The 144,179-nt window shown below is 38.2% G+C and overlaps 2 protein-coding genes across 4 annotated transcripts; one reads left to right on the top strand and one right to left on the bottom strand.

Moving 5' to 3' along the window:
* The first annotated feature begins 15,213 nt into the window (after positions 1-15,213).
* Positions 15,214-108,179, top strand: LOC111141389 (5'-3' exoribonuclease 2). Of its 3 annotated transcripts, XM_022493900.1 has the most exons (30): positions 15,214-15,386; positions 47,331-47,458; positions 47,541-47,652; positions 49,589-49,700; positions 51,644-51,702; positions 51,779-51,868; positions 52,852-52,924; positions 53,066-53,116; positions 53,559-53,716; positions 54,939-55,013; positions 55,101-55,234; positions 55,334-55,391; positions 55,475-55,582; positions 59,875-59,919; positions 61,325-61,456; positions 64,967-65,085; positions 67,356-67,491; positions 68,771-68,878; positions 68,972-69,061; positions 69,733-69,805; positions 76,011-76,094; positions 77,621-77,718; positions 78,727-78,806; positions 80,005-80,061; positions 88,854-88,922; positions 89,017-89,148; positions 90,357-90,484; positions 99,600-99,663; positions 105,274-105,412; positions 107,646-108,179. In XM_022493900.1, exons 1-30 carry the CDS (start codon positions 15,312-15,314, stop codon positions 107,709-107,711), a joined length of 2,853 nt encoding a protein of 950 aa, XP_022349608.1. In that variant the 5' UTR covers positions 15,214-15,311; the 3' UTR covers positions 107,712-108,179. The 3 variants fall into 3 exon arrangements, with proteins under 3 accessions (XP_022349608.1, XP_022349605.1, XP_022349606.1); XM_022493897.1 differs by lacking the exon at positions 107,646-108,179 and having other exon boundaries at positions 15,215-15,386; positions 105,274-106,324; XM_022493898.1 differs by lacking the exons at positions 15,214-15,386; positions 47,331-47,458; positions 47,541-47,652 and adding an exon at positions 49,059-49,062.
* Positions 108,180-114,509: 6,330 nt separating this feature from the next.
* Positions 114,510-116,011, bottom strand: LOC111141944 (NK2 homeobox 4). The gene is made up of 2 exons (XM_022494827.1): positions 115,549-116,011; positions 114,510-115,126 (listed from the first exon to the last, which is right to left on the bottom strand). Exons 1-2 carry the CDS (start codon positions 115,997-115,999, stop codon positions 114,510-114,512), a joined length of 1,068 nt encoding a protein of 355 aa, XP_022350535.1. The 5' UTR covers positions 116,000-116,011.
* Between the last annotated feature and the right edge of the window lie 28,168 nt (positions 116,012-144,179).

Consider the following 144,179-nt stretch of genomic DNA (forward strand, 5'->3'; position numbering starts at 1 on the left):
TCCACATTAATGGCTTAAAACAACACCAGTTTATTTATTATTTCTCATGATTCTGTGGGTTGACCAGGCAGCCCCACAGCTTCGTATGGTATCAGCTGGGGTATAGGATGGCTAGGATTAATATGACCTCACTCTTGCGGCTAGCAGCTTGTGATGACAGCCCAGTTGGGAGCTCAGCGGGCGCTATTAGCCCTTGGCCTCCACACTGGCCTCAGCTCCTCTACACGGACCTCAGCTCTCCGTGTAACTACTTAGGCTGCTGCACAACACGGGTTCTATGAGGGAGCTGCCCTGACAGGCAAATGGAGATTTCTTAAATCACAGCCTTGGAACTTAGACAGAATTACCGCTGTGCATTCCTTTAGTCAAGGCAGTCACAGGACCAGCCAGATTCAAGTAATGAGAAATAAACGCCACCTCTGGATGGGAAGAGCAGCAAAGAATCTGTGGTCATTTTTTAACCCCTATAGTTCTGCCTGCTTCCATTTTTCCCATCCCATAATTCTCCACATAACTTCATGACTTTGTTCTTTGAAAACATAAGTCAGACCATGTCACTCCTATTCTAAAAACTCCTTAGAAGCTTCTTCTCTTGTCCAGACTAAAACTGAAGTACTTCATCATGGTTGTCAACTCTGTTTCATCTGACCCTTGCTCCCCCTCCCAGCTCTCATCTGCTACCCACCTCATTCAAGCCACATTAGTCCCTGATGTTTCTCAAAATCCCCAGTTACGTTTCTGTCTGGGGGCATTTGCATTGGCTGTTCCCTCTGCCTACATCCCACGGGTCTTTGCCTGGTTCACTCACTCCTTTACTTTATGCAGATGTCTAATCAAAACTTTTCATCCTGAGGGCCTCCCTCTCTAGAATAAGAAAAACTAATCTATGACATTAAAAGTTAGGGGGAGGTACCTCTGGGTGGAGGTGGAATTGCCTGGAGGACCACAAGGGAACATTCAGAGGGCATGAAAATGTTCTGTACTTTATTTGGGATGATGATTCCCATGTGGATATTGTTTCTGTTATCTATTGCTGTGTAACAAAATTGACCCCACACTCAGTTATGCAAAGTAACTATTTATTAACTCTGAGAGTTTCTGTGGGACAGGAATTTGGACAGGGCACATTAGGAGCAATGTATTCTGTTATGTCTGGGATCTCAGCTAGAGAACTTGAAGCCTGGGGGCTGGAATTGTCCAAAGACTCATTTACTTTTTATTTGATGTTGATGTTGACCAGGACCTTAGCTGGGGCTGTTGGTCAGAACACCTACACTGGCCTCTCCATGTGGCTGTGTGGCTTCCTCACAGCGTGGTGGATGGGTTCAGAGAGAAAGAGAGGGAGAGAGACTGTCAGATGGAAGATGTTTTGTCTTGTCTAACCTAGCCTCAGAAGTCATACTGTGTCCTTTTTACCACATTCTATGCACTGGAATTAAGTCATAAAGGCCACAGAATTTTCAGACACATTTTAACGCAACCATGGGTCTGAACAATTGCCAAAACCCATTGACTGAACATTTAAGAATTGTTCATCTTATGGTATGTCAGTTATACCCCAATTTAAAAAATAGGAAAAAAACTTTCTTTGATCCTAGAATAGAGGCTCCACCCCACCATTACCGCCCATCCCCCTTGCCCTGTTTTAAAGTAAAATAAAAGCACTTATCAACACAGTATTGCATCACAGATTGTGATAAAAGCAGTATTGCAACACAGTATTGCATGTTGTTTTTTCATTTATCTACTATCTCTCTCCCACCTCAAACAAGACTGCAAAGTTTAAGAAAGCAGGCATTTTGTGCCCAATACTCAGCACCTACAACAGAGTCCAGCATGCATCAGCTGCTCAGTCAAGATTTGTCAAATGTGACTGAGTATGTTGAATGGCTCCAGGAAAGGAAGACCATCAGCAGAAAACAAGTGGCAATAGGCCATATATATCAACATACTAAATGCAGATCACAACTGTCACAGCCATTCAGACAATGGAAGGAGCATCTAATTCTGAACAGTTAGAGCCAGAATGATCCTTAGAGGTGACTTGGTGTAGCTCCTCATTTTACAGGTGAGGAGGGTAGGATCCAAAGGAGGGGAAAGGCTTATTTAAGGTCACACAGCAGTAGGTTTAGGTGCCAGGCGGCATGACTTGGGTCACTAGGTAAAGTTAAAGCTCCAGATGTTTTATTCTTCTGGAAAAGGATAGCTGCTCCCTCTAGGGCAACACCTTTTCAGAAAGGATCATTCCTACCCTGACAATGCTGGCGGGACAAAAATGAATGAAATTTTAGAAATGGGACTATGAATTGGACAATAAAATTCATGCTCACATATTGGCAGAATTTCTGTTCATGACACAGAAGGGCAATGCATTCTTTTCGGAGTTTTTAGGTCATTTGATTTGCCCTGGGTAGTGGAATCAGCTGCATCCTGGTCTTTAGAGTCAGAAAATCCTCTTTTTCCCCCACCATCAGCTAAAGAACTCTCTGTAAAAGCTCAAGATTTCTGAGCCAATTCTCAAGAAAGTGATTCCATGATAGAAACATAAAAACATGTTTATGGCTATTCACTCACGAAAAAGCTTTGGGATCCCTATCTTTGTTGCATTTCTGAGAGTGCTAATTAATTTAAGACATTCTCCTATTATGCTGTACTACATCTGGAGTATGAGCAGCACACATTGTGCAGCCTTAAGCCAAATAATGACTCATTTTTGCATAACACAAGAGTCCAGTTCTATGTTTTAGCTCTTATTCAAGGTTTTTGAATGATTCTATTTAAGTAACATCTGTTAGGACAAAGAAACACACTAATTCAGGTGGAAGATTCATTTCAGAAAAGAATATGAGGATCCACAGAACAGTGTGAACCAGGTTTAAAAAGAAGAGACAAGAAACGAGAAATGGTGCTTGCACACTTTATACACTAAATTACTAATGTATTTTCCACTTCAAATTGATATCATTGTGTCACAAGCAAAACCAGCCATTGGTGATTTTTAAAATACACAATTCTTCTCCTTTCTATCTTGGTCCCCATCTTCACGATTAGCATTACTTTGGAGAAACCAAAAGCTGAGCTCAGGAGACATTATGGGGCCAAATCTTGCCCATGATGACGTTTCTTTCTTTCTTCCTTCCTTTCTATTTTTTCTGGAAACCATCTGTGCTTTATTTTTTTTCTCTTTTTTCCTCTTTTCCCCCATTTTATTTCTTTTCAGTGTTCCAGAATTCATTGTTTATGCACCACACCCAGTGCTCCATGCAATACATGCCCTCCATAATACCCACCACCAGGCTCATCAAACCTCCCACCCCTCCAAACCCTCAGTTTGTTTCTCAGAGTCCACAGTCTCTCATGGTTTGTCTCCCCCTCCAATATCCCTCAATGAAAATGTTTCTAACAGCAATAGACTTCATTCAAATTCAGCATCACCAAATGGATGATCTTAAGTTTATCTGCTTAAGCAATGAATGAATAATGAGGCAGAATGGGCTGCATTGCTCTCTTTTTCTTTTTTCTTCCTCTTTGTAATTGTCATGGACCGTACATTCCAATTTTCCAGTTTGTGCTTCAGTTAAAATCGCATCAGCCTACTTAGATACTTCAGGCTCTCTAAGAGCCATCTGCTATTTCCCCCCTTTCATACTGCTGCGGTGACTCCCACCCATCCTGCAGAGACACTACAGATCTGTATCTCCCATAAAGCTTTGTACACTGTAGATGCCCAGTAAATGTTTGTCAACTGCATCTATGAAGACAGAATGGCCTTTGTACTCCCCTCCTCTTCAAAAAAAGGATTTCTCAAATCCTAGATGCATGTTTGGCATGTTTAGAGACAAATATAATTTCAAAATTAATAATATTTGTGAAATCTGTCTGAGGAATGTACTGAGTCACACATGTAAGTTGGTGCTTAATCCTGACTCTGTCGAGCCCTAACCCTGGCCATGTGGCTCATAAGTATGAGACACTGATCACGTGGACAACGAGGCAAACAGAGGAGCTGAACTTGTATGTATCCATTTGCACTGCGACTTAAATATGGCTCACCTGTGAGTGAGCAAGTAGTTCGATGGGGCATGAGTGAGTGAAGTTAGCACATACCAGAGCAGTGGAAGACAAAATCCAAAAAATGAAACAAGAGGACACTGTAGAGGGCCAAGGATGCTAGCCTAAGGAGTGTGAAATCCATTCTACAGAAATCAGAGAGCCTTCCAAGTTTTTGAACAGTGACAACAATGCTCATGGAGGTCATTCCTATAATCATCAAGCATATATTTAAGTAAAATGGTACAACTACTTTGAAAACAGTTTGGTAGTTTCTTACAAAGTTAAACATATACCTACCATCCAATCATTATTTCTAGGTATTTGCTCTAAGGAAATAAAAATGTACTTCCTCAAAAAAAACCTTGTACAGGAATGTCCATTGGAGTTTTATTCCACAAACTGGAAACAACCCAAATACCCATTAACTGATGAATGGGTAACCAAATTGTGGTACCTCCTCACAAGATACCACACAACAATAAAAACATGATGGAGTCATACGGCATGGATGAATTTCAAAAACATCATACTGAGTATAGGAATCCAGGCAAAAGACCATAAATGGTATGAGGTCATTTATAGGAAATTAGAAAAAAAACCAACCTATTGTATGGGGACAAAAAGCAGATCAAAGGTTGCCTGAAGCCAGGGGTGAGGAGGGAGTTGCCACAGCACAAAACCACAGGCAGACTTGGGGGGCAATGGAATTGTTCTATATCTTGGTTGTAGCGGTGGTTATCCAAGTGTATACGTTTGTCAAAACTCATTGAACTGTACATGTACATGTGAAATGGATGCATTTTAATTTATGTAAATTATACCCCAATAAAGGTGAGTGGTGAGGTAAAACTACATTTGGGTACAGCTCTACACAAGGCCAAGAGGAGACAGAAGAGACTTTCCTAAGGCGTTTGTCATCTAGAATGAAGATGAGGTAAAGTCTCATAACACAGACCCTATACTGAAGAACAACGGATGTCAGGGTGGATAGGAAGAAGAATTAAAAGAGCAGAGTGTGTGTATATGCATGTGTTGTGTGTGTGTGTGTGTGTGTGTGTGTGTGTGTCTGTATGAAGGGATCCATATGGACCGGAATTAATTAGTAACATGTCAGTTTTGCTGAAGATCTTGTTTATCTCGCTCTTCCCCCAAGACCTGCTTCCATTCCCACCTCCTCCATAAATACATGTTGGACTAGCTATCCACAGCAACCATTTCTTCTTTTCCTCCTCTGCAGTCTGCTAGTAAGTTCTGTGTATTTAATTTGTTTGGAGATAACCATGGTCTTCTTTTTCTTGAACTGCTATTCAAATTGCTTGTCACTACTTAATTTTAAATGTGGTCTTGCCTCATCTCATCATCTGTAACAAGCTCCTTAAGAGAGCACTGTATCCAGGATCTCTAACTGTTCCTTAACCATAGCAGATGGGCAGTTTTTGTAGGTGTTCTTGATTCATCAAGATTTTCAGTTCCTAAAACTGGACTGTGTTAACAACTGGGGGTAAGGAAGAGACAGCCATGCCTTATTATGCTTGTACTTTGGGACTGAGGAGGGAGATACCGGGGTTTGTGAACCCCTTGGTAATTCATCTCCACTCCTATTTCATGAACAGGCCATAATTTCTATCACAACGTCAAGACCCTTTTCAGACAGTGTCTTCTCTGAATCAAACTGAAATTGAGTTGATATATTTACCCAATAATTTCATATCCCACTGATGTGTTCTTCAATCGAGAATTTCAGCCAGGGTAGTCACATTTGTATGCGAAGCCTGCCAACTGTGGCCAGAAACCGGGTCTCTGTTCAAGACACACCTTGACAAGTGGATTAGATGTTCTAGTGAAAGGCAGATAAATGTCACTCATGTCACTATAAATAAAAGTCTGGGCCTGCTTATCAGCTTGTTGGGTTGAGGTCTTACCTCCAACACTTCTGAGTGCTTTACACTTTATTATCCTTTAAACAAGGTCTTTTCCATCTGGCTTCCCCATTTATACCCCCAGAGGGAATTATTACCGTTCAACTCCTTGAAATATGTGCCTTCTGTCAACTCCCTGTCTTTTGCTTTAGGAGACAGTACAACCTGTGGCCTTAAACAGAAATCCCCCAGAATTTTCTCAGATGTCATATTAGGAAATGAAATGTAGTAGGACCCTTTCATAGTGCTGGATCTAGGACATCTTTTATTGGCATTACAAGTGAATAATGTTCTAGCAGGCTTTGACTATTTGGGGTTACATTTTAGAGCATGGGATTTGTCATCTAAATCCATGTAATAACAGGCAAGGATTTAGACTCATGGTTTTGGTCAAACCCTGTTCTTGGCAACCTAAGTACATGCAGCCAAAGCTTGCTAAAACATCAGTAGCAGCCTGTACACACTTACACATTTGTAGCACCATTTCCCTGCATTTCTGAAGGATACAAAGCCTACAAGATGCCTTGCAAGATGGGGGGGAGGTTTCCATGGTTGGAGAAATTTAGAGGTGGGGCATACAAAAAGCCTCTAAAGGGGCCACAGAAATGTGGTCCCTTTAGCTCAATTCAACCCAATGCTCCCAAAGTTATTTGACCATAGATCTTCTTTCTCACACACTTCAGGGTGCACTACTCATTGTTATACCTCCTTAGTTAACTTAAGGTATGAGTATATAGTGAGAAGGTTTGCAGTTAAATAGTCTTTATGAATAAATTTTGCAATGTGTACATATTCAGACCTTAAAAATACATCTTTTGATTATCTACATTCCTGTATTGCCTCTTTGTACCTTTATTTCTGAGCTAAATTCTGAAGTTCAATGAAGACAGGACTGCATATAAACAAACATGCTTGTGTGTTTGTTCACCAAGGTCATGTTCATTTGTAACTGTGAATTATACTTGGTGATGATGAGTGCAGAATGTTTTAGGTAGCAAGGAGCATTTGAGACAACATCTGAATATATAAAAATCTTAGAAATATGAAAAAAAAAGCTTTGCCTTGATCTAAGAGCACTAACATATAGACTCCATTTCCATTTTATATTATAAGACACAGATTCTCAAAGTGTTTGGTCTCAGGACTCCTTTATACTCTTAAAAATTATTGAGCCCCCCAAGGAGCTTTTGTTTGTGTGCTTTGTATCTATCAATGTTTACCATGTTCCAAATTGACCTTGAGAAAATTCTAAAATGCTAATTTATCAGTTCACTTAAAAATAGCAAGAAACTTGTGCCTGTTATGAAAATAACTCTATTTCCCCAGCAAAAGAAATTTAGTGAGAAGAATGGCATTATTTTACCTTTTTTGAAATCCTTCAACATCTGGCTTCAGAGAGGACAACTGGCTTGCCACCACATCTGCTCCTGATATTCAATCTATTAAGATATCACATCCCATTGCCTCTGAAAAATTCCACTCTACACTTGGAGAATGAGAGTGAAGAGGGAAAATCACATCTGAATATTATTATGAAAATAGTTTGGACCTCATGGCCCCTCCCCCAAAGGGTCTCTGGGACTCTAGGGATCTCTGGACCACATTTTGAGAACTATTGTTCTCAGAATTCAATTCAATAAACATATTTATTTTGAATCTACTGGATGCCCACCTCAAGGTAAATGGAAAGACACAAACTTGCCTCCAGGGAACTTAGAGTGTCTCTTTCCACACCTCTTTATTTTCAATCAAATCTTACTGTTATTTCAAGACTCAGTGTGTTCCACTTCCTCCCTATCATCTGATGACCCCATAAATAACTAGATCTCTGTCTTTTCTAAATGTCTGCAGCAATTGTTGTCTGTGCAGTTCATTTGGAATTTCAATCATACACTGTGGCATGAGACTTTGTTTTTGGTAAAACTGTGACTTATCTTATTATTTCATATTTTTTAAATATTTTACATATTTATTTGAAAAAGAGCATGAGTGGGGGTAGTAGCAGAGGGAGAGGGACAAGCAGACTCAACCCACGTGGGGCTCGATCCCATGACCCTGAAATCATGACCTGAGCCAAAATCAAGAGTCGGATGCTTACTGGACTGAGCTACCCAGGTACCTCTTATTATTTCATATTTTGTGGCTGTATCTTGTCCTTGCTACTGACGGTAGGCTCTTTGAGAAATAATTTATTTTGCTTCTGGTGCCCAACATACATAGCAAAGACTGTGGACCCTAAATATCTATTTAACAATTTGATTTGCAACTTTATTAAGGATTGTGACAGAGATAATGCTACGTTTTCACCAATCCTGTTTCCTTCTCTTATCCTCAGGCATTCAGGAAGACTATACTTCCTTATCTCCTCTGCAACTGGGTTGGGACTAAATGACTGGGTTTTGATCCAAGGGACCAAAGTGGAAATAAAAAAGTCACAACCAAGCCTGGCCTTTAAAAATACCCAAGATTGCCCTCCTGCTAGGTCTTTCCTTTGTAGCAATGGTGCTGGTCACGTGTTAAGCTGGCGGACTTACAGGAAGAAAGCAGCTGGAGCCTTGAGTCACCATACGGAGGACACCTCTGGGGTGCTGCCCAACCCCACATATGGTAAGCTAATGAGATTTCAGGTATTATTTATTACTGCAGCAGAGCCTAGCTTATCCTGATAGATCAAGGAGAATGTTCACTAATGAAATAGGAAAGATGAAAAATGAAATAGAAGATGGAATACCATGTTGGAAGTCAGGGGAGTGCTACGGAAGATAAGAGTGGACAGGAACAAATTTGGGCTCACATTGTGGGAGATATTCATGCAGAAGAGGAAAGAGAATAAGTAGAATTTGAATTGGCAGAAAGGTGGTGGGAAGACTAGCAGCCTATACTCAATAAGGTGGGAATGAGTAGGAAATACAAGGGAGAGAGAATGAAGACAGCCTTGACATTAGGAAGTTAACAGTAGATGGGGGATGGAAAAATGAAGCTCTACTAGATTATTAAATTGTCCAAATCTTTTAGGTGGAACTCATGAATAAAATAGATAGGTTTCTTCAAAGCAAAAACCCAATGGATAACCATTCAATGACTAAGAGTTGCTGGGTGCTTAGCATGTTTAGGGCTGTGCTCTGAGTATTTTATCACTGAATCTTCACAGAAATCCTGTGAAGCATATAATCCTCATTTTACTGTTGGGAAAACGAAGGTGTAGAAAACAGGCCAATATATTAGTCATGGTTCTCCAGAGAAAAAGAATCAACAGGGTGTGTGTGTGTGTGTGTGTGTGTGTGTGTGTGTGTGTGTGTGTGAGAGAGAGAGAGAGAGAGAGAGAGAGACAGAGACAGAGAAAGAGAAAGTGTCAGAGACACAGAGACACAGAGAGAGACAGAGGGAGAAACAGTGAGAGAAAGAGAGAGATAAGCTTTCATGAATTTTTTTCTGGCATTGGCTCACACAGTTGTGGAGCTTGGCAAGTCCAAAATCTAATGGGGGAGGCTGGTAGACTGAAGACTCAGGAAAGAGCTGCAGTTCAAGTCCAAAGGCAGTTTGCCTGAAGAATTCTCTTACTCAAATTGAGTCTGTCTTTGTTCTCTTAAGACCTTAAACTGAAAAGATGAGGTCCAATCATTGTGGAGAGGAATCTGCTTTACTTGAAGTCTACCCCTTTAAATGTTAATCTTGTTTTAAAAAAAATTCAACTCTTGCATTCCTCCAGGAGTAAACTGCTGGACAGTAGAGTATGTGTGTCTTCAACTTTAGTGGATCACATGAAATTCTTTTTCCAAGAGATTCTACCAATTTACATTTTTACTATACTTGGTATAGTCAGACTTTCTAATTTTTCTTTAAAGATTTCATTTATTTATTTGAGAGAGAGAGAGAGAATGCAAAAGAGCATGAGATAGGAGAAGGTCAGAGGGAGAAGCAGACTCCCCGTGGAGCCAGGACCCTGATGCAGGACTCGATCCTGGGACTCCAGGATCATGACCTGAGCTGAAGGCAGTTGCCCAACCAACTGAGCCACCCAGGCGCCCCATACTTTCTAATTTTTGTCAATTCTATTAGATGTATACTGATATCTCATGGGGTTTTAATTTTGCAGTTCTCTGATTGAGACTGAGCACTTTTTCACGTATCTTGGCCATTTAGAGTTGCTCTTTGGGAAAGGCTGGTTCAAATCTTTATCTGATTTTTGTGTTGGATTTTATGCCTTGTTCTAATAGATTTGTAAGGGTTCCTTACATATTCTACATGTTAGTGCTTTGTCAGTTACAAGTGTTGCAATGATCTTTCCTAATTTTGTGGTGGGCTTGTCTTCTTATTGTCTTTATCATGTTTTGGGAGAACAGAGTTCTTAACCATAGTGTAGTCAGTTTTATGTCTTTCCCTTTATGGTTACTGTTTTTCATATCTCACCACCCAGAACCTATTGGGGTGCCTGGGTGGCTCTGTGGGTTGGGTCTCTGTCTTCAGCTCAGGTCATGATCTCAGGGTCCTGGGATCGAGCCCCACATCGGGCTCTCTGCTCAGCAGGGAGCCTGCTTCCTCCTCTCTCTCTGCCTGACTCTCTGCCTACTTGTGATCTCTGTCAAATAAATAAAATCTTTTTTTTAAAGGGTTTTCTAGATTTTCCTTTCATATTTAGGATTATAATCCAACTAGAGTTTTGTTTTGTTTTAGTTTTGGGTAGATTATCCAATTTCATGTTTTCCATATAAAGAATTACTCTAACATCATTATTTTTAAAGATTTACTTATTTACTTTAGAGAGCAAGAAGTGTGGGGGGAGGCGCAGAGGGAGAGAGAGAATCTCCACCAGAATTCCTGCTGAACACAAAGCCTAATGCAGGGCTCAGTCTCACAACCCTGAAATCATGACCTGAGCCAAAAATAAGAGTTGGAGGCTTAACTGACTGAGACACCCAGGTGCCCTTCTATCATCATTATTTTTAAAAGTATCCTTTCCCCACTTCTCTCCAATGCAAACTCCGTCATTTTTCAAGTGTTTATACATGTGCAGGTCCATGCATATGCATTTTCCAAAAAACACAATAATAAGTTCATACTTCTCCTAACATGACCCAACTATCAAACCTTACTAACCCTTTAAGCAGAAGGGGATGCAAATTCCTTGGATCACGTTTACTCTTCTAGATACTCCATAACTTAAATACTACTGTATAAAATTAACAATACTTAAATACTGTGTTATATAGTCAATGTGTATTATGTTACATAAAAAGAAGTGAGAATACAAAGATATTATACACACACAGACACTCATAACAAAATGAGGAAATACAACAATTACAGTTCTCATTTCTGGGTAGTTGGTAGTCATAACTACCCTCTTCCACTACCTGCTCTGTATTTCCTTTGCCTTCGTCAAATACCTCAGTTGGTCTTGGTTCTTTACTTGGTGGGGTAACTAAAACCTTCCCTTCTGAAGGGTCTCAGCCTTTAGCAGTCCTGACTGAATTGGGTTGTGGTTTTCCATTGACTTTAATTCATAAGGCATGGTGATACTAAAGAAATGCCCAAGAGGTCTCCTATATTCTGGGCACACTCTTTTTTACCTTCACCATGGAGTAGCAGCCCCATTTACCCTGGTAGTCATGGCCCATCACAGTAAGTCCCTTCTTTGCCTCAGTTTAAAATGACCTGGTAGCAGTCTTAACTTATGGTTGGTTCAATGGAATCATTACCGTGTATCCTGGTGGAAGCATTCCTTGCTTTGGAACTAAGACCTATAGGTCAGCAGGGTAAAAGGTCACAAAAACAGTAGGCAAAATTTTTGCTAGTGGGTCACTGTGGGTAATAGTGAGGATGCCACTCCTATTTCAACCCCTCCATTCCTGGACTACCAAGTCTTGGCTATGGGAGAACTAGCATCATATACTGAATGCTGTTTTAAGGTATATACAGGCTCCTGGAGAACCTTGTCTCAGTCCTGTAAGGTGCTGATTGCCACCTGATACTCTAACAGAGTTTCAAAAAGTCATTCCACTGTTCTATCAAGCCAGCTGCCTCAGGATGGTAGAGAACACAGAAAGCCCAGTGAATTTCATGAACATAGGCCACTGCTGCACTTCATTGATATGAAGTGAGCTTGCATATGAGGCAGAACCATCTATGAACCAGGCCTTAGTTTTCTCTTCTTTTACATTACACCAAGGCAGGTCTAGCATTTCTAACTCTCTCACAGTGGGCCATCTTTTTATCCATGTTTTAGCCAACCAACCAAACTGTCAGAGTCCTTTTTAACCCCCCGAGCTGCAACATTCAATACGGAATCCCTGCTCAGTGTGCCCATCTCACTAAACGTGGCCTGACCCAACTTTCTTCTACCTTATTTCACACAGTTAATATCCATTCCCACACATGCTCTCTGGATTTCTGTCTGGATAAATTGGAAAACTCAAGCAGTTCTTCTGGAAGGTAGTGTACCTCATGAGTCACACTTTGCACCTCACTTTTAGTGGCCTGCTGGGACTTCTGTTTAATTATTGGTTGTTATAGCTAGAATGAATGCTTGTGCTCCCCACAAATTCTATGTTGAAATCCTAACCCCTAAGATGATGGCATTAGGAGATGGGGCATTTGGGAGGTAGCTACTCATGAATGGGATTAGTGCCCTTATAAAAGAGACCTTAAGGAGATCCCTTGCCTCTTCTTCTCTAACATGACATTACAGTGAAAAGAGGACTGTCCGTGAGGAAGCGGGTCCTCACCAGACACTTGACCCTGCTAGCTCCTTGATCTTGGACTTCCCAACTTCCAGAGCTGTGAGAAATCAATTTCTGCTGTTTATAAACCACCCAGTCTATGGCATTTTGTTATGGCGGCCCAAACAGACTAAGACATTGCCTAGAAGCAAAGAGAAGTGGTGAGAGTGGGTCCTGAAGAGAATCAGTATTGTCTTTCAGGGCATCTGCCTGAGGGAAGGCCATTACAGTTTCTGCAGGTAACGCAGAGTAAATCCTCTCAGGTGGGAAGAGAGAGGCTGTTTCTACAGGCAAAGACAAATCAGAGTTAAAGGTCTTAAAGCTCCCAACTCCAGGACGCCTGGGTGGCTCTGTTGGTTAGGCTGCTGCTTTCAGCTCAGGTCATGATCCCAGAGTCCGGGGATCAAGTCTCACATCAAGCTCTTTCCTCACAGGGAGCCTGCTTCTCTCTCTTCCTCTGCCTGCTTGTGCATGCTCTCTCTCTCTCTGATAAATAAAGAAAATCTTAAAAAAAAAAAAAAAAAGCTCCAAACTCCATCGGTTTTCTCACATGTCCCCATTCCACTTTCCAGGATCTCATTCTTTCCCAGTCAGTGCCTTTACCTTAATAGGAGACACCCTGTAAGGCTGGGAATTCAATGTGTGTTGTAGATCAGTCACTCCCACAATGAGGTTCTGAGTTTGGCTCTCAGCAATTTCAGCCCTGCTGTAGGTGATAAAGGTCTCTTTCAGGGCATATATAGACACTATTAGGTCATTTATGTGATGCTTGAGTTGGGAAATTGAATCCCTGAGCTCGTCATCTTTTTCTTCCCCGACTTTGTTCAGTGATGTTAGGAGAAACCAACTCAAGCACACATTTCAGAACACAGCTCATATGCTCCTCCCACTTTTCAGGTTCCCTCTCCTCTCTACCTTTTACCCTCATCTTTTCTGCTGCAAATTTCAATTTTTGTGCCTCTTTCAGGCAAAGCAAATTTAGCACCCAGTGAATTAATTGTTTACTCCTCAAATGTTGTTACTGGTTGGTTTGTATTGTTTCCTTTGCAAGGGATAGGAACTTAGTCCAAACCAGCTTAGGGCAAAAGGAGAATTTATTGGTTCATGGAATTAAGGGACAGGTTTAGCAACCAAACTGCAGGAAGGGGAATTTAGCTATACTCAAAAACCACTGGAACCAGGAACTAAAATCTGCTTCTCTCCTCGCAGATGGGCAACAAATCCCACTCTTATCTTTCAGCTTTCAACCATCTGGGAGGGGTGCCTTTGCTTCTTTATGGTTCAAAGCTCAAAAATGCTGGGCAAGGACTCTCACTGTTCTAACTTACCCAGCTGTCCTTCCCCCCATATGATGTGTATGTGTTCATATAAGAACACAGCACCTCCCAAGGAAACCAAATAGGTGAGGAGGAGGAGCTGTTTCCAGGAGAAATGAGGGATTTCACCACAAATATTAATAATTTCATCAATCCTTAAGTAAAATATTGGATAACATTTTCGCTAATTTCTGCAACACTTTAAGCAAAACGGCATCAGATCACAGAGGAGGGGGCAATAAATATTGCATGCCAGGTAGCAAGGAGAAATACTTTCAGAGAGGCCTCTTGAGGTGAGCCTTTAGGATTGAGTGTGATTTGTCAAGCCAGGAGGGGATTCCAGGGAGAGAGAGAGTTCCGAGCTTGAACAAATGGACATAAATACCTCCTCTTCCAGAACTCTCTTTTTATATTCTGGAAAAATGTATTTGAAGCCACCATAAAACAAAGGACAAAAGTATCCTTTCAGCGCAAAGTTAGAGGATTAAATGATCTTTAGTTGGACTGAAACACAAGCTGTGTGAATAAACAAGTGACTAAATCCCCCTACAACTTGACTTTCTCATCTCCTGCATAAAGATGGTAATGGTACCTTAAGGCTCAAGTAACGATTAAATGAGATAATCCCTCAGTCAATGCTTTCACACATCGTAAACGCCCAAAAAACCCGCTAGATATCAGCAGTTATACTCATAAATGTAGCTGAAAAAAAATGAATTAAATGCTAAATCCCAGCTAGATACCATTTTTAAAGTATTCAGAGTGAACTCGTTATGCAAACCAAACATCGTGAGGTCAAAATATTTAAAATTACTCCTTTTAATAGTTCAGGTACGTACAGTGTTACAAAACCAGGAGAAACCAGGAAGCAGAGTTGACGAGTGGGTTTAGATGCTCTGATTTTGTCAACTGAGACAGGTGAAAAACAGGTGATCAAACCCAAAGAGCTCCCCGAGGACCTGCTGAGCGCCCGGATTGCGCGACCCAGGGGAAGCTGCAGCGAAGGCACAGCCCGGGGGCCCACACAACTCAGACGCGCAGGAGCGCGGAATCTGCGCCTGGCCCCAGCTACAACGAGCAACCCAGGATGGGGATTCCCCCCAGCCCTCACCACTCCGCCCGCAAAAGAACCCTGCCCCGCCCCCCGGCCGGTCGACGTCCCGGGCGGCGCGGTCGTGACGTCACTTCCTGTCGCCGGCGCGCACGTGGGAGGAAGTGCCGGTGCCCGCGGCCGCCGCTCCTGCTTGTCTCTGTGGTTACGTTTGTCTGCCGGCCGGGCAGCTTCCTCCAGCTGGGCAGTCGCAATGGGAGTCCCGGCTTTCTTTCGCTGGCTCAGCCGCAAGTACCCGTCCATCATTGTCAACTGCGTGGAAGAGAAGGTGAGGAGGCGTCTGACGGCCGCCAGGGGCTCAGGCGCGTTTAGGCCGCGGCCCTCGGCGCCCGCCACCTGCCCCCGAGGCGCGGTGCTGGGTCCCGCGCCACCCTGTCGGCCTCGCGGACAGGGCGGCCCGACATGCTGTTGGGCGCCGGCACCCGGAATCGGGGCCGGGGAAAGCGGGCGGGGCGGGGCAAGAGCCGAAAGGGGTACGAACTCGCTTGAGGGCTGTTCCTCCCTTGCCCGCTTTTTCCGGGACCGGGAGGCCCCGCCCACGGCTTTGTTTCTTCCCGGCCCCGTGCGTTTGGTTTTCCGAAGAGTCTTAGTCTATTGAGCCACTCCCGGCGGCTCCACAGAATTAGCTGGTTAGGGCTGCGCAGATGCTGATCCTGGCCTTTAACAACCTTGTAAAGTAATAACCGGCGGCGAGCTTTTTTGTTGTTTACTGTCCGTGCCTGAAAGGCTTCGTAGTGCCAGAGGCCATTTGTTGCTAGATTTGTTAGATTCCTCGGCGAAAGCAGCCATCCAGGAAAGATAGGACAAGATAGAAGTCTGATAAGTGCCCCTTGTCTAGGTGCTCTACTGTCGGACAGCTTACTTGTTAAAATTTTCGGAATTCCTAGATGCACTCGAACAGTACACTTTTTGTTGTTAGTTTGTTAGTACATTGACTTTTGTCCATTCTTCAGTTTTGTAGTTATCGTTTCCGTGTTACCAGTCCAAGTTCGATTTTATACTCTTAATTAGAATTTTTGGGTTGGGAAGGTTCAGGGGGTCACATCATGCCTTCCACCCTTTTGTTTTTGAAGGAAGTACCCAGCTGTCACTGTGAAAACTTACTTTTGTTTCCTCCTGGCACCGTGAGATCTTAATTTTTGCTTATTAGCTATCCAAAGGAGGGATCGAAAACCTTGTTTTGATGGTATTCCCAGTATTTTTTTTTTTCTGAAAGAGAAACTTAAACTTAATGCTTGTTTCCTTTGTTTTTTAAGACTTTTCTCAAACATAACGTACATCTCATTCCATTTTTACTTTCTAGTGATAACCAGTTCTAACTCTTTTGGTTCTGTTTCTGAGTATCATGCTTATGTCTGATTTACTGGTTTTGGATCTAGCTGTGGAATTGCAGCTATGATAGAAGACGGTTTAGTCGCTCTTGCAATCTCCTTCCCCCCTCCAAATAATAGTACATCACTATCTTCATTTCTTCTAACGGTAAGCTTGATAATTTTACTATGCCTTTTTAAAAATTGTATTTCCTATATAAAATATCCCTTGACTTTTCACTGTCAAAGCTTAGCTATTAGCTTTTCTACTCTGGCTGCCCTTACTCTTCACCTCAGCGTGTCAGTTATACTTTTCCCTTGTTGGCATCCAAAATTAAATTGTCAGGGCATTGGTAATACTGATTTATTTCAAAAGCTAAAAAAATTAGGGGTGCCTGGGTTGCTCAGTCAGTTAGGTATCTGATTTCAGCTCAGGTCATGATCTTGCCGCTCAGCCTGGAGTCTGCTTGTCCATCTGCCCCTCCTTCAGTATCTGTCATTCATTCATTCATTCATTCATAAATACATACATACATACTTTGAAAAACGATAAAAGCTGAAAAAAATCAAATAGTATTGTCAGTTATTGTCACTGTGCCGACTCAGGTTATGTGCTACTTTTGTCTTTTCCTTGGTATTGCTTTTCTCTTTTCCTCTTTACATCATTCCCTATCCAATCTCCCTCTTGTCTCAGATATTCTATCAAGTCCTCTTTCTTCTTGGAGACTGCTTTTTGAGATTTTTTATTTCTATTGCTGTCACACTTGATTATTTAGGCTTTCTGGAAACCTGTTTCTTGAAATTTTTAACAATTCCTCTCTTCAAATTGGAGATACTGTTTTCTGATCATCTTTCTTGGCTTAAATCCTTGGTTTTTATTTTCAGTCAAATTCTTAAAGAAGTGCTATGTGAGATGTTAGTTTTCTGAGTCCGTTGTATCCTTGTACATATGGATGGCCATTAGCTAAATGTAGTTTTAGCTTGAAAATAAGTTTCCCTCAAAAGTTTGAAAGTATTATTATTTTGACTTCTGTTATCCAGTGTTGTTGATGAGAATTGAACATTAATGTGATTTATTTATTTAATCAACACACTTATGTAGCGTTTAACATGTATCGAGTGTTGTTCTAGGCACTTTACAGATTAATTTATTAAATCTTCATACTCATATGATTATTACTCATTATTACTATTACATATGAGAAAACTAAAGGATGGAGTGGTTAAGTAATATACTTAAGGTCACTCAGTTAATGTCAGAGCCAGTGTCAACCAGGAAGACCATGCTCTTAATTTATGTGTTCTTCTGCTTTCACTCTTTTGTAATTGATTTATTTATTTTTATTTTTTTTAAATTTTTTATTTTTTCAGTGTAACAGTATTCATTATTTTTGCACCACACCCAGTGCTCCATGAAATCTGTGCCCTCTCCAATACCCACCACCTGGATCCCCCAACCTCCCACCCCCCGCCCCTTCAAAACCCTCAGATTGTTTTTCAGAGTCCATAGTCTCTCATGGTTCACCTCCCCTTCCAACTTCCCTCAACTCCCTTCTCCTCTCCATCTCCCCTTGTCCTCCATGCTATTTGTTATGCTCCACAAATAAGTGAAACCATATGATAATTGACTTTCTCTGCTTGAGTTATTTCACTCAGCATAATCTCTTCCAGTCCTGTCCATATTGCTATAAAAGTTGGGTATACATCCTTTCTGATGGAGGCATAATACTCCATAGTGTATATGGACCACATCTTCCTTATCCATTCGTCCGTTGAAGGGCATCTTGGTTCTTTCCACAGTTTGGCGACCGTGGCCATTGCTGCTATAAACATTGGGGTACAGATGGCCCTTCTTTTCACTACATCTGTATCTTTGGGGTAAATACCCAGTAGTGCAATTGCAGGGTCATAGGGAAGCTCTATTTTTAATTTCTTGAGGAATCTCCACAGTGTTCTCCGAAGTGGCTGCACCAACTTGCATTCCCACCAATAGTGTAAGAGGGTTCCCCTTTCTCCACATCCTCTCCAACACATGTTGTTTCCTGTCTTGCTAATTTTGGCCGTTCTAAGTGGTGTAAGGTGATATCTCAATGTGGTTTTAATTTGAATCTCCCTGATGGCTAATGATGATGAACATTTTTTCATGTGTCTGATAGCCATTTGTATGTCTTCATTGGAGAAGTGTCTGTTCATATCTTCTGCCCATTTTTTGATATGATTGTCTGTTTTGTGTGTGTTGAGTTTGAGGAGTTCTTTATAGATCCTGGATATCAACCTTTTGTCTGTACTGTCATTTGCAAATATCTTCTCCCATTCTGTGGGTTGCCTCTTTGTTTTTTTGACTGTTTATTTTGCTGTGCAGAAGCTTTTGATTTTGGTGAAGTCCCAAAAGTTCATCTTCGCTTTTGTTTCCTTTGCCTTTGGAGACATATCTTGAAAGAAGTTGCTGTGGCTGATATCGAAGAGGTTACTGCCCATGTTCTCCTCTAGGATTCTGTTGGATTCCTGTCTCACGTTGAGATCTTTTATCCATTTTGAGTTTATCTTTGTGTACGGTGTAAGAGAATGATCGAGTTATGGACCCTCAACTCTATGGTCAATTAATCTTCGACAAAACAGGAAAAAATATACAATGGAAAAAAGACAGTCTCTTCAATAAATGGTGCTGGGAAAACTGGACAGCTATATGCAGAAGAATTGATTTATTTTTATTTCTGAATTTTTTAAAGATCTTTGTATCCTTGGTAGTATAAGCTTTCATGATTATGTACTTAGGTATAGGGTTTTTTAAAATTTAAATTCATTTGGATCAGTACTTGGCTGACTCTCTCAGTCTGGAAACTTGTGTTCTCAGTTCTAGAGAATGTTCTTTGATTTTTTTTTTCCTGACTTTTTTCCTCTGCCCTCTGAATTCTGGATACTGGGTCTCTGATTTCCTTTTTTTTTTTTTTTTTTCCTTTAACCTATAATGTATTATTTGCTTCAGGGGTACAGGTCTGTGATTCATCAGTCTTATAAAATTCATAGCACTCACCATAGCACATACCCTCCCCACTGTCCATAATCCAGGGACCCCATCCCTCATACCTCCCTCCCCTCCAGCAACCCTCAGTTTGTTTCCTGAGATTAAGAGTCTCTTATGATTTGCCTCCTTCCCCGGTCCCATCTTGTTTCATTTTTTCCCTCGCTTCCCCCCATGACCCCCTGCCTTGCCTCTCAAGTTCCTCATATCAGAGAGATCATATGATAGTTTTCTTTCTCTGGTTGACCTACTTTACTTAGCATAATATCCTCTAGTTTCATCCACATCGTTGCAAATGGCAAGATTATGTGGGATTTTTTTGATGGTTGCATAGTATTCCACTGTGTGTGTGTGTGTGTGTGTATATATCTATCTATCTATCTATCTATATATATATATATATATATATATATATATAGAAAAGGAGATGTGGTGTGTGTGTGTGTGTATAGATATATCTATCTTCTTTATCTATTCATCTGTTGATGCACATCTAGGCTCTTTCCATAGTTTGGCTATTATGGACATTGCTGCTATAAACCTTGGGGTGCATGTGCCCCTTCGAATCACTACATTTGTATCTTTAGGGTAAACAACCTAGTAGTGTGATTGCTGATTCACAGGGTAGCTCTATTTTTGACTTTTTGAGGAACCTCCATACTGTTTTCCAGAGTGGCTGCACCAGCTTGCATTCCCTCCAACAATGGAGGAGGGTTCCCCTTTCTCTGAATCCTTGCCAACACTTGTCATTTCCTGACTGGTTAATTTTTGCCATTCTGACTGAAGTGAGGTATCTCACTGTGGTTTTGATTTGTATTTCCGTGATGCCGAGTGATGTGGAGCATTTTTTCATGTGTCTGTTGGCCATCTGGATGTCTTCTCTGCAGAAATGTCTGTTCATGTCTTTTGCCCATTTCTTGATTGGATTCTTTGTTCTTTGGGTGTTGAGTTTGATAAGTTCTTTATAGATTTTGGATACTAGGTACTGGACCTCTGATTGATTTATTTTTCTTTCTTTCTGTTCTCCCCTTCCCCCCTCCTCTTTTGTAGGTTTATTGAGATATAATTGACCTACAGCAAACTGTACATATTTCATGTGTACAATTTAATAGATATTGACATGCGTGCATCCATGCAACCATCACCACAATCGAGATAATAAACATCACTATAAAATATTCCATCTGCCTCTTTATTATTTCTCCTTAAAGCCCCTCCCTGTTGACCATCTTTAATCAACCACTGGTGTATTTCTGAATCTGTAGATAAGTTTTCATTTTCTACAATTGAATATAAATGAAATTATATTGTAGGCACTCTTTTTTTTTTTTTGACGTGGCTCAGTTACTTTCATTCAGAATAATTATTTTGAAGTTCATTCATGTTATGTGTATCAGAAGTTCGTTTCTTTTTATTTTTGTATAGTATTCTATGTTGTGCATATATCACATTTTGTTCATTCATGTGATTGAGGAGCATTTGGATTATTTTGGGCCATCATAAAAAAAAACTATGAATAGCTATGAACAGTGGTGTCCAAACCTTTGTGTGACTGTATACTTTCATTTCTTTAGAGAAATTACTTAGGAGTGAAATGATTGAATTATATGGTAGATGTGTGATTATTTCAAAAGGAAAAATTGCCAGACTGTTTTCCCAAGTGATTGTACAATTTTGTATTGCCACTAGTAGTTTATGAGAGTTCTAGTTGTTCTGTTTCTTCGCCAACACCTGGTATGGTTAGTTTGTTCAGTTTTAGTCCTTTTTTTTTTTTTTTTTAAAGTCTTAGTCCTTCTTATGTAGTTTTATCTCTTGGTTTTAATTTACATTTCCCTAATGACAAATGATGTGGAGCATCTTTTTGGGTGCTTATTTGCCTTCCATATACCTTCTTGAGTGAGATGTCTATTCAGATCTTTTGTTCCTCCCCCTTTTTTTAAGAGAGGGAGAAAGGAGGGCAGGGGCAGAAGGAGAGGGAGAGAAAAAATCCTAAGCAGGGGGGCGCCTGGGTGGCTCAGTGGGTTAAGTCTCTGTCTTCAGCTTGGGTCATGATCTTGGGGTCCTGGGATCGAGTCCCGCATCAGGCTCTCTGCTCACCAGGGAGCCTGCTCCCCCCCCCCGCCCCTTTCCTCTCTGCCTACTTGTGATCTTTCTGTGTCAAGTGGATGAATAAAATCTTTTTTTTTTTAAAGATTTTTATTTATTTATTTGACAAAGAGATCACAAGCAGGCAGAGAGGCAGGCAGAGAGAGAGGAGGAAGCAGGCTCCCTGCTGAGCAGAGAGCCCGATGTGGGGCTCGATCCCAGGACTCTGAGATCATGACCTGAGCCGAAGGCAGCGGCTTAACCCACTGAGCCACCCAGGCGGCCCCGGATGAATAAAATCTTAAAAAAAAAAAAAGAATCCTAAGCAGGCTTCAGGCCCAATGCAGCTCGATCTCACAACCCTGAGATATGAAACATGAGCCAAAATCAAGAGTCAGCTGCTTAACTGATTGAGCCACTCAGGTGCCCCATGTTGATTTTTTTTTAATTGTCAAACCCACTTTGCATTCCTTGGATAAATCCCACTTGATCATGGTGTATTATTTTTATGTATCGTTAGATTCAATTTACCAAAGTTTTCTTGAGAATTTTTACCTTTATGTTCAAAAAGAATATTTGTGTTCTGGTATTCTTAGGTTTTTGTCCATTTTTAGTATCAGAGTAATCTAGATGTCAGATTGAGTTGCAATGCATGCTCTCTTCAGTTTTCTGAGAAAAGTTTTTGCAGAGTTGGTATTATTTCTTCCTTAAGTATTTGGTAGAATTCACCAGTGAAGCCATCTAAACCTGAAGTTTTGGGAAGGATTCTTTTAGCTACAAATACAGTTTGTTTAAGTGAACATAAAGCTGTTCAGATTATCTCTTTTTTTTAATGAGTTTGTATGTTTCATCAGTTCTGTCCATTTCATCTAGGTAGTCAAATTTGTTGACATAAAGTTGTTCATAGGATTCCTTATTATCCTTTTGTTCTCAGTGGAAAATGTAGTGATGTTATCTTTCTCATTCCTGATACTAATTTTTTTTTGTTTCATTATCAGTATTGCTAGTGTGATCTCAAAGAACTAGCTTTTGATTTCATTCATCTTTTTTCCCTGTTGTTTCTTCTGCTTTTTATTGAGTTTTATCCTTATTTTCATTATTTATTTCTTATGCTCACTTTGGGTTAACTGCTTTTTTTGTCCTAATTTCTAAAGGTGGCAGCTGAGGTCATTGCTTTGATACATTGTTTCTTCTCATAGGTTTGGAGTGCCTGCTACTACTGTGTTAGTTACATCCCACAAATATTGACATGTTGTGTTTTCATTTTTATTCAGTAACAGATACTTTCTAATAGACTTTTTTACTTCTTTGGCCCATTGTTTATTTACAGCTGTTACTTAATTTTCAAATATTGGTGATTTTAGGCATTTTTTGGTTTTTGATTTCTAGTTTTGTTCACTGTCATTGAACATACTTTGCATTATTTGAATCTTTTTAAAGTTTACCTGATTTGTTTTATGACCTAGAATATGGTGTTGGTAAATGTCATTTTGCCTTAAAAGAGATACAAGTTCTGCTGTTGGGTGGAGTGTTTTATAAATGTTATCATGCTGGTTTATAGGATATGGAAGACTTGAACAATACTTAGTGATTTTGTTTCTTCTATCAATTACTGATAAGGGTGTGGAAATCTGTTACATATAATTATTTGGATACATCTGTTTCTTGTGCATAAATGCATAGGATTATTATGTCTTCTTGAAAAATATGCTCCTTTATTGTTACAAAATTAACTTTTTTGGCTCTCCTGGGTGACTCAGCCGAGGAGTCAGCTTGCTATTCCCTGCCTCTCCTTTTGCCCCTCCCCCACTCATGGTTTCTCTCAATTAAATAAATAAAATCTTTTAAGAAATTATCTTTTTTATCCCTGGCATCCCTGCCCCTTTGGTCTGAAATTTGTTTTGCTCAGTATTGAGATAGCCAGGTCTTCTGATAGGTCTATTTCTTTTTGTGTCTTTATATTTAAAGTGTGTGTTTTTTATAGGCAACATACAGTTGGTTTTTTCTTTTTTTTTTTTTTTTCAAAGATTTTATTTATTTGACAGAGATCGCAAGTAGGCAGAGGGGCAGGCAGAGAGAGAGGAAGGGAAGCAGGCTCCCTGCTGAGCAGAGAGCCCCAACTCAGGGCTCAATCCCAGGACCCTGGGATCATGACCTGAGCCAAAGGCATAGGCTTTAACCCACTGAGCCACCCAGGTGTCCCTGGGTTTGTTTTTTTATGCTGTTAGATGATTTCTTCCCTTTTTTATTGTGGCAAATACACATAACATAAAATTTGCCATTTTAACCTTTTTTAAGTGTAGAATGCAGTGGCATTAAGTACATCCACAATATTGTGAAACCATTACCATTATTTATTTCGTCATCATCCCAAACGAACTCTACCCATTAAACAGTAATTCTCTGTGCTTCCTCAGCCCCTACTTTCTGCCTTGTGAATGTGTCTGTTTTAGGTACCCAATGAAAGTAGAATCATATAATATTTGTCATTTTGGGTCTGGATTATCACTTAGCGTAATGTTTTCAAGACTTACTCATGTTTGAATGTACCAGAATTTCATTCCTTTTTAAGGCTAATAATATCCCATTATATGTACAGATCACATTTTGTTTGGACATTTGGGTGGTTTTTACCTTTTGACTACTGTGAATAATGGTGCTGTCAACATTGGTGTATAATTATCTGTATTCATGTCAATGCTTAGGGTATATAACTATGAGTGGAATTGCTGGATCTTGTGGTAATTCTGTTTACCTTTCTGAGGAACTGCCAAATTGTTTTCCTAGTCTCTGCATTGTAAGCAGGGTATTAAGGATTTTTACATTTCACATGAGTATTGGTATGGTTAGATTTAAATTTGTCAGCTGTTTTCTGTCATACCTATTTTTTGTTTTCATTTTCCAATTCTTTTGGATTGAGTATATTTTTTCATTTCATTTTATCTCTTCCTTTGGTTTAACTATTTATTCATTCAACCATCAGTTTTTCACTTTGTGTCCTTGGCTTATATAGGGCTCCATTAGCTTTACATTCTTAAGAAAAATGCCTTTGGGCACCTGGGTGGTTCAGTCAGTTAAGCATCTTTCTGCCTTTGACTCAGGTCATGATCCCAGGGTCCTGGGATTGAGCCCCATGTCTGGTTCTCTGTTCAATGGGGAGCCTGCTTCTCCCTTTCCTTCTGCCTGCCGCTCCGCCTGCTTGTCCTCTCTGTCACCCCCACCCCGGGTAAGTAAATAAAAATCTTTTTAAAAAAAAGAAAGAAAAATGCCTTAAACTCTCCTAAACTCTAAAGATCTAGTGATTCTACATTATACTCCACTGCTCCCTCCGGTCTCTATTCTCTGGTTATTTCTGTGTGAGAGCTGAAACAAGGCAGTGTTGCCTTGTTTGACTTAGCTGGGAGTGTGCATGTTGGTGAACTCAAATTTTTCACTGCTCTGCTCATGTTTATGAATGACTGAGAGTGCTGCAAATACTGATTTAGGGGTTACCAAAAGATTTTTAGTAAGTAGGTGAATTAGCAAATATGGAATTCATGAATAATGAAGATCAGTGGTATATATGCCACACAGGGTAGTTGTGTGAATTAGATCAATTAATACAAATTAAGTTGTTTCAAACATTGCTTTGTACAGACACTTGGTATTTCAGAATCTTACTGCTGAATTAAGTTTCAGGAGTTCGTATGTCCAAGTAAAATTGGGGATATATTTGTGTCTAACTTTTGGTAATATTGTGTAGTGTAAGATAGTACTCTACCCTCCTTTTTTTTTTTTTCTGCCTTCCATTTGATTGAGTACTTTTTTATGACTGGCACTAATTTAAGGGCAGGAGGGACAGTAATGAACAGGGTGGCTGTTGGACCCTGATTCTGCATTCAGTTTTGGTCAGTATAATACTTTTGGGGGAGATGGCTACTACATTTTTAGGTAGCTTAATTCACCCACTTAAAGTTTATAATTAAAGGGTTTCTTGTATATTCATGGATGTGGGTAACCATCGCCACAGTCAGTTTCAGAACATTTTTATCACCTCAGAAAGAAACCTATACCCTGTGGCTATCAACCCACTATCCCCTGCCCCTCCTATCCATAGGCAACCACTAGTTTACTTTCTGTCTCTCTGTAGAGTCTCTATTGTGACTTCCGTGTAAATGGAATCATGTAGTCTATGTTTTTTTCCTGGCTGGCTTCCTTCACTTAACATTATGTTTTTAAAGTACATCCATGTTATAGCATGTATCAGTACTTCATTCTTTTTTATGGCTAAATAATGCTTCATTGTGTGGTGTGGATATACCATATTTTGTTTTTCTGTTTGTGTGTTAATGGACTTTTGGGTTGTTTCCACCTTCTGACTGGTATGAGTAATGGTATTACATTCATATACAGGTTTCTGTGTGGACATGTTTTCATTTACTGGGTATATACCTAGAAGTGGAAACTCTGATATAGGGTAACTCTGTGTTTGATTATTTGAAGAACTGCCAGACTGTTTTCCAAAATGGCTGCAACATTTTAATTCCCACCAGCAGTGTTTCAGGGTTTTAATTTTTCTACATTTCACTAATACTTGTTATCTCACTTTATTTTTGCCATCCTAATGGGTATGAAGTTGATATCTCACTGTAGTTTTAATTTATATTTCCCTTAGGACTAAATTATACTGAGCATCTTTTTTCACGTGCTTATTGGCCCTTTGTGGATCTTTCTTGGAGAAATGTCTATTCATATTTTTTTGCCTGTTTTTCAAATTGTATTGTCCTTTGATTGAATTGGAAGAGTTTTTAAAATGTACATATTCTGAATACAAGCCCCTTAAAGGATATATGACTTGCAAATTTTTTTTTCCTGTTTTGTGTTGTCTTTCCACTTTCTTGACAGTGTCCTTTGAAGCATGAAGTTCTTACTTTTGATGATGAAATCTAACTTACTTTTTGTTTAGTTGCTTGGACTTTTGATGTCACATCAAAGAATCCATTGCCAAATCCAAAGTCATGAAAATTTATGCCTGTATTTTCCCCTGAGAGCTTTATACTTCCAACTCTTAAATGTGCATGTATGATCCATTCTGAGTAAACTTTTGCATATGGTATGAGGTTAAGGTCCAACTTCATTCTTTGGTGTGTGGCTATCCAGTTGTTACAACACCATTTGTTGAAAAGTGTTCTTTGCTAATTGAATGGTCTTGACACCTTGTTAAAAATCAGTTGACTTCAGAGGTATGAGTTTATTTCTTGTGTTTCATTTCTGTTCTTTTGATTTATATGTTTATCCTTGTACCAGTACCATAGTGTCTTGATTACCATTGCTTTGTAGTGAATTTTGAAATCTGGAAGTATAAGTCCTTTAGTTTATTCTTTTTTGAGGATTATTTTGTATATTCGGCTTCCTTGCAATTGCATATAAATTTTATAATCCACTTCATAGTATAGATTTTACATTTCTTTGATTAACTTTAGTTTTAGGATACTACTATGACTGGAATTGTTTTATTTTTCAATTGTTCATGGCAAATGTATAGAAATTAAATTTTTTTTATATTGATCTTGTATCCTGCAATCTTGCTGAGCTCATATATTCTAATAGTTTTTTAGTAGTTAATTTAGGATTTTCTATATGCAGGATCACATCATGCAAAGTTCTACTTCCTCCTTTACAATATAGATGCTTTTTATTTCTTTTTCTTACTTAATTGCCCTGGGTAGAACCTCCATGACAATTCTAACCTTAAAGGGAAACCATCTACTTTGTCACCATTGACTATGATGTTAACTATTTTTTTTTTGTAGATGCCCTTTATGTAAGGAACTTATCTTCCATTCCTAATTTATTGAGTGGTTGTTTGGTTTTTGTTTTTACCATGAAAGGATGTTGGATATCCTCAGATGCTTTTTCTACATCTATTGAGATGGTCATATAATTCTTGTCTTTCATTCTATTCATGTGATATATTTTATTAATTGATTTTTTGATGTTAAGCAAGCTTTGCATTGCTAGGATAAATCCTACTTGGTAATGCTATATAATTCTTTTCATGTATTGTCAGATTCAGTTTGCTAGTATTTTTTTGAGGGCTTTTAAATCCCTGTTCACTAGAGAGTCTAGTTTTGTTTTCCTGTGACATCTTTGTGTAGTTTTGGTTATCAGGATAATACTGGCCTTGTAAAATGTGTTGGAAAATGTTTCTTCCTTTTCTTGTTTTTGGAAGAATTTGTGAAGAATTGGTATTCTTCTTCTTCTTTTTTTTTTTTCTTTTAAGATTTTATTTATTTATTTGAGAGAGCGAGAACATGAGTGGAGAAAGGTCAGTGGGAGAAGCAGACTCCCTGTCGAGAGCCCAGAGCCCGATGTGAGGATCCGGGGACTCCAGGATCGCAACCTGAGCTGAAGGCAGTTGCTTAACCAACTGAGCCACCCAGGAGCCCAAGAATTGTTATTCTTCTTTGAGTGTTTGGTAGAATTGAGTGGAGAAACCGTTTAGGCTCAGGCTTTACTTTTTTTTTTTTTTTTTTTTTTTTTAAGATTTTATTTGTCAGAGTGAGCGAGTGGGTACACACAAGCAAGGGGAGTGGCAGGCAGAAGAAGCAGCAGACTCCCTGTTGAGCAGGGAGCCCAATGCAGGACTCGATCCCAGGACCCTGGGATCATGACCTGAGCTGAAGGTAGATGCTTAACTGACTGAATCACCCAGGCATCCCTAAGCTTGGGCTTTTCTTTGTGGGTAGTTTTGTTTTCTGATTTTTTTTTTTTTTAACTGGTTTTGCCTCATATAGGTTTATTCAGATTATTTCTTTTGTCATTTTTATAGTTTGTCTTTTTATTAATTGTATGCTTCATCTAAGTTATCTAATTTTTTCGTGTACTATTCATGACCTTTTTTGTTTGTTTCTATAAAGGTGGCAGTAACATCCTGTTTTCTCTTTAGTTACTGATTCTGATAATTTAAATCTTCTCTTTTTCTAGGTCAGACTGACTAAACATTTGTTGATCTTTTGAAGGAACAACTTCTGGTCTCAAAGGTTTTTTTTCTTTTAATCTTTTCATTTTCAGTTTTGTTACTTTTTCCTCTAATATCATTTCCTTTGTTGGCTTTGGGTTTAATTTGCTATCATTTTTCTAGTGTCTTAAGGTACACATATTTTCTAGTATTTCTTTTTAAAGATTTTATTTATTTATTTATAGAGACACAGAGAGGGAACACAAGCAGGGGGAGTGGGAGAGGGAGAGCAGGCTTCCTGCTGAGAAGAGCCTATGAGGGGCTTAATCCCAGAACCCTGGGATCATGACCTGAGCCAAAGGCAGATGCTTAATGACTAAGCCACCCAGGCACCCCTATTTTGTAGTGTCTTAAGGTGCATAACCTATAAGGTTAGGTTGTGGATTTGAAGTCTTTCTTAATATAGACATTTACAGTTCGACTCTATACCATAAGTTTTGGTATGCTTTATCTTCATTTTCATCAATCTCAAAGTATTTTCTGATTTCTCTCTTGATTTTTTCATTTCATTGGTTATTTATTCATGAGTGTGTTCTTTAATTTCCACATATTTATGAATTTCCCAGATTTCCTCTTGTTATTTCTAATTTCATTTCATTGTGGCTGGAGAACATATTTTAAATTATTTTTATGCTTTGAAATTTTTTGAGATTTGTTTTATGGCCCAGTGTTTGGTCCGCTGGAAAATGTTCCGTATGCAGTTGAGAATGTATGTTCTCTTGTTGGATGGAGTATTCTATAGAAGTCTGTCAGATCTGGTTTGTTAATAGTGTTGTTCATGAGAGGAGGAGTAAGATCGCAGAGGAATAGACCTAAATATCATCGGGTCCCAGGACTTCAGCTAGATAGTTATGAAACCATTTTGAACACCTACAAACTCAACAGAAGATTGAAGAGAAGAAGAGCAGCGATTCTAGGAACAGAAAAGCGACCACTTTCTGGAAGGTAGGACATGGGGAGAAGTGAGTCTCAGGCAGTATATGGGAAGACACATTGCGGGGGGAGGGGTTGGCTTCCAGCAAGCAGTAGAGCAGCAGAGCACAAAATTGGAACTTTTAAAGAAGTCTGCTCCACTGAGAGACGTCACTTTAGAGGCTAAGTGGGGGATGGAGCCCTCGCTGAGACAGTGTGGTCTCAGGACCTGTGAGGTCACAAAAAGACCAGGGGTGCCTGAGTGTGGTAAAGCTCCCAGGTATCGGAGCGGGGAAGCTGGCTGCAGAGACAGAGCCAAGGAGTGGACTCTTAGCTCAGGATTACCTTAAATCATGACCCAAGGCACAGTCTGGCCATTGCTCTTTGAGCAAGGACCACACATGTGGTAGATTGGGGGAGACCTCCTCCTTCCTTCTCTGGGAGAAGTGGCACAGGAGTGCGCTGCAGGAATCTGCTGGATTTGGAGACTCTAAACAGGGCCATGTGCCAGAGATAAAAACAATAGGTCACAGGCTAGGTGAGCACGGAGTGTGGCTGGAGACTGGGGACATGGGAATGATTGACTGCTTTTCTTTGAGGATGCACTGAGGAGTGGGGCCTCGAGCTCTCAGCTCCCACAGGGCTGGAGATTGGGAGGCTGCCATCTTCATTTCCGTCCTCCAAAGCAGTACAGAAAGCATTCAGGGAATAAAAGCCACAGAGAACAAAACCAAGCAGATTACTTAGCCTGGTCCTTAACAAGGGTGGTGCAGTTCCTCCTCTGGTAAAGACATTTGAGAATCAATGCAGCAGGCCCCTCCACCAGAATGTCAACAAGAACATCCAGCCAAGACCAAGTTCACCAATCAGTGAGAACTGCAAAACTTCAGAGCTACAGGAATACAGCACATAGAATTCATGGCTTGTTCTCCATGATTCTTTAGTCTTTCAAAGTTAAATTTTTTTAGTTTTATTTTTTTCTTATTCTGTTTTTTAAAATTTTATCTCTTTCCTGTTTTAACATTTTTTAACTATTCTATATTATCAATACCTTTTTAAAAATCTTTTTAAATGTTCATTGTTATAGTTCTATTCTATCCCTTCATTGTATTTAGCCTTATTTTTTTGTATACATAGAGGTTTTTCTTTCTTTAAAATTTTGGAATACAGTTTGTTCTAACAGATCAAAATATACCCTAAATCTAGCACATGGCTTTGTTCTAGACTCCAGCCTGATCACATTCTTTCCTCTTTTTTTCTTCTTTTTTCAACTTTTTTTCTTCATACTATTTTCTTGTTTAGAATCTTTTTAAGTTTTCATCTTTACAATCATATTCCATCCCTTAATTGTGCTTACTCTTATTTTTGTATATATGTAAGTTTTTCTTTCTTTAAAATTTTGGGAGCAGTTTCTTCTAAGAGACCAAAACACACCCCAGAATTCTTCCCCCACTCCCTGGTTTCGGGTCTCTTCCAATTTGGTTAGTGTATATTTTTCTGTTGTCATTGCTACCCTTTTAGTATTTTGTTCTCTCAGCCATCTGTTCTTACCTGGATAAAATGACAAGGCAGAAAAATTCACCTCAAAAAAAAAAAAAAAAAAAAAAAAAAGAGGCATTACCGACAGCTGGGAACCTAATCAATACAGACATTAGTAAGATGTCAGATCTAGAGTTCAGAATGATGATTATCAAGGTGCTAGCTGGGCTCAAAAAAAGCATGGAAGAGAATCCCTTTCTGGAGAAATAAAAGAACTGAAATCTAATCAAGATGAAATTTAAAAAGCTATTTATGAGGTGCAATCAAAATGGAGGCTTTTATTGCTAGGATAAATGTGGCAGAAGAGAGAATTAGTGATATAGAAGACCAAGTGATGGAGAATACAGAAGCTGAGAAAGATAAACTACTGGACCACGAGGGGAGAATTCAAGAGATAAGTGATACCCTAAGACAAACAATATTAGAATAATTGGGATCCCAGAAGAAGAAGAAAGAGAGGGGGCAGAAGGTATATTGGAGCAAATTATAGCAGAGAATTTCCCTAGTTTGGTGAAGAGAGCGAGTTTCAAGATCCAGGAGGCACAGAGAACCCCCCCCCTCAAAAGCAATAAAAATAGGTCCACACCCCATCATCTGATAGTAAAACTTACAAGTCTCAGCGATAAAGAGAAAATCCTGAAAGCAGTTTGGGATAAGAAATTTGTAACATGCAATGGTAGAAATACTAGATTAGCGGCAGACCTGTCCAGAGAGACCTGGCAGGCCGGAAAGGACTAACGTGATATATTTAGAGCACTAAACGAGAAAAATACGTAGCCAAGAATACTATATCCAGCTAGGCTGTCATTGAAAATAGAAGGAGAGATAAAAAAAAAAAAAAAAATTCCAGGACAAACAAAAATTAAAAGAATTTGCAAACACTGGACCAGCCCTACAGGAGATATTGAAAGGGGTCCTCTAAGCAAAGAGAGAGCCTAAAAGTAATAGACCAGAAAGGAACAGAGACAGTATACAGTAACAGTCACCTTACAGGCAATACAGTGGCACTAAATTCATATCTTTCAGTAGTTACCCTGAATGTAAATGGGCTAAATGCCCCAATCAAAAGACACAGGGTGTCAGAATGGATAAAAAAAAACAAGACCCATTGATATGCTGTCTACAAGAAACTCATTTTAGATCCAAAGACACCTCCAGATTTAAGGCAAAGGGGTGGAAAACAATTTACCATGCTAATGGACATCAAAAGAAAGCTGGGGTGGCAATTCTTATATCAGATAAATTAGACTTATATATATCCTTATATCAGATCAATTGGATTTTAAGCCAAAGACTATAATAAGAGATGAGGAAGGACACTATAGCATACTTAAAGGGTCTGTCCAACAAGAAGATCAAATAATTTTAAATATCTATGCCCCTAGCATGGGATCACGCAGTTATATAAAGCAATGAATAACAAACTCAAAGAAACACATTGACAGTAATACAATAATAGTAGGGGACCTTAACAACCTCCTCACTGAAATGGACAGATCATCCAATCAAAATATCAACAAGGAAATAAAGGCCTTAAATGACACACTGGACCAGATGGACATCAAGGACGTATTCAGAACATTCCATCCCAAAGCAAAAGAATACACATTCTTCTCTAGTGCACATGGAACATTTTCCAGAATAGATCACATCCTGGGTCACAAATCAGGTCTCAGCTGGTACCAAAAGATTGGGATCATTCCCTGCATATTTTCGGACCAAAGTGCTTTCAAACTAGAACTCAATCACGAGGAAAATTGGAAAGAACTCAAATACATGGAGGCTAAGGAGCATCCTACTAAAGAATGAATGGGTCAACCAGGAAATTAAAGAAGATTTTAAAAAATTCATGGAAACAAATGAAAATGAAAACACAGCTGTTCAAAATCTTTAGGACACTGCATAGGCAGTCCTGAGAGGAAAGTATATAGCGATACAACCCTTTCTCAAGAAACAAGTAAAGTCTCAAGTACATAACCTAACCCTACACCTAAAGGAGCTGGAGAAAGAACAGCAAAGAAAGCCTAACCTCAGCTGGAGAAGAGAAATAATGAAGATCAGAGCAGAAATCAATGAAATAGAAACCAAGCAAACAAACAGTAGAACAAATTAATGAAACTAGGAGCTAGTTCTTTGAAAGAATTAATAAGATTGATAAAGCCCTGGCCAGACTTATCAAAAGGAAAAGAGAAAGGACCCAAGTGAATAAAATCATGAAAGAGGAGAGATCACCAAAGAAATACAAACAATGATAAGAACATATTATGTGCAACTATACACCAGCAGATTTGACAATCTGGAAGAAATAGATGCATTCCTAGAGACATATAAACTACCAAAACAACCAGGAAGAAATAGATAACCTGAACAGACCCATAACCAGTAAGGAGACTGAAGCAGTCATCAGACATCTCCCAACAAACAAGAGCCCAGGACCAGACCTCTTCCCAAGGGAATTCTACCATACATTTAAAGAAGAATTAATACCTATTCTGAAACCGTTCCAAAAAATAGAAATGAAAGGAAAACTTCCAAATTCATTTTATGAGGCCAGCATTACCTTGATCCCCAAACCAGACAAAGACCCCCCAAAAAGGAGAATTACAGACCAATAGCCTTGATGAACACAGTTTTTAAAATTCTCACCAAAATACTAGCCAGTATGGTCCAACAATACATGAAAAGGATGATTCACCATGACCAAGTGGGATTTGTTCTGGGCTGCAAGGTTGGTTCAACATCTGCAGATTAATCAGTGTGATACAATATATTAATAAAAGAAAGAACAAGAACCATATGATACTCAAAAAAATGCTGAAATAGCACTTGACAAGGTACAGCACCCTTTCTTGATCAAAACTCTTCACAGTGTAGGGTTAGAGGGTGCATACCTCAGTATCTTAGGAGCCATCTGTGAAAACCCACAGCAAATATCATTCTCAATGGGGAAAAACTGAGAGGTTTTCCCCTAAGGTCAGGAACATGGCAGGGATGTCCACTGTCACCACTACTATTCAACATAGTACTAGGAGTCCTAGTCTCAGCAGTCAGATAACAAAACGAAATAAAAGGCATCCGAATTGGCAAAGAAGAAGTCAAATGCCCACTCTTTGAAGATGATATGATACTTTATGTGGAAAACCCAAAAGACTCCACTCCAAAACTGCTAGATCTCATTCAGGAATTCAGAGAAGTGTCAGGATATAAAAATCAATGCACAGAAATCAGTTGCATTTCTATACACCAACAGCAAGATAGAAGAAAGAGAAATTAAAGAGTTGATCCCATTTATAATTGTACTCAAAACCATAAGATACCTAGGAATAAACCTACTTAACCAAAGAGGCAAAGAATCTGTACTCAGAAAACTATGAAGTATTCATGAAAGAAATTGAGGAAGACACAAAAAAATGGAGAAACGTTCCATGCTTATGGATTGGAAGAACAAATATTGTGAAATATTTGCGAAAATGTCTATGTTATCTAGAGCAATCTACACACTTAACGGAATCCCTATCAAAATACCATCAGTGTTTTCAAAGAAATGGAACAAGTAATCCTAAAATTTATATGGAATCAGAAAAGACCCCGAATAGGCAGAGGAATGTTGGAAAAGAAAACCAAAGTTGGCAGCATCACAATTCCAGACTTCAAGCTGTCTTACAAAGCTGTCATCATCAAGACAGTATGGTACTAGCACAAAAACAGACACATAGATCAATGGACAGAATAGAGAGCCCAGAAATGGACCCTCAACTCTACGGTCAACTAATTTTCGACAAAGCAGGAAAGAATGTCCAATGGAAAAAAAGACAGTTCTCTTCAACAAATGGTGTTGAGAAAATTGGGCAGCCAAGTGCAGAAGAATGAAATTGGACCATTTCCTTAGATCACACACAAAAATAGACTCAAAATGGATGAAGAACCTCAATGTGAGATAGGAATCCATCAAAATCCTTGAGGAGAACACAGGCAGCAACCTCTTTGACAGCCACAGCAACTTCTTCCTAGAAGCATCACCAAAGGCAATGGAAGCAAGGGCAAAAATGACCTGTTGGGACTTCATCAAGATAAAAAGCTTTTGCAAATTAAAGGAAACAGTCAACAAAACCAAAAGACAACAGAGAGAATGGGAGAAGATATTTACAAATGACATATCAGATAAAGGGCTAGTATCCAAAATCTGTAAAGAACTTACCAAGCTCAACACCCAAAGAACAAAGAATCTAATTAAGAAATGGGCAGAAGATATGAACAGACATTTCTGCAAAGAAGACATCCAGATGGCCAACAGACACATGAAAAAGTGCTCCACATCACTCGGCATCAGGGAAATACAAATCAAAATCACAGTGAGATACAACCTCACGTCAGTTGGAATGGCAAAAATTAACCAGTCAGCAAATGACAGGTGTTGGCGAGGATTCAGAAAAAGGGGAACCCTCCTCCACTGTTGGTGGGAATGCAAGCTGGTGCAGCCACTCTGGAAAACAGTATGGGGGTTCCTCAAAAAGTCAAAGATAGAGCTACCCTATGACCCAGCAATCACACTACTAGGTATTTACCCTAAAGATACGTAGTGATTTGAAGGGGCATGTGCACCCCAATGTTTACAGGAGCAATGTCCACAATAGCCAAACTATGGAAAGAACCTAGATGTCCATCAACAGATAAATAGATAAAGAAGATGTGGGGTGTATGCATGTATGTATGTGTACACACACACACACACACACACACACACACACACACACACAGGAATACTATGCAGCCATCAAAAAACGTAATCTTGCCATTTGCAACGATGTGGTTGGAACTAGAGGGTATTATGCTAAGTGAAATAAGTCAAAGACAATTATTATATGATCTCTCTGATATGAAGAATTTGAGAGGCAGGGCGGGGGGGTCGTGGGTGGAAGGGAGGGAAAAAATGAAAAGATGGGACCAGGGAGGGAGACAAACTGTAAGAGACTCTTAATCTCAGGAAACAAACTGAGGGTTGCTGGGGGGTGGGGAGGGAGAGATATGGTAATTGGATTATAGACACTGGGGAGAGTACGTTATGTAAGTAGAGTTGTGTAAGAATGATCATTTACAGACCTGTACCCTTGAAGCAAATAAAACGTTCCATGTTAGTTAAATGAAAAGGAATAGTGTTGTTCACGTCATCTGTTTCCTTATTTTTTTTTTAAGATTTTAATTATTTATTTGACAGAGATCACAAGTAGGCAGAGGCAGGAGGGGCAGGGGAAGCAGGCTATTACTGTTGAATTGTCTATTTTTTCACTTTTGTCATTTATTAAAAGAATTGTGTTTTAAAAAGTTTTTTATAATAGCTCTTGTTTAATTCAAGTGTAATTAGCACACTGATATTTAGATGTACGCATTGTTAGTTTTGCATGTACAGTATGATTCAAGAATTGTATACATTACTCAGTGCACATCAGGAAAAATGCATTATAAATCCCATTTATGTTTTACCCATTCCCTTACCACATCTCCCCTCCGGCCACCATGAGTTTGTTTTCTTATATGAGTCTGTTTCTTGATGGTCTTTTTGTCTTTGTTTTTTGTTTTGTTTCTAGTACTCCACGTACAAGTGAAATATGGTACTTGTCTTTCACTATTTAACTGATTTCACTTTGCATTATATCCTGCAGGTCTATCATGTTGTTGCAAATAGCAAGATCTCATTTTTAATGGCTGAGTGATATCCCATTGTGTGTGTGTGTGTATGTGTGTATCACAATTTCTTTATCCATTCATTTGTGGATGGACACTTGGGTCATTTCCATGTGTTAGCTGTGGTAAATAATGCAGTAAACATAGGGGTGCATGTGTCTTTTAAAATTAGCATTTCTGTTTTCTTCTGGTAAATACTCAGTAGTGGAATTAACTGGATTATATGGTAATTCTGTTTGTAATTTTTCGAAGAACTTCCAGCTTGCTTTCCACAGTGGCTGCACCAATTTGCATTCTTACCAGCAGTACAGAAGAGTTTCTTTTATTCCACATCCTTGCCAACACTTGTTATTTCTTGTGTTGATTTTAGCCATTCTGACAGATATGAAATATCTTTTGGTTTTGATTTGCATTTTTCTGATAATTAGTGGTGTTGAGCATCTTTTCCTGTGTTGGCCATTTGTATGTCTTCTTTGGAAAAATGTCTTTGCAGGGCCTTTGCCTATTTTTTTTTTTAAGACTTTTATTTATTCATTTGACAGACATCACAAGTAGGCAGAGAGGCAGGCAGAGAAAGAGGGGGAAGCAGACCCCCCGCTGAGCAGAGAGCCTGATGCGGGGCTTGATCCCAGGACCCCGAGACCACGACCCGAGCCGAAGGCAGAGGCTCAACCCACTGAGCCACCCAGGCACCCCTGGCCTTTGCCTCTTTTAAAATTGGATTATTTTGGGGGGGGGGGGGTTTGGTGGTGGTGTATAAGTTCTTTATATGTTTTGGATAATAACCCCTTATAGGACATCTCATTAGCAGATGTCTTCTGTTTTGCTAGGTTGTCTTTTTGTTTTGTTAGGTTGTCTTTTTGTTTTGTTGATGGTTTCCTTCACTGTGCATTCATTTTTGTATAGTCCCAGCAATTTTGTTTTGTTTTTGTTTTCCTGGCCTGAGGGGACATATCTAGAAAACTATTTCTATGGCCAGTGTCAGAGAATTATTGGAAGTGTTTTCTCCTAGAAGTTCCATGGTTTCAGATCTCACATTTAGACCATTTGTTAATCCATTTTGAGTTTATTTTTGTGCATGGTGTAAGAAAGTGGTCTAGTTGCATTTTTTGCTTGCAGGTGTCCAGTTTTCCCAGCACCATTTGTTGAAGAGACTGTCTTTTCCCCATTGTATATTCTTGCCTTCTTTGTCATAGATTAATTGACCATCTATGCATTGGTTTATTTCAGGGCTCTCTATTCTGTTCCACTGATCTGTGCCTCTTCTTCTTTGTGCTAGTACCATACTGTTTTGATTACTACAGCTTGGTGTAGTACATCTTGTAATCTGGGATTATGATACCTGAAGTTTTGTACCTTTATTTCAAAATTGCTTTGACTATTTGGGGTCTTTTGTGATCCCTTACATACTTTAGCATTATTTGGTCTAGCTCTGTGACCAGTGTTATTGGTATTTGGATAGGGATTGCATTAAATCTGTAGATTGCTTTGGATAGTGTGGACATTTTAACAGTATTGGTTTTCTCAGTCCCTGAGTATGGAATATCTGTGTCATTTTCAGTTTCTTTCATCAGTACTTTATAGTTTTTAGAGCACAGGCCTTAAACCTTCTTGGTTATGTTTATTCTTAGGGATTTTATTATTTTGGGTGCAACTATAAATGAGTTTTTAAATTTCTCTTTCTGCTACTTCATTATTCATGCATAAGATACAGTGGATTTTTGTATATTAATTTTGTGTCCCGTGACTTTACTGAATTTATCAGTTCTAGTAGTTTTTTGGTGGAGACTTTAGGGTTTTCTGTGTATAATATATGATCTGCAAACAGTAATAGATTTACTTCTTCTTTACCAGTGTGGGTGCCTTTCATTTCTTTTTCTTGTGTGATTGTTGTGGCTAGGACTTCCAGTATCATGTTGAATAAAAGTGGTGAGAGTAGACATCCTCCTCTTTCCTGATCTTAGAAGAAAAGCTTTCAGGTTTTCATCAATGAGGATGATGTTGACTGTGGGTTTTTCATATATGGTCTTTATTTTTTATTTTTTTTTAAATTTATTTATTTGAGCAGGGCAGGGCCAGTGGGGGGAGAGAGAGAATCCCAAGCAGGCTCCATACTGTGCATAGAGCCCAATGCAAGACTTGATCTCAAGACCCTGAGATGACCTGAACTGAAATCAAGAGTCAGATGCTCAACCCACTGAGTGACCCAGGCACCCCCACATGGTCTTTATTACGTGGAGGTGTGCTCTAAATCTGCTTTATTGAGTGGTTTTGTTTTTTGTTTTTTGTTTTTTTTTTTTTTAAGTCACCAGTAAATGTTATACTTTATCAATTGCTTTTTCTGCATCTATTGAAATGATTGTATGGTTTATATCTTCTTTTTTCTTGTTAATGTGATATAATCATATTGATTCATTTATGAATATTGAATCACATTTGAATCCTTGAATCTCTGGAATAAATCCCATTTGATCATGGTGAATGATTTTTTTTTTTAATGTATTGTTCGTTTGGTGTGCTAATATTTTGTTGGGGGGTATTTGCTTCTATGTTCCCCAGAGATATTGGCCTATAGTTTTATTTTTTGGTAGAGTTTTTATTTGCTTTTGATATCAGGGTAATGCTGGCGTCCTGGAATAAATTTGGGAGCTTTCCTTCCTCTTTTTTTTGGAATAGTTTGAGAGGAATGGGTATTAACTCTTCTTTAAGTATGGGAATGGGAGGGGACTGCAGAGGGGGAGAGAGAGAATCTTAAGCAGACTCCAGACCCATCCTAGAGTCTCTCTGGCCTCAGTCTCACAACCCTGAGATCATGACCTGAGCCAGCAAGTAAGGATCAGACACTAATCCTGCTGAGCCACTCAGGCATCCCTAGTGATACAGTTTCATTGCTAGTAACCAGTCTGTTCAAATTTTCTATTTCTTTCTGATTCAGCTTGGGTAGTTTATATGTTTCTAGGAATTTACCAATTTCTAGGCTCTGCAGTTTGTCAGGATATAATTTTTCACTATTCTCTTATAATCCTTTGTGTGATGTTGGTTATTTTTCTTTTTTCATTTCAGATTTTGAGTTCTTTCTTTTTTTCTTGGTGAGTCTGGCTAACAGTTTATCTCTTTTGTTTATCTTTTCAAAGAACCAGCTCCTAGATTTATTGTTCTGTTCTGTTGTTTCCTTTCTTGCACTGGCTTTGGAAAGCTTCATGTATTTTGATGCTCTGTTACTCTGAGCATGTATACTCTGAGCATGTATTTTTTTAATTGTTATAATTATTGATGTATTGATCCTCTTATCATTATGAAATACCATTTCTGGTAACTTTTTTTTTTAAGTGTATTTTGTCTGATACTGCTATGACAATTGTAGCTTTCTTATGGTTGCTGTTGCATGGTGTTCCTATCCATTTACTTTCATTTTCTATCTGTGAGTCACAAGTGTGTCTCCTGTAAGCACTTGTACCTATAAATAACATATAATTGGATCTTTTTTTAAAATCCGGTCTGATAGTTTCTCACTTTTGATTGGATTCTTTAATCCATTTACATCTAATGTTACTGATGTAGTTGGATTTATATCTATTGTTTTACTTTCTGTTTTCCATATGTATTTTATAATGTAAAACTTAACTTTCATTACTTACCTTTTTTTCACTATATTTTTTTGAGTTTTTTTTAAGTGGTTGCTCTAGGGTTTGCCAAATACCATTAACTCTTGAGCAGCATGAGGGTTAGGGTTACTGGCCCCACATAGTTGAAAAATCTTCCTATAAACTTTTGAATCCCCAAAACTTAATTGCTAATAGCCTACTCTTGACTGGAAGCTTTACTGATAACATAAATAGTCAATGAATGCATAGTTTGTGTCTGTATTATATACTGTATTCTTCCAGTAAAGTAAGCCAGAGGAAAGAAATGTTAAGAGAGGGGTACTTGGGTGGCTCAGTGGGTTAAAGCCTCTGCCTTCAGCTCAGGTCATTATCCCAAGGTCCTGGGATTGAGCCCCACATAGGGCTCTCTGCTCAGCAGGGAGCCTGCTTGTGATCTCTCTCTCTCTCTGTCAAATAAATAAATAAAATCTTTAAAAAAAAAGAAATGTTAATAGAAAAATCATAAGGAAGGAAAAAATACATTTATAGTAGCATACCTATATTTCCTGAAAAAAAACCTGCATATAAGTGGGCCTGGCCCACAGAAGCTGATGTTCTGCAACCTGGTGGGCTAGGCTCAGGAGCAGCAACCACCAGGCAGGCCTACAAGCAGCAGCAATGCTCTGGAAGCCCAGAAAAGCTGCCCCATCTGCTTGGAGGTGTACCACCAGCCTGTGGCCATCCACAGCTGTGGCCATATGCAAGTGTACTGACTTCTGGGAGGCCACAGGGGTGGGGCACAGCTGTGGGGAGGAGTTTATGCCTGATGCAAGAGGGGCCTGAGGTACAAGACTGCTGCCTGTGCAATATCGTGCCTGCCCTTTGAGTGGATTCCTCAGCTTGGGTCTGACCTCTTGCCTGCCAGCCCTGGGCACTCAGTACAGCCACCCCATCAACACATGTGGTGACCTGCAGCCCTACCTGGTCCTGGGGCTCTCTGAGGGCTACTGACAGGCTTAGCTGGCCTCTTCCGCTACTCAGAGGGCAGCAGGTCACCTTCAGTTTGGTCCCATGAAGACTGGGGTGGGCATTTGTAAATAAATGTTTTACAGCTTTTGCTCTCCACTCTTAAAGGTCCTTGTATAAGTGGACCTGCGCAGTTCAAACCCATGTTGTTCAAGGGTCAGTTGTATATCTTATCACCTTTAGATTTATAGTAGTTTAATTCCAGTAATTTATAGCACCTTTACTGCTACATAGCTAGATTCCCACTTTCCCTTTTCTGTGGTATTGCCGTTATACATATTGGACTTATTAATGCTACAAACCCAGCAGTGCATTATTATAATTATGACTATACTATTTACAAGAACTTTCTTAGCCCATGGCATCTTTGCTCCCACTCCATCTCCATTTGTGCTATTACTGGGAAATACATTGCACTTACATTACATTGTGTTAGAAGCCACAGCACATTATATAGTATCATTTAATCCAATTGCTTTTTAAATCAGTTAAGAAAGGATTAAAGATATGCGTATTTACCTTTATTGTGTTTACTTCAGCCTAAAGAACTTTCTTTAGTATTTTCTTAAGTTGGTTTTGCTATCAACAAATTCTCTCAATTTTTGTTTATCTGGCAGTCTTTTTTTCACCTTAGTTTTTGTTGTTGTTGTTTTGTTTTAATTCTAAGTAGGCTCTGCACCCAGCATGGGGCTTGAACTCTTTTAAACTTTTTTTTTTTTTTTTTTTTTAAAGATTTTATTTATTTATTTGTCAGAGAGAGAGCGAGCACAGGCAGACAGAATGGCAGGCAGAGGCAGAGGGAGAAGCAGGCTCCCTGACGAGCAAGGAGCCTGATGTGGGACTCGATCCCAGGACACTGGGATCATGACCTGAGCCGAAGGCAGCTGCTTAACCAACTGAGCCACCCAGGCGTCCCTTGGGGCTTGAACTCTTAACCTGAGATTGAGAGTCGAATGCTCTAAGGACTGACCCAGCCAGCCCCTTCACTTTCATTTCTGAGCATAACTTTCCTTGGTTTAAGACTTTTGGCTAACAGGTTTTGCATTCTGCACTTTATGTTATCCCATTGCCCTCTCCTGATTCTGTTATTTCTGCTAGGAGCCAGCTGCTAATCTCAGTGCAGTTCCCTTGTAAGTGACTCATTCTGTGGGTTCTTTTAAAGGTTTCTCATTATCTTCCATCTTCAGCATTTTTACTCTTATGTGTCCATCTGTGGTTCGCTTTATGTTTATCTTACGTGGAGCTCTTGGAGCTTCTTGCATGTTCAGGCTATTGTTTTTCAATACATTTGGGAAGTTTTTTGGTTATCATTTTCTTGAATATTTTTTCTGTTCCTCCTGTCTCCTAGTAGGTACTCCGTTTACATGTGTGTTCATGATTTCATTGTGTCCCATATTCCTCTCAGGTTTTCTTTCCTTTTTCTTTTTCTTTTTTTTCCTCTTCTGCTCTTTGGTTTGTGTAATGTCTATTATCTATCTGAGTTTTCTAATTCTTTTGCTTGTTCAAATCTGTTGGGTGTCTCAGGTGAGTTTTTAAAGTTATTGTACTTTGCAACTCCAGAATTACAGTGTTTTTATTTTTAATTTATATTTTTGTTAACATTCTCTATTTGAAACAGATTGTAATCCTACCTTTTTTTCCTTAGGCATACTTTTATAATAACTACTTTAAAATCTTTTCTGTTCATTATGAAATCTGGATATACAGGTGGTTTTTGTTGCTTGTCTTTTTCTGGTCTGTGGTTTATTCTTTTCTGTTTTTCTGCATATCTAGTAGATTTTTGATGCAAACAGGACATTTTAGATAATATACTGTAGCACTTCCGGGTACTGGTGCCCCCTCCCTGCCCTATTCCAGGGCTTGTTATGTGTTCCTAGTTTACTTCCTGGTTAGATTGTTGTAGTGAACTACGTTTCTTTCTCACTGTGTTACATGGCTTTGAAAGATCAGATACCTCCACAGGGAGGTATAGTTTGGGGCCTGCCCATAGCCACCCTGGGATGACCTGTGTGGTACAGGTAGGGGGCTCTCTCCCACTTTCTCTGATCACACCCAGCCGTTCAACTCCACTAATTTTGGCCCTTTGCTCTGTTGTTTTCACTAGTGCCCTGGGGCATAAGTTCCTCTATAGACAATCCAGTCATACTGGTTCTTTCCAGGGATTACTTCCTGAGGTTAATATGGGGTATTTGTTCCAACCAAAGGAAGGTTCCTCCCAGCTGTCTTATTCCCTGGTTCTCTTCTCAAACTAGCTGGCTGGGGAAATCTAACTAAGGGAATCTAAAACTGAGTTCTGTAGTTTGGTATCTGACTTCAACAGTGGGAACTTTATTTATAGTGGAACCTCAGCTAGGATTCATGATTTTTCTAATGCTGCTGTTAAATATTAGGCAGGCTTAAGCAGAACTGCATCTACTTAGCTATTACTAAAAGTAGGGGTTTCTGCCTCATGTTTGAGGAGCCAGAAAGCCTTGTAAGGTTAAGTAGAACAGTAAGTTGGTGTGAAATTAATTTTGAGTGGTTTATGTTAAAACCTGTGGAGTATCTTTTTTTTTTTTTTTTAAAGGTTTTATTATTTTTTGGCAGAGACACAGTGAGAGAGGCAACACAAGCAGAAGTGGGAGAGGGAGAAGTGGGCCTTCCTCGTAGCAGGGAGCCTGATGCAGGGCTGGATTCCAGGGCCATGGGATCATGACCTGAGCGGAATCAAGGCAGACACTTAAGGACTGAGCCACCCAGGTGCCCCTGTGGAGTATCTTTTTATACATACTCACTATTCGTGTCTTTGTACTATCTTTACTTTTTAAAATATTTTCTTTACCTTGATTGCTTGGGATCTTTATCAAACAAATAGGATGATTTCTCAAACTGCCTATTTGGGATATATATACCCTTTTTTCCATGAAAAGGAGAAGGCTTCTTGCTAGGCAAGAACTGCCAGCCTTCTGGGTAGGAGTACTCGTTCCTCTGGGACAAGTCAGTCAGCCTGGGTACTGCACTGCCTTTCCTCCTCAAGCGCCCATCTTGCTTGGTCCCTGTGGGGCCTGAGTGGTAAGGAAGGGGGAGAATGCAGGGGACTGACTCTCCTGGCTGTTAGTGCTGCTGGTGCTGATGGATTATCCAGAAGCTGTCCCTTGAGTCCCTCTCTGGGTCTGGAGACCTCTTGTGTTTACCCACTTCTTGGCAGGAAAGCTCCTGTCTGCATGTTTTAGGCTGTCAGATGTTCTTGTTTTCCACATTTCAGATATCCCTCACAAGTTTTCAGCCACAGAGAACTCTGGTTTTCTGTCACAGATTCTGAGTTGTGGATGTTTGTTTGTTGTTAGTCTCATGGTCTTGGGTTAGAAGGGAAGGCTGCAGTGTATGCTCCGTCTATCATTTGGAAAACCCAAAAGATAATGAAAATGTATTTGAAATGAATTGATTTTGGGGTTCAGAGTGGCTCCTTTTATCTGCCCTTTGATTAAGATCTCTCTTTAACCAGCAAGAGACACATTGGCATTGTATTTGGCAAGGCTTTTAAGGAGTGAATTCCTTTGTTGAGCATCAAAGTCTTCTCTTGAAGAAACTCTGAATTCATGTAATTAGCATGTTGAATATATCTGCAGTAATTCTGAGAGGAAAATGTATTCACAGTCTTCTTACTGGAAATTCCTGGAATGCCCTCTTTTTTTTCCCAAAATTAATGCCTCCCTCCCACCTGCCCCTCCTCCCCTGCTTCCCCGAAACATGCTTCATTTTCTAGGTAGTATAAATAGAACTTCTCATGCAGCTATATACTCAGCATTCATTGAGGAGCTGCAGTATGCCTAGTGGTGTACTACGGACCAAGGGCAGAGGCTGTTAGCAAGCCAATGGCCTCCTGTTTTTGTACACACAGTTAAATTGGAGCACATTCATAGCCATATTGTTTATGGCTGCTTTCACTCTGTAAAAGCAGATATGAGTTGTTGCAACTGAGATCATATGGCCAAGTCTAAAGTATTTTTAACCTGATTTCCTGGGGAGCATAAAGACGGTGAGTCTTGATTCACCTGAGAGTGGTGTCTGGCTTGATGCAGAGAAAGGAATGTGTGGACTTTGGAGTGTAGAGGCTAGATGGAGAGGTTGATAGCTGACTGCCTTTGTAGAGTTTGTTTTTGTTTTTTGAGGGAGAGTTTATCAGGTTGTCCTCTATTGAAATAGACACCATCAAAATTGACCTCTTACTTTCCTTACCATTTTATCCTATTCATTCTGATCAGGCCCTTTTTCCTGATACACAGTATATGTGTACAGAGCAGTATCTGAAAGCTGCTGCTCTGTTCCTTCCTTAAATCCCTTTTGTGATTGTCTTTTCTCCCAATTATAAATGTACATTAAAATGCAGTCTCATTCCTTTCCCTCTCTCAGAGATAACAACCAGGGTCTCAAAATCATTCCCTTGCTTTTCTTCTTATGCTTTCACTGTGTATGTTGTACTCAGCCCTGAACAATACCTGTTATTATTTTTTTGTTTTAGAACTTTCTATAAATGGTACTGTTTGTATTCTTCTGAAGCTTGGTGGATTTTGGTTTTGTTTTTTGTTTGTCTGTTTTTTGGCTCAGTATAAATATATTTGTGACTGTCCTTTATTTCTTTGACTCTCCCTTGTGTCTGACATTCTGGTATATGGACATCCACAGTTTAACATTAATCCATTCTGTGGGCTCTTTTTCCCACTAATTAAGTTGGCCTTTCCATTTTTTTTAATAGTCTTACTGAAATGTAATTTATATGCTGTAAAATTCACCTGTTTAAAATGTACAATTCAGTGGCTTGTATACAGAATTGTTACCACTACCTAATTTTAGAACATTTTATCACTCCCAAAAGAAATGTTGCACCCATTTGCATTCATTTCCTATTACTTTTCTCCTCCCCCACCCCCAGATTGAAACTCATCTGTTTCTATCTCTATAGATTTATCTATCCTGGATTTTTCATATAAATGGAGTCTTCTGTGGTCTTTGGTGACTGGCTTTCACTTAAAATGTTTTTGAGGCTCATCCATGATGACGTGATGGCTTTTAAGTTCACAATGTTTTACTGTTACAAATGATGCTTTTATATGCTTTATGGGAACTTTTTATTTTAATGACTTACTAACAGTAAAAATTTGGTCTCATGTTCTTATCATTCACTGAAGCTCTGGAAGAAAAAACAAAGGTAATATTCATTACAAAAATATAATTGAGGGGTGTCTGGGTGGCTCAGTCGATGAAGTTCCTGCTTTCAGCTCAGGTCATGATCCCAGCGTCCTGGGATGGAGCCCATGTCAGGCTCCCTGCTAGTGGGCAGTCTGTTTCTCCCTCTCCTGCCCCTCCTCCTACTTGTACGCATGCGTTCTCTCTCTCTCTCTCTCAAGTAAGTAAATGCAGAAGGAGAAGCAGTTAGTTTTCTGAGGGATGTGTATGAAGAATTATAAAATGAATGACGTTTCATCTCAGTCTAGACTGTGGAAAATCAGCAAGGTTTCAGAAGGTGGGTGTGGGCAGGAAGACAGAAGGAGAAACTACGCAGAGGCAGGAGATGGAAGAGGGTTTTCTAGGAACTTAGAAGAGATGGGGTTGGCCTAAATGATACTGTGGCAGGCCAGAAGGCTAGTAAGGGTCAGTCTTTGAGGCAAGTGATGATGCAGTGATGGTCATAGCAGTGGGACTGAGAGGAAATGAAGTGGCGAGGCCTTTTTTTCAGGTTAGATTGATGGACTTACTGATAAATGGGTTGGGGGCAGAGAAGAATTCTAAGATGACTCCCATAGTTTCTCACTTGGACAACTGAACAGTTTGAGATTTTGATAAATATCCTTCACATAGTTGAGATTAACTTGTGTTGGAAACTATCCACTTTCCACAGATCAAATATCTGTATTAGTTTGCTTTAAGGAGTAAAATCATTTCTTACCTTATAATTTAAAGATGGCTTAAACTGTTTTACTTCCAGTTAGAAGGGAAACGGGTTTATACTGAGCCTAGGATATGTTAATTTTAGACTTGAACAATCAAACTATTATTGTCACTTTTCTCGTAGCCAAAAGAATGCAATGGTGTAAAGATCCCTGTTGATGCCAGTAAACCAAATCCAAATGATGTGGAGTTTGATAATCTGTATTTGGATATGAATGGAATCATCCATCCCTGTACTCATCCTGAAGACAAGTATGTAATCCATTTTTGTCACTGATAGCAGAAGTTACAGGGGAGTATTGTATTCTGTTATGTTGTTTGTTTGTCCTTATAGACCAGCACCAAAAAATGAAGACGAAATGATGGTTGCAATTTTTGAGTACATTGACAGACTTTTCAATATTGTAAGACCAAGACGACTTCTATACATGGCAATAGATGGAGTGGTAAGTGCTAAGAAAAAGTTAGCTTATAATCCTCTGTTTTTGTTTTTGCTGTGTTCCCGAGTGTCTAGAGTGAAAGTCAGCTAAATAACGAAAAATGTTGACTGTGGTGAACTTGAGAAAGGCAGCCTGATTCTTCAGTCATGCATTTAGATATTTCTTGTACCTATTTTGTGCCAAATATTGTGAGATACTGGGATAATGGTGACTGCCCTTTCTTTTGAAGGGCTTAAAACGAGCAGGGTAGTTACTCGTGGGCTTTAAAGGTATTAGATACTGTACTATACAGCACAGTACTGAAGGAAGAGGAAATCAGTGCTACTAAGGGAGCTAAGAGATAGGAGGTGACTTTTGTCCCATTTCTTGAAGCATAAAGAATGATGGGAGATTGGTGGGCAGTGGAGGGGGATCAGTGGGATAGATAGGAAGAGTGAAGAGCTTCTGGATTTCTCAAATGGGCCCCGTAAATATACTTCCCATGCCTTTGACCACACTAACACATTTGAGCAATTACAGGTGTTTTAGATTGGAAGGGGAAGTAGAGCAATGTCTTGAGAAGGCTTTATTGCCATGCTTAAGAGTTTGGATTTTCTCCTATGGGCAATGACTAGTCCTCAGAATACTTTAAGAGGGCAATAACTTACTGACCTAGGGTGATATGTCCCATATCAACTAGCTTAGCTTATAAATAACCAGCAAACTATATATCAGCATTCAAGGAAAATTAAATCATAACCCTAAAATTTATTTAGCTATACACAAACAAGATTATCTTTCTTTTAGATTTAGTAATCCTAGTGGCTAATGGAATGATTTTAAAAATCTAGAAGATTAATTTTTCTGTGAGGTTCTCTTTATACAATGAAAAATCTTAGTTACTTGATAACTTGGTAAGTTGCAGTTGAAGTGCAGTGAAGAATAGAGGGAACAGGAATATCTTTTTGGTGCTTATTTCCATTCATATTAGTGAAAGGTCTTGAAGAAAATCTGTCATTTTACATCCAGTGTTCCCTTACTGCTAGATCAAGTATAAACTGTATGCATACCTGTATGAGCGTCTGTATGTCTATCTGTCTGTTTGTATGCTCAGGTGCGTAGCATGTTTTTGTTGAAATATATGTGTGGATCAAAGAAAATGGTTCTTGAAAGAGTTAGGTTAGGTGGTCTTATTTTATAGGAAAAGGAACTATTTAAAAGAGAATTTAAAATAACTTATTTTATGTAGACAGGATGCTTGAATCCCTTCCAGTCCCAAAACTCAGTTCAGGAATTTCAAAATCTTAGAGTCCAGTTCATTTCATTCAAGCTTATCCAGTGATTTTAAATTATATTTGGTCAGAGTAATTCAAAAGTATTTTCAGTTAAAACCTTGTTCTCTTTCTAGTTGCTTTGCTTTCTTGTAGAGACAGAGTGGTTATTGTGGAACATACAATATAGAAGTACCTTGAGGTCCTACAGATTAAGAAGTTGTTTTCTTTAGTTTTTATGGGACAGGGTGAATCTCGTTTGGAGACCATTCTTCCTTTTAGGCATGGACATAAGGTCTTCTTGATCCTGGTTCTGTGCTAGTATCTGTTCATTTTATGCTAGCTAGGTGTTTGAGTAAAGTGAGCTGCCCTTGGGTGCCTTGAAGCACCATAGCCCAGTAGAAGTGGCTTTGGATTGTGGGCTCTTTAGTATTAAGTGGCTTGTTAGGATGTTTGTCCATTTTACATGTCACTCACGTACATGACTGAGGCCAGCTTTTAAGGTCTTCATCCAAATTTAAGTTCTCAGGATTTACTGTCATGAAAGGATTATTAGATATATTAGATATTAGGTATATTACTTTTCCATTTTAGTGTATTATTTTTATAAGAACACCTAATTGAAAATAATGGATAGATTTTGTTACATGTATTTTGAATAGTATAGTATGACTATCTAATAATGTTTTTAGGCACCGCGTGCTAAAATGAACCAGCAGCGTTCCAGAAGGTTTAGAGCATCAAAAGAAGGAATGGAAGCAGCAGTGGAGAAGCAGCGAGTCAGGGAAGAAATATTGGCAAAAGGTAAAGAATGTGCATCTTGAACTTGGACTTCTAAAAGAAATGTATATAGAATGGGGGAGAGGTGTCAGCTTTCTGTTATAGTAGGTATGGTTTTAATTTAATTGGGATCTAGAATATCCAAGGAAAATTTATGTTCACTGTCAAAAAGTAGTTAATAGAATCCTTCGTTCCCACTAACTAGCTTTTCTTTTCCCAGCTCTGTAGTAAAAGGGAAACCTAGGAATAAAAGGAGGGAATTCTGGTAGGGAGAGCTGTTTGGCAGCCCCTTTCAAGGCAAGTGCAGCTCTTCAGCTAACTTTGATGTATCTGTAAAGGAGGAATATATTAAGAGTGCCTCTTACTTTTCTTTTCAATGGGGGCTGTTAGAAAGCTACAATTCTGTAAACATTTTCCTTAAATCAGTCTGGGTAGCTTGCTTATTACTTTCCCTTAGAACTCAAAGGTCTGTAAAAGGAGGCCCAGGATGACGTGATCCATATTTACAGGCTTTCACTTAAGTCAGGCACACTTCAATAGAGGAGAATGCAACAGGCACTAAGGCAGTGAAGTACCCAGGGTTCCCTTGACTTGGGGGAAAGGTGGGGTGTGATCATCTTTGCAGTTCCCCAGAGCTTGAAATTCCTGTTGGATAAATAGGTGGACCTTGACGAAGTCTCAGAGGGACGGAAGGTCAGGGAGTCCAGATACTCCATGGGACCAGTTCTCTCCTAAGACACTTCTGTCTGTGAGATGGGGTGTTTTAGTGGCGGGGTGATTTGTTTGGTGTTTTGTTACAAGGTCAGTACGATAGACCAGAAAAGCAACAATTTATTGGCTCAAGATATTGTACTTTGCAGGTAAAAGTATACCATAGTGTAGTCAACTCAGGCCTACAATTAGGATACATTTTCTGTTTTAATTTGCTAGAAGCCTGCGACTGTATAGTTACTTTAGCTGCAGCTCGTAATATGCTTAAGGCCTGTTTGTACTTACAAAAGATAGTCTTTGATTTTAAAGAGGTCTTCTTTCTTGTAGATGTTTTGAAATATATTTGTCTTTAAAAAAGCTAATCAGGGATGCCTGGGTGGCTCAGTTGGTTAAGCAGCTGCCTTCGGCTCAGGTCATGATCCCAGTGTCGTGGGATCGAGTCCCACATCGGGCTCCTTGCTCAGCAGGGAGCCTGCTTCTCCCTCTGCCTCTGCCTGCCGTTCTGTCTGCCTGTGCTTGCTCTCTCTCCCTCTCTCTCTCTCTGACAAATAAATAAATAAAATCTTTAAAAAAAAAAAAAAAAGCTAATCAGTGATCTAGAGGACAAATAGGACTTTTATATCACAGCTGATGATTTTGTTTCTTATCATATAAGGCTGTAATAAACTGGTAGTTTACAGGTACCTGGGTGGCTCAGTCGGTGCATCTTTCTTTGGCTCCGGTCATGATCTTAGAGTTCTGGGATTGAGCCCCACGTCGGGCTCCCTGGTCAAGGGGGAGTCTGCTTGGCCTTCTTCCTTTCCTTCCACTCGTTTGTGAGCACGCACATGCATGCCCTCTCTCTGTCTCAAATAAATAAAAATCTTTAAAAAACAAAAAACTCAGCACTCTAATTTTGTTTTTCTAAGGTACCTTTATCTCAGGAATTACTATCCGAAAGAAAACTCCTAAATTGTGTGTGTGTGTTTGTGTGTTCTGCTGCAGAGGGCATTATGAAGAATATCATAATTTCCATATTTCTATGTAACTATAGTATCTTTTGTATACCATATATTGTTTGATGGTCATGTTAAAGCTTATATTAAATTTAAGAGCATGAATCTTATTTTCTTTCCCAGAGGGGGAACATTTGTTCCTTAGGTGACGGTATTTCCCTTTCTTTTGTATTTGGACTTGTTTTGTTGTTCTGGCTTAATACTGAGTAATTTACCTGACTTTTTATGGAGAGAACAAAACATTGCCTCTTTTTCCTCTAGGTGGCTTTCTTCCTCCAGAAGAAATAAAAGAAAGATTTGACAGCAACTGTATTACACCAGTAAGTAGTCTCATACTTTGCCAGCTATTGCTAACTCCTAAATGGTAGGTTAATTTATTTCTTTCTATCATTTTAGGGAACTGAGTTCATGGACAATCTTGCTAAATGCCTTCGCTATTACATAGCTGATCGTTTAAATAATGACCCTGGGTGGAAAAACTTGACAGTAAGTTTCACATTTTGGTACTTCAAAAAGATAAGGGTGATCATTTTAGGTTGTACTTTGATATGACTGATACCCCATAAAATGCTAGTTGACTGTCAGAAGAAAGAGAAACTTCCAGGGTTATTAGAGATGGGATGCCCTGCATGGTCCAGTTTTAGGCTGCTGAATTTTCTCTCAATGCCAATTTTATCCTCTTACCATCACTATGAAGCTATAAAACAGGACCCATGATTTTAAAAAAAATACATATATAATATTTTATATTACATATAAATATGTATATATAGGAAAGCAAGTTTTAAATGAAAATTTCTACTGTTAGAAATTGAAATAGAGCCAGATTAAAGTCATGGGGTTGCCTTTAAAGAATAGCTGTGTTCTCCTACGTGTTTAAGTAAAATTTTATTGTACTTTTATGTAATTTTAAATTCAAAGCTTGTTGGGGCACCTGGATGGCTCAGTCAGTTAAGCATCTGCCTTCTGCTCAGGTCATGATCTTGGGGTCCTGAGATCAAGCCCCTTATTGGGCTCCCTGCTAGGTGGGGAATTTGCTTCTCCCCTCCCCCTTCCCTTGCTCATGTGTGCCCACTCTCTCACTCAAATAAATAAGATCTTTTAAAAAATAAAAAATAAATTCAAGGCCTATTTTGCTATAAACTAGATATGGTAAATTATGTTTAATGCGTATTTTTTATTGATTACTCCCAGGGTTTATGTAGTTTGGGGCTATATCCTTGGGTAGCAGTGAGTATACTAGAAAGTGATCAGTTTTTCTAGCTAAATTTGACTGAAACGTTTCATTTTTTTTCTATTCCTGTAGTAAATTAACCAATGAAACTATTTTGGTGTTTAACACGTACCTTATGAAACATTTCTAATAACACTCTCTTAATGGAATTATCCTCATTTAAGCTATTCAGTTTTATTGATTTTTGTGCTAGAAAATTGGGGATGCACTGACAGTGTTAAAAACTTTTTTATAGGTTATTTTATCTGATGCTAGTGCTCCTGGTGAAGGAGAACATAAAATCATGGATTATATTAGAAGACAAAGAGGTAAAATTCCCTTACAAATATTTATTATATGTTCTATTAAAAAAGCCAAGCCATTATATAGAAAATATATGATAGAATGTGATATTCCTGTGCTGTAAAATACATTTATATAAATATAATGTATCTTTCTCCTGTCTTTAGCCCAACCTAACCATGACCCAAATACTCATCATTGCTTATGTGGAGCAGATGGTAAGTTTCTTCTTACCATTTGATTTGATGCTCTTGGATTAAACCATAACTAATTGATGGTTTGGTGTGTAGTAGTGGATTATTCCTGGTTTCTTGGAAATTCTAATATATCTTGCTCATTTTATGTTTGAGAAGGAATTTGTATTAAGTTTAATCTGTGATTTATGTTCATTTATCTTAAATTTTAAAAATATTTTTCAACCTTTTGATATTGCATACCTTTAAGATGGAAGATTTTCGTTGCCCATGTGTCTGGAGGACAGCTTGTTGCTTGAGAACTAAAAAATTTTAGGTTTTTTGGCTTTATCACCTCTGTTTATGTGCTTGTTTCGGCTTTTCTTTGTGTTGTGTCTTGTGTTACAGTGGTGTCCTTTATCATTGGTTGTGGTAGGGTCTTCTCAGAGTGTTCACTGTTCATTGTTTTATCCTTGTTGGTTGGTAGCTGATCTCATTATGCTCGGCCTTGCTACACACGAACCCAACTTTACCATCATTAGAGAAGAATTCAAACCAAATAAACCCAAACCATGTGGACTTTGTAATCAGTTTGGGCATGAGGTCAAAGACTGTGAAGGTTTGCCAAGAGAAAAGAAGGGAAAGGTAGGAAATTTGAAATGGTAATTGCCTCACATTCAAATTTTTTCTGTTTTATTTTTTGTTGTGATAAAATACAATTAACGTACAATATACTGTTTTAACCATTTATAAGTTTACAGTTTAGTGGCATTAAGTATATTCATTCAGATTGTTTCATTTTTAGAATGGATAAAGAGAAGACTGTATTGTATTACCTACTTGCTCTGTTAGCCCTCATAGGAATGTATCTTTCATAGCCCTTTAAAGTGAACACACATTCAAAAGCATGCATGCACTTGTCTTTCTCCTCTGACTTCTGATACAGCTTATGTCTACATGAAGCTTAGGTCTCTTGCACATGATTTGTTTGTAGAAGTATTTGTTTCAAATGATTATTTTTCTTTAAAACAATATAAATAAAATACATTAATTTGCTTGATACTTTTAAGTTACTCCTAGTTCCTATATATTTTGGGTTCACTTGATTATATCCAGCTCCCTTTGAGTATGTTTTCATCTGATTATGAATATGGTGCCTCTTGGGGCACCTGGGTGGCTCAGTGGGTTGAGCCGCTGCCTTCGGCTCAGGTCATGATCTCAGGGTCCTGGGATCGAGCCCCACATCGGGCTCTCTGCTTGACAGGGAGCCTGCTTCCCTCTCTCTCTCTGTCTCTGCCTGCCTCTCTGTCTACTTATGATCTCTCTCTGTCAAATAAATAAATAAAATCTTAAAAAAAAAAGAATATGGTGCCTCTTTAAAAGACATGCTGAGTGGGGGAAAAAGGTAAAAAGTATACTGTATATTCATAGAGAAGTGTCTAGAATTATATACCTTGAAATTTAATATTGGCTGGATGTAGGTCAGGGGTTAGCAAACTACAGCCCTCCAGATTTGACCAATGAGCTAAAAATTGTATTTATGTTTTGAAAGAGTTGTAAAAGCAAAACAAAACATGAAAGAATATGCAACAGAGACCATATGTGTCTCCAAAAGGCTAAAATGTTTACTATCTAGCCTTTTACAAAAAACATTTGCTGATCCCTGGTCAGGTATGATTGGGATTATGGATAATTTTCTATTTTTAAAATGGTTTGGGGAGTTCTCTTTTTTTTTTTTTTTTTTTTTTGTAGTTCTTGTAATATTAAAATGGATCTTGCTTTAGAGAAATCCACAATATTTACTTCTTTGGAAAAAGTTACAGGGTTTAAAGTAGACTTGTTTAATCTTGACTCCCCTTCCCTGCAGCATGATGAACTTGCAGATAGTCTTCCTTGTGCAGAAGGAGAATTTATCTTCCTTCGTCTTAATGTTCTTCGTGAGGTATGTGGTAATAAACATTGGGATCAGTTCTCTAATGCAGGGTGGCTTTTGATAACTTCTAATGGCAATGTTCCTTCTTGATTGTAGTATTTGGAAAGAGAGCTCACCATGGCCAGCCTGCCATTTACATTTGATGTTGAGAGGAGTATTGATGACTGGGTCTTCATGTGCTTCTTTGTGGGAAATGACTTCCTTCCTCACTTGCCATCATTAGAAATTAGGTACGTGTGTTTGTGTGGGTTTTCAAACTAGTGTTTTAGCCTTCTTGCCTTTACAGTACACACTGGTCCTAATGCGTAATATTTGTTTCCTGGTGGCAGGGAAGGTGCAATTGACCGTTTGGTTAACATATACAAAAATGTGGTACACAAAACTGGGGTAAGTTAACTCTTGAATAATTTCAAAACAGAAGTATTTGCTTTTGTAAGAAGATCATTTTACATGTATTTTATCACTTACAGGGTTACCTTACAGAAAGTGGTTATGTCAATCTGCAAAGAGTACAGATGATCATGTTAGCAGTTGGTGAAGTTGAGGATAGCATTTTTAAAAAGAGAAAGGATGATGAGGTAAAGTGTTTCTATTGCAGTAGCTAAATTGCTCCTGTCTCTAATAGGCTGTGATGATCCTGTGATTGTACTTTTAACCTCTTTGAGTGCATTGTTATGTCATTATAGTGTATCAAACACCAATGTAATCATAAGTGGTCAGTGCTTTGATTATTTTATAAAGGTGGTGATGCTTGCTGTGTAGAACTATGTATTGCACACTGTGTGGTTGTGTTGTAATTTTTTTTCTCTCTTCATAATCTTAATAAAGATAAAAATCCAAACACCTATCTAATCAATAGGTTGTGAGATGAGGGTGCCAAGGCTAGATGAATCCTGGGATTGAACTCGTGGCTGCCATGTTTTATAGGAAATATTTATGCCCTGGAAGATAGGTTCAGACTTAGCAATTCGGGGATCAGGGTTGGATTGCATCAGCCAAGGCAGCGGGTTGCAGCTCTGAGTAAGAAATTTAATACATGAAAGAAATAAAATAACAAAGCACTTGGAAATGATTACATATGATAGGATGAGTACTTGGTGAGAAGTTCAGGTTTCTGACTTGGGTAGTTGGGAGATTGCTGGTTCTATTCACTGAGATAGAAAGCGCTTAGGGTAGAGCAGGTTGAGCTGGGGAACAAGGTAGAAATTGAGTTTCATTTTGGAGATACTAAGTTTGAGGCGCCATATGGCGACATTGGAGAGAAGAAAGTCCATGAAGCAGTTAGATGGGTTTGTGTAATGCTCAGGCAGAAGTCTTTTGAAAGGAGATTTGAGAACCCTTAGTAGAGGGGAGGTACTTCAAGCTGTAAGTGTGAACTTGAAGTCCCTGGGACCCTGTGTGTAGTGAAAGTGCCTCCAATAGAAATGTTGAGAAACATGGACATTTAAGGAGAAAGAGGAGCTGGTTGTAGAGAGATGGGAGGAAATCCCTGAAGAGAGAAGCCATTGGTGCTCTCTTGACTTGTCAGGGCAAGATGGATAGGCCCCTAGTACATGGCCAGAGGTTCGGAGGCTCTGGGGAGTCAGTGGGTGGAGGGGCAGTAGTAGCCTGGAGCCAAAGCAGGGTGGAGGGTGATTGTGGGGGAGGGTCAAAGGAGGCAAGCAGTGGGTAGAATTAACAGATAGTGCTTCTTAGAGAGTGAAGGAAATCCTTTCAGAAACTGATTTTACAAAAAATTCATATGCCTATTTTGAGCAAATATTGCTACTTTACTTCATAATTTTCTTACAGATTAAAACTACCATTTTTTTATATTTTCTTCAACTTTGTGTACTGTTGCTAGTGGTCTCTTTCTTAGAACTTTCAGTACCATTTTATGTAACAGAGTGAGTGGACTGTAATTCTTTCCAAAACCTTTGGTTCTTGGTAATCCCCTATGGCAGCAAGTATTTTTCACATGTAAGGTTCCAGTAACAGAACTGACTTTGTCTGGGATATCAAATGTCTACCAGTGTAGCCATTTTGAACTGAGACTTCAACAAGTGGAATTGGCTCTTGCATTTATGCTTAAGAAAAAAACTATACGTATGTACTGTGTACTACTTGATATAAAAATCTTAGAACAGCCCTTTTATGTGGCCTTAGCAGACTCTGTACTAATAAATATTGGTGATATTTGGCATTAGAGAAGGATGTATGAGATTTGATAGGTACCAAAGTGCTTCAGGCTTAAGTAATATGGTTTCCAACTGGACTAGCAGAGAGGGCATTTTAAAGCTCTTTGGATCTTTTTTGGTGTTCCTGATATCATATGATGTCTATCAGCAAGGTTGGGCATTGACAGAAATATATGAACCTTCAGAAACTCAACATAAAAGTATCTAGGTTTATGTGTTTTCCCGGAAACTGTCTGTGGCATTTGACCAATTTCCAAAGGAGTTCATAGCACAAAATAGTAGAAAAGGAATACATCAGTATTTGTTATTAAAATTGAGTGATTGAAGGTGATGCTTTTTATTTTATAAGCTTTGATGTTTGCCCTTTATCTTGCAAATGTCCTTCATTTATCCAGTAAACATTTATTAAGTGTTTCTCCTGTGCCAGATAGTATTCTGAGTGTCATTGATATAAAAGAAAAACAAAAAGACAGACAAAAATTCCTGACCTCATGGAGCTTACATTCTTCCTGAAATGGACAATAAGCACAAAAACTAAGTGAACTGTGTACTGTGTTAGAGGGATGAGTGCTGTGAAGAAAATTAAAGCAGGCGAAGAAATATCTGGGAAGGTGAAGATGGGGTTGTTGCGGTTCTAGAAAAGGTGATTAGGGAAGGCCTCACCAACAGATGACTTTGAATAAAGACCTGGAGAATGTGAAGAAGTAAACCATGCAAGTGTTTTCAAGAAGAGCATTTCAGGCAGAGGGAATAGCCAGTGCAGAGGCTCTAGGGCATGTACCCAGGATGTTGACTATATGGAGGCAAAGATGGAAGCCAAGAGCCCAGTTAGGAAGCTCTTTAGCAGCCATCCAAGGGAGCCAGCATGGTGGCAGTGAAGATGATAAGAGGTAGTTGGATTTTAAATATGTTTTGATGGTTAAACCACTGGATTGGCTAATAGATTCAATGCTAGTTCAATGACTCCACGGCATTTTGTCTGAGCAGTTGAAAAATGGTCTGAGAAACTGATGAAGAAGACTGGGAGGTGCTGAGTTGGGTGTGGGGATTCCATTTTGGGCACATTAAGTTTGAGACAGCCAATTGGAGATGTTGAATGGGGAGAGGTCCCGGTTAGAGATTTATCACCATATAGATGGTGCTTAAAGCTATGAGACTAGATGATTACTCTTATAAGAGTAGAGAAGTCCAAGTATTAGGCACAGAGGAACACTAACATTGAGAGGTTGGGGAGTCATGGTGCAAAGGCATGCAGCAAGAGTGAAAAAAGAGAACCAGGTGAGTGTAGTGGTTTTGAAGCCAAGAGAAGAGCGTGATTCAAGACCAAAGAGTCATGGTCAGATAAGGACTGAAAACTGACTAATGGCTTTCACTGTCTGCAGCTTGTTGATACACTAGATAAGAAATATTTCGGGGTGCCTGGGTGGCTCAGTGGGTTAAAGCCTCTGCCTTCAGCTCAGGTCATGATCTCAGGGTCCTGGGATCAAGCCCCACATCGGGCTCTCTGCTCAACGGGGAGCCTGCTTCCTCCTCTCTCTCTGCCTGCTTGTGATCTCTGTCTGTCCAATAAATAATAAAAAATAAAATCTTTAAAAAAAAAAAAGAAATATTTCAATTAAAGATAGAGGGAAAAGCTTGATTAAAGAAATCGGTGGATTTCATATCTTAGGAGGTTTTAGGGTAGCCATTCATCATTTATCCAACATTCAGCCTTTCTTCTGGAGGAAAGTATACCTTTCAGACCTTAAGTAAGGGTGTTAGTTTGCATTTGGCATTACTGACCTGAAAGGGATAGAAGTGCAGCTAGTCAGGTGGCCGCCAGTATAGTACCTGCTGGCCCTTGTTTTGGGCTATTGTAGGACCTTAGTTGTTCCAGTGCCTTGATACTAAAGGAATCTTGGGCATGGAAAGAGTGCTTTCTGGGACCAAGGAGGCCTTTGAATGGCCGAACAGTTAGTGGGAAATAAGATCAGTCCCAAATCTGTTTAATTGAAACCATGACTACATTTTGAATATGAGTGGAAGGGAAGAATCAATACAAACTGGACCCTTTCCTGTGAATTAAGGTGGCTCAGAATGAGCAGTACAAACATCTGAATTTCTTTACTTTCTTTCATGAGATTGACTTTTTGGAACCTGCATTTGGGTGTGGGCGGGGGTCGTGTTTGCACAGAGCCCCACTTCTCTCTTTACCCACTTGGTGCTGTGGGTGCTGCAGAATTAGGAACTGTTGAGCCCTCTTTAGGTAACAAATTCATTGTTAAATTGTCTTGTTAATTTTTTTTTTAATGGCTATCTTGGTTATTAACTGTATTCAGCTAAAACTTAAGAATTGTTTTCTTTTATTTGTATCTTCTTCATGTTGGCAGCCTATTCGCTCCAGGGTAAAACCAAGAGTCTTTGTCATGACTCTTGCATTCTTTCATGAAATGATTTCAAAAATTATCTGAAAATATTAAGAGGAACAGTTAAATTATATCTAAACTCTGTTTAGAATGCTCTCTATCCATCTGAAGTTCTGATAAAACGCACTTTGAACATATAGTCCATTGCCTAGTTTAACTATGTACCTAGGTTTCTGGGGTCTTCCTTTAAAACCTGAATTGTTTCCCAAATCATTCCTGGTAATGTTTAACTCTGGCACTTTTTGTGTATGTAATATTTGACAGAATATGTGGATTTTATACTTTTAGGACAGTTTTAGAAGACGACAGAAAGAAAAAAGAAAGAGAATGAAGGTGAGTTTTAATTAATTTCATAAGATTGGCAATAGCATAAGTTTACGGTGTGGGAGAAAGATGTTTATTGCAGTAGCTTTATTCCTTATCCTATAGGAGTTGGATAGGGGTGTAATGTCTACCCAGCTGCCTTCTTGCCCAGAGGAAGAATACTGGTGTCAAGTCTTTTCTAAACTCTGGAGTCTGAAAAGATGCACTTGATGGGTGTGGGGTGCCTAGCTGTTTGACTTTTTTTGTGATAATGAGGTATTTTTGCAATAAAAATTGTCAACCCTTTATACTCTCTTTTAAGTTACTGCATTCTGTCTACATCTTCGTCAGATTAATCTTCCTGAAACTCTTGTTTCTTTGTATGGAAATGACGAGCGACTTTGTAGTCCCCTTAGAGCCACTTCTCTCTCAGGCGGGCTTGTGGAGTGTAGTCTGATCTGGACCGATATTAGCCACCGAGCTTTTCTGTGCTCTCTTCTAAATACCACATCCCTCCTGACTCAGAGTGTTACCTACATTTGCCAGCTCCGCGTGGATTTCTGAATTCACAACTCCCTCATATCTTAGCTTTTCCACTGGGGCCTCCCTTGAGGCCTTGGCCCTAGTCCAGGATGAGCAGTCCTTTTCTTTGAACTCCACTGCTTCTTGCTTGTGGTATTTGTTTTCTTACCTCATTGCATAATGTTCTATAGTTACTTCTTTAGTTCTTATTTTTCTTGTCTTAACTGGATTTAAAACTTACGGAATTTAGGGAGTGCCTTTTATTAGAAGTGAGCAAGTTGGGGAACTTAGAAGGGAAAAAAGTAGAGTTATTTATTGTTACTGGTAGTTTCAAAACCAGTTAGGTTGAGAGGGGAATATCTGCTTTCTACCTTATGTATTACTATTTTCTTTCAGTCACTATCTGCGTAAAAAGCATGTTTTACCAGTCAGCCACAATGGTCATCGATTCCAGCTATGATTATAGCTCTAATTAATTGGAAATAGTTTATTCTAGCAAGGTGAAGAGTAAATAAAAGTGGGTTTTCCTAACTATAAATCAAACTCTTGACTAGTTTTTTAACCTTCGTTGTTATATTATTTTTATGTGCCTGAAATCCTTTGTTGAATGTATTCTGAAATTGTCAGTAAACATAATGGAATAGCTTACTGAGGCTTGAATAAATTCTGTGTATCAGAACAGTGTATTATATGTACTTTTAGAACTGTTATTATTAAATACTACAGAGTATTGTTTGCAGGGTGAGTTACCATCAAATCAAATTTTGGACAGTCCTGTAAATGCTAACAGAAATCTGGTTGCTCCTTTACGTGCTTACAGTGAGGACTCTATTCCAGTGCCATCTTTTCTTCCTGTCATCTGACTGTATTGTGATTTAATTTTAATTTCTACATTTGTTTCCACTTATGTTAGAGAGATCAACCAGCTTTCTCTCCTGGTGGAATATTAACCCCTCATGCCTTGGGTTCAAGAAATTCACCAGGTTCTCAAGTAGCCAGTAATCCAAGACAAGCAGCCTATGAAATGAGGATGCAGAATAACTCTGTAAGTGACTGACTTTTACATGTCATTGAAAAGTGGAGACCATCAGAGGTCTCTTGTGGTTGTATGTGAATTTTGTTACTAAGTCTGGAGTTGTTTTGTGTTGTAGTTTTTCTCAATTTCTTTTTCCTTGAGATATTTTTAACTTTGTTGCATCCATGATTATCAATATGTAAATATCTAAATGATATGAAAGGAAAGAAAATGCACATAAATATATATAGCTAAGTGGCAGCAATGTTTCTGTAATGCGAATGGGCCGCAGTGCTTCCCCCTTCCCCTAAAGGTACTGGGTGCTAGAAGCATGATGGGGACATCTGAGTATCTCATAGCTGGGGTAAGAGAGAAAGGTGGCTTTTCCCCTTTCTTTCCAGGGATCAGCTGTGGGCATTTTATTATATATATTCCTCAGTCTGTCAAATACAGGTATTCCTCACTGCCTAAATTCTTGCTTTCCAACTCAGGCATGGAATAGATTTGAATACATATTTTCAAGTAGCTCTCACTCTGCAGATTCTGGTTGCTCTGTACTTAGAAACTCAGGAATTGAATGGATCTGCCACTTGGTATCCCTCCTTGTTTGACCTTAGTGATCCAGACTGAAGAAGCAGATCATCTCAGCCAGCAAGGCTGTAGTATGTCCAGTAGCTTCCTGTTGTAGTGGTAACACACCATGAGCTCAAGAGCACAAGGCAGGGCAGCAGCAGGGGTGAGGGAACAGACAATGAATTGATGTACAGCAAATAATCAAAGCTATTGCTTATTTCAGGCTAGTAGGCATAAGAGAGAGTATGTGTTATAAAGAGAGGAAATATATTTTGTAAAGTTTGATATCTAATGTAAATTTTTGTTTTGATATATTCAAGGAAATTGCGTAAGTTTTGAGATTTCATTATTCTAACAGTTACCCTATTGATGCCCCAAATCTTTTATTACAAGGCAATCCTGTATATGGAATTTTTGCCATATCAGGAGACTGATTTATATTCCTGCAAATTCCCATCTTGAAATTTTAGGACCTTAGCTATGGAATTTGAGAATTCATGAGAATTTGCATCTCCTGAGAGAAGCAGCCTGTGTTTCTGTTACGTTTTTTCTTCTGTTTGATTTTTGTGTTCTTGTCTTATTCCTTCCACCATTAGCAGTGGGATATGGAGGGTCAGTGAAGGGATTGCAATGAGACACTTAAATAGAACAGAAAAGGCTGATGCTTTTTCTTAATCTCGGGAAGGCAGGGAGGTTTACACTTTGCCAGCTCTGATTGCTTTGAGAAGGATTCCAATATTGAGGCTCCACAGGACTAGACCCATTGTTGATTAATAATGTCTGTCATGGAAGTAGGAATAGAGAGATTGATGATTAAGTTGCTTATTTGATCCTGTTTTAATTCCCCTTGACATAATTATTTCTGTTGGAGTCTTTGCATAGAGGGATTTTCATCTAGAATATTAGGAATTTAAGGAAATCACAAAGCCTAATTACCAGTTCATTTCAAGGGAGAATTTAAAGTTATAGATTTATTGTTGTTTTGTTTGTTTGTTTGAGCTGTTGGGCATATTAGTATCTAGTATTGAGTAGTGTCTACCTGATGGTCTATACTGTTAATGCTTTACTAGCTAGCTTCTGTTTCCTGATAAATGTGTTTTTAAATTTTACATTCTGAAATACAGTTTGACTATATCCGTGGCCATTTCATAAAATGTGATTGCAAAAAGAGCTTTTTAAAAAGGAATTTGAGGGGTGCCCGGGTGGCTCAGTGGGTTAAAGCCTCTGCCTTCAGCTCAGGTCATGATCTCAGGGTCCTGGGATCGAGCCCCACATCAGGCTCTCTGCTCAGCAGGGAGCCTGCTTCTCCCTTTCTCTCTGCCTGCCTCTCTGCCTATTTGTGATCTATAAAATAAATAAAATCTTTTAATAAATAAAAATAAATAAATAAATAAAAAGGAATTTGAATCATTTGGGGTGGTATGTTCAGGAAAGACTTGGTTGGTAGAGAGCAGAAAAGAGCAATAAAGATTTAATATTGAAAAACCACTTTTTTTGTTTTCCCTTGCCGGTATTTATTTTTGTTATCAGATAAAGATAGTTTGTATCTTTTTTGTCAGTTTGGGAAAGTTTGCTTTACCCAACTTCTCTGTACTTAGACAATTGATAGGAATATCGTTCTCATAATTTAATCCAAATGGATTTAGTGATAGTTTAAAAATTAGTGATAACTTACTGAAAGGTGAGCCACCATATGCCACACCTTCATCTTGCTGTTGATCCTTTATACATATCGTTTCATTTAATCCTTGCTGTAACCAACAAAGAGGACATTATCCCCATTTCAAGTTGAGGCTGATAGAGGTTAAGTAAATTGCCCAAGGCCAAACAACCAGTAAAGATTAGAGTTGGAATGTCAAACTCAGATTTGACTAAAAATACTCATCTCATTTTCAAGTACAATAGCACCTTCCTGAATTTATGTTTTGTAGTTTTGGTTTTTTTGAACAGTATTGACCATAGAGTGTCATGAATAAAATGGAAATTATACATTTTTTAAAAGTAAGTTATAAACTCTATGAGAAATACAATTTTGCTTTGTTGTAACTTTTTTTGGCCTATAGTGTGAACTACATTCATACTAAGTTTTTAGTTGTAGTATCATTAAAGTAGCCTCGTAAGCTCTCAGTTTAAAAATAATTCAGTTTAATCACAGTATCTAATATGCTGTGAATAATAGAAGAGAAACTTTATCATGAAAACCTTTTTTGCCACTTGTGGTTTTGGTCACTTAACATAAAACTAGACTTGCAGAGAATTTGAATTTTTTACTTAAATGTTAAAATACTTTCAGGTGTTCACTGTGTTCATTGAATTAGGTACAAATGGAAGATAATAGTGAATTTAAAGTGGTATCCAAGTCTTTGAAATAATGTTTGCATTTTTCTAAGTTACTGATACATTTTTACTTGGACCTTGAATTTTAAACATTATCTATAAAATAATTTAGCAGTTATCTGACAGAGTCTTGTTAAACTTTTGCTTTCCAGATGGTTGTGTGAGGCTGAGCATTTACCATTTAACTTCATTCTCACCAGCACTGACTATTTTGTGTATTACTAATTAATATATTTGTATTTTCCTCCTTATAGCTTTGCTGTTTGGTAAAAACTGATCACAAACTCATAACATGAGGGAACCACTGAAGAAAAAAATAATTCCCATCCTTTAATTTTTAAAAATCTATAAAATTAAATTCTTCTTTCTTCTGAAATAATTTTTATTCTAATAATGTTCAGATTCTTTTGAATTTAAGCATAGGAAGCTTAGAACTATATAATTCTTTTTCTGAGGGAGTAGAGTATGCCAGGAACAGTCTTTATATTTTCTAAATGTACTTACCATATCTATTTAATAGCTTTAACAGTTGTATTACCATGAAGCATGATTATAATAGCAGTTGGTTGTAACTTCTTATGTGAAATGAATAATTAAATCCTTCCTCTGTAATATCATAATTGTTTGCAGAGTCCTTCAGTATCTCCTAATACGAGTTTCACTTCTGATGGCTCCCCATCTCCAATAGGAGGAATTAAGCGAAAAGCAGAAGACAGTGACAGTGAACCTGAGCCTGAGGATAATGTCAGGTGAAACCATTTTTTGGTAACACTTTGTTACGAAATTGCTGAAATAGATGCTGTCTAATTAATGCTATTTAGCTTAGAGCAGCAGTGCCTTCAGATGCTTTCCTGTGATCTTTTTATCCACCAGTAATTAATGTGGAGGGTTAGAATAGTCAGTAAATTCCGGTGAGATGTGTAAGCTATAGCTGTTAAATCTAAGTATCTAGATTAGTATGCGTGCAGGTTTTTGTCCTCCAAGCCACTTTTCCCTCTGAGACCAGGCACTAGATCAGCTAGACATGCGGTGTTTAGCTCTATGTGATCTGAATGTTACTGTTTTGAGATTAAATTTTCAAGCTGCTTAACACAGGAAGTTCAGTTACACTTGGATACTTAACATAGTTTGCTTTAATCTTCTCAGTTGGAAAGGTTCTTCCTCAAATGAAATATGCAAAAGTCATTCAGTTAAGAGATAAATATGTATATTTTTTTAAAACTACAAACGTGCATGTATACAATTATATTTCATGACAAAGAAGTTTCCCTTTAGCTATATAGTTAAAATTTCTAATAGGAAACTTTGATTCTTTATCCAGAAATTTGAGATCATTATATAAGATTAATAATCTCTTTTATAATTAAATCCAGATTTGAACCCTGGGTTCCGCATGCAAAAGGTCAACAATCTTAACAATTGTAATTCATTAAGAAGTTAGCAAAATGATATATTTCAAAGTTAAACAATGGTGGTCCACAACTCATGCTTCTTTTATAGGACATGGATGGTATGTTTGCATTTATGATGAGAAACTTCTCAGGTGTCATGTATGGTTCTGTATTTTCCTAATGTCCTTTGATGTTAGATTCTGAGATCTGTGATGACTTGTGATTGAACATTTTCCTTATCCTCTGTTTCTGCAACTCTGGATTTTCTTCTTGGAGTATGTTATCTGTTTTATTGGGTAGCCATCTTGATCAATACCAGCTTAATAGTTGAATTGATTTGTTAGTACTTCATTGTGTAATCCCAGTGCTGAGAATAGTCAAGGTAGAAATGCTTCTGTCAAAAAGTGCTTGAGACACTTAACGTGTATTTCATTAATATTTTCTGTAAAACAGTTATAATCCACATCATAGAGGATATTTCTCCTAATTGATGTTCTGTGAATGCATTGGGGCAGGGGAGGGGATTAAAATTGGTGTGGTGTATTCTGGAACATGACTGTAATTAATTAGTAAGATGTGGCACATGGTGGAAAATAGTCCTTAATGAGAATCATCTTGATGTTCTTGATCTGTCCTGATTTGTTTCTTTAGTGTTCTTTAGCTTCTTTGTGTTATGTTTAAATCTTTTAGAGAATGAAAAATGAGTACTTAAAAAAGCATTTTGAAAAAGTGGTTCTTTATATGTATTTTCAGTGATTAATAATAATTTAGTGTATTGATTGACTGCTTCTGAGTTCTACCAGAACATACAAACGTGTGTATGTGTCCTTCCCTTAAGCCAACAACTCTTAGCTGAAAGAGGGATAAGGCCCAAGGATGGGAGAATTGGTATAAACATAATTTTCTGCCTGGTTCCTAGAATGTTATTTTACAAACCACTTTTTATCTTTTAAAAAATTACCCATGCAAATTTTTTTTTTTTTAAAGATTTTATTTCTTTATTTGACAGAGAGAGACACAGTGAGAGAGGGAACCCAAGCAGGGGCAGAGGGAGAAGGAGAAGCAGGCTTCCCGCTGATCAGGGAGCCAGACTCAGGGCTTCATCCCAGGACCCTGGGATCATGACCTGAGCCAAAGGCAGACGTGTAACAACTGAGCCACCCAGGCACCCCACAAAACTTTTTTTTTTCTTTTTAAAGTAATTTGGTTGACTGCTTTGTTTAGTTTAAATGTATTTTAACAAACTGAGGAACTTACATAAAATATCTTCAATATTTGAATCTTATGGTGTAGTTTCAGAATTGGTCTACAATCAAAAAACAAGTAAAACAGTATTAAAATTTGAGCAAACAAGTGTTCAGTATCTCCTTTAGTAGTATTTTTCTCTTTTTCCAAAATGTAGTTTTATAAGGTCTCACTAGAATTAGTGTTTGGATTTTTGATGTTTGACTGTCTTAATAAATTCTGTGAAAGTGGGCTTTTTTAATTAAATGAAGCTGTGTTAGCATTACTGTTTAACTCATTCACATTTCACCTGGATATTAAGTATAAAATGATTTGGGTGATAAACCAGTGGACAATTATGGAAAGTATTAATTCAACATGAACCGGCTTTGCCTGGGTTTTAGGCTATGGGAAGCTGGTTGGAAGCAGCGGTACTACAAGAACAAATTTGACGTTGATGCAGCTGATGAGAAATTCCGTCGTAAAGTTGTACAGTCTTATGTTGAGGGGCTCTGCTGGGTTCTTCGATATTATTACCAGGTACAGAGAGAATATTTTCCTCTAAACCTAGCTAATCATTTTAGGAAGATCATAATTTCTGTGTATTATTGAGCTTTAATGAAATTAAATCCAGACTCATTCTTTTAAAGCTTCCTGTTCAGAAATTCATTACCTTAAATATTTGTTTATAAAGGCTTTTATGCTTCTCAAGTGTTAATATATAAATAAAGATAATTTTTGTTGTGCTTAAGGATTTCAGCATCAAGTAGTGTGGGTTGAGTGTACTTTGTCTTTAATATAATTAAGTATGGTGGTTTTTTAATTGGAAGTAAAAAATAATAGTCACTAATGACTGAACAAAGGACAAAGACTTGAAAATACTAGTAAGAATTTGAAAGGCATTTGAATGATACAATTTCCTCTGTGTAATGTAGTGATGTTACATGAAATGCATTCTAATTGGAGTAATCCGTATCTGACTTAAAGCCTTTGATAATTGAGATGTCAGATTGGTGAGAGATTAGGTAGACATATAGGGGATTGTAACACTAGTTGTTAATATCTGGTTTCATTCTCCGAGAGCAAGGCAAGTTAAGTTTGGTGTGATCTAAGAAAAGATGAAGTTTGTCATAAGTGGAAAGTATAATTTAATGCATTGTCAACTGTATAATAATAAATTCATGTTTTACTTTTGTTCTCAGGATTTTAATTCATTTAGGCATAGAATCAAAATACATATTAGGAGTTGTTTTTTCTATCAGTTAAAACTTCTTTTTGATGGGTTTACTTAAATATTTTTATAATAAAGAGAAAATTGTCACAATAAAATATAAGGAATTATAAAATGAAACTTTTGGAAATTTTATTTAGTCACTGTTCAGTGTGATGTCCCTTCCCCATCTATATGCTAAGTAAGTGCCAGCTATCGCTCTTCATTTTATTTGATAATGGCAGCTGTAAAATTGGAAAGAAATGTACCAAGCACATTTTAAGGGTAAAAATCTTCACCAAATTGTACTATACAAATTGTATTTACAAAGTTTGGTATTAACTACTGATTATTAAAGACACTTTGCAGTAGTTTTTAAATCAAGGAGCCATTGATACAAAGTAAAAGTTCGGTTAATCAAAACAACTCTTAGGACTCATGGGGAAAAAATATGTGGAATGTACACTGGAAGTTATGTATTTTATAGGCTAATACTCTTAATTTTTATTTGCTTTTCTGTGTCCGTATTGAACGTAGATTTTTGTTTTTGGTTTTTTTTTGTTTTGTTTTTGGTTTTTTTTTTTTTTTTTTTTTTTGTTATGATTCTAGGGCTGTGCTTCCTGGAAGTGGTATTATCCATTCCATTATGCACCATTTGCTTCAGACTTTGAAGGTATTGCAGACATGCCATCTGATTTTGAGAAGGGCACTAAACCAGTAAGCTTAATTATTTAGAGTCATGAAATTCATAGAATTTTGGCTTAGATAAAAATTGTGTGTCTTATCTTAAACCTTTTTTCTTTCTTGCAGTTTAAACCATTGGAACAACTTATGGGAGTTTTTCCAGCTGCAAGTGGTAACTTTCTACCTCCATCATGGCGGAAGCTCATGAGTGATCCCGTTAGTGTCTTAGTATTTTGAGTATGTTAGTAACTGGGGTTTTGTCATGTTTCACGAACATTAGTCACAAGTGCTTTTGCATCTAATAATTAAAACAGTGAAGTCCAAAAACAAAGTGAAAGTATTGAGTTCTTCTGTATGTTTTTCACCTTTTTACCCCCCTACTTTCCTTGGCTGTGAGAATGCTACCTGGTATAAATAAAATTAATTTGTGTTTAGGAACAATTCTTAAAACTGTTACTTTGTTCTAAGCCTACCTGTAAGTCATTGTTTTTTTTTTTTTTTTTTTGTTCCAGCCATGTGTGGTGGCTACCAATGTTCAGACATCTCTGAGCTTATTTTGTGTGCCAGATAGAAAGGAGAGCCAGGCAAGAAGTAGGAATCATTAGAGTCCGTAAACTCTTCATTGACTGTGTTGGGTTCACAGTTTTCAGTTATAAAATTCCTCTCTAAAAATGCCCCCCCCCTTTTTTTTCATTTTTTAAAATAAAATTGTTAATTTTGTTTTACTATTGGGATTAATGACCTGAAATCTTATTAACATTTTTTAAAGGAATGAAACCTTATTTTCTCATCAGGCCTGATAACATGAATGAAAGAAATGTCAGATTCTTTAAAACTCAGACATGTGTGACTTTTGTTTTGAATCTTTATTTTTCTCCTTGACATAGGATTCTAGTATAATTGACTTCTACCCAGAAGATTTTGCTATTGATTTGAATGGGAAGAAATATGCATGGCAAGGTAAAATTTAGACATTATTCCTTTTTGTTAAAACAGTTTCCACTTTTTGGTAAACTGTAAACGAACATGATTTAGGTAATGAAAGAATTTCTGTAAAAGATAAATATTTTAAGAATTGCATGTCAAAATTTGGTATTTTTTTTTTCTATCCACCCTGGCATTGGCAATGATTAATAGTAACATTCTGATAAACAGTAAATAGAGTTAAAGTAGACCGATCGTTCTTTTGTCTTTTCTGTGATTAATTAATGGGACTTGGGAATTGCTTTCATTTAGTAGCTCATTGACACTTTGTAAGGTTGCTGAGAAATACAGGTTTACAGTTTTTATAAGAATGTCATTTTTAAATTACTACTAAATTTAATGTGCTGTTTACCACTCAGCAAATGTGTGATGATGACTGAATGTAAAACACAATAAAGAAGTCTCTTACATACTAAGTGAACTATTATTTCATGCCAGAGGCCCTTTCAACAAATCGCTTTAAACTTTGCTTCCACTGTATATTTTTCTAAGATAATTTCATTTGGGAAAACCATGTTTTTACTTCCTGCTTGGTTATTTTCTGTGGTACAGTTGACCAGTAACATGACTCAGAGAATTGTGAGATGGAAGGAGGGATAAGTAATAATTTACAAATTGAAAATCGTTTTATGAGATTTTAGGGTTGATTTTGGGTTTATGTAGTAAAGGAAATTTCATACTACTTTAGTGGATTGATAATGGGAAATGCAGCCCACTGATTGGGGTTAGCAGGTATTGTGCTCTATGGTCATATTTTGTTGTATGTAAATTGGTTGGAGTCTTAGGTTGTTTTTAAGGTGCTTTGTGGAGGGTACTTTGATTAATAGAAGGAAAGGGCTAAGAGGCAGTAAAGTAAAAATGTAAGTACATAAGTAAGTGTTGAATAAATAAGTAAATATATAAACATGCAGATGTCTTCCTTTCTATATATAATAATCCAGAGGAAAAGTGAGATAGTGCACAATGGTTATAATTTCTTCACATCCTTGCCAACATTTGTTACTTTCTTTTTTTATTCAGTAAATGGCTTTTAAGTGTTTTTGTGTTTGTATTTAACACTTAAATACACTTAAGTGTATTGAAGTGTTTTTGGTTAAAGTATAATTGACATACAATATCCTGTTTCAGATGTACATCATGGTGATTTGATATTTTTATAGGTTATGAAGTGATCCCCATGATAAGTCTAATAACCATTTATCACCATACAAAGTTACTACAGTATTACTGACTGTATTCCCTATACTGTATATTATATCTCCATGACTGACTTATTTTATAACTAAAAGTTTGTACCTCTCAATCCACTTCATCTAGTTTGCCTATCTCCTCACAGTCTTTCCCCTCTGGTAACCAACAGTTTGTTTCCTTATCTGTGAGTCTGTTCCTGTTCTGTTTGTTCATTTGTTTTGTTTTGTTTTTTAGATTACGTATATAAATGAAATTGTATGGTATTTGTCTTTCTCTGTCAGGACTTGTTTCACTTAGCATAATACCCTGTAGGTTCACTGATGTTGGAAATGGTAAGCTTTCTCTTTTTTATGACTGAGTAGTATTTCATTTTATATATATGTGTGTATACAGACACACACCACACCTTTATCCATTTGTCTGTTGATGGACACTTGCGTTAGTTCCATATTTTGGCTATTGTAAATAATGCTGCAGGGAACATAGGGGTGCATTTATCTCTTCAGATTGCTATTTTTCTTTTCTTTGGATAAATATCCAGAGGTGGAATTGCTGGATTGTATGGTGTTCCTATTTTTAACTTTTTGAGAAACATCCAAACTGTTTCCCATCGTGGCTGCACTACTGTGTGTAAGAGTTCCCTTTTCTCCACATCCTCACAAACACTTTTTTTTTTTTCTTTTTGGTAATAGCCAATCATAAAGATGTGAGGTGATATTTCATTGTGGTTTTGATTTGCATTTCCCTGATAATTAGTGATGTTGAGCACCTTTTCATGTGTCTGTTGCCCATCTGGATGTCTTCTTTGGAAAAAAATGTTCAAATCCTCTGCCCATTTTTTAATTGGATTTTTTTTTTTTTTTTTGTATTAAGTTGTGTAAGTTACTTTTATGTTTTAGGTATCAACCCCTTATTGGATGTATGGTTTGGAAACATCTCCCATTCAGTAGGTCACCTTTTTATTTTGTTGATTGTTTCCTTTGCTGAAACAAAAGCTTTTTAGTCTGATATAGTCCCATTTGTTTATTTTAGCTTTTGTGGCCCTTTCCTGAAGAAACTGGTCCAAAAAAAATATTGCTGAGGCTGATGTCAAAGAGCTTACTGCCTGTGGTTTATAGTTTCAGGTCTGACATCCAAGTCTTTAATTCATTTTGAATTTATTTGTGCATATGGTGCAAGAAAATGGTCTAGTTTTACTCTTCTGAATGTAGCTTTCTGGTTTTCCCCACACCATTTCTTGAAAAGACTGTCTTTTCCCATTGTGTATTCTTGCCTCCTTTGTCATAGATTAATTGACTGTATATATTTGAGAGTTTTTCTGGGCTCTCTGTTTTATTCCATTGATCTATGTGTTTGTTTTCATGTCATACCATACTGTTTTGATTGCTATAGCTTTGTAGTGTGGTTTGAAGTCAGCGAGTGTGAGACCTCCAGCTTTGTTCTTTCTCAAGGTTGCTTTGGCTCTTTGGTGTCTTTGTAGTTCCATACAAATTTTAGGATTCCTTGTTCTAGTTCTTTGATAAATGCCAGTGGTATTTTGATAGGGATTGCATTTAATATATAGTTCGCTTAGGATAGTATGGACATTTTAACAGTATTCTTCCAATCCTATCAGCATGTAATATCTTTTCCATTTATTTGTGTCTGTTTTTTTTAATAATAGCCATCCTAATGGGTATGAAGCAGTATCTCACTGTGCTTTTGATTTGTATTTCCCTAATTATTGGTGATGTTGAGCATTTTTTTCATGTGCTTATTAGCTATTTCTGTGTCTTTGGAGAAATGTCTTTTCAAGTTTTTTTGCTCATTTTTGAATTGGGTTTTTGTTTGTATGTATGTATTTATCTATTTATGTATTTATTTATATATTTATTTGACACAGAGAGATCACAAGTAGGCAGAGCAGCAGGCAGAGACAGAGGGGAAGCAGGCTCCCTGCTGAGCAGAGAGCCCGATGCGATGCGGGGCTCTGTCCCAGGACCCTGAGATCATGACCTGAGCCAAAGGCAGAGGCTTTAACCCACTGAGCCACCCAGGCGCCCCGGTTTTGGTTTTTGTTTTTGTTTTTTTTTAAGATATTTTATTTATTTATTGGACAGAGAGAGAGATCACAAGTAGGCAGAGAGGCAGGCAGAGAGAGAGGAGGAAGCAGACTCCCCGCTGACTAGAGAGCCTGATGCAGGGCTCGATCCCAGCACCCTGGGATCATGACCTGAGCCGAAGGCAGAGGCTTAACCCACTGAGCCACCCAGGCGCCCCCGGTTTTTGTTTTTATATTGTAGGAGTACTTTATATATTTTGAACACCAGTCTCTTATATATGATTTTGTATTTATTTTATTCCCTTTTGTGATTGTCTTTTTACTCTGTTTGATAGTGTCCTTTGATGCACAAAGTTTTTAATTATGAGGGAGATTCAATTTTTGTCGGACTATTTTGTTGTTCCTGTGTTTTTGGTGTTGTGTGCAAGAAGTCATTGCCAAATCCAGTGTCATAAAGCTTCCCCCCCTGTTTTAGGATAATTTTACAGTTTTAGCTCTTAACATTTAGGTCTTTGATCCATTTTGAGTTTACTTTTGTATAGGGTGTAAGATTAGAGTCCATCTTCATTCTTTTGCTATGGATGTCCATTTTCCCCAGCACGATTTGTTGAAACAACTGCTCTTTCCCCATTGAACAATCTTGCCACCCTTATTGGAAATCATTTGACTATGTATCTGAGGGCTTACTTGTGGGCTCTCTATTCCACTGCCTAATACGCCTATCCTTACGCCAGTACCAAACTGTTTTAATTAGTGTAGCTTTAGTAAGTTTTGCCGTCGAGTGATGGGAGTCCTCCAACTTTATTTTTCTTCTTCAAGGTTGTTTTGGCTCTTTGGGGGCCCTTGAGATTCCAAATGAATTTTAGGATGAGTTGAAACTCAGACCTTTAATATTTTTATATTTTATGTAAGTATTTTCAGTTATTAGACTGCAGCAAGAACATAACTTTTTTGAGGTCAAATTTAGTACTGTGAAGAGTTATAGTTATTCCCCCATGTCTTTAAAACTTGTTAAAAGTAATGGTAATACTTAAGTTCTTAATACCTAAGTTGCATGTATCTTAAAATGATAGAAGATAAAATATATCTGGGTAGTTTTTTGACATTTACTGAACTCTTGCAATGTTGTGTTTTTATAGTATTTCCTTAATATATGTAAGAGGAATATAGCATACCCATTTCGAATGCTACATATTTTATATATGAACAGAGTATTTTAAGTCCTTTGATCAGAGTCACACAGTGGCTGAACTAAGATTGGACCCAGGGAGTGTGACCACTATGTATTTACCTAAGTGCTACTACTTGGGTTACTTGTGTTGTTGAGGTAGTGCATTTTAACATAATAAATAAGTACTCAGGAGAAATTAGCTGTAAATGTCATTTTTACTATCAGCTCACTCAAGAACTAAATTTATCACATCTGGGTATAAGGCATTTCTTTCTATCCTGCCCAGTAGGGCTGATTTGTTGCTTAGTAACCTTATTGCTTTCATTAGCACTGCAAGTTGCTTACCAGTTGGAGCTGGCTTTTAGAGTTGATATTGTAGGACAGTCTTTCTGATAATTTGTTAGTCTTAAGTGTATGACTAAACAAAACTTGAACAACTCCCTGCATTTTTTCCATGTAAATGTTCACCAGTAGATCAAACAGTCTAACTTTGGTGATAGATGTTAATATTCTTGAAATCACTTTTTAGGCCCTTCACAATTCACTTAGTTTCTTTTTCTTTTTTTTTTTTTTAATATTTTATTTATATATTTGACAGACAGAGATCACAAGTAGCCAGAGAGGCAGGCAGAGAGAGAGGAGGAAGCAGGCTCCCTGCTGAGCAGAAAGCCCGATGTGGGGCTCGATCCCAGGACCCTGGGATCATGACCTGAGCCGAAGGCAGAGGCTTTAACCCACGGAGCCACCCAGGCGCCCCTCCCATAGCACTTTTACTCCATTGAGGAATGACAAAGGTTTCCTCTTAACGTTAAAAAATGCATATTTCCCTTCTAGATAATGAAATTGAACCTGTTTCTAAACTTTGAAAATATGGTAGCTAAATAATTAATGACAACTTTGGGAACCTTTCATTTCTCTCATTTTAAAGGGAACAATTACAATTGTGGCAGTTTTGACTGGCAGTAGTTTCAAAATTATTTAGCTCTAATTAGCATTTCTCTTTGCTGTTTATTTTACACTTTTTATTTTGTCAAAAGACTACTGTATACAGTATAGCATAAACGTGGTTCAATAACTTCGTGTATCTTTCTAGAAATAGATACTGTATTACTGGTGTGCTACTTTGAAAATTATGAATGTAGGTTGAAATAAAACAATTACTTTAATTCCAGCACATTCCATAGGACAGTTTTCAGCCTGAATATGAACAACTTGGATCCTACCCCACCCCCAAGATTACTTAAGCAAGTCCTTAAACACTTTTTATATCTAAATTAGTTATTATGTTTTAAAATGTAAAAAACAGAATGCTGTGCAGTTTTAGAGCTGGAAGACATTCCATGTATTTATTCACATTGAACAGACCTTCTGAATATTTTAGTTGAAAACCAAGTCCTAAAAAGATGAAAGGACAAGTTCAGACTCTTTGCAGATTAACTGGCTTGCTCAAGGGCATCCTCATAAGTTAGGCAAGAGAACATAGACTGGTGTCCAGGTGGCCACTTGTTCATTTAATTTAAAAGTTTTATCATCATGGAGTTAAGATTCTGCAAACATGGTTTTTCATATGAGCTATCTTAAGGATGGAAAATATATGAAACTTCTTTCTTCTCTGAACACATGGAAAGTATTTGCATCTGAGATTTGAATAGAGTTCAATTTCAAAATGTTTTTACGCCAACAGAGATATTCTACTAGAAATGTTTATTTGAACGAGTAATAGGTGGAATTTGGGTGATCCTAATAGCTCAGTGGTTGGTGTGCATTTCTTTCTCCAGGTGTTGCTCTGTTGCCTTTTGTGGATGAGCGAAGGCTGCGAGCTGCTCTAGAAGAGGTATACCCAGACCTCACTCCAGAAGAGAGTAAGAACTGTGCTTCCACTTTGTCTCAACATTGAGTCTGTATCTTATAGACTTTACGTTTCTGTATAATATTAGACTCTTTTTTCCATTTGTCAAATTTCACATATAGGGGGCATAAACCATTGGTTTTTACTTCTTCATAAGAAAAATCAACTTTGCTTCTTAAAATGTATTATCCAAATTGAATAGTAAATACAATTTTTTTTTAACTTACAAGTGTTAGATTTATTAAAAAGCAATACTTTAAGGGGTGCTGGGGTAGCTCAGTCAGTTAAGCATCTGACTGTTGATCTCAGCTCAGTTTTTGGTCTCAGTGTTGTGAGTCCAAAGTTCACAGTGGGCTCCCTGCTAGTTGTGGAGCCTGCTTTAAAAAAAAAAAAAAAAAAAAAAAAAACACAAAAACAGCATTTCAGGAATATCCTTTGACTTTCTGATCCCCCCCCTTTTTTTTTAACATTTATTTATTTTAGAGAGGGCAAGCATGCATGAGCGGGGGTAGGGGAGGAGGGAGAGGAAGAGAGAGAATCCTCAAGCAGGCTCCGCCTTGAGTGTGGAGCCCAACGTGGGGCTCAATCCCAGGACCTTGAGACCATGACCTGAGCCGAAATGCAGAGTCAGCCACTTCACCGACTGTACCACCTAAGTGCCTGCCCCTTGACTTTTTTTGATTCTTACATGACATGCACTCACAAAACTAATTTTCCATGCTGTGAGTGTATTAATTTCCTCTCTGTCCCTTCTTCCCTTCATCCCCTCCAATAAGTTAACTTTGTTTAAAAAGCTATGTTGAAATAAAGGCATTTACTTAGTTTGCTTACCTGAAATGTTATTGGTACAGAGTGGCATTTAAAATACTGACAGTTAAAAGTGTTGGGAAATTGCAAAGCTAGACTCTATTGGAAAATTTATTTAATACCAGTATAATAAACCTACAGAAATAATTTCTCTGTCAGCTATCCTTAGAGTAGTCTTTGTTATCAGATGGTGTAATTTGTTTGGGTTTGCTCAGGAAATGGTTATGTATTTCTTACAGTAAGAAATGGAGTTCTATATAAGTTTATCCCTTATCTTAGAATACTATATTGAAATATGTTTTAGTGATAATATTTTCTGATAGTCTTTGATCTTCGAAACCTTAATGTCAAACTTGTTTTTCTTCTACAGAGACCTCACACATTTAGGTCTGTCACTTTTAAATTATTTTTTGTAGGGGTACTCAGCCCTTAAGTGTCTGTCTGCCTTCAGCTCAGGTCATGATCTCAGGGTCCTGGGGTCAAGCCCTGCATCGGGTTCCCTGCTCAGTGGGAAGCCTGCTTCTCCCTCTCCCACTCCCCCTGCTTGTGTTCCCTCTCTCGGTGTGTCTCTGTCATATAAAAAAAATCTTTAAGAAATAAAAAGTATATTTTATTGTAGACCTTATACTAAAGTTTTAAAAATTTAGATATTTCTTTTTATTTTATTCTCATAAAAGTTGCTCTTGCAGATATAATTGTTTGATCTTATTTCTTTCCTTATTTTCCCCCCAGCTAAAAGAAACAGTCTTGGAGGTGACATCTTATTTGTGGGCAAACATCACCCACTCCATGACTTCATTTTAGAACTCTACCAGACAGGTTCCACAGAGGTATGGTCTCTTTTTCCATCATGAAGTGCTTTTAGACAGTATAATTATTCGGTTAACTCATCAGAAATACATTTGTTAAATTTTGATAAAATAGAAACAAGTGGGGTGCCTGAATGGCTCAGTCAGTTAAGCTTCTGCCTTCAGCTCAGTCATGATCCTGGGGTCCTGGGATCAAGTTCCACATTGGGCTCCCTGCTCAGCAGACAGTCTGCTTCTCCCTCTGCCGCTTCCTAAAGCTCATGGACACATGCTTGCTCTCTCTCAAAAATAAATAAATAATATCTTTTAAAAAAAGAAAAAGAGGGTGTCTGGGTGGCTCAGTGGTTTAAGGCCTCTACTTTCAGCTCAGGTCATGATCACAGGACCCACAGAGAGCCCCACATCGGGCTCTCTGCTCAGCAGGGAGCCTGCTTCCTCCTCTCTCTCTCTCTGCCTGCCTCTCTGGCTACTTGTGATCTCTGTCAAATAAATAAAATCTTTTAAAAGAAAAAGAAGAAAATGTACCATTTTAATCTTTAAAAACCATTTTAAAAGTGTATAATTTTGTGGCATTAAATCTATGTACAGTGTTGAGCAGCCATTCACCACTATCCACTTGCAGAATTTATCTTCCCAAACAGAAACTGTTATCCCTTAACAATACATCTCCATTCTCTCCCCTTATTTCTGATAACCTGTCTTCTACTTTCTGTCTCTGAATTTACCTGTTTTTAGAAGTGGAATAAATGGAATCCTATAATATTTGTCCTCTTGTGTCTGACTTATTTTACTTAGTGTAGTGTTGTCAAGGTTCTCCATGTTGTAGCATGTATCAGGGCTTCCTTTTATGACCATAGTGTGTATATACTGCATTTTCTTTATCCGTTCATCTGTTGATGGAAACGTGGGTTGTTTCCTCCTCCTGGCTTTTAAGAATAATGCTACTATGAACTTTGGTGTACACGTATTTGTGTGAGTCCCTGCTTTCCATTCTTTTGGGTTTATGATCAGGAATGCATTTTTCCACAGCCAGTGGATGTACCACCTGAACTATGTCATGGGATGCAAGGAAAGTTTTCTTTGGATGAAGAAGCTGTTCTTCCAGATCAGTAAGCATTCATTTGTGCACATTGGGGTGACTGGGAGGAAGTTTAGCTAGCATTTTTTCCTTGTTGCCCAAATGTTTTATTTTCTAGTAATAGTAAGAAAACAAAACAACAGAAAACCTGCTGGACTATTAAAATACTTGGGGTCAGAGCCCACCTCTTTAGCCTAGTAGCTGTATCACTGTGTGCAGGGAGCCCTGGGGGTCTCTAAAGCCCTTACAGGAGATCCATGAGTTCACAGCTATTTTTATAATAATAATAGGATGCTATGATATTATTTGCTTTTCTCATTCTCTTTCTCTCTTGAGTATACAGTGGAGTTGTCCAGAAGCTGAATGTAGTGTGATAGCTATCTCAAGAGATTGAATCAGAAGCAGATAAGAGAATCCAGCTATTAAGATAGATATTAAGTCAGATATTAAAGAAATTTTCAAAAATTAAGACAATGACACTTCTTTTTTTTGCTTTGTAAAATAATTTTTCATTAAAAATGTTATTTATGTAATAGGTTTATTACTGTTATCTTTAAATTAGTATTTTAGAAATTTCTTAGTTTTAATTTTTAATAGGTAAATATTGATACACATAACCAACATAACCAGAAGCTCTTTGAGGTCCTTGATTTTTAGAAATGTTTTAAAGGGGTTCTGAGATCAGTGTTTGGGAATTGCTGGTCAGTTGTATCTTCCTCTTTTGTAGATAATGGATGGTTTTCCAAAGTGATTATACTATTTTGTAATCTTAGTGGCAGTTTGTGAGAGATTTTGTTGCTCTACATTCTTGCAAACCCTTGGAATTGATTGTCATGACCTTAATTTCTGTCAGTTTAGTGGATGCTTATTGACACCTTGTGTCTTACAGTTGCATTTCTCTGATTACTAATGAAATTGAATGCCGTATGGTATATTTATTAGCCATTAGGTTTCCCTCATTTATCAAGTACCTGTTCTGTTCTTCTGTGGTCCTTTCCCTGTGCCCCTTTTTGGTTTGTTTGTATCCTTTACAAATTCTGGTATGAGCCGTTTGGCCATAATAGTTTTCTGTTGAGATTACAAGCAAGGAAGACAGGGTCCTTTATTTAAAGATGTAATTGGTTGTGTCATTTTTTTGTTGGTACATTTTAATGATTTTTCTTTCCTAAAGCAACATCTTAATTCCACTTGTCCAAAAGGTTACAACTTACTCCCTTCTTTCTCTTTAGGATAGTATGTTCTCCTGTCCCCATGTTACGGGATCTGACACAGAACACTGCAATCAGGTAAGTCTTTGAAAATTCATATCCTTTGACCAAAACACAGCTCTGAACTTGCAGATAAGTTTAAGAAGATCCCTGAGTCACAAGGAAATGGCAGCTGTTACTCCACCAGTGCTTTGAGATTGGAGAGTCCCTGTGTTGCAGACCTCAGAACAGAGCCTCTTGACTTTAAATTATGTATATTGTTAAGGTTACTGATTTAACAAGCTTGCTTCTCTGCTTACTGGTTTCCCCTGACAACCTCTTAATTCTTCCTGGATTAGAAAAGTGGGAGGTAGAAAGTAGGAGTTTCTAGGAGTAGTTTACTACATAGGAGCAAACAGACCTCTTTACCTCAGAGACCCACACAGCTTCTCTGTGTTATAACAGATTATTTTAATTATATTTACAGGTGTGGCCCTGCAGAGTTTAAAAACAAAACTATTACATACTTTATTTTGGTTGAGATAGAATAAATTTACGGAAATGTTTACCAATAATTATTATAAACTAAATTTAGATCATTTCTGCTACCTGGAAAAATGTATTTCATTTCTTTCTTTTTTTTTTTCAATTTTTTTTTTAATTAACATAATATATTTGTTTCAGGGTACAGGTCTATGATTCATCAGTCTTACACAACACACAGCACTCAACACAGCACACACCCTCTCCAATGTCCCAACACCCAGCCACCCCATCCTTCCCACCCCCCGTATTTAATTTCTTGCATTTCTTCATACAGCATTCTGTATGTGTAAAATATAATGTGACTGTTTAGAATAAAAACCAACACACTATTCATTTGCTTAATTCTTGTATGTAATTACAAATCTCGATTGCAGGATTTATGTTACCATTTTCTTCAGTCTTTAGGCAAGACTAAGGAAAACACATCCTAGTAATTCAAGGATTTTGTAAAAGCCTGCTTGGGAAGACTGTTACTGAATCCTTCTCTCCCAATCATTGTTACTATTTCTGTTACTCTTTGGAAGTATTTTGGATTTTATTTAAATTTATCATTGTAAAGTGTGAGCATATTCGTTTTCCTATTAATAGATTTAGATAGAAAGCAACTGCCACTTTAGAGGGGCTTTTATTTAAAGAAAACTGTCATGAATTTGGAAATCTTTCTAAATTAGTTGCTTTTATCTTTACACACATTTTTAATTTATCTTTACATGGAATTTGTTCTGGCTCTCTGTCTTTGGGCTCTTCTGTTAAGGGTGGAGTTTAGAATTGTGGGCCATGCTCTTGCACCCACCACAAATAGTCTGGTTCAGGTAGATCCAGTGTGGACACTGTATTAACCCATGGGATCTCTCTGCCTTGAAACAGTGCTTCAGGTCAGTTAATCCTACCAGTTCTGTCTTTGGATTGTCACATGCTTGCTTGTGCTCCCCAGTTCTGCATGTTTTCAGGGGCCTTTCTGCCCAGCCCTCTAGAAGTACTTAACTTTTTTTTTCTACTTAACTTTACAATTAGAACAGAAAGACTTGTCCAAGGGAAGAATTACAAAATTGGCAAATCCTCTAATTTCTGTTTGTATGGTGGTGTTATTGTTGGCTGGTTGGTTCTGAGCCTGAAGAAGGCCTTTGGTATTATTTGGTATCCATTGTGTTCTCCTAAGATTATTAAACTTAACAAGACAAATACCAGATCTAGGTGCGAATTCAGACATATGTTGAAAACTTCATATTAAAATTGATTTGAGTTAATGTCCTGGAGATTTGTGAAAGACCACATTAACTTTTACCTTACGAGCTAATTTTCAGTGTTTCCTATGAGGCGTAATGAGGTTGATCGAGTTTATTGCAGTTTTTGTGTGTGTGTTTGGGGGCTTGTTTTTCATCCCAGTCTTGTGTTTGTTTTATAAATGAAAATCTGAGAATGCAGGCTCTGGTGCCAATTGCTGGTTATTTCTATTTTGACTCCTGTCATTTTTTTCCCTTCTCTGTTTGTATGCATCCAATATTCCATCCCATATTTGAGAAGTTCTTCAAGTTGAGTTTAGGTGGGTTTTCCTACCACATAGCTCTTACCCGTAGTGTTAAAAAGGCATATGATAGAGGTTATTGAAGTGTTTAAGTTCCTAGAAGGACTCTTAGAAAAATACAGTCAGCTGTGACCTAGGAGATCTCCCTCCCCACCCAATTCTGATTCCATAAATCAGTCAACATTATTAGTAGCTTAACTTTGAATAGAACAGAGCTATCTCTCTTATTTTTCCTCATCCCATTCTTCACCATTGTAATTTGCTTAGATGTAATATTTTTAGACTAATTTTTTGTTAACTTCAAATATAGGGGCGCTTGGGGCGCTCAGTCAGTTAAGCGTCTGCTTTCAGCTCAGGTCATGATCCCATGTCGGGCTCCCTGCTCAGCAGGGAATGTGCTTCTCTTGCTCGCTCTGCCTCTTCCCCTGCTTGTGCTCTTCCCTGCCCTCAAATAAATAAAATCTTGGAGGGGAGGAACCTTTAAATATATAAAACTTCATATGATCTTAAAATTAAATTTTCTTCCCACGGCAGTGGCGCAATTTTCTATTCATCTGGAGTAGAGAGACAGACAGACAGACACACACACACACACACACACAGCCTTTGTTTTACCTCAGACTCAGCGTTCTGGCCTTCTTTGTCCAGTGCCCCCCATCATTTCTCCTTGCTGATCTCTCCTTTCTGTCCCTGACCGTCCTGTTGCTCTGCTCTCTTTCACTATGTGCTTTGGCTTCTCATACTATCTTAATTCCTATATCTATACCACTGTTCTGTATTTTCTTTTTCCCAGTTGTTTTTTGTTTCTGGCTCTTCCCAGTGAGCCTGTGTTGTAGGGGTTTTTGTTTTTTGGGGTTTTTTTTTGCTTTTTTCCTTTGAGTTTCTTCTGAATTACTGTAATGATTTCCCAGCTAATTTATTTGATTCCACCTTCCCACTGAATCTACTGGCATATGATATGAGGCTTATCTTTGTTAAACACTGCCGCTCCTCAGAAATCTTCACTCTGTATTGTCAGTGGAATTATACTTCTTTGCTTTTTGAAGGCCTGTCCTGGTTTGGCAGAGCTATGGCTCTGTGCCTGAATCCCCACAGTTCCTCAAGGACACCCGCCTCCTCCTTCAATGCAGGCTCTTCCCATGAGTATCCCATTGACTTTTGTGCCTTCCTTACATTGTTTGGAATGTTCGTTCCTTTATATCTTATCTTTCATAGCTTTTCTTCTCTTCTGAAATGTAATGTGAAATTTATATATTCTTATATGTTATTTTTATCAGTAGCACTGTTAAGATTTTGGTGGTTGTTTTTTTTTCTTTTTTCTTTTTTCTTTTTTGTTTTGTTTGTTTGTTTGTTTGTTTTCTCCTAGCACCTGGCATAGTTCTAAACCTGTGTAAAAGCCCAGGTGTTCATGGTGTTCATAGTGTCAAAGCCCAGTGTTTGCCATCGTCTTCCAGCAACCCTTATTCCTTCAGAGGAGTGTTCTCAGACTTTCTGTGAATCAGGCAAGGGGTAGGAGGTTTTCTAAAAATGTGAATTTTTTTTTTTAAGATTTTATTTATTTATTTGTCAGAGAGGGAGAGAGAGCGAGGGAGCACAGGCAGGCAGAGTAGCAGGCAGAGGCAGAGGGAGAAGCAGACTCCCGATGCGGGACTCGATCCCAGGACGCCAGGATCATGATCTGAGCCGAAGGCAGCCGTTTAACCAACTGAGCCACCGAGGCGTCCCTAAATATGTGAATTTTTAATGTAACCATTACTGCAGTATTTGTAAGACTCATGGTTGGCAAGCAGATAACTTGAAATCAGAAGCCTAGAGGAAGGGGAATACATAGAGTCAGTCACAGATTTGATGGTGAAAGCTCTTGGGAGGGCTTAATTTCCACTACCTGGTTAGCCTCCTCTGATAGAATGTCAGAAAAGATATCTTAAGTCCTATAAACTTAAGTGCTTTAAAATGTCAAGTATATGAATCATGAAGTTTTTCTTACAAGAACAGTTTGCATTGGTATGCTGATTTAGCATTAATTAAGGAATGTCAGGGGAAGGTAGAGTAAAAATATGTAACTTGATATTTGGAGTTTTCTGCTATCTTTGTGAAGTGTGCTAGCACTCAAGCAGTAATAGTACTTAAAATAGCATTTCTAAGGCTAATTCTTAAAGTGAATTGAGTTGGAAAGGGGTGTTGTACATTCCATTCCTTTTCTTTTGAGACTTTGCTATAGTATTTTCTTCTTACTAATAGTGTCTAAAGTGCTACTTATAATACAAATAAAAGCACTGCTCAGTTTTGTTATTTTCAACAATGCTTAGGTTTATAGTTTTTATATTTTGTCCTTAATGTGCTTGTGATGACAATTAGGTGATTAAAATAACAGGGAGGTTCCCTACCAACCGAAGGATCCATTATGTTACTCCTGGACATGATGGTCTGGTAGATAGAAGCCTAGGTTTTGTAAGTCAGCTCTGTGCCACCTGGAAGAAGTGGTGAAAAACGCTTGTGTTTACAGAGTTAGATGAAGCAGTACACATCTAAACACAGTTCTTTTACCTCAGAAGGGCCACCTGTTGAATCTATAAGCTGTTCTGTTAATTCATTTCCTCCCTGAAGGTGCTTTTGTGTTATCTCAGTGTTACTGCTTTCTCTCCCCTGACTCGCTCCACAGTTAAGCTCTTTTGTTTCTGGTGGTAGAAATTGTCAAGGATTAATCTTGTTTTTCTTCTTTATTATTTCTATTTTTATTTTTTTTATTTCTATTTTTATTTATGTATTTTATTATAATAACATCATTTTTGTTATTTTAGTTTTTCTGTTTATAAGAATTTTAATTACATAAACCTGAAAAAAATGAGGGAACTTTGAAAGGTTGGGTCTCAATAAAGTTCCCCTTTGGGACTTTGACTAATGGGCTCCTGCCTGGTTTATGTGTTTCAGGTTTTGTTTTTTGTCTTTTTTTTTTTTAAGATTTTATTTATTTATTTGACAGAGATCACAAGTTAGGCAGAAAGGCAGGCAGAGAGAAGGGGAAGCAGGCTCCCCACTGAGCAGAGAGCCTGATGCGGGGCTCAATCCCAGGACCCTGAGATCATGACCTAAGCCAAAGGCAGAGGCCCAACCCACTGAGCCACCCAGGCGTCCCTGTATTTTCAGTTTTTGGAGAGGTTTGTTTAAGTTGTGGCTGGTGTTTCACATTGGAAAAGTACAGTTGAGTTGTGCTTTTCTTTTGTTTTATTTTCTAAAAATATAATAGTTCTTAGTATATATTTTTGGGAACAAATTACTTAAAAAAAAACACTCTGAACCAGTGAAAGCTTAACTCATTTTAGGAGAAAATAAGTCTTCAAATTGTTCTCCAAGATCCAAGGGAAAAGAATGCTTTAATCTTTGAGATCAAAAATAGCATCACTTGTCTTCAGTGGGGACCTCCAATCTTATTTTTAGATGCTCCTTTTCTGTCTCCTAATAGTTTGTTTCCTATGAAGTATATAGATCACTCTGTTGAGTTTGGTTCTGAGGGTAAGTAGGGGAGATGTTGGAGATTTTTTTCCCATTATCTTAGAAATTTTTTCCCTTTTAGAACATGACCATGAATGATGGAATTTTTAAAGCAGTTTTATTGAGGGACAGTTGACAGTAAACTGCACATATTTCATAAATAAATGGGTTTGTTTTCTCAAACACTGGTTTCGGCTGTCTTATTATGTCTCTTGTAACCATTATCCTTCAGGAGAGATTATCCCTGTGAACCTGGGGTTCTCTCTTCTGCCTGGGAACTCGTTACGTTGACTGTTTCTTTCATTTAGTTTCCATTTTTCTGTACATCACTTGCAGATCTTCATCTCAAGCCCTCACCTGAATGTGATCTTCATTCTAGTTCCAGCCCTGCCATTTCTTTTGCCTGTCCAGCATTCCCACCTCCAGCGCCTATTGAAGGCCCTTACCTAGACTGTGTCGATGATCTTTTGGTTCTCTCTTTCTTCTCTCTTACACACTGTTGCCAGGAGTTTCTTTTTGAGTTGCATTCCTGATCATGTTTACTCCCTGACTACCTGAAGTGATTTCACATTGTGGTCAGAACAGGCTCTCAATGACATTAACCCAGTTTGGCCAGCCTATGTTCCTGCTCACCTCTGTTCACAAACTTGCTTGCTCCAATCTAGCTCTTCTCAGCTGAGGTTTCACTTGGGAGTTAAGGCTTGAGACATTGGGATGCCTGGGTGGCTCAGTTGAGTGACCAACTCTTGATCTCAGCTTGGATCATGATCTCAGGGTCATGAGTTCGTCTCCTTTGTTTTGCTCCACGCCCGGTTCCATGCCCAACTCTACTTAAATTTAAAGAAAAAAAGGCCTGGATGCCTGGGCAGCTCAGTCAGTTGAGCCTGCCTTCTGCTCAGCTCACAATCCTGGAAGTCCTGGGATCGGGTCCTGTATCCGGCTCCCGGCTCAGCGGGGAGTCTGCTCCCTCTAACCCTGCCTCCTCTGTGCCCTCTCTCTCTCTCTCTCTCTCAAATAAATAAAATCTTTACATAAATAAATATATAAATGATTTTTAAAAGGCCCTCAGGCCAGTTCTCAAACTTAAAGCATTCATTTCATGTAACCAGTCGGTTTGTGTCTTATTCCTTTAGAATGGGACTAGTTATATGTCTTTCTTGGGAGAATTGAGGATGTAATCACTCAGATCATTTGTATAGGGATGGCTTCTCTCCCAGATCCCTATTGAGAAGGCTGCTCCAATTAAACTGAGCTATTCCTTAGTACCTTTGGAAGCCCTTTCCATGTCTTGGTTACAGTAATTTCTTCCCCTTCTGTAACCAGTCCTGTCCCACTTTATATCATGACCTCTTGGATGATGTTTTCCTTGGTCCCAGGTGAAAGAATCCTCTTCCCTCTCCCCCTTGCACACATGCTTTTATCCCATATTAACAAAGACATGAGTGGAAGGTATGTGTACACACATCCTTTGACTCAGCATCTTTTCTGTGTCTGTTATTGCCTTTTCCACTTTCTTACAAAAATGTTATTAAATATTTCCTATTTCCTTTATCAGAAGGGGAGGCAAGCTTGATGCCTGGCCAGGATTTGTACCCCCACGCCCACCCTGAGACTGTGTATGCTGTGGGAACTCTTAAAGTTTGTTTGGTAAACTGCTGAAAAGCTCTGCTGACACAAAGATAACTGCTTTGAGACATTCTAGTTGCAAGTCTTGCTTTTTATTACTGATTTTCTCTCTTTACTTTGTATCTGGAAGGCCCTAACGAACCTCTGTACTTAACTACCATTTTCTCTGTCACCCTCTTAAACCTGTAACACTGCCCTAAGCCACTTTGCCCAGTAGAGAACATTTGAGATAAAGACAGTTGCCAGTGAAGAGTGAATTGTAAGAGGAATTGATTCAGTAAATGAAGTATTGTTTAGCTGCTCTTGAGATCAGCATTTTTATTATAAATGAAGTTATTTTTGTGTACTTAAAATGTAGTTAAATCCCAGTGCTACGTAAGTAGGTCCTAATAATTTAAAGTGGCAATATTTGAAGAGAAAAAAGTTAGCTATCTAAAATGTCAACCAGTTCAATAAAACCTTCTTGAGTAGAAACGTTTTCCTGCCTCACATTGAGGTCTTTTATCCATTTCAAGTTTATCTTTGAAGATAATGGTCGAGTTTCATTCTTCTATACATAGCTGTCCAGTTTCCCAGCACCATTTATTGAAGAGACTGTCTTTTTTCCACTGGATATCTTTTCCTTCTTTGTTGAAGATTATTTGACCATAGAGTTGCAGGTCCCCATCTGGACTCCCGAATAAAACCGTTTTCAAGTGTAATCATGGAGGAATTTTAGAAAATAAAAAGCACAAAGAAGGAAAGGAGATAATTATACAGAACATATCACTGATTACTTTTTTGAATATATGCCTAGGCTGTTGTATACATATTGAAATGTCAATTGAGGATTCCATTTTTATGGAGAACCATAGTTTCTTTAACCAGTCCACTATTAAATCCCACACTTAGGTTTTAGTTTTTCAGCATGAATACAAATGTCGTGAGCATCCTTATGGATAAACCTGGTACAGATCCAGAATCCAGAAGAGGCATTGCTATATATCAAAAGGAAAACTTAAATATTTACCAGGCTTCGGGACATGCAAACCCCACCAGAGAGGAAGCTTGATCCAGCTTATACTCAACAGTCTGTTATACTCAACAGTCTGAGTGTACAGATTTATAAAATACAATAAGCTTTTTGTGTAGTTTTCAAATTGTGACTGTTCCTGATACAAGGGAAACATTAAGAGAGCACGATAGAGGGCTCCAACTGGGAAATTTAACGTTTTTCCCCATAGATTATTTGTGTTCACTTTCTGATTTTGTGAGTATTTCTAGTGGCATTTGCATCTTTTCTTTCTTGCCACAAGAACTAATTTTCCCTAAGATGCTGGAGGGTAAGTCTTTGCCCCACACTAAACAAAATTTATTGTCTTTTTGTTGTTTGTAAACCTCTTCCCCCTGTCTCCAGTATCCTGTTGGAATTTCTCAAGATTTGAAGCAGTATCTGTTTCTTCTCTCTGATCACCCACAGTTAGCTAGAGCATGGCTTTTCCCACAGAGAAATTTACATGTAGGCTGTGTACTAGGGATTAGCAGCACTTTGGTGAAAAAGATACTTAGCTCTTTGGCAAAACTATTGATTAAAATAATTTTTGGAGAGAAGACTTTTGAATTTTAGTTACTCTTTTTAAACATGAAAAATACCTCAGTTTACATAATAGTTGAGCCAAGGTAATATAATGAAGTCATTAAATTGTATGTTGCTCTCTCCTAGTATTAATTTTAAAGACCCACAGTTTGCTGAAGACTACATTTTTAAAGCTGTAATGCTTCCAGGAGCAAGGTAACAATGCGGTTATAAAATATGAACTATCTCATTTTATTTTGTATGAACAGTGTTTATTCCAGTACTAAATATTGTATTTTCAAATGGTCAGAAAACCAGCACCAGTACTGAAACCTAGTGACTGGGAAAAGTCCAGCAATGGACGGCAGTGGAAGCCCCAGCTTGGCTTTAATCGGGACCGGCGGCCTGTCCACCTGGATCAGGCTGCATTTAGGACTTTGGGGTGAGTAGTAGGTTGCTGTCCTTTGTATGTTTTGCTTTTTTTGAATCATTCACAAGGATTAAGTTAGTATTTATCCTACAAATATTTAAGAGACCATTAATTGAAACTACTTGGCAAATATTTTAATGACTTTGATACTCTCATGCTCTTCATTTTTAAAATTCACTTCTGTTTCTTTGGTTTATGCTTTATGTGTTATTTGAGAATTCTGTTATTTTCTCTTAAAAGGTTCTCCTGTCTTTCTGACAGATCTTTCAAAGTAATAGAACATTCTCTTTACCTTCAAGAAAGTTTTAGCTGAATTAAATGTATGGCAGAATCTGTTTAAAGTGTTAATCAAGGGGCGCCTGGGTGTCTCAGTCAGTTAAGCGTCTGCCTTCAGCTCTGGTCATGATCCCAGGGGACTGAGCCCCCCATGAGGTTCCCTGCTCAGCAGGAAGCCTGCTTCTCCTCTCCCACTCCACTTGCTTGTATTCCCTCTCTGTCTTTCTCTGTCAAATAAATAAGTAAAATCTTTTAAAAAAATAAAGTGTTAATCAATACATTACAATATATGATGCATAATATATAGCAAGTACATAATACAGTATATGATCAGTACATGAAGATAACTCAACTTTGATCCATATTCCTACTTCTTAGAATTTATCTTAAAATAATTTTAGAGGGGCATAAAGTTATATGCCCAAATCTATAGTGCATTATTAATAATAGTAGTACTAAATGAGAGGAATAGTTTAATAAAATGAGACATCACCATAGTGAAGTAGTGAATAGTGAAGTAGTGAAATAGTGAAGTACTCAATAGGTATACGTCCTATAATTACGAAGACAACGAAAAATATAGGGAAATGTTTCATAGAATTGAAAATGGCAAGTTACAGATCAGAAGTATATGTAGTGATAGCAATAGCATGGGTCCTTGAAGGCAAAACTTAAATATGATACAAAAAAGAAAAGTAGACTCACTCTTTACATTAATAACTAATTATCAGTTAAGAATCTTGGTGTGGCAAACAAACATACGCTATCACCCTTACCATTGGTACTATTTTGAACTTTGTTAATTATAAATCTTTTAAGTTTGTATTATCTTTATCAGATCTAGTAGTAAAGGGACAACTACTAGCATTTATTTAATTTATATCAGCTGTCATGTAATGAATCTGTCTATAAATTTTTTTCTGGTTGGTGGGATCCTTTTACAGCCATGTTATACCAAGAGGCTCAGGGGCTGGCGTTTATGGCAATGCTGCACCACCACCTGCAACTTATCAGGGGAACTTATACAGGCCGCTGTTGAGAGGACAAGCCCAGATTCCAAAACTTATGTCAAGTAAGTTTTTACAAATTGATATTTGACATGCTAAATGAAATATTACAGCAAAGGTTGGTTTCTAATCTCATTGCTAGAAAGATGTATTTTATCAGGGCAGAGATAGTGGACTATAAAAACATAGAAGAATTATAAGGGAATGTAAAGTCTTTCAGATACTTTTATTTTGGCTGTATATAGTTAATTGAATAATATGAATTGGATTTCTTATTTTCATCTATAAATATGCACAGTGAACCTGTGCAGAAGGAGGTGTGTGGAGTGAATTGCTGTTTATTCCATTAATACAAGTACTGGGGCAGTTAAATCCAGTGCAGTAGATGTGGAATTACAACCTCTTAATCAACTGAAAGACAATAGTATCTCCCTTTCATGATGCACATTGTATGTTGTGATGCATGTTAAGATAAAGCCAGGTATTGCTTTAGGTAGGAATACTCCTTTAACTTCGTGGTTCTGTGAAAATCTTGGCCTTTCCCTGACCCCTTGTAACCTGTTTTGTGGACAGAAGTGGTTCAGAAATGTTACCCACTGAAAATAATTACATGGCATTTGGATTATAGTGGAAAAGGAGAAGAAGGAGTTAAATGTTAGGCTTTTTATAGATTTTGTATTAATTTTAAATTGTGTCCCCATATTGTTATTTTTTGAGCTTTGTGGCTGTGTTCAAGTCATGTGCCAGGTTCTAAAAACCATCTTCTTCATAAAGCCTTTGCTTCTCCATTCCTGATTATCTGGTTGCTACCCAACCAAACTGGGACAGCATGGTGGTGGGGGAGACATGATGTGACTGTGGCAAGATGCTAAACCTTTGTTAAATCTAAGTGTTACTTTATTCAGTTTCTTTCTGATTGTTGGAAATATTTCATGCAAATTAAATTAACAAAAACAGGGGGCTGCTCTGAGAAATCTTTTTAAACCAAAGTTGTAGTTGTCAAAGAAATACCAGATTAATGTGAAGATTGTTGGGGAGTATTTATCCTATGTGCCTACCACTGTTTTCATGCTAATTAAGTTACAGGCCCACCTTTTTTTTTTTTTTTTTTTTTTTTTTTTTTTTTTTTTTTTTTTAAACTACCGAGATTTTCCTATTTTCCTGGTGAAGTATCCAGGAAGAAATTGGTTCTGAAGGTCTCATTCTGTCTTAGAGCTCTCTCTTTTCAGTGTATTCTCTCTTCCTGTCTATCTCTGTCTCTCTCTCTCTCTGTGGCTTTATGACATTGAATGGAACAATATTAAGACTACATGAAAACTATGGAGTTCAGAGGTTTTATTCTATTTAGTGAAACACAGAAAGGGCACAGAGTTTAATGGGCCTTGTGGGGATCTGCTTATTGCAGTAGTTTACTTAGCTGCTTTCCCCCTAAGATTTAGCAAATGACATTTCTGAGTATTTCCATATATATATCAAGCTATGCCACATTCAACAGAGAGGTCTTGGAAGAGTCACCTATGCCCTGACATTTTACTAGTAAATGGTGAAAGCATATCCAGCTTTTGATAAAGCCAGCTGTTTATTGACACATTCCTTATTAGTTCCTTTTTTTTATGACTCTTCACCATGTACATCTATCCATAATGGTATCATAGCTTCCAAATAGGAAGAAAAAAATGAGATGCAGAGTGCTAGTACCAAGTATATTCTCTATGGCTTAGGTTAGCTGGTATTTCTCAAAATGATGGTTATGAGGCATTTCTGAGGTTGTTCCATTTAGTAAACTTTGAGAAATTTGGAGAGAGGTTTGATCAGCAAAGGTGAAAGCATGTGTTCTCCATTATGTAGCTTCCTTTCATTTCTTGTTTCCTAAGGCCCAGTCTCTGGACCTGCTGTCACCATAATCCAGATTATCACCCAGACAACTACTTAAAACCTTTGAAAATCTTTTTTTTCCACTTAAATTGATTGATTTTAAATATAAGATTATATCAAAAGTATATGACATTGTATTTTTTCAGATATGCATAAAAATAAGTACATAATTATAAAGATAAAATGTTTGTTCACAGTCCCCAGAAACTGATCTTATATACCACCCGTGGTATGCATACCACACTTTGGGAAATATTCCCTAGATCTTCTAGGGAATCATAGACCCATATGGGAATCTATAAAAACCATGGACTGCCTTCACAGAAAATAAATCACTTACTCAGTATGGTATTCATGTAAATCCAGGTGCTTCATTCTCAGGTCCCCTTTCATCCTGCAGGATCCATCTCCAACAGTAAGAGTAAGAAGAAAGTCAGGAAGGTCTTTTATTTATCAAGGTCACATCAGAGGTAAAGAATTTCATGTCTTTCACGGCCTGTAATTTTTTATAGTTCTTAAGTTTGTCGTCTTCATCAACAGTCAGCTCTTACCAGATTAGCATCTGTGCATTTTATTTCAAATAGTAGGGTCACCTCTCCCTTTTTATTACCTTGAGTCTCTCATTTGCCATTGTTACCGGTCTTATAAGTGACTTTAATTAGAATCTATTTCAGTCAGAGTCTCTATTTTTATTATATCATTAAAAATAGGGAATATGTTTTGTAAAGTAGGGATTGATTTAGGGCAAGAAATGAGTGTCCCTCTCTGCCTGGTGACTTGTGAACACTGAGCCACCTGAGCATTAATGCTGGGACTTTCAAAGGGAATGGGAATGGTAGGAATGAAAAAGTTTATGGGAAAAAATCAGTAGGAATGTGCTATTCAAACTGAGCCTACTGAGGGGAATTTGGGCTACTCTGGCTTGATGGAAAAAAAAAAAAAGAGTTTAAAATATATGGCAAAAAGTCAGGTGGTATTAAGCTTAGAATAACTGGGGGCGCCTGGGTGGCTCAGTTCAGCGTTTGCCTTTGGCTCAGGTCATGATCCCAGAGTCCTAGGATCAAGCCCCTCATTGGGCTCTCCCTCTCCCACTGCTTGTATTCCCTCTCTTGCTGTCTCTCTTGTCAAATAAAAAAATAAAATCTTAAAAAAAAGAAAAGCTTAGAATAACTAGTACAAAATTTTGGGAGCATAAATGGGAACCAATTAAGAGGGTGGGAAAACTGATTTTTTTTTTCCTCCATACTTGTAGTGACATTTTAAATGGATTTTAACCATAATACATGTTAATTAAAGGAAACATGGCAGATAATAAAATATAAACACCCGTAATCCCATGGTCCTGCAATAAAGCAGTAGTTTCTTTCATTATATTCTTACATGCAATTTTTGAAAATTGGATTATTATACATGTATCTTCATATGCTTTTTTATTACAATGTAACATATAAAGTTCTGAGTCATAAGTGTGAAGTTTGATTAATTTCTATTCATGTAACCACTACTTTGATCAAAAAGTAGAAAGTGACCAGTCTCCAGAAGGCCCCCGTTATGTTCTTTCCCAGGTGCCACTCCAGCCCATTAAAGTAATTATTTTCCTGACTTCAGTGTCATAGATTTGTTTCATCTGTTTGTTTAATGGACTCTTAACATGATTGACCTTTTTGAAGATTTCCCCTCTTTTGTTCCATATTTTGTTTCTGAGATTTATCTGCATTGTTTCTGCAGCAGTTCATTCATTCTCACACTTCCTCTGCTCCATCAGTGAATATGTCGTCATTTCTCTCTCTTTGGGATAGTGTTTGGGTTGGTTCCCGGTTTGGGGCTTCTGGAGTAGTACTGCTATGAAATTCCTGTGTGTCTTTGAGCACACATAAGTAAACATCTCTGATGGGTAGGTATGTACAAGTAGTGGAATTGCAAGGCTAAGGTCACGTGCATGTTCAGCTCTCGTGAATAAAAATGCCAGACACATTTCCCAAGTTAAATTCAGTTTATACCAATTTACATTCCTTTAGCAGTGCAGGGAAGGTCCAATTGCTCCACATTCTTACCAGTCCTTGGTATTGTCAGTCTTTACACCTGTAGCCATTCTGCTGGATGGGTAGTGGTCTTCTACTGATATTTAATTAACATTTTCAGATGTTTTAGCCAAAATTTTTTTCTGATTTTTCTCCCCATGAATCTGTCAAGATGGTAACCAAAGTGCATGTGTTAAGTACATTTATTTTTCCTTCCTGTGTTAATTAGATGTGTGGAATAATGTTAATTCAAAACTTCTGAAATGTTGAAAGTCGTTTTAAATCCCTGATCCTGCCTTCTTGAAACCGTAAGCTTGTGAGCCTCTTGGTTAAGGTAGTGGCTCTCCTCTGATCTTCCTGAAGTAACCTGGAGAGTCACCTATACCAACAGCACAAGTTCATCTGAACTGTGGAGTAGCATAGTGTAGCATGTAGCGTGGTTAAGAGAACATAGCCCCTGCTTTTACCGTGCCACTTAGGAGCCCTGTGACATCCCCGCCGCCCCCCACCTCATTTCTAAAATGGTACTGAGAATACCCCTCTCACAGAATATCCATAATAAAGGACTTTAAGTTATTAAGCACTGGAAGTGGTGCCTAGCACACAGTAAGTGCTATGAGGGCATTAAATATTAAAAGATCAGTTTTCTTTTTTATAGAATCTTGAACTGTGAAATTTGGTCAGAAATAGTTACAGTAAAATTGAGATCTAAGCCATTTAATTTTTTTAATGTTTGTAGTATCATAGCTATTTTCTTTATGTGGTACAAAATAACACTCAAGGCAGGCCATTTGGTCAAACTCTGCTGTAGGTGTTTTTCACTGTTGGTTTTTGATTTGTCTTTGATGTGTCAGTTTTTGGCTGATGAGTAATTGTCTGGGTACTGATAACTTGCTGGAGTCAAGTGCAGCCTTGAGTACTCCATGTGAATAAAACATTTCATTTCTGTAACCCAGAGAACCCAGTATGTCACTTCTCTTCATTTCAGTTGGTAAACTTGTCAATTAGCTGCATTTGGAAAGTGATTTTTGATTAGTGCAATCAGTAAACATGGAATCTTTCCTGTGATTGCCACGCTGATTAGGTAAATTGTCACTTGAGGAGCTATTGGCGAAGCCTTAGTTTATATGGCCTTAGAGCTTTAGAAAAGGGATAAGTTTTTAAAGACCAAAGGAAAAAATTAACTGTCATTTTTCCTCTCTCGCTGGTACCTTTCTGAAGTGCAATTCACTACCTCAGAATTTTTTTTTCTTCCTCTCAATGGATCTTCTGTTAGAGCCATACAAATGAATGATAATAAGTTTGTTTTACCTTCTACTTCATTACTTATCAGCCAGGAAATATTTCTGCTTTATGAATACTTAAGGGTTATATATATTTCTCGGAGCCACATGAAGAGATTTGTTTAAAATTAGCCTTGAGGGGCGCCTGGGTGGCTCAGTGGGTTAAAGTCTCTGCCTTCAACTCAGGTCATGATCCCAGGGTCCTGGGATCGAGCCCCACATCGGGCTCTCTGGGCAGCAGGGAGCCTGCTTCCCCTTCTCTCTCTCTCTGCCTGCCTCTCTGCCTACTTGTGATCTCTGTCTGTCAAATAAATAAATAAAATCTTTTTAAAAAATAAATAAATAAATAAATAAAATTAGCCTTGAAGGTTTTCTTTGATCCTTTTTATTTTTCTTTTCTTGGTTGAAAGCAAGAGATGTTTTAGTAAGTGTGTGACAGAATTTTTACATCTTAGGAAATTTGCTTAGGTTTTAACAAAAACTATAGTTTTTGCATGTGCTAAATGTGAAAGCAGTTATTCTGGAAGTGAGAAATAGTAAAAGCAAAATAGAGTGTGAAGTACCTGGCATACTAAAAATGGAAATAGGGACTTTGGCCATTTGTCTAGGCAGGTGCATAGGTAGACTATTAAGAAGGATTCCTTCTCTCTACAGACAGTATTTGTACTTAATGAGCTTTACATTCCAATTCCACTTAGAAATATTGTTGTGCTTAATCTAACATGAAGCATATTTGAATCTAATGAATATGTATTCTGGATGATGGTGACTTTCCCTCCATTTGTTCTGTTTCTAGGAGAAAATATACAAGATTTTTTTCTGCCTTTATTTTTCATGAAACATTTTTGAGGTTTTTCTTGATTTAGATGTGTCTTATTTTTGCTTAATTTTAAATTTATTAGGGATCCTGTGTGGAAGCTTCTACAAGTACCATGGAAAGTTTGTATTCTGTGATGATACCATGTATATAGAGACCCCATGGAACCAAAATCACGGAATTAAGTCTTCATGGTAAAAAGAGGCATGTTTCCAGGATGACTATAAGTGATTCTGGGACATGTGAAATACAGAGCTAGACAGAGGTCCAAATGAAATTCACTGTATTTCTTTTGATTTTGGTTAGTTAAATTAGCTAATTTGATATATGTAAGATGCCAAAATAAAATATACTTCTGGAAACATTTTAACCAGTTCTCATGAAACTAACTTGTGTACAACATCTGCATAGACCAGTGGACTTCCATGTTTAACAAAGTAATGATCAAAGAGGCACCTGGGTGGCTCAGTCGGTTAAGTGTCTGCCTCAGTTGGTTAAGTGTCTGCCTTTGGCTCAGGTCATGATTCCAGGATCCTGGGATCAAGCCCCAAATTGGGCTCCTGTTCCTCCTCCCCTCTGTGCATGTTTTTTCTCTCTTTCACTCTCGTTCTTGCACTCTCTCTCAAATAAATCTTTAAAAAAGGAAAAAGTGGCCCAACAGTTTATTTTACTTTCAGTAGATTGCTTTCTCATGAATGGTAATGTGTTGAAAATCATGTATGTGTTGAAGTAAGTGTATTTCACGTTTTTTTGTAGTAATAAACCACACAGATTATCATTGCTGTTTTTGTAGGAAATTCTGGTTTTACCTCTAATGATTATGATTTCCTGTTTATATATGGTCTGTAGTAATGATTCAGAAATTATTCTGGGCCTGTAGGGATCCTTCTTTCCCTGTTGGCTGTGGGTTCTGTGGTGATAACCCCCATGTCCCCATTCAGGTTTGGAATATCTAATGACTGCATGAAAATTCCTCAGCAGTGTTCCTCAGTTTGACCTCTGCTAGTAATGGCTTTTAAGAGATGGAAAGGGTCTTAATTGAAATTGACTAGAGGTGCCACCTTCCTTTTTATGTTTTTCTTAGATTTTATTTTATTTCTTGATTTTTTATTAACATATAACATATAACATGTATTATTTGTTTCAGGGGTACAGGTCTGTGATATATCAGTCTTACACAATTCACGGCGCCCACCATAGCACATACCCTCCCCAGTGTCCATAACCCAGCCACCCTATCCTTCCCATCCCTCTCCTCCAGCAATCCTCAGTTTGTTTCCTGAGATTAAGTCTCTTGTGGTTTGTCTCCCTCTCTGGTTTTATCTTGTTTCATTTTTCCCTCCCTTCCCCTATGATCCTCTGCCTTATTTTTCAAATTCCACCTATCAGTGAGATCATATGATAATTGTCTTTATCTGATTAACTTATTTCGCTTAAAGTAATACCCTCTTAAGTAATTACCTTAACGTAATCCATCCACATTGTTGAAAATGGCAAGATATCTTTTTTTTTTTTTTTTTTTTTTTTAATGAGATGCCACCTTTCAATTCAGAATGGGTCTCTGCATGAAAATAATGGTGGTGAAGGCTTCCTGCTGCTTTCCAAGAGAAGCATCTATTGTGGGTTTGGCTGCTGGACACTTCGTGCTGGCCGAGGCGCAGTGCGCTTTGGCTGCCCCCCTGCTCTGGCCAAGGATGGTTATCTCTTTAGGAAAACTCTTCAGGGGGCAATGTCAGCCTTGTTGAGGTTGGGAGAGCCCAAAACAGTAGTAGTTGTTCACACTGTAATCATGTGAACAGCTAGATCCTCTGCTTGTTCCATGTTCTCCTTTGTGGGGCTTTAAAGCATAATTCCATTTTTCTCTCCACCCCCTCCCTTTTTTAAGTAAACCCAGATTGCATTTTTTTGGTTCTTAACCAGAGATAAGCTTTCATTTCTTCTTTCCTTTAAGGAAGTAATTTTGAAAAGCATGTTTCTAGTTTGTGTTTCCATTAAAATGTGAGTCTGAATACATTATGGTAAGCCTTGTTGTCCTTGGGTCTCAGGAGTCTGGAGGAGGTTACTGTCCTCACACAGTGAACTCATTAGACAACTCCTGGAACCAGCTGTTTTAATTAGGTCACACACAGACCCTGCTGAAGGGTGGCCAAGGTGACTGCAAGACTGGAGACCGGAGCAGAGCAGCACTTGGTTTACATGACCTGCTGAGCTGCTGAGTGCCCGCCTGACCAGTGTTTGGGGCTGCTCCTTTCAGCTTGGTTACATGCAGGCGTAGCAGCCATTTAGTTATTCCTTGGAGTCAGATGTTGCCAGTTCAGCTTTGTGTTAGAGGAGAAAGTTTGAGTCTCAGAAAACAATGGAAAAGTGGGTGGTCCCTTTATTAGCATCTTCTGGCCTGTGTTGGAGAAATGCATGCCCTCCACTTTGTTGTGATAGCTAGGTAAGCCAGAGTTCCTTCCAGTTTCCATGCTTAAGGGGAAATTCTCAGGATTTCTATTGAAGTTACTATTCTTCCAGTTGTATTTATGGAAAAGAACCTAAATCCCTTTCTTTTGCACAGCATTTAAAATAAAAATGTGAAAAACATACCTTTACATACTCATGCATACATACATAGGTAGTGAGAGAGAAATGTTGGAGTTTAATGACTAAGACTCTTGAAACTATGTTTCATTATCAAAGGAAAAATAATGAAAAATTTACTGACCCTGTTGATTTTGTGTCTTTTTACATTTGTAGTTTGTATAATTATGCTAGCTTATTTAGTTTGTATTTTGTCTCAGATTTTTTTTTCAAGAAATTTTTATTTATAAGAATATAATATGGGTAGCTGAATAGTGATTACTTCTTAATTGAATTCTGGAGTTTCTTTGATGTTGAGTTGTGTCAGTTCTTTATATATTTTAGATACTAACCCTTTTTCAGATATATCATTTGCAAATATCTTTGGTTCTGTAGGTTGTCTTTTAGTTTTGATTGTTTGCTTCAGTCTGCAGAAGCCTTTTATTTTGATGTAGTCCACTAGTTTATTTTATGCTTTTGTTTCCCATGCCTCAGGAGACCTATCTAGTAAAATGTTGCTGTGTCCTATGTCAGAGAAATTACTGCCTGTGCTCTCTTCTAGGATGTTTATAGTTGTGATTACTTAAAATCTTCTGTTGACCCTTCCCTGTTTATTTTCCAGATATGAGGCCACAGGATTCCTGGCGGGGTCCTCCTCCTCTTTTCCAGCAGCAAAGATTTGACAGGTAATATTAAAGCAAACATGACTTTTAAATATTTTTCCACATCAACATTTGAGTTTTGGGCTTTCTCCAGGGTTTGAAATGTACTTTCTTCCCTCTAAACAGTTTCTGTTGTGCTTCTTTTAGGAAAATAGATGCCTAACACATTGAATTAAAAGACTCCTCTTTATATACTTTCCCACTTCCCTTGGTCCTTGCCCTTTATTTTAGTGAATGTTTTAAGGTGGCCTGAAAAATGCAACACAGAGGGCTTAAAATTGTATTAGGTTTTGGTCAGGCTAAACAAATTTCTTTTTAGAAGGCTTGTGCAGCTTAATGAGGCATAACTAATGGTGTTCCACTTTTATCATTTCTGTGCGGGCAACACAGCATTAGTACAGACCAACCATTGATTCTTGCTACAGACCTCTTGAAGTCCTAATCAGCTTCTTTGGTACAACTTTTTCAGGGCTGACAAGCCTATTGTAGGGCAGTGTCACTGTAGGTCAGTAGTTATTAGTTGCCACTGAAAACAGTTTCTTTAACTGCTTAAGACTGAACTGAATTAAATGCAGAAGGGACTCAGAAAAGGATTATGGGATCTGCAGTCTAATAAGTACTGGGGACTAGGAAGAGTGTGACATGGTTTAATAACAAGGGATGTTTGACTTATGTTCTTTCATTGATAAGTTGTGTGCTCCTAAGTCAGGTGGTTTCTACATGACGAGACAGCTAGGCATATTATGAATAATTATATTAACATCTGTAGAATAATTTTTTACAGGACAGCTTTCAAACCTATCATTTTATGCTGGTTTGCCAGCATCAGTAAATGCTGAAACCAATTAAACCTATAGTAAGGCTTCCCTCTTTGCCTTCCCAATTCTAATCTGTTTTGTTCCCCTCTCTTTTACTGTTTTAGCAGTCTGATCATCTGAAATGAATAAAAGTGTTGTTATGAATGGGATTATAAATGTTGCTCCCCTTTTAAGAAAACTTTCTTTGGAGATTCCCAAACTTCATTTCGTGATTTTCTTCAAGAAGATTAAATCATGTTACTAAATTATGTATTAATAGTAGCAACTACTTAGTGCAAGCTGCTTTTTAAATTTAAGATGACTCATACAATGCCTGAATTTATGTTTTGTTTTCAATATAAGTGCCCCAAGCATACCCTACTTCCACATCTTTGGGATACTACCATTTTCAGACAAATTAGAAAATGAGTAAGGCTTAAATTTTTCCTAAATTACAAATTACCACATTGGAACTGATCTCATTTTAAGTAACTGTCTTTCTGCATTAAGTTTGTTGAGTTTGATTTTCAGTTTCCCTAGTTTGTTGCTTGCTTCTCTCCCGTGTCGTTAATAATAAGGGTTCGTAGGCAGAACCTTTACAGTCTGCCTACGAAGTGTCAGCACTGTGAGTGAACATGCCTTTAGAAAAGACTTCATTTATTCCTCCTAGCAAGCCTCTGAAGTAGATGTTGTTTTTACAGATGAGGAAACCTAGGTACACAGCAGTCGAGCAGTTTCCATACATTTCTCTTCTATACCATTCTTTACTAAGAAACTTTGACTTGAACAAACAACTTTTTAGAATGCTTATGTGAACATAATGTTATAGTAAAGCTGTAGGGACTTAGAGGAAATAAAGGATCTCCTTCCACTTTTGAGACATTCTTTCTTCATTTCCAGTGGCTTTGCTTCCCTCTAGACACTGAAAGATCTCCTAAGATCATCACCATTGTCCTGATTTCCATCAGGTTTTTGTTCTTCTGCCCTAGCCAAGTACTCGTATTGTATCCTGACTGTCTTTGTGAACCCAGCAGTTAGGGACAAGTTTTGTGGATTCATTTTTGGTCTAATTTTAGTTGGAAACTTGAAATACTACCTTAAAGCAGAAGTTAAATGTGAGCATAAGAAAATTCTTAGACCATGTCATTTAAGAAGCATAACATTCATAAAGAAAACAAAGTTTGAATTCAGCCACCTGAAATTTGTCCATTAGCCTGTTAGCAGATACAGACTGACAAGTGTGTCTAACCATTCTGATTTCACAAGGCGTAGAGGAGAAAATAAAAACTTGTAGTCACTTTGACTTTACTGAGATGTGACACAACTGGTAAGTAGTAGAATTCTTACTGGAACCAGTTTTACTGATTTTTTTTAAAAGATTTTATTTATTTATTTGACACAGGGAGAGCACAGGCAGGGGGAGCAGCAAGGAGAGGGAGAAGCAGGCTCCTCACTGAGCAGGGAGCCTGACCCAGGGCTTGGGCCCAGGACCCCAGGATCATGACCTGAGCCAAAGGCAGACACTTAACCTGCTGAGCCACCCAGGCACCCCTGATCCTTATTATTAGTTCAGTACTTGCCCACTGCACTATTTTGGGTATTTGGTTGAGAACCCTAACTAGAAAACAAAATGTTGAATGTACTTTTTTTTGCTAAAATACACTGTTTCTTGAATTTTCCTACTTTGAGGTAGTATCTATACTCCATATGTTCATTTCATTTAAAAATACAACAGGGGGCACCTGAGTGGCTCATTGGGTTAAGCATCTGACTCTTGATTTTGCCTCAGGTCATGATCTCAGGCTCGTGGGATAGAGCCCTACCTCAGGCTCATGCTCAGCAGGGAGTCTCCTTGAGATGTCTTTCTCCCTCCCTCTCTCTGCCCCACCCTTGCTTCATTCATGCTCTCTTTCTCTGTCTCTCTCAAAAATAAATAAATCTTAAAAAAAAAAAAAAATACAACAGGAACTGCCCCACCCTTGCCTTCTTGCACAGAGACGGGCCAGCTCAAACTGAGTGAATGGTAGAGAGTATTTGAGTTCTCTTCGTCGCTAGAGTTCTGCCCTGTTGTGCGTGTAATTCTTGCCAGGGAGGGCTTCTCTTTTCTGGCCATATCCAAGGTGGCCATTTACTTTTTAACTTATGGGCATTAGGCTTAGTCAGTCATGGAAAATCTTTAAAAACTGCCATATATATAAATTTAAAATATCCAGATTGGTTGTAGTGACTTCATATTGCAAGCTACTTTCCAAAATGGGAATTTAGAAACTTAAGAATTTTTTTTAAGATATTATTCATTTATTTGACAGAGAAATCACAAGTAGGCAGAGGGACAGGCACAGAGAGAGGGGGAAGTAGGCTCCTGCTGAGCAGAGAGCCTGATGTGGGGCTCCATCTCAGGACCCTGGCATCATGACCTGAGCTGAAGGCAGACTCTTAACCGACTGAGCCACCCAGGCGTCCCAAAACTTAAGAATATTGTTGTCATAGAAAAAAAAAAACAAAAAACAGAGTCTTAACCATAGAGGGCAAACTGCTGGTTACCAGAGGGGAAGTGGGTGGGGATGGGTGAAATAGGTGATGGGGATTAAGACACTCACTTGTCATGATGAGCACCAGGTGGTGTATGGAATTGTTGAATCACGGTGTTGTACACCTAAAACTAACACTGTGTTTTAACTATACTGGAATTAAATTTTTTTAAAAAACATTTTAAAAAAAGAAAATCGAATGTTGGCAATAATGTAAATATATATATGTAGTTGCCATCCATGATGCCAAATGCCTCAGGTAAGTTGTCTCAGTAGATAGCTACTAATTTAAAAAAGGTAAAATGTGTCAACCTCAATACTTTGGTCCCAGATTTAAAGTGTATTTTTGAAGGTAAATTTACTTGTAACTACTTGCAAATTAATACAGTTAGTATAGAAATATGGTAGACCTGTAGAAAAGAAAGGACTGCCAGTAAAAAGCAAAAGAGGATAGTACCTGTCCCTCCTACTGTTCTTTCTATTTAATTTCAATTAAAATATTTTTATAAAAATTATCTTTCAAAAACATTTTAAGTAATTATTTTGAACAAAAAGAGGACTTTGTGCTTTTAAATTGTGGCTTTGTTTCTAACCTATTTTTAGAATATAAAATAATGTAAAATTGCATTTATAATATCGTCCATACCAGCAGATTTTCCAGAAGCCCAGTTGAGTGAGTTTGATCATTGCAGAACTGAAAATAAAAATTGATTACAGTTAACACAATGTGTGAGTTGCATCTTTGGTGTGTCGGTTTTATGTTAATGGCCCAGTTTTGATAAGCCTCCTTGGTTACAGTACAAAATATTAACCCTTCACTCCTTAGAGATCAGAAGAGAACATTCCTGTCTCTCTGCATAATTGTTCTTTCCAAAGAGATGGGACACTCTTGCTAAAATATATTTGTATTAGTAATGAGCCTGAAAAATAATAAAAGCCCTGAATATATGGATATTCCCTCTGAGATATATTTTTTATTTTGAGTACAGCAGATTTTATTGGTTAAAGCTCTGGTTTCACCACTAACTGTGAAGAATAGTATTGGCTTCTCTATAGTTCTTCAAGGAGTTGTTCTTTGAGTCATCACACAAAAAGAATTATCTTTGGTATTAAAAAAAAACAAAAACAAAAACAAGCTCCAAGTGAAGGCAAGGAGAATGGGAGGGTAGAGAGGATGGATTCAGGTTTGAATAGTTGTGAGAAGAATGCATTACCCAGCATTACCCAGTGAGCCCAACTTCAAGCTGTTCCCCCCACCCCCAGCACCTGGGAAGTGAAATTCATATGCTGGTATGGTTGCAGTTAGTGCTTTAGCAATTTTAAAATTCTGTGATTTCTCCTAAAATCTGTAATGGCCTCAAAGCATCTGGTGTTAAAAATATATTGGAGAATTTTGCTTCTATTCTTTATAGTGACTGTTCTGTAAAATGGAAGTTGAAAATGCCTCGATAAAATTGTGTCTTACATGGTGATTATCTTTAGAAGGTGTATCTTGGCTACATTGTTTATGTGACAGTTTTACATTATTATTTAATACATCATACCTGTTGCTTTGTATCTGCAAAGTTAAAATAGGCACTTGAAGACAATTAAAACATTTCTTTTGACTAGTAATCTGGGCCGGCAAACTGGGTTATAATAGCTGTTGAATTTGTGTTCCCATGTAAACTGTACACCAAATGCCAGTCAGCCCATGCCAATTAGTGCTCATGTTGCTAGGTCACCGTGGTCAATTGAAAACTGCATCAATAGAACTTGAAAAGGTTTCCTCCCGATCAGACCTTCTGACATATTGAGCAGAATAATGGATGGGAAAAAACAGCCAAGTCCCCTACCCTAGATTCAAAATACTGAGCAGTAAGAATTCATTTGCAACCTGCAATTAACTAGAAAGAATGGACTCCAAGAACGAGTCTAGACATTTTTAAAAATAAAGCCCATTTTCCTGTCTTGTACATATTTACTCTTTGGATAGCGTCTTAAATGTAACCAACTTGGTGATCTTGGGTCCAAATATTCAAGTGACCAAAAAGGAAATTTCATAGTTGAAAATGAACAAAATATTTTAAGTCCTACGTTTCTGATTCATTCGTGTTTAGATCCCTTTTCTTTAAATGCTGATACTTAAACATGTTAGACTACGTTGAATATGAGGGGCATAAAGGTCGCTCTGATGCTGTACGTCCCATTTGACAAATGCAGGCAAATTTGATTGTCCTAAGAGTTGGAGATGATGCTAGCCAGTTTGATACTTTGAGCTATGTAACAGGTTTGACTTATAATGCAGACATAATACTTCTCCACAGAGGCGTTGGGGCTGAACCTCTGCTACCATGGAACCGGATGCTCCAAACCCAAAATGCAGCCTTCCAGCCAAACCAGTACCAGATGCTGGCTGGACCTGGCGGGTATCCACCCAGACGCGATGATCGTGGAGGGAGACAGGTGATACAGTGTGGGCTGTGGCATGAAAAGCACACTGCACACTTGGTACTTAGCCATGCTTCTCAGGACACCGTATTTTCCTAAAAACATTTCTGGATGAGATACTGATAGTGTCAGTCAGCTGAACTTGGGTCCCTCAATTTAAAATGTATATAGAGTGAGTCTGTGCCTTACTCTATCTGTTACACCCTGAAGATGCTAAAGGTTTTCCAGCCCCAGAGTCCTTTTAATCATAGAGGTCAGTAATATTTAGCACAAATAGAGTCAGTTGCCAAAACATTTTTTTATCCTTTAAGGATGTTCTTTATAGTAGTAGAAACTAGATTTCATAGTAGATAATTTTGTAGAAGCTGAAAGCAATAGTCTACCCTTTTAGCTGTTACCTTTATTCATCTTAGAAGTCTCCTCTGTCTTGATTCATCTGGGATACCCCTTTTCATGGAAAGAAATATCTCCTTCATTATTTCCCACATATTTTTAAGCTAAATTTAAATAGCTTTACAATGAGTATAACAATTCCTAGACAAATTTATTTAGCATGTGTGAGCTTCATTTCCTTCTCTGTAAAGTATCCAGTTTAAGCAGAATTTAAGACAGAGGTCTGTTTGCCTCAGTCTATTTGTCCCCCCAGCCATTTGACACCTGGCTAGTATTTACGTGCTCTGCAATCAAATCCTTGCCAGAGAACAGGGTCTGAATACTCCGATTTAGTGTGTGCAGTGTTCATAGAGTTTAGCACCTGTGGTGATGTGAAGTGGTTTTAAAATTGCTTACCTTGTGTTGCCTACAGGCCTTTTGCAGTGCTTCGAATATTAATTTTCTTACACAGGTTCTTGGCATGCGGTCCCTTTGTGTAAGACCTCTCTTTTGACAGCTTAGAAAGATGTTTTTTTTTCTTCTACACATTTTTGTGTATCTTTTTACAAGGCTATTCACTTTATAAGAAAATAATCATTTAATTATCTTTTGAGAGAATTTTAAAATTTATTAAAATCTGTTCATAGAATTTTATTTTGAATTACTGTCAGCCCCAGAGGTCTAAAAATCATATCAGTAGTTTGCCATTTTATGCTGAAGAGTTGATGGGATGATAGTAGGCAGTCTACAAAATGAGTATTACTGAAATGGGGACATACTTATAAACTAGAAGAAACCCTGGAGAATTTTTAGTCTGATTACCTTATTTTTCCAAGTGGGAAACAGCAGTGGCAGCAGAGCTGTGGCCTGGCTGCCGGGTTCTTCTGAGCCCAGTTCCTCTGGTTTCTCATCTCCTTCAGAGAAGGTCTTCCCTGGAAGGAACTCTCTGTTTTTACAGCAGGTAAAATCGTTATTCACTTAGAAGATACAAACCAATTGGTAAATTTATAATTCTTTTAGGACCTTTTACAAATACATTTCTTTTTCTCACTCTCTCTTTTTACAGATACTTTTTATTAAATCACAGGTTTTGAAGTACTGTTAAATTGCAGAAGTTCATTGTTAAAAACAGTGTAATTATGACCACTCTATTTAGTGAAGTTTATATGACTAAAAATAAAGCCTTAATGGTCTACACATACTCATTATAATTTAAACCACTGAATGACAACACGGGGCCAGGGTGTGGGGTGGGGAGTCTGTTTCAGAATCCTAGAGGCCTAGAAAGGGAATTGTGAGGGAATTTTTTTGTACAGAAATGTTATTTGTAAGCTTACTAGGATATGTTGTGAATGTCACTAGTAATTATGTAATAATCTAATGTGTTACTTAATACTCTACTATTTATAGCTAAACATACCCAAAAAAAATCCCTAAAATTAATAGTTCATTAGGCCTCAGCTGCCTTATCAAGCTCTTGTCTTGGTTAAACAAAATGATTTTTCCAGCATATGTCTAAAGATGATGTGGACATCTTACCACAATGTGACTTGAATTACTGCCAGGGGTGGCAGGGAAGATTGAGAACCACTAGTCTTTTACACAGGTCCCTCAACTGTAGTTCATTTGTGTGCATTTTAAGGAGTTTCTTAAGTGCGTGTTAGAGCTCCTTTGGGTAGTTTTCAGTTGTACCATTTATAGCAAGCTTTGCATGAAACTGGGGGCCTAAAGCATCTATTTATGAAAGACCTTCCATGTTAAATACTTTTAAGACATATTCAGCTTCTGTGGTGTGTTTTTCCAGAGAGATGTAAAATTAATTTCTTTGAAGGGGTGTTAATCCAGAAGATAAACTCTCGCTTTTGCTTATTTACAGGGATATCCCAGAGAAGGAAGGAAATACCCTTTGCCACCACCCTCAGGAAGATACAGTTGGAATTAGGCTTTTGTAAAGCTTTCCCAAATCCTTTCATCATTCTACAATTCTATGCTATTTGTGGAAAGATTTCTTTCTCAAGTAGTAGTTTTTAATAAAACTACAGTACTTTGTGTATTTCTTTTAACTGTGTATATTTCTACTGACCTGATCTCACTGTTTATGTTGCTTTCCAAAGATGTGTGTTGTATAATACAGTGGATCTGAATTTATTATTGCTTGTAAAACACATTTGATGGAATAGGAATACTGGTTTTTCATTATGGTTAAAATCAAACCAGCTGTGGATTTTAAAACACAGTATATTCTAGATCATCTAAGATCCATGCTGATTTTTAATGCACAAGAATTAGGTATGAACTCCTGAGCTGGAACCCTCAGCTAACTAGAGTATATATTGTTCAGTATTTCTTTGGAAACATTTCATTAATGTACTTGTCTTATGGAAATTTCTGGACTTTAGTAAAAAAAAAAAAAAAAAAAAAAATGAAAACTTTGGTGTCTTGTGTCCTTATTACAGAATTTCAACATTGAAAATCTTGGCCATGTGTTGTTTTAAGTCATTTTTTCAGACAATCATTTCTAAAATTAGATGTCAAAAGAACACCAATGAAGAAGCAAGACAACCCAACGAACTCATATGTTAGTATGTGAGCTACTGACTTGGCTAACTATACAATCTCTAAGAATAAGTTATTTATGTTTTACAAATTTTCATATGGACTTGTCCTTCAGTTTTAAGGCTAGTTTTACATCTTTAAGAAAAGGTGAAAAGTTTAATTTGTAGCTACTTAGCCTGTGCTCCTTAGCATATTTTTTGCATTATTTTGTAATAATTTCAGTTTGTACTCATTTTTTTTTGCTAGTCAGCACACTTACTCCTTAAATTTATTCTTGATGTTCATACATGGCATTTCCATATGCACTTTCATTTGTTTGCCACAACAAATTTACACACATGTGTAAAGACTTGCTGCTTTGTTACCATTTGCTTATTCTAGCCTAAGATTGTAGAATAAGGTTTTTCTTTGACCTTCTGATTTAGGACATTTTTGCTTAATAGTTCAACTAAGGCACACTTGTTAATCTTAGCCTATGCAGAGAAAAGGCCACCTTAATCTTAAATAAGAAGGTATTTTGAAGCTGTTGAGTTCTTTGCTGGTGATGGGTGAATAGAGAAAGGTCCTTCATTGTTGAGACAAAGCCTCTCTGCTGGGAATTAACACAACCATTATAACCTTCACAATATGTTAAAGTGATAACACCTTTTAAATTTCTCTATGTTCCAAATACTACAAATGAATAGCCACCTAAATCAAGTATTTCATATTCCAGACAGCCCATATAAATGTCCTACTCTCTATAGCTTCATAGATACCCCAAACCCACACTTCCACAAAACCTATATTTTCTCAGATTTTTGGTTTTTGTTTAATTTTTAGCTGTCATGAGTGTGTATAAAATAATTGTTTTTGCTTGTCCTATACACAGTTACATATAACTGTTAAAATTTTTTAATTTGAATGTTTAAAGTATTTTGAAAGCATCTAAGCCAAAAACCTGATGGAAAAGCTGTGCCAGCTAGATTCCCTCTACCTGGTGGGGTGTCCTGGAGGACACCTGCCCCCTAGATGAACCCTCACTTACAGGTCTGCTGCATTCCTTCATCCTTGCTCCCTCCTCTTGCTCCTTACTCCTCCTTCCTCTCCTTCCAACTTGTCCCCCCAAGTCTGAATCTGCCAGAAAAATGTCCTATTATTTCAACAAATGAACGCTTCTTAGAACTTCAAATAGAATATTTAAAGCTATAAGCATTCCCTCCATATTTGGATATAAAAATAGTTAATGGACCCCATTTAAATAACTACTCATACTATCTAAGTAGGAGACCTGTTTTCAGGGTCTCCTATTAAAGATGCTTAAAAATCTTAGAACATGGAACAATGATACTATTGTGGCTCTAAGGGCCCTTAATGAGCAGTTGTCTTCCCTTTAAGGATCAAATGAGGTAATGCACGTTAAAATAACAAAGCCATCCACAAACTATTAGATTGCCATTTGGCGTTACAAAGGCAAATTGGGTGTAATGAGCTATGGTTAATTTTCGTCCTAGGGCGCGGGACGTCTGGGCGGGCCGGGGTGGAGCTGAGGGTTGGGAGCTCCCGTTTTCCGTGGGGCGCATTGGAGGTCGGGCGCACTGGAGGTCGGGCGCACCTCCGACCGAGTCGAGGGCCTCGGGGCGCGGTGACATCGCAGCCGGGCGGGACGGTGGCGGCGTCCGGGAGCCACTGGCCTGGCGCGGCGGGGACAGACGGGCTGCTGCTCTGAGGCAAGGTCCCAGGCGCGCCGGCGGAGCGAGTTAGCGCACCCCATCCGCCGGCTCCTTTCGGCGCCCGCTGCCTCTCCCGCCCGCGCCCCGACCCGCGTCCAGCCGCTCACCGGCTCGGGAGCCCCGCGAGCTGCCGGTGTCTAGTAGGGTGGGCGCAGGAAAGTTCAAACCCCTGACCTGCAGTCTGGGCAGTGTGGTTTCGGCCGCCGCCAAGCCCAAAGTGAATCATTGCAGCCGCAGCCCTCGGTTCCTGGAAGTGGCGCCGCGGCTTTCTCACCTGCTCGTTTTACCGTCTCAACTCCCTGCACGAAATGCAAACACCGAGCCTGTAAGGGGATAGCGGAGATCTTCCTTCCGAGGCTGCAGTTTTAAGTTCTAAGTCTGAGCGTAACCGAATTTAGCTAAATTTAGAAATCTGAAGTTGAGACATTCTCTTAAGAGTCAACTAAGACTCTCCATTCCCGGACCGCTGAGAGCTGCCAGGCTCCGTCCCGCTAGTCCGACGTCTCTTCCTGATCGCTCCAGAGGGTCAGGGAGCTGAGTTCTCGCCAGACTCTTCCTGGAGATCGACTGTCCTGCTATTTCTAATTAGGAAAAAAGTCAACAAACAATAAAATAAGAAATGGCCCCTTTCTCGACAGATTTTTCCTCCACTCAGGGTAAAGTTAATCTCTTGTGTTGCTTGTTTCTGGATTTCGTATTTACGGAATGAGGAGGGCTAAAAGAAAACATGCTTTGATTTTTGTATGTGAAATGGGAGTAGAGCTATATTCACTACTGCAAAATAGCACAACTTAGAGTTACGCAATGTTAGTGGTTAAACCTTTATTAGAAGTTACCTAAACAATGACTGAAATAGAGGTTACACGGGATTTAAAAAAATAAAATAAAAGGCATTTCATTCGATTTTGGGTACACATTTCATTGAATTGCGGGTATACATCTAAAGCAAAAACAATGAAACAAAAAAACTCTCCCAGAAGCTTCCACTACCCCAAAATGAAAAATGATAAAATAAAAGTGATCCTGAAATCACTAAGTTTTCTAAGTACTTACTAGGGAGAGCAAATTCCTGTTGGAATGTGAATGCAGTGCCTGTCTGCCATTTTCTCTGAATCTTCTCCAGATGCTCACCAATTCTCACTAGCAGTCTCACTAGCAGTAAAAAAAAAAAAAAAAAAAAAAAAATAAAAAAAAAAAAAATCTAATTTTTTTTTTAAGTAAATTGTATCCTAATTCCCTGTCTCATTGAGTTTGGGCATGACAAGTAGCAGCATTTTAAAAAACTGGACCGAAATTGTCAACATAAAGGGTTTTTTTCACACAAGTTACTGTTGTGTTAAACCATGGGGCAATATCATTCATGCTTTGAACATCTGAAACTTGTACTGTCACTACATAATGCATTATTTATGCACAAATTCATATCTAAAAACCCAGTCCATGGGTCTTTGTGATTGTGGTTCACAAATTTACTCCGAAAGTCTTTTAAATCATCAGTATTCAATGCAGCTAACAAAGCCATTCTTTGGAAGGTGCTTGCAGTTAGTGACCAGGATAGAGTTTCTGATTTGCTTTAAATTGAAAGTAAACAGTTGCTAGCAGAATAGAGTTTGGACACAACATCTGTGTTGATAAAAGTCTGGCTACTTGTTTTGACCATTGGGTTTTAATTATAAGCAAAACTTTAAATAGAAAACTGGGTTACACCCTCCATGCTTTCTATACAAAACACCATTCCTGCGCCTTCAACATTGCACACTGCCACACACTCAAAGCTTCAATTCATATCCGAATGAAGATTACAGAAAAGTACCTGCAATCCCTGCTGTTCCTCTCTGCAACTTTGATTCTGGGTTTTTGTTTCTGTGCCTCAACTGGAAAAGATAAGCTTGTTGTGAAACCCCAAAACATTTAGGAAAATATCACATCTGCAGTTAGCATTTCTGGAACCGAGTTTTGCTCTGGCCTCTGCTAAACTTTGAGAGGGCTTTGTTCCACTCAGACCCTGCCTCGGCCCTCCCTCTTGGCTGTGAAGACACTTATCCTCCTCTTCAGTTAATGAGTTTCACCTAGTCTGGCCGTTTGTGTTTTTATAAAAGATCTGCAAAGCACTAATTGCAACAGAAGAAAAAAAGCTCTTGCTTTGCATTAATCAGAATGCAGAATTCTATAGTAAAAACATTTTCTATTCCAATGTTTCAAGAACCAAACCTTATCCTAATTTCAGAATGTGCACACATTAACTCTGTGCATTTCTGGGTGTAGGATGTTAAGCCATCTGCAGTGATTACTTCTGGCAGTGGTTCCTTTACTACTTAAAGAAATGCTGAAGGGAAAAATATATGCCTACAGCAAATACACTTTAGAAAATACTGTATAAAGAAGGCTGATTTTTCTTAATGATCTTTTGGATACAGAGTTCACTTAATCTAAGAGACTCTTTGTTCCAGAAATAAATTATCAATGGAAAAATTGTCCATGAAGATTGTTTTCTTTAAACATGTTAATTGGAGCCTTTAGTCCATAAGCTATTATTGGTAAGTATTGGGTTGTAATAGGTATATATATTGCAAACCATGTGGACTTTCGGAACACATTTCCTAGAAGTTAAATTTCAGAATCCTGGTACTGATGTGAGGGAATCAAATCAATATAGACAAGCATTTTGAAATTTGGCATATCAATAATAATTATGCTAGCTTGGCAAAAATTTCGAAAGTCAGTTCTATCAATATGCAAAAACCCAAATTGGGAGAATTTTCTGTAGATGTATTGCACCATTTTTATACTATTTCTCGCTCAAATTATTTCCTTTTATGTAAAGTTTTTTAAAAAATTAGTTCTCATTTTCCCAAAAATGCATTCACATACTGTTGATAAAACTGATCCCCTTGCTTGTTCAGTGGTTGTTTTTTCCCTCTGTGAAAGGGACTGGAGTTTTATTATTATTATGTAAAATACAGTTTAGAGAAAGTGCAAGTTTAATTTCTAAAACACCTTCTGAAGGATTCACTTTGTACATTCAGAAAAACACCCAAACAATGAAGTGAAATGAAATGTTTCAGTCTCAAACTAATTCTAAAACTTCAATGTGTAAGAGTTTTCGGGTCTCTGTTAACTATTTGTGATCATCTATAAATCACACTTCATCCATGTTAGGTCTTTAATTTTCATTCGTTTTATAAGCTAACAATCTTCAGCTTGCTTTTGGTCTTTTTACTCCAATACCAGTTATTTAAATCATGAGTAAACTGAGCTGCGGTGTTATGTCATGCCAGCAAGTGGGGGGTGGAGAAAAAAGCCAAACCAAAATAAAACCTATACAACTTAGTGAAAAATGACCACTTGACTTTAACCAAAAAAGTACTTAAGATTCTTTTAAGTTATATTTAAATATTCATTTGAAACATAAGAAATATAAATTGGCATATTAAAGAGTAAATACATTATTTGTACAATAAAACACCAACAAAAATCGGTGTGCAACCCCTATTAAGTTGTAAATATGATGGGAAAATTATAAATAATTCTTACTCTTTACATTCTGATTACAATTCAATAAATCACCTCTTCTTTCTTGACATGCTTTGAAATATATAGATTGATGTCAATTTTAGCAAATTTGTTTGCTTGTTCTAGTATTTTATCAAGGTATTCAAATTCAGATAAGCAAATAACTTAGAGCAAATAACAGATCTACGGAAATACAGCGTGCATTTATTTTATCAGCTGATTTTGGGAGACCAGATTCCACATAAGAAGTAGTTTACAACCCTTCCTTCTTATGAGCTGCTTCTTACCGTAGGAAATATCCTCTTTTAGAGTAATATAGAAACACTCATTTGCCAAATAACGATCAAAACATTTTAAAATCGCCATTAAACTTAAAAAGCTTTATCAATCCATATAAGCAGTTATTTTGATTATTTTTATTCCATTTCTCTATTACCTAAATGGCAATAATTCCCCTGCAATAATGTTGCTATGTGCATGATCCACCTTGAGCTACAATGTACTTTCAATCAAACATTAATGAAATTGCACTTAAGGGGGAGGCCTTTGAAAATTAATCTCTCAAGTTCCACTCCAAAAAAGAATTCGTTATTAAAGCTGGGTTGGTTTTTTGAGCTACAAACACCAACAGTTTCCAACTTTTAAAACTCTTGAGAGCTTTGGTTAGGAACGTGGCGGATGTGGACTCAGCCAGCTTTTCGAATAATTCAGGAACTTCTGAAGGAGCAAATCACCACCTCACAGCCTCCTGGCGTCGTATTATTCAGTCCCGGGGCTGTCGCTGTTCCCCACCCCCAGCAAAGAGGTGCAGAGGCTGCTCCTCTCCACGTCCCGTTCATTAGTTTCCGATCGCTGTGTACGTAAGAGTCCGCTTCGGTGTGTTTCCCCCGTCCGTTCTCGAAGTTTCTTACACAGCCTCCGCGCCGCAGGCCGGACCCCGCCCCGGGGCGCCCGCGCGGTCACCACGTCCTGCCATAGAGCAGGTTGGCGCCGAGCACGCCGCCGCCGTAGTCTCCCGCGGTCGCGTCCAGGGCCGCCAGACCGCCCCCAGGCCCATGCACCGCGGGCGGGCTGGGCGACAGCTCCTCTAGCTCAGGCGCCGGCGTCTGGGCCGGCGGCTGCGGGCCGGCCTGGCCGGGTGTCGGGGTGCTGGCACCGTTCTGGCACGGCTTGCCGTCCTTGACTAGCACGGGCACCGCCACGCGACGCGGGGACGGCGGCGGGGGTGGCGGCGGTCCCAGGCCACCCTCCTGCTGCAGCTGCTGCGCCGCCTTGTCCTTGGCCTGCCGCTTCATCTTGTAGCGGTGGTTCTGGAACCAGATCTTGACCTGCGTGGGCGTCAGGTGGATCATGCTGGCCAGGTGCTCCCGCTCGGGAGCCGATAGGTACTTCTGCTGCTTGAAGCGACGCTCCAGCTCGTAGACCTGAGCCTGCGAGAAGAGCACGCGGCGCTTCCTTCGCGGCGCCGCCGCAGCCGCATGCAGCGGCGCCAGCGTCTTGGCGGCGTCCGCGATGCCCGTCAGCGACCCCATGCCGGCTACGTTCACGCCCGCCGATGGCCCCATGAACCTGGAGACTGGAGAGGGCCCCAAGGGGAGAAGCCGGGTGAGCGCCAGGCCTGCTGGGATCCTGCTCCCGCCGCCGCCCCAAGCTCTTCACACCCGCGGCCCGCGACGCCGGTGGGACCCCGGCTGGTCCCAGCACCCTCCGCGCGTCCGGGGGCCAAGCACCCCTCACGCGCCCCGGGCCGGGTCCCAGGACCCCCCCGCGCGCCCCCAGCCCGGTCCCGGCACCCTCCGCGCGCCCAGGAGCCCGGCACCCACCGCGCGTCCCCGGCTGGGTCCCAGGACGCCCCGCGCGCCCGGGTCGCGTCCCGGGACCTCCCGCGCGCCCCGGGCAGGAGCCCGGGACCCTCGGCTCCGCGCGCGCACCGGGCTGCGATGGGCAAAGCCCGCGCCGTCCGCCTGCCCTCAGTCCCGCGCTGCCCGCCCCGCTCACTTGACGAGTAGCGCGGATCCGAGTTGGCGCCGTACCAGCCGGTGGCCGCGGCGGCCGCACCGCCCCGCATGCCGTCCGTGTAGGCGGGCAGCTCGCCCACGTTGCCCAGGCCGCCGTTGCAGTAGCCGCCCATGGCGCCGTGCGAGAACTGCGAGACGCCCGGCGGCATGTGGTAGGTGGCGGCTGCGGCCGCCGCCGCGGCTGCCGCCGCCGCCGCGGCCGCCGCGTTGTGACCCGCCATGGCGTGGGGCGGCTGCATGCCCGCCACCGCCTGCGAGGAGGGGCCGAGCGGCGGCGCACGGTAGGCGGCGGCGGCCGCGGCCCCCAGGGGCGCCCCCAGACCGGGCGGCGCGCCGTCCATGGCGCCGCCGAACTTCTTGTAGGTCTCCTCGATGGGGCTCAGGATGTCGGACACGGAGAAGGGCGTCGTGTGCTTGGGGCTCAACGACATGGCTCGGCGAACGGCCAGGTAGGGGGGCCCGGGGCGGGCGCGGGCGGGACGCGGTGGCCGCTCGTCACCGCCACCCCGGCTGCGGCGGCAGCGCCTGTGACGAGGAGTCGGCGACGCGGCGAGCCCCCGAGCCGCGGGATCTGGGGTTTATTTTAGTCCGCCGCCAGGTTTACGACAGACTCGGGGGGCGGAGCAACATCCCAAACGAGCAAACAATGGTCATTGACATCTTTTTCTCTACCCCCCATCCCCGTAATGGAGGCAAAAAAGGTAAAGGGGGCAGTTGGGTGTTTCTTGAGAAGATCACCCCCCTCTGCTTTCTCCATCCTTTCCGCCTCCATCCCCAGCAGTTACTCCAGTCCTCAAGCACCAGAAATTAGAAACTCCGAGGTCGGCGTCGGGGCTTGACGTCAAGAACTCAACACTTCTTTCCTTCCAGACCGGAGTTTCCCTAAAGGGACTTTGTAGCAAAGTCCACTATATTTGGGCATCGGGGATGGGGTGCTGAGCTGCAGGGGTTATGCAGGGCTCGCCTGGTCCTCTGCAGCGACCAGCGCCTCATTCGCTCCATCATCTGAAGTGTTGAAAAAAAAAAAAAAAAAAAAAAAAAGAAAGAAGAAAAATAAAGAAAGAGAAAGAGAAGGAAAGACAGAAAAAAGAAAAGAAAAGGCTCTTGGGTCCCACCGTAAAAGCACATAAAGAGATGAGGTACAATGACCATCATTTGCCATTGCAGGACTTCTAATTTATGCATCTTTAGACCCTTAAGCATCATTTTGTGGGCAGCCAAACGGGCACTTCCAAATTAGTTCGAAGTGTCCAAATCCAAAGAAGAGAGAAAACATACACGCAGAGATACCCACAAATACACAGATGCTAACTTGTAAGTATTCTGTTTTTAATCTGTGGGGATGGAGGTTGGATAAGGGAAAGAGGGTGCATTTTTATTTGTTAGAAGGTTTCATGTTCATTTTACACTTGTAAAGTTCTTCACAATTTTCTTTCCTTTGCTTGCTGCTTTTTTCCTCTCTTCTTCGCTCCCTCCTTCCCTGTTTTTTTCTCTCTTCTCGCCTCATATCTCTGTCTCAAGTAAATATTCAATATAGGATTTATTCTCCTATCACTGCCATGATCAAAAATAAAAAGAAAAGAAAAAACCCAAAAACCTAAGTATTTCTAGCTGTTTAAAATGGGTCTTTTTGTTGTTGTCAGAAAATATATAACTTGTTTAAGGAATATGAAATGGATGCTGAAACCACGTAAAAAAGATAGTTTCTCTTGAAAAATAGAAAACCATAGATAACTGATTTTTTAAAAATTGTCATTTCTTAATTTGCAAATTTACCTGCAGAGCAAAGAACTTAGATTTGGTGAACTCTCCACCAAATGCTGAACATGACAAAACAAAAGAAGTGTGCAAAGCATAGTGACTAAATTTTGAAAACAATCTTGCAGTTAAAAAAATGAAAACGGGGAAATGAGAATACAGTTTTTAAGTTTTCCTGCATACTGGTGGGGCAGGAGAAAGAACAAGGGGTATGCTTTGTTAAGCAAGATTTTATTGTTCAAAAAGAAGGAGAAAAGAATGTGTGAAAAACGTTCTAGGTTAACTTAGCAGTACATGTCTTGAAGGCAAGAACAGTGTTACCTATTCCTTTTCCTGTTTGGTTTTAACCCTTTGGTTGGAATGTCTTCCAGAGTTTTGCTCTTATTGTTTTAATCATTGTTTTGTTCATTTCAACCAGTTTTGCACAGAATGTGTTCTCTCTAGGGGTGAGAGGATGGGAAGGGACCAGTATGGTCATCTGTGAGAACAAAGTATCAACCAGGCAAGTGTGTAGAGGAGTATTTAAAAATGCTAAAGGGGGACGCCTGGGTGGCTCAGTTGGTTAAGCGGCTGCCTTCGGCTCAGGTCATGATCCCAGCGTCGTGGGATCGAGTCCCACATCGGGCTCCCTGCTGAGCAGTGCTTCTCCCTCTGCCTCTGCCTGCCATTCTGTCTGCCTGTGCTTGCTCTCTCTCCCTCTCTCTCTCTCTGACAAATAAATAAATAAAATCTTTTAAAAAAAATAAAAAATAAATAAAAATGCTAAAGGAACAAAAGGCAAAGTTACATGAATTGTTTGTAGCTGTCAGTTAATTGATTTAGCAAGGTTAGTATTGCTACAATTTTAACATGATACTACTTTTACAGGTCTGTACTGAACTTGAAACACTTGGGCTAGGTCTTCATCTTCACCTGCAACTGGAATTGCCTATTAATTTTTAAAAATTGGTGGCACACAAAGAAGTATTTATATATGTACTTAGGTGATTGTTGGAACCCTGAAACTGCAGTTTGGCTTTAAATTTTGTTTTAATTAAAATTGAATTGTTTACTTGTAGTAGTTTAAACAAAAGAAAGTAGAAAGATATTTCAAACTTTTATCAGAGACAACAAGGTAAGCAAAAATAATTGTGTGATGGCATCTATGGATAAAAAAGTCCATGTGAACCATTATATTTTATTTTTTAAATTCAAACATGTCTCAGAAATCAAACCTATTGTCATAATGTTCATGTTGATTAGTTACCCAAATTGAAGAAGTGTTTATAATTACATTTTTCCAGTTATTATTTAGTCTGTTTTCAGGTTATACATTTCATCTAGTATAATTTGTTTTATAGAACTACAGGATAGCATTTCCCATCAAGTGGTTATACTGCAAGTTGTTGCTTATTTTGTTTTTCAGCTGTATTGAGTCCTGCTACAGGTTCATTTACATATGGAAGGATCCCATTTTTAAATAAAAAGTACTTTATCATATCTGGAGGCTCTCTGCAGAGAGTCACTTTCTGGCTGCTGGGGAGCTTGATACCCTGAATGTGACTCTTTCACTGGAGGTCAGTAGTTAAGAAAAAAAAAATCACAATCTTTAACATTTCTCTTTATCAATTATTTGTGCCTCATTCTAGAAATGACATACTTTCATGCTGGAAACACTGTTTGGATACGTGCAGATGATGTCTAGAGGATGTATATGTACATTTATATACAGACACAAATTAAAGCAGTCCACTTCATATTCCATTAAAGCTTTTCATCAAATTCACTTCATCAGGTTGTTGTCTGTCCCAATTATGTATGGTAATTTATACTCCGTAGTTTCTTAAATATTATCGACTAAATTGGATTTCATAGGAAATGTATTTTTAAAGAAAGTTTTTTGTGGAGTTTGCTTTCCTTAAAAACAATGCTGGCAGGCTGGGGAGGGGTGGGGTGGGGAGAGAAGTAAATACCACTAAAGGGTAAGTGAAAAGAGATAGCCCTCCTACTTCTCTCCTCCAGCCTCTCAGTTTCCCTTTTTCAGAAGCTGTTTTGTTTTTTTCCTTCCCCCCGCCCCCCGGGATAGTCTGTACAATTTGAAACATATGACCATTTTACACACTAGGGGTAACATGTTTTATATGGTTTGGTATCTTGCCTTTTTCATAGTTTAGGTTTTTGTAATTTTACACATCACATTTAGCACTGGAAACTTAAGAAATAAATGGGTTCTGGCAAAGATAGAAAATTTTCCTAGACAAAAAGTTTCAGTGGGATCTCTTGGCTTCTGACAAAAATGTGAAAAATGTGGTATTTACTGAGAATCTCTGATGTGTTAGTTAACTTTAAGACTAAAGATATTTGGCAAAAAAAAAAAAAAATTCTGAAGTAGAAGCCTTTTCCAGATTTGGGATTTGCTGTTGTGAGAAGCTCAGAGAAAGGGGCCCCGAGAAAAGTTGAGAAACCTTCTGACATATCCAGCCAGTACTTAAAGGGAAATGTTTCTTTAAATCGTCACTTTTCTATCTAGCAAATAGATTTCTAATGTGTCCCAAATTTCCTAATAAAGACATACTGTGTTTGAAAATATAACTTTCTGCTAGATATTCAAGACGGTAAGTGACTTTTAGAAATGAGACACTTGCTACATTTGTGATTGGTTTAAAATATTTGTGAAATTATTTGATTGGTAAAATTCCCATTATGTGAAAGTAACTTTAAAATACAGTAGGGAAGGAATAAAGAAACATGTCAGAATAGTACTTTGAAGCAAAATTTGAGGTTATAAAGAGGAAACAAAATGTTATAGAAATAAAACACAAAAGTTTTAAAAAATTAAAAAAATTTGCTGGGATGCCTGCCTGGCTCAATCTGTGGAGTGTGGGCCTCTTGATCTCAAGGTTGTAAATTCAATCCTCATGTTGGGTGTAGAGATTACTTAAAAATAAAATCTTAAAAAATTTTTTTTGCTGATTCCCATCAATTTCTGAAATTTGGTTCTTATTTCTTTTTAGTCATAAAGGCCTTTTGTTTTAAATGTTCATTTCATTATCTTGAATCTCTTATGATAATATTACACTTGGATTAATGTGACTTTGTTATTTCTCTTTCCCTCTTCCAATGGGGTACAACAGAGGTAAGATTTCTGCATTACTTGCATGCCTCTCTGCCCTACTTCCCTCTCTGAATCTTCAGTCCATCTCTCCATGGTACACTGAAGTGCAGCTAGGGCCTAGGGCTGAGGAGAAATGTAAGGTCTCTTCTTGAGAGAACAAGGAGAGGCTAGAGAACTTGGTACCCTCACCTCATCCCTGCAATCATCCTTTCATATTTTCTCCACAAAATGCAAACTTTTTGCAATTTAGCTCCTATTAAAAAATCTTGAGTTACTGTTTCCTAAGATTCAGGTACTTTTGAAAATAGTTTTCTGACCAATGAACACATTTTAAATTGATGGTTATAAATACAATGTGAGAACAAATGGTAGGTGTTAAAGATGATATTGTTGCTGAAATTATCATAATACTAAGGTCCAGTTGATTCCTGAAAAACAAAAACCAGAAGCCTGCCTTTCTAGAGTCAAGCTGTACAACTAGTTTTTACAGTCTTCATAAAGAATAACATTAGCTACATCAGGAATGTAAATATATGAAAATTGACCAGTATGTCATAATTCTCTCACCCTGGGATTATGAGCTTGAGGTAGAAATTTAAATTTTTGTGTGCTTTAAAACATTTTTTTAGAGCAATAAAATACATCATAGTGAAAACAATGGCAGTTTTGAAATACATTTTTTCTTTCCTTTTTTTTTTTTTTTTTAAAGATTTTATTTATTTGACAGAGAGCACAAGCAGGGTAAACAGAAGGGAGAAACAGGCTTCCCACTGAGCAGGGAACCGGAGGCTTGAGCAAAGGCAGCTGCTTAACCAACTGAGCCACCTAGGCATCCCCATTTTTTATTTCTGAATAACAAGTTTACTTCTGTGTCTTGCTTACATAGAAAGTTTAAGACTTTTTAGAATATAATAGCATTTCCATTGAATAGTATCTTTGACATTTTTACATACTTTGGAATGTCATTAAATAGCTCTTTTATAAGAAAAAATGATCCTTCAAATTTTAGACAAAACATATTTCTATTATTTTGTGGAAGGAGCTAGTCATTCTAAAGGTTTAACCATATCTCTGCATATACCTGACTAGAGGGCATATGTATACCTTTTTAAAAAATACATATTTTTGTAACTTTTTTCTCATATACCCTCAATTTTTCCATAAGGGGCTCAGTGAATTTAATGTAAAATCTCTTTCTCTCAGCAAGTCCCATTAAAGATGTGTATCACCTTACATTTACAAATTGAATTGTAATTATCAAGGAAGGTAAAAGAGTCTTTACACCTAACTTGGGTATAATTGGGTTATTTGTTGCCATCACTTGAAGGAGAAATTCTCATTTTTGACATTTTAATAAATTATGTGTTGCATTTATTATTATTAGAGTTTTACTATATACATTTTGGAAGAAGTAACTATGATGATAATATAATTTTAAAATAATTTGCCCAACTTTATCCTTTTTTGTCCTGTGTACCAGTAATGTTGATGACATATTTGCAGATACTTGTATATATCTCTCTGCATTCTAGGTTGAGAACTGTGTTTGAAGCAGTAGGCTAGTGTTCACCTCAAATCAGTAGGAGTTTTGGTAGATTTTATTTTTTAACTTATTTTTATTTTTTAAAGACTTTACCCACTTATTAGAGAGAGAGATTGAGAGAACGAATGGAAGGAAGGGCAGAAGGAGAAGCAGACTCCCTGCGAAGCAGGGAGCTTGATGAGGACTTGATCCCAGCACTCCTGGATCATGACCTGAGCCAAAGACAGATGCTTAACCTACTGAGCCACCCAGGCAACCCAATTTTGGTAGATTTTAAACAACTTAATTATTGGTTCAGTAATTTGCTTTAAAAAATATACATAATTTCATTAATCCACTTTAAATGACATAAAGATATTAAATGCCATAAAGAGAACAGAACAGATAAAAGTCTGAGAAGAACTGAGTAATCTGTTTGTGAAGTAATCTACTAATGGAATCTGACTCTTCAGTAAACCTCGTATTTATTAAGTTTTTGAAAATGAAAAACAATACTAAATTTTAGAAGGTAGTTTGATTTCCATGCAGGGAGTGTCAACAGGTTAATACTGAAAAAGTGATTCAGGCTGGTTTTAAATTGAACTAGAAATAATGAAAATTTTAGAAAAATGCTATAAGCTACAAAGCTATTGAAATTTGGCCAAAAATGCCAAATAAGAATTGCTTAAGAAAATAAGTACCAGTTTGAATGAAAGGAACTTATCATTGGCATACAGGGTAATATAGAGTTATCTAGTAGAAGAAATGTAAAACATTTGGAATAATCTCTTCCAAAGTAAGAAGTGTATATATCCAATAAAATTAAAAAAAAAAAAAAAAAAGGAACAACTAACTTAGCCATAAGAATAAATGGCAAACTTCAATGGGCAAAATACTTTAAAGTTACACAGTAATGGGGGGTCTGGGTGGCTCAGTAAGTTAAGCCTCTGCCTTTGCCTCAGGTCATGAACCCAGTGGTCCTGGGATCAGGCCCTCAGACCTGTGACAGGCTCTCTGCTTGGCAGGGAGCCTGCTTCTCCCTCTCCCTCTGCCTGATGCTCCCCCTGCTTGTTCTCTCTCTCTCTCTCAAATAAATCTTTAAAAAAATAAAATTATACAGTAAAAAAATGTTTAAAATTGAACTTACAGTTGTTTAAAGTTCACTTTTTTTTTTTAAGATTTTATTTATTTATTTGACAGACAGAGATATCACAAGTAGGCAGAGAGGCAGGGGGGCAGCGGGGGGGACAGAAGCAGGCTCCCTGCAGAGCAGAGAGCCCAATGCAGGGCTCTATCCCAGAACCATGGGATCATGACCTGAGCCAAAGGCGGAGGCTTTAACCCACTGAGCCACCCAGGCGCCCCTTAAAGTTCACTTCTTAATGGGATAAATAAATATGAACTGTGAAGGGTATTTTAAGTCTGAATGTTGTACATAGTTGTCATTCTTAGGAATTACATAATTAAATACTTTATTATTGTTTTAATTTGTGCTTTATTTCCTTATATTGAAGACATAAAATATTCTGAAAGATCTGAATGAAAACTTTCACATATGAAATTGTAGTTTTCTATAAATAGTCTGGCATGTGTGATGATTTCATCTAGAGTTAATTCTCCGAAATGTAGTATTTCCTTAGAATAATCAGTGATAGTGCATATATGATTGAGCCACTATTGTGAACATAATTGATGGCAGACTGCCTTGATGCAGCTCTTATGAACAATTTGCTGAGATTCAAAGGGTGTTGGTAGAAATGGTAGTTTAGAAATTGCCTTCTAAAGACACTGGAGGATGGAAAAGAAGCCTGGGGTTTCCGGTGTCCTCTGAGATCATTCACATAAATCCCTGGTTTAGTAAGTCCAAGTGTTGTGTATGTGCTCTGCTCATGAAAAATAATATTTATGTGGCAAAAAAAGAGATTATTTGGTCATGGATCTTTTTCTTTTTTTTTTGAGAATTTATTTATTTGAGAGAGCGCAAGCAGAGTGTAAGGGCAGAGAGAGGGGGAAGCAGGCTCCCTGCTGAGCAGGGAGCCCCATGTGGGGCTCTATCCCAGGACCCTGTGATCATGACCTGAGCCGAAGGCATACACTTAACTGACTGAGCCACCCAGGTGCCCCAGTCATGGATGTGTGTGTGTGTGTGTGTGTGTGTGTGTGTGTGTGTGTGTGTGTGATTTTATTTTATTTCTTTTCAGTGTTCCAGAATTCATTGTTTATGGACCACACCCAGTGCTCCATGCAATACATGCCCTCCTTAATACCCACCACCAGGCTCACCCAACCCCCCACCCCCCTCCCCTCCAAAACCCTCAGTTTGTTTCTCAGAGTCCACAGTCTCTCATGGTTCATCTCCTTCTCCGATTTCCCCCAACTCACTTCTCTCCATCTCCCAGTGTCCTCCTTATGCTCCACAAATAAGTGAAACCATATGATAATTGACTCTCTCTGCTTGACTTATTTCACTCAGCATAATCTCCTCCAGTCCCCTCCAACAGAAATGATGAATACCCAGTCATGGATCTTGAATGAACAAACTGGAGTGTCTATACTATACCTGTTTAAAAGGAGTAATGGAGAATGTTCTGTATATTCAGTATTCCACATGGGGTTGTCTTTAACTTCTTGGCAGTAAGTTAACAAGTGTAAATATAAAAACCAAACACTTTTCATACCAAGAACATCTAATCATGAATAGTCCTTAGCTTTCTTCTACACATAGATTGCTATATTTCTATGTGTTCAAGCAGTAAGTTGTATCTCTCTTACATAGATATTTTTTAAAAGATTTTATTTATTTAAGATAGAGCAGGCTCCCCACTGAGCGGGGAACACAAGGTTCCATCCTAGGACTCTGGGACCATGACCTGAGTTGAAGGCAAATGCTTAACCAACTGAGCCACCCAGGTGCCCGTCTCTTACATAGATATTTTAACATAGAGACTCAGGAGGAATTAATTATGTGCTGCTCTAGAAAAAAGCTTAATTCTGTATTTATTCTTCCTCTACATTGATTCATAAAGGACATGAGGCAATTTAAAAATAAATTTTTGTGCTTTTTAGCATTTAGTGAGAATCTGAACCTCGTGTAGTTGAACCTCACATGAAGCTTTCCAGTGGTCAATTGAAAAAGCCAGTTTCCACCTTTTTTATTTTTAGGAAGAAAAACCCCTGATTCCTCAGGGAAAGAGGCATTACCTAACACCTCACTTAGAAATTCCTCATGGAGGACTTCACATAGGGAACACTGATTATAAAATACTTAATAGTTCTATAGCAAATGGAGTTATTCCTTAAGGTTGGCTCACTATAGTGGCCATTCCTCAAAAATTTGAGACCCCAGCCACAAATCAATTTAATTAAGGTAACTGAATGAAAGATGGGAGCAAAGATGGGAGCAAAATATGGTCCGGGTTTGTAGCCTTCTAATATTCCAGGAATGAATTCCATACTTTTCAAAGACTTCCTAAAAACCACAATAGTGTTCAACAGTTTGATATTGGAACGTTCTTATACTGAGGCTAAGTTACTGTGATTTATAAGAATCGTATCTAATTCAGTCCTTTCATGCTAAATTGTAAGTCTAGCCTTTTTCTATAATTTTCTATAAAGCCCTCTAAATATAAGAAGATATATTATTACCATATTGTCTTATGTTTTCTCCTTTTCATACAAAAGCCCCCAGAACAACAACAAAAAAATCTGAAATGAACATAGACAATTATATTAACCAATAATTTGCCAAGTAATTACTAAATGCTTAAGAGTGTCCTGAATGCTATAGAAAATTGGAAAGAGAGCCCCTCTTTTTTTTTTTAATTAACATATAATGTATTATTTGCTTCAGGGGTCCAGGTCTGTAAATCATCAGTCTTAATTCACAGCACACACCCTCCCCAATGTCCATCAACCCTCCACCCCATCCCTCCCACCCTCCTCCGCTCCAGCAATCCTCAGTTTGTTTTCTGAGATTAAGAGTCTCTTATGGTTTGTCTCCCTCCCAGATCCCATCTTGTTTCATTTTTTCCCTCCCTCCTCCCCATGACCCCCCGCCCTGCCTCTCCAGAGCCTCTCTTATACCAGAGCAGAAACTTGGCGTACATTTCTTGATCTTGAAACAGTACTTTTATATGCATATATGCATCACTTTATTATTTTAAATTATATATATGTTTATGTTTTTATGTTTGTGAATGTGTATGTGTATGAATATATGTATGTATATATGTATGTATGAGAATACAGGCCAAGTTCTAAACAGTTGATTTACTAATGAGCTTTTTAGTGTATAGCCCATTTGTAAGGTGAAGATAAGGCTAATATCCTAAATCATGAACATTTATTAATGTTGCTAATCTGTGCACTTTCAGTGTTTATTTCATTTAATAGTTATAAGAGAAGAGAACTTAAAGTATGATTGACATTGCAGTGAATTCAAGTGAAAAAGTATTTTGAAAAGGAGTGAGGAAAGAGATCTCAAAGAAAATTCTTTATAATGCTTTCCTGCCTCTTTGCAAGGTTGATGATGGATCAGAATTTATGCAATGTTTGAGTAGCTATTGTTAATGAGACTATTATTACACAGTCACACTATTTTGATGGCTATCTAGAGAAAGTTTATAAACTTACTATTCAACTTGATGTTTGTTTTGTATACATTTTCTTTATAAGGACAGCAGAGAGTTTGGAAGTTTATGTGACTGTAAGTAGTTAAGAGAGCAGTGATAAAAGGTGTTTCTTTCCTATACTTGCTAAAATTATTTCCTTAGAAAAAGTAACAATATAATTTCTCAGGATATAGTGAATTATAAATATTTGATTTGTAGATTACAGGCAGTAATTATTGATGTCAGCTTAGTATTACTAAAATTATCAAAGTAATAGAAACTTACTGCAAAACAAGCTAAAAATAGTATCTAAGTATATAGAGCAATTCTGTCCAAGAGTGATACAATGTGAGCCATATGTATGATTTTAAATTTTTTTTTCAAGATTTATTTATGTATTTACCAGAGAGAGTCTTTTTTTTTTTTTAATTTCTTTTCAGCATAACAGAATTCGTTGTTTTTGCACCACACCCAGTGCTCCATGCAATGAGTGCCCTCCATAATACCCACCACCTGGGTACCCCAACCTCCCACCCTCCGCCCCTTCAAAACCCTCAGGTTGTTTTTCAGAGTCCATAGTCTTTCATGGTTCATCTCCCCCTCCAATTTCCCTCAACTCCCTTCTCCTCTCCATCTCCCCATGTCCTCCGTGTTATTTGTTATGCTCTGCAAATAAGTGAAACCATATGATAATTGACTCTCTGCTTGACCTATTTCACTCAGCATAATCTCTTCCAGTCCCATCCATGTTGATACAAAAGTTGCGTATTCATCCTTTCTGATGGAGGCATAATACTCCATAGTGTATATGGACCACATCTTCCTTATCTATTCGTCCGTTGAAGGGCATCTTGGTTCTTTCCACAGTTTGGTGACTGTGGCCATTGCTGCTATAAACATTGGGGTACAGATGGCCCTTCTTTTCACTACATCTGTATCTTTGGGGTAAATACTCAGTAGTGCAATTGCAGGGTCATAGGGAAGCTCTATTTTTAATTTCTTAAGCAATCTCCACATTGTGGGAGAGAGTCTTAAGCTGACTCCATGCTGAGCATGGACCCTGTCACAGTGCTGATCTCCCAACCCTGAGATCAGGACCTGAGCCAAAACCAAGAGTCAGATGCCCAACCGACCGGGCCACTTAGACATCTCTGATTTTAAATTTTCTAACAGCCGTATTAAACAAATGAAAAGAAACAGGTGAGATTCAACAAAAATCTATCTTATTGAACCCATTATATGCAAGTATTATTTCAAAATACAACCAACATTAAAATTATTAAGAAGTCTTTTTGGTCACTATAATCCTTGTAATTTTACACTACATATATATATATATATATATATATATATATATATATATCTTTATGTATCTAAACCTTATATTTATACTTTAAAAAGATAATGGTATCACATACATAGTATGACTTCCTTTCTTCACTTATATTTTATATTAATTTCCACATCAGTGTCTATACATATATTCCTAGTCAGGACAAATACATACCCTTATGGCATTGCATGTAGATGTTCATTATTCTTTCTAATGATCATGTTATAGTCTATGATATGGTTTTACTATATGTTATTTTATCAGTCCCTTGTTAATGAATTTAGGCTTTTCTCCTTTCCTCTCCTCCCATCCCCAACCTTCCCCTTCTCTCTTCCCCCAGCCACTTCCTTTGGTTACAAACAGTGGTGTAGTGATCATACATGCAGATCCTTGTGCACTGGTACAAATATTTGTGCAGGATTTCTAGAAGTAAAATAAGGTCAGAAGTAAGTTCATTATGCATTTTGGTAGAAATTAGCATTTACGGCACCTGAGTGGCTCAGTGGGTTAAGCCTCTGCCTTCAGCTCAGGTCATGATCCCAGGGTCCTGGGATCGAGCCCCGCATCAGGCTCTCTGCTCGGTACTGAGCCTGCTGCCCAACCCCCACCACCCCCCACCTGCCTCTCTGCCTACTTGTGATCTCTCTCTCTCTCAAATAAATAAATAAAATCTTAAAAAAAAAATTACCGTCCAAAAAGTTCATTTCAGTTTACACATCAGCAGTGTATGGTATACTCTCTTTTCCCTGCATCTCTCACCAACACTAGATAATCATTAAGTTCCTTTTTACTAGTCTAGTTCAGTTTTACACACATAATTTAGTATCTCTTTAATGTTCTTTTTACTGAAGTACATTCATTCATTTAAAAAACAAAAAGGAAACAAAAGGAAAATTAGCCAAGAAATATGTAAAGTATGAGGGGGAAAAATCTGCAAAATACATCTAGAGATAACCACTATTTTTTAAATTTAGTTAGTTAATTTATTTATTAGAGAGAGACTGCAGGAAGGCGGCCAGGGGGAGAGGGGGAGAGAGAATCCTAAGCAGGCTCCATGCCTAGCATGGAGCCCTATGTGGAGGCCATCTCAAAACTGTGAGATCATGACCTGAGCCAATACCAAGAGTCAGACACTTAACCTACTGAGCCACCCAGACACCCCCAGAGATAATCACTCTTAAATAAGTATTCAAGCTACAAATTTTAGCTTAAACTCTAATATATTTGCATTTCTCTTCTTGTTACTTTTCTTTGAGAGGAATATGGTATAATACAAAGTGATTATGCTTTAGAATTAGGCTTCAGTTGAATCCTACTCTACCAAACTGTAAAATTTGGCTGTAAATTTTACTTAACCATTCTGAACTCAAAGTTCTCATCTGTAAAAATGTGAAGGTTAACTTAAATATGTTTAATAAATGAAATCACATATCAGTTCCATAAAATGTTTGCTTTATTTTATTGCTTTGTTTTGCTCTCAACGCTTTCTTTCTGAGAGCAACAAAAGGACGTATTTTCTAAAATACTATGTTTTGTTGCAATGGTTGGAAACCCACAATATGTCAAAGGAGATTACTGAGAAGTAATATTAGTATAGTAATTGATCTGGACTTGTGGAAAGGAAATTTATTCCTTTGAGTACTGAGTCTTTCTCACCATCCTCTGGCACCTCCCCTTCACTTATCTCCTCTTGTCTCATGACATTATACAGCCAAAGTGTTGAATCATGTTATTCTTCCCTTTTGGGAAAACATGAACCACCAGGCACAAAGGAAATACCTTTTTCTTTCCTTTTGGAAGAAAATTATCCGAATAATCCTGGAATCAACCAAGCAGAAAAGTTTCTTATGTGGATAATTTGCCTTTGGAAAGTTCTATGCCAGTGTAGAAATACCTTAAAGGTTATGTCTTTTAAAAACCCTAGATGGGGACGCTACAGTACAACATATGGTATGCTACTGAAGGACACCTGTGTAACTAGAACAATATTTTGCATGTAAATTTATTCCAGTATTGTTTGGGTGACTAACAACTACAGAATCTTTGTCATAGAGATGGAATGGCTTTTAGCCCTTTGCCACATATACATTAATATATGCTTTATCCACTCAGTCCTTTATCCAATAAGCATTTGTGAATTGCCCACAAAATGCCAAGCTGTAGATACAAAGAAGACTGAACAAGCTCTGTCCTCAATGAAGCCTTCTGGTAGGGGCAGGGAAGTGGGAAAGAGAGAGAGGGATAAATGAGCCAACATTTGTAATTTATTTTTTAAAGTGCTATGGTAGTTATGCATAAGGGGCTATGAAAGTACAAAGGAGAAACCCCTAACTCAGTCTGAGGAAAGGATGGGTTGTGGAAGATCAAGGAAGCTGACCTGGGTGAAGTAATGTATGGGATGAATTTTGTAGATCAGGGAGTTAGAAGGTGGAAATGGTATTCCAGACAGAGGAGCATATTCAAAAAGGCATTTTAAGTCAACGAACACTTAGTGAATGTCTACCATGTGCCAAGCCCAAGGAAGCATGGAGTGTTCAAGGAATGGCAAGTAGCTGCATGTGACTGGAGTATAAGATACAATTGGGAATTAGTGGGAGATCAACTGGAAAGTTCAGCAGGAGCCATACCATGAAAAGCCTTATACACCATGCTAAAATAGATTGGACTTATCCTTAGAGAACAAGATGTCTGGATTTATGTTTTGGAAAGTCATCCTGGCATTAGTATAGAGAATGGATTCAGGAATACTAATGTTAGAGGTAGGGCATCTAATTAAGAAGCTATTATAAAAATATATGCGGGCTTAAACTAAAGCACAGCCTCGAAATGAAGAAGGACAGATTTAAGAGATATTTAAGGGGTCAAATAGATAAATTCAGAAATCTAAGAGTCACCACACATGAACCCATTTCCCTTACCCCCATTAGCAGATTTAGACCTGTCAATTTCATAAGTTAAAAAAAATACAGTCCCATATAGGAATTCATGCCATTAATTTCCATTTTTTTAAATTAAAGATTTTATTTGACAGACAGAGATCACAAGTAGGCAGAGAAGCAGGCAGAGAGAGAGGGGGAAGCAGGCTCCCTGCTGAGCAGAGAGCCCTATTCGGGGCTCGATCCCAGGACCCCGAGATCATGACCCGAGCCGAAAGCAGAGGCCCCAACCCACTGAGCCACCCAGGTGCCCCCATTAATTTCTATTTAAACTCATATTATTCATAACTATTTTGAGCTGCAGATTACAGGAACCTGCCTTGAAGTAGCTTATGTGAAGAGGGGATTTTGAATGATACTGGAGTTGGTTTTATAGACCAGAGAAGGATAGGCATGCAGCTGGATGTCAGAGACAAATGGAACTAGAAACTTTAATGTCACCAGCATGCTCATTTCCTGATAGCTTTCTGTATGTTGGTGGTGTTTCTCCTATACAGATCAGTTTTCTAAATGTGGAAAGAAACCACCAGTAATAGTTCTGGCCCTCCTATTCTATGGATCCCTTCTCAGAGTCATTTCTACTTTAATCCTAACATTTGTTTAGCATGTCCACTTGGGCCGCAATTCTATGACAGGCAGCTACCAATAGAACAATCGGGTTCAAGATATGTGTGTGTTTGAGAGGAGGATAGAGAACAGCTCCCAACTGGAGGGAGGGACATTATAAGCAAAACAGAACAGAGCCACCAGAACTTTGTCAAATCCAGTAGATTTTATCTAGTACCTTTTCTTTAACTTCTGTGCTACAACTGATGGTAGTGATCATCACTTTCTGGAAAACTTCCTTAGTTTCTGTTACTCTTCCCCCTTTGACTTCATGCTCATTCTGCTTCATGCCCCTCACAGTTAAAAAAATTGTGTTCAAAACTCAGTCCTTGATATTCCGATCAGCAAATCTCAAACTTTTGATTGGTGGATCTTAAGCTGTTTGCTGCCACCTGATTACCTTATCTTCACTTTTTCTGAATATCCAGGAGGAAGAGGAAGAGTGTAGCTGGCTGTGCCACTTCTCTTCCAATTTACCAGGCACCACCAGCTCCTATCTCTTGATCTCATGGTTTAAAGGAAGTAAAGAGCAAATCTTTTTTTTTTTTTTTTTTTTTTTAAGATTTTATTTATTTGACAGAGAGAACACAAGTAGGGGAAGCAACAGGCAAAGGGAAAGGGAGAAGCAGATTCCTCGGCGAGCAGGGAATCCTATGCAGGGCTCCAGCCCAGGACCCTGGGATCATGACCTGAGCCGATGGCAGAAGGCTAATGACTGAGCCACCCAGGTGCCCCCACTGAGTCATTTTCATTTAAAATGAGAGCAAATCTTTTAAAGAAGGACTGGACTCCCCTGCTTTACATTTGGAAAATCCATTGTTCTTACAGCATTAGCAACATCTCTCTGTGAATGACCCATTCTACTTCCAGGATACTTGTGATCTAGTCGGTCTTACTATTACATGGATATTCCAGGCATAGTCCTACCTCCCTGTCTTTGTTCTTTTCCTTCCAACAATACACATCTCATTCACACATCAAGGCAAGGCCCAGCTTAAACTCTCTCTTCCATAAAGACTTCATGGCTACCCCAGCCCTCTTGATCTTTCTTTTTTACTGATGGCCTACTCCAACTTAGAGTTTCTAGTACACAATTAGATTTATCAATTAGATTTATCATTTGTTGTTATTTTGTCATTGTTGGAGACATTATGTGGAGAGAGCTGGATTCTTTAAAAAAAAAAATTAGATATGTTTGGGCACCTGGGTGGCTCAGTGGGTTAAAGCCTCTGCCTTCAGCTCAGGTCATGATCCCGGGGTCTTGGGATGGAGCCCCGCATCCCGCTCTCTGCTCAGCGGGAAGCCTGCTTCCTCCTCTCTCTCTGCCTGCCTCTCTGCCCACTTGTGGTCTCTGTCTGTCAAATAAATAAAATCTTTAAAAAAAAATTAGATATGTTTGACATACATTGTATTAGTTTTAGGTGTACCACATAGCGATTTAATACATGTATATCTTGTGAAATGGTTATAATAAATTTAGTTAACTTTCACCACTGCATGTAATTATACATTTTTTCTTTTGATAAGAACTTTTAAGATCTAATCTCTTTACATCTTTCACATGTATTGTTAACTATAGTCACTATGCTATAAATTACTTACGTATCTTATAACTGCAAATTTGTAGCTTTTGGCCAACTGTGTTCATTCCCCTTTGCTCCCAGTCCTTGGCAACCATCAATCTGTTCTCTGTATCTGTGAATTGGGGCTTTGTTTGTTTGTTTAAGATTTCATTTATAAGTGAGGTCATTCAGTATTTGTCTTTCTAACTTATTTCACTTAGCATAGTGCCTTCAGAGTCCATCCATGTGGTTGCAAATGGCAGGATTTTCTTCTTGTTAGGGCTGAATAAAATTCTCTTGAATATATAAGTATATATATATATACATATATATATATATATATAATTTTCTTTATCCATTCATCAGTTAATGGACACTTAGATTGTTTGCTTGTGTTGACTATTGTAAATAACGTGGCAGTGAACATGGGAGTATAGGTATCTTTTTAAGATAGTGATTTTGATTCCTTTGGATAAATACTCAAAAGTAGAATTGCTAGATCATATAATAGTTCTATTTTTAATTTTCTGAAGAACCCCATACTGTTTTCCATAGTGACTGCACCAATTTACATTTCCACCAACAGTGCACAAGAGTTCCCTGTTCTCCACATCCTTGCCAACACTTGTTATTTCTTGTTTTTTGATAATAGCCATTCTAACAGGTATGAGGTGATATCTCAGTGTAGTTTTGATTTGTATTTCCCTAGTGATGTTGAGCCCTTTTTATGTAACATATGCAAAAGATTAATATTGCTACTATAAAAGTGCCTTCCAACAAATAAGCCAATAGAGAATGGACAATTTACAAAAGAAATAATGCAAGTAGGTAATAACCACCTGAGAAAGTGTTCATTCTCCAGAAGCATTAGGGATTTGCTAATGAAAACAGCCATTAAAAGCCATTCCTCTCTCCCAGAAAGATTTACATTCTATCTAGAATTGGAAAATAAAGGACTACAAAGGCACATTGTTGATGATGGTATAAAGTGATACAGCTTTTTTGGTCTGAAAATGTTGTACAAGGATACACACACACACACACACACACACATTGTCCTGATGGTAGCATAATTTGTAGTATTGTAAATAATATGAATTCCCATCAATAGGAAAATGCCAGGTAGTTGCTGAAAAGAGTGGGGGAGGGCAAAATTCAGCTGTATTCACAGCCATGAGTAGATATGGATGATTTTGCAGGTTGCAAAATCATACAATATAATCCCATTGTGTGAAAGAAAGAAGGAAGGAAAAGAGAAGCATGTATTTAAACATATAGTTAAAACTTCATCAGTCTGTTCATATGCCTGGAAAATTATTTGGAAGGAATCACACCAGTTTCAAAGAATTACCCAGGGAGCAGAATTAGGAGAAATAAAGTGAGGAATTTTCACCTTTTAAATATGGCTGCGATTGTTAGGATTATCTGTTTTTAATATGTTAATCTTGTCTCTCCATTTATTTAACCCTGGCTCCAGATAACGTCATGTCTTCCTGGTAGCACTTACCACAGTGTTGATCATTTAAATACTTGACTCCACTTTCTACTTGGTTACATGGTTTTTGATTAGTAAGTCTGCTGTAATTTTTATCCTTATTCCTCTATAATATAATGTTAGCCTCTATCCTCCTCTGGCTTCTAATAAGATTTCGTTTATCTTTGGTTTTCTACAGTTTGAATTTTACATGCCTCGGTGTAAATTTTTAAGTATTTTTCTTACTTGGTGTTCTTTCAGCTTCCTGAATTTTTAGTTTGCTGTCAGTCATTAATTTTGGAACATTCTTGACCATTATTATTTCAAATGTTTTTTCTGCTCCATTCTCTATTTCTTCTGCCTCTTGTATTCCAATTATGTGTATGTTATATATTTTGAAATTGTCCCACAGTTCTTAGATTGTCTTGTGTTTTTCATTCATTTTTCTTTTTGCCTTTCAGTTTGGGAAGTTTCTGTTGACATCTCTTGAAGCCCATTGAGTAGTTTTGTGGTTTTTTGAGGGAAGGTTTAATTTATTTGAGTTAGAGTGAGAGCAAGAGAGCATGCACAAGCAGGAGGAGAGGGGCAGAAGGAAAGAGAGAAGCAGACTCCCCGCTGAGCAGGGAGCCCTACACAGGGCTCAATCCCAGGACTTTAGCATCATGACTTTAGCTGAAGGCAGACACTTAACTGACTGAGCCACACAGGTGCCCCCACTGAGTCATTTTGATTTCTAGTTTTTCCTTTTAATTCTTAGTTTCCATCTCTATCTTATCTTACCTCTGTATTCTTGCTTATTGTCTATTTTTCCCCATTAGATCTCATAACATATTAATCACAATTATTTTAAAATCCCTGTCTGATTTAAAAAAAAAAAAAAAATCTGTGCCATGCCCGAGTTGTAGTTCTGATGCTTTCTTCGTCTCTTCAGACTGTGCTTTTTCTTGTCTTTTAACATGGCTTTTAAATTTTTTTTAATAGCCAAACACTATGTGTCAGGTAATAATAATTATTATATAGGCTTTTAGTGTAAAATTGTAATGTTAATCTGGCTAGGATTTGGGCTGTGTTTAATTTGTAACTGTAGGTGCTAGAGGCTTCAAATTTCTCTAGTGTTCTTTCTTTTGGCTCTCCTGTTTTTAGAGGGTTTAACTAAGGACTCTTTCTTGAATAGAATCTGCGTCTTGAATCTCTTTTAGCTATCCCACTGTTATTATAATGAAGCCCTGATGGTGTGGTGATAAAGTGTAGGGGGAGGGAAGTGTTCTATAGTCTTATTATTAAATCTTAGTCTTCTAGTGGGCCCATGTCCCTCAGTGTGAACTTCAGAAGTGTCTCTTAGCTCCCCACAATTTTTGGTGAGGCGGGAAACCTAGAGAGGGCTGGAGTTGGAGAAATTTTCTTTCTTCAGATTGGCTAGATCCCTGGTAAAGTCCGTCCCCTGGAGAGTGAGCATTTGTAGGGGAATTCCCTGTGTATATTTTACAATGTCACTTTTCCCCTTCCCCTGCCACGGTCTTGAGGGAATCTTTTTTGGCTTTTTACCATAAGAAGTTGGTGGGGACCCCCCTCCCCACCACAAGAAGTGTAGACCCCACTAAGGCTAAGCCCCCGAGAGATTATCACTGTAATGTTAGTCTACCCTCAGCCTCCAGAAGTTAATCAAATTTACCATTTAAGGGTCCCTACCAGTTTATGGCTCTAGCATTTCTGCTCCAGGTAAGCAGATAGCTGTGACACTCTAGGTTTTCCGTCTTGATAGATTTCAAGGTGGCAGATAGCCTTGCATCCTCAGTTTTCTAATGGGTACAAACCATTGCTCTTCGATTTGTTCAGTTTTTTGCTTGTCGTGGGATGGAGAGTGATGATTTCCAAATTTTTTGCATGTTTGAGGTGAAATGAACTAAACACTTAGTAGCCACAAAATAAACTATATTGGACTGTAGAATTTTGTATATTTAATAACTTATTTTTTGTTCTGCAAATTGCTAGCTTATATAAAAGTTTTTATTTTTATTTTTTAATTCTTTTTATTTTGTTAAGATTTTATTTATTTGACAGAGAGAGACACAGCAAGAGAGGGAACACAAGCAGGGGAAGTGGGAAAGGGAGAAGCTGGCTTCCCACTGAGCAGGGAGCCTGATGTGGAGCTCGATCTCAGGATCAATACCTGAATCCAAGGTAGACGCCTAATGACAGAGCCACCCATGTGCCCCTATATAAAAGTTTTTAAATGAAAAATTAAAGCCATCTTCAAATATTTAGAGAGTTATAATATGAAAGATTAGATTTGTTCTCAATGTCATCAAAAGATCTATTCATGGAAATTTTATATATGTAGGCAGATCTTTTTTTTTTTACGATTTTATTTATTTATTTGAGAGAGAATGATCATGAGACAGGGGAGGGTCAGAGGGAGAAACAGACTCCCCACTGATCAGGGAGCCCGATGCAGGACTTGATCCTGGGACTCCAGGATCATGACCTGAGCTGAAGGCTGTCGCTTAACCACCTGAGCCACCCAGGCACCCTGTATGTAGGCAGATCTTAATACAAGGAACTTTTAGGAAAATTATTCAACAATGTTGGACATATAGGTTTATGATTTGAAAATCCATTTCTAATCGTGAATTGATTTGGGAATGCCAGTAAGTTTTTCCTACTCCCATCAGTGAGTATGTGGAAACAGACGCTAAGTGACAAATCCTCAGGTACTTGCAGTAAAAGAAAAACTGTCTTGGATGAGAGGTGGCCCTACATAGCTTCTATGAGGAGATTTTTTGATTCTCAGTGTATCTTTTAAGCCTCCCAAAAGAGAAAAAGTCTACTCCTTTTTCAAGTTTTTGTCTAAATACAGTTTAAATCCATTTACACGCTTGTAATGGCAATGGCCTTTGAGGAAGCTGATATACAGTGTCCTGAACCCCATTCCAGGCTTGCAGCTAAGGGCTAGGCTTGAAACCCATCTGCAGCAGAATGCTGCAGCAGGATGCCCAGCAGTAGCAATGCCTTCAAAGGAGACCCCAGTGGGCAAACTTGCATGTATGTGTAATACTTAGCTGTCTTGACATTGCTCACAAGAGTGCCTGTGAAGCAGAAGAGAAAGAAAATCCCTTTGCACAAGCCTGTGAAGTGACTTTCCCTTATGCAGGAACTTAGGTTCAGGGAAGAGATAGGCTCAACATGTCTTAAAGATTTATCTCCATTGCTGGGAAGCTGCTCTATGTGGCATGCTTGCTGCAAATACAAAGCTTATGTGTGGCAAGGTGATTTTGTATTGCTTTTGCACTAAAAGCTTTATTGTTAATGAAAAAGAAGGAAAGACCTTGGTTGGTTGTTTTACCTCTTAGTGTTTTATTTTGAAGAAACATTCATGTTTCCAAAGGTTAAAAAATAAATCAGGTCTTTAAAAAATTGTTTTCAAGGGCTAAGAAATATCATTTTGAAATAATAATGTTTTTGAATTGTATATAATTCATGGTTTCTGAACTCTATACAATTCATTGGTTTTTTTTCCCCCATTAATGAACCTAAGGTATATTTATGAATACATTTTCACATTTTATTTTCCAGGAACCACTTATGTTGACTTCAATATACTCATTAAAAAACTGAGCACAGAAAATTTAGTTTTTGCCCAAGTCACATTTGACATTAGTAGCAGAGTTGATAGGTTTATATAAAGCGATTCTTTCCTAACACTCATAATTTTTTAAAAATTCAAATTAAATTATAATTTATAAACATTAAAATTCACTCTTTTTAGTGTTTAGTTCTGTGAGCTTTGACAAAGGTGTAAAGTCATGTAACCACCGCCACAATTAAAATATAGAATATTTCCATTAGCCAAAAAAATTCAGTTGTGTCCTTTCAAAGTTTTAGATTTTACTTTTAGGTCTATAATCCATTTTTGATCCATTTTTGTGAGGATGTAAGGAAGTATGGATGTAGTTATTTACTTTTTTCTTCCTTCCATCATTTCTCCTATCTCTTTGTCTGTCCTTCCATCTCTTCCTTTTTTCTTTTTCACTTTCAAAAGTGGAAATCCAATTATTCGAGGACCATTTGTTGAATTACTTTTTTGTTTTTGTCGAAGATCAATTAATCTTATAGGTGCATGTATAAAATTTCTGAGCTCTCACTTTTATTTCATTAATCTATATGTGGATAAGTCTCATGGATTTTAAAATTATTAGTGTGGGTAAGAACTAACATGGCCATCGTTATCCCACTAATTGAGTTGTGACATGCCAAAAAAGCACAAAGTAAAGATTTATATATATATATATAAATATATATATATACACACACACACACACACACACACACACACACACACACACACATACATTTGACTTTTAAAAATGTCTTACTGTAACTCATTGACATTTGTATTTCCAATCTAAAATACTGAGATTACGTTTGGATCAACACCTTTGGTACTTATACCCTGAAACTAATTATGTTGCCAGTATAATGAAATGAAAAATTTAACATGTTTAAATCTGTCATGTGAAACTATTTCAGATATCATAGTAAGACCATTTTGCCATCCTGTTTGTCTCTGGTCCCATAATTACTTCTTAGTTTCGAGAAAAATCTGTTTCAATATTAAATGTATTCAAGAGTAAAACATTACTAAGAAATTAGGATATTTCTTTCTCTGAACTCTTAGTATAAGTCTCTTTGTTTTGTCTAACTTCATCTTGTCTGACCTGAGTTTGAGTTGCAGAGTGTGTATCAAAATTGGTGGGACTCCCAGCTTCTCCCTTGCCTACATTCAAAACAAGACTTCTTTGGTTCCTCTGACGAGAGTTGTATTCCACCAGATATTTTGTTTCTCAGGTACTCCAGGTTCTTCTTCAAGCCCTGTTTCGCTGTAGGTAGATTTTGTCTCTATTGTTGGAGGTGATGGGGTACGGGAAGCAAGGGATGGAGTACCAACTGCTAAAATCTCTGCTCCCTACACCTCCAGATCTGGGGCTCTAAATCAGTCCCTCATTCCAGGGTGTGGCTGTGGAAGCGAGAGGAATGAGAAGAGTTTTTGTAGTTGTTCTTGTTTGTTACCTTGACCCAGACAACCCTGATATGTTCAATTCTCTTCCCCAGTGACTCTTATTCTCTACCATTGATTGTGTCAGCTTTCTATAGTCTTTGAAATGTTCATCTCTGCCATGACACTGCTTGGGCATGGTCACTCCCAGACCATAGTTATCTCCCAGTCTGTACCATGCTGAGGACAAAATTCCAGAAAGCCACAGCTCGGCTTACAGATGGGACAATTCTCTACTGCACCTACTAAGGGTCACACTACGTTGCCTCCACTATACTATGGTGTTTCCTGCTTACCAGACCTTGGCTCTCTCTCTTTTATTTGACACCTTTCAGAGTGTGCCTCTGAAGGGACTCTGCCTAACACGTTTTGACTACTCCCCAAAAGCAAGCCATTGTCATTTACTTAATGCTATTCCCCTCTCTCCCTGATAAAGTGAGTTGTTTTTACCATCCCCTCTGCGTAGGCCAGAGTACAACTCATTAAGTCAGTCATGGGGGTTTGCAGAGTTCCTCAGCACTTTGCAACACCCCACACCAACACACACTTCCACCCCACTCCAGTGTTATAACCGACCTTTTCATCTCCCTTTTTTGAGAGCATTACAGCCAGGAATAGCTAGTTCAGTGGTGCTAAATGAGAAACATTCTAAGCCTCCTGATTCAGCAACCCAAACTCATTGTGTTCATGGTGCCTTATTTGAAGGGACTGCTGTAATTGGAAGACATCTCCCTGTACCCTTAATGACTCCACACTTGGAGCAGCAACCTGCTGGGGCCAGAGGAGAAGCTGATTTTACCTGTAGGCTTCCTTACTCTGTTTTGTTTTCCAAATGTCAGTCTTCTAGGGAGGCACCTGTGCACCTGCCCTCTATTTCAGGGTGTGACTCCCAGAGTCAGCCATTTAAAGACTTGATATGTCATCTTCTACATTCCTTTATGCATTTTTAAAAAACATACATGGGGTGATACTACACAGACAGTAATCTTTACTCCTATGGCATTTTCCATGTTCATGAAAAGGTATTGTATAGTTATGACATTGATTACTTCACCAGATCTTTACTGACAAATATTCATGTTGCTCTAATTATCAGATACTGCAAGTAGCAATCCCTGAACATCCATGTATGTACATGTTTGTGTACCTGAACAATAATTTTCTTAGGATATATACTTAGAAGTAAAACTGAGTTTATATTTTGATACACATTGCCCTTTGGGAAAGCAACACCATTTATGTTGTCACCAGCAGTACATGAGGATTACCTTTTCCCTACACTCTCACCAGCTTTGGACTTTATTATTTTCTTCATCTGTCTCACATCATACCCATGCCATGGGAAACAGAATACTTTAATATTTTCATTTGCATCTCTTTGATTTTCAGGGGGGTTGAGGATCATTTTGTATACTGCATAGTCATTTGGACTTTTTTCTGCGAATTGTCGGTTCATAATTTTTTCTACTGTAGCGTTCATCTTTTCTGCATTGATTTGTAAGAGTTCGTTACGTAGTAAATATATTAACTCTTTGTCTTGTGTATATTGCAGTTTGTCTATTAATTTTGATTCTAGTGTCTTTTGCTGGATGACACTTAGAATTTTTATGCAGTCAAATGTGTTGGTATTTTCCTTTGTGACTTCTGGTTTTTCACTCTTTTCCCACTTAACGATTTTAAAAATATTTTAATGTATTTATTGCTCCTAATGATTTTTAAAAATATTCTTAGCATGAGAAGTTTGTTTTGTTAAGGGAAGGGTTATTAGGATGACTTCCCATGGTGAATGAAGGGTAATATGAAGTCACTTCTTCACAGGTATGGTGAAATAGAATCTTATGAGCACCATAGAAGTTGAGTGCAGTCAAGAGCTTAGTTCGATGACATTGGGTATGTCAACAGTTGTTTAAACAATTGCCCCAAATGTTTCATAATTTAAATGAAAAATAGAACTTATGTTTCTCTTTTATTAAGTTGAACAAATCTTTTGTTTCCAGCCTTGACCAGCTTTATATACCAGCTTTATAGTTTGTAGACCAACTAACCAATTGGCTTAGGTTTTTCTGTATAAGGGGAAAGAAACCTGGGTAAGCAATATGTTATTAATTTCTGTTGTAACCACTCTGAGAAACAGAATGGACACTAAAAGTTAGTTTCAGATGTTGAGACTGATGACACCACACACACACACACATATCAAGAGGGTATGAAGAGTTTAATTATCTATATAATACAGGTCTTTAGGGAGAGCAGAGCAGGGCAGGCATCTGAGGAGATCCAAAATGGCTTGAGAGCATAAGGAAAGGAGACTGGCATGGCTTTTGTGGTTGGGCATGGAGATGGGGAAAGGGTTCCTGTGTTTGGGCAGGAACTTGCTTGGTTTGAATCTTCTGGGGTCAAAGGAGGGAGCACCCAGGATTTCTTATCAGCTTTCCCTAATGTGGGGCAGAGGGGCAGGTTACAGGCAGGGGTGTGGCTTACAGGCTTATAGTGGTCAGATTCCTTATTATAACCACTAATCACCAAGCAGTGCATATCCTGAAAGGTGGGAGCACAAGTATATTGAAGAATTTACACTCCCCCCAAAATGCTGGTTTATGTGGAAAAGTGTTTATGTACTTGTTAATAACCAGAAACTACCAACTAGCCAACCAAACACCTTTAAAAAAAAAAAATAAGAGTATTTGCATCAGGAACTGCAGATAATCGTGATGTGGATGTTCATCACACCTAACCTAAAGCTTCTTGATAGCCCTGACATTTATGTTGAAACAAATTTTAAATGATTTCCTCAGCCACATGGATATACGTGGTATTATACTCCTCTAACGATAATGCCTCAGTCCTAAGTTTTTCCATTATTTGGTGATTTAGTTACTAATGTCCTATGAATCAGATGTCAGCAATACATTATTCCTGCAATATTGAGTATCTAGACACTATGGCTAGTTTTCTTTGTAAAAATTCTATTCGTTGATATATGATTTTCTCATTTCCTCCTGAAATCATTCCATCATTGTCAGTAATTTTATTCTCTCTCTTTAGGCAGCAGTTACTGCCCTTGACTGCTTGCTTTTCAGATTTTCTGTCTTTCTTGGAAACCACTTTTAACAGTACAAACAGATATAGCAGAGCATTTACTTCTTCGATATTCCTGCTTTTGTTGAGAGTGTAAGTGGCTATTTGATTTCAGCGGGTTCTTTGACTTAGATTACTTACATGTATCTTTGTGAATCTCTTTAGTTCTGAGATAAGTTTGGTTTCATGTTCAATACTAATTTTCAGGGCCTGAATGATTGGTTGGGAAAACTGAAGAATCAAATATTACTTATTTTTTCACCACTTAATGCTATGCTATATAATTAAGTTTTGCCTAGTGTAAAAGCTTGTCATACACCAGGCTCTTGAGTCATAAATTCCATTTGTAGTTAATTGTTTTCAAAGAGTTAGTATTCTATCTTTTTGTTTTTATACTACTATTTTTGAATCCTTTGTTCCATGCTTCCTATGTAGGTTTTTATTGTATGTACAAAAATTTGCTCTCTTTTTCAAAGTATTATTCAAGCAACTTTCCCTGCATGAATCCTTTTTATTCCATTATCCTACTTGTTGGAATTACAAACCAGAGATTTCTGAGAGATCAACAGGAATTTCACGAGATCAAATTCATGGAGTTGAGGGATTCCTTTACTAGACATATTTGGCAAATATAAAAACTGTTAAAATAGAAATCTCAAAAATTAAAAATAAGAAACTAATAGTCTTTGATCCAGCTTTCTTGGAAAATGATGAACACACTTTACTTAAAATAGGGACAATAATTTTCCAATCAAAAGAGTAATCTGGTTCCCTGTTCTTAAAATCAGAACCTCATTAGTAAAATGCAAAGGGATTGTGCTATCAGCATTAACATGGATTAAATTTGTTTCTTAAGTCAAATGGAATTAAATCACTAAGCTCTGAACTCAGAAAAATTTCAGCAAGTACTGTACAATCTTGATATAACCTATACTATAATATGACCAAAGTAATAATTATAATCTAACAAAATTACATTCAACATGCCTACACATTAATTATTGAAAGATAACTATATATTGTTCCCTATGAAAGTAAACATACTACTAATATGATGATAAAATAATGTTATATAGTATAATCATGATGTTATCAGCATAGCTTCCAAGGAAAGGTTAAACTTTAATACAATATGATCCTCCAACATTACTATTTAATGTTCTAATTTGTGCCTCCTTTGTCACAAATACAGGTTTGGGTCTCTTTCTGGATTCTGTTCTCTACCACTGGTCCATTTATCTTTCCAAGCACTAAACCACACTGTGTTATTTACCTTGACATTTTAATAAGTTTTGATATCTGATTAAGTCCTCCTACTTTGCTTTTTCTTCAATTGTCTTGGCTATTCTTGGCCCTATACATTTTCATAGGAATTTTAGAATCATTCACTAAATGTTGATATCACATACAAATGAATGACTAAAACCCTGAGAAAAAATCACTAAAGGCCACATGTTTCAGGGGTTCCTATGCTGTTTCACTAACTGGTAACTATGCAATGATAGATGGGAATGAGAGTAGCAAGATACCACATCGGCTGGTGCTTCCTGAGCCTATTTGACCTGTGACACCACCACCACTCTTA

This window comes from Enhydra lutris, unplaced genomic scaffold (genome assembly GCF_002288905.1).
Source record: "Enhydra lutris kenyoni isolate GAN:26980312 unplaced genomic scaffold, ASM228890v2 scaffoldscaffold6, whole genome shotgun sequence".
In the NCBI taxonomy this organism is placed as follows: domain Eukaryota; kingdom Metazoa; phylum Chordata; class Mammalia; order Carnivora; family Mustelidae; genus Enhydra; species Enhydra lutris.

What these genes read in the sequence shown, in the direction of transcription:
- LOC111141389 (XM_022493897.1), top strand. Translation starts at nt 15,312, where the DNA reads ATGGGAGTCCCGGCTTTCTTTCGCTGGCTCAGCCGCAAGTACCCGTCC. An exon ending in ACATGGCAATAGATGGAGTG is followed by an intron (nt 47,653 to 49,588) that starts GTAAGTGCTAAG and finishes TAATGTTTTTAG; the next exon opens with GCACCGCGTGCTAAAATGAA. An exon ending in GTAATGCTTCCAGGAGCAAG is followed by an intron (nt 88,923 to 89,016) that starts GTAACAATGCGG and finishes TCAAATGGTCAG; the next exon opens with AAAACCAGCACCAGTACTGA.
- LOC111141944 (XM_022494827.1), bottom strand. Translation starts at nt 115,999, where the DNA reads ATGTCGTTGAGCCCCAAGCACACGACGCCCTTCTCCGTGTCCGACATC. An exon ending in GGATCCGCGCTACTCGTCAA is followed by an intron (nt 115,127 to 115,548) that starts GTGAGCGGGGCG and finishes GGCCCTCTCCAG; the next exon opens with TCTCCAGGTTCATGGGGCCA.